Source organism: Delphinapterus leucas, chromosome 14 (assembly GCF_059928025.1).
Source record: "Delphinapterus leucas isolate spDelLeu-1000000601 "Yukka" chromosome 14, BTC_Dleu_Yukka2, whole genome shotgun sequence".
NCBI lineage: Eukaryota > Metazoa > Chordata > Mammalia > Artiodactyla > Monodontidae > Delphinapterus > Delphinapterus leucas.
In genome coordinates, this window is record NC_143142.1 from 89,078,634 (window position 1) to 89,200,529 (window position 121,896).

Here is a 121,896-nt window from a genome sequence, read left to right on the forward strand (position 1 = left end):
CCTTGCTTCTCAGCCTCTGATGTTTGATTGTGGTGCTGTGCTGTTGTGAGGCCCCTTTCTGGAGAATTTAGCTAGTTCACAGTTACTTCAAGAAAATGACCGCTTCTGACTGTGAACAAATTTCCTTGATTTTTTTTTTCCACCAAAAGAAAAAAAAAGACATATTTTAGATGAAGAAAGATAGGAAATATGTATCGTTGGCTTCTTGAATACTCACCAAATTGGAAGTAGAAAAATTCTAGAGTCTCAAGAAAACGCAGAGGTGTGCGGGGCAACAAGCACGACGAACAAGGTGGCTTTTCATCTCCTGGAATCCTGACGTGTTGTTTTAACAAGAAACCTACAACTGGGGGGCGGAGGCTTGGCAAGTAAGAGGCTTCCGAGGGGCTGTCACTCCCGGCAAACACCTGCCGGCCGGCTGGGGGCCGCGACGCATCTGAGCCCACACCTGGTCCCCGGGGAGGGGGGTGCCCGGTGCGTCCACCGGAGCAGAGCTGCAGGCAGACAGGCCGTTGGGAGGGAGAGGGGCCCGCTCTGCTCAGCGGCGTCATGGGTGGGTCACATCTGGGCTGACGTCCTTTTATGTGAAGAGATTATTTCACACCGAAGGGAACGCGACCAAAAAGAAGCCCGCTCCAAGCCCGAGGAGCAAGTGGAAAGGTGGCACCTCACGTTTCCAGATACAACAAATGCAACTAAAAATACCTGCTATTTCACCATGAAAGAAGTACATTTTTATCATAGAGGAACTGGAAACATAGATTAAAGAGAAGCATAAGTTTAAGAAAAAGCTTGTGTAATTCCACTCCTAGAGGAACGGCTACTGATTTGTTAGGATATGTCCTTCTTTCAGGGTTTATATACAGAATTACCACCCACAGTCCCATGTACGCACACTCTCACACAAGCATTTGGGATCATTTTATGTCTTCATGTTTTCACTTGTTAAATTGAATATTTTTGGGTGGATTTGTCAAAATGTGTTTGTGTTTCCTTCTATTGTTGGCCATGTGGGTTGTTTCTCGTTTCTCAATATTCTATAATAGACATCTTTATCGTCAGAAGGCGTTTCATTTGGTCACAGTGCATGAGCTCTCAGGCTTTTCATACATGACGCCAGATGGTTTCTCGGGAAAGTTGTACTGGAGTTCCCTGCACATCACCTTGACTCTCATCACATTTCGAATCTTAATCTCTGCGTTTCCAATGCCAAGGTCTTTCTGTCGGAAGGTACCACGGGGTCGTTACAAAACACTCGCGCAGGAGAAAGTGTGAATCGGGACGTGTGTTGCCACCGAGCTGGCCGGCTCCTGGGCTGTTTGTCACGCATGTCCCTGCATGTCCCGCACCGGGAGACGCCTGGTTTCCTGCGTGTGTTTTCAGGGGTCATTGCTGCCTTGGTTGTCCCATCTGTCTCCCAGGAAGGCTGTGCTTCTTCCCCCGCTGCCTTTTCCTCCTGTCCTCTGTTTCTCTGTGGCGGCCTCGCTTCTCCCGTTTTTGGCATGTGCTTCTTCCCGGACCACCGTTTGCCCACGCTGTTTGCATTTCCCTCCAGCCCTGCAGTGGGCCACCAGCCGTGCGAGCACCAGCACTTGGGCGCCCACCCTCTGGCCTTGGCCACATGGCTGTGTCTGTGCTGCAGGGCCCAGCAGACGTCTCTGAGTGTTCACGGTGAGCTGGGTTCTGTGCTGAGCATCAGAAAGTAATATCCTGGGCCTCTAAAATCTGGAGTCCAGTTGTGGAGGAGGAGATGTATACAGATACAGGAGGATGGACGCAGCTACACACACACGCACATCCATACACACGTGTACACACCCACATATACACCTACACGCATGCACATCGACACACACGTATACGTGTATACACACATACATACCCACCCACATGTGTACACACCCACATATACACACATTCACACACACACGCATGCACAAGCCTGGCGGGCAGGGGAGACCCTTAGAGAAATCTCCAGGCAACGCCCCGTGAGCCACGCGGCCTGGAGACCTGGAGTGGCGCCCGGGGGTTGGGGGCTCTGAGCTGGGTGGCCCGTGTGCGCTTGTGTGGCTCACAGACCTCTTCTTGGTGTCGGTACGTGGGGGGAATGTAGGCGACTTTGAGACGTGTCCCCACTGAGCGGCATGCGGCCGTCTTCAGACCACACACCTGTCCTGGGGCTGCCCCCCGTCCCCCTCCACTCCGCACCCCCAGTGCAGGGAGGCTGCCCAGCGAGGCCCTTTGTCCGCGCTCGGTACTCAGTCAGCCTCTCACTGCACCTGCCCTGCAGCCCGTGCGGCCCTGGGCCAGGTGCGGCCTGCCCTCCCACTGCCGCGGCCCTGGGGAACAGGAATCATTCTGTCCCCACACACACAACGCGCCACCTAACTCGGCCTGGAGAAGAAGGACCCCAGAATCGGACGTCAGTTGGCGCCATTCACGGCTGCGGGGAGGAGGACTTGGCACGCGGTTCCCCCACTGCCCCGGCCTGTGAAGGGACGTCCCGCTGTCCCTTTGGTGGTGAGACCAGAATAAGGGCTTACAAGCCTAGTTTCAGGCAGGTGAAGGCAATGTTAATGGAGAACAAACAGGACAGTGTGGGCATCTGTTTGCAAAACTGTCATTGGCTCGGGGCCAGAATTAGAAGTTACTGACTTGAGCTTTGCAGCATTTTCTTTCTTCACCCTCCCCATGGGTCTAGGCTCCGTGTAGAGTCTCAAGGCTGAACTCCCTCACCTTTTTTCATGTTTAAATATTAGAATTAGCCCCAAACCTGGGCCACTTGAGACTCCCAGGTGTTGAGCTGGAAAGAACTCGGGGAGACTCACCCCAAGGACAAGGAAACTGACCTGCCCGCGATCAGTCGCAGCCCTGGGCTCAGACCTTGAGCTTGGGTCGGCACCTGGGGTCTGCAGGCAGGCGGGCGGCCGTTCTCTGCTCCCCCAACAGCGGGGCCTCTGGGGGTGTGTTTTGAGAGGTCTGTGCCCCCTGGGGCTTGTCTGTCCTCACTGTCCATGTGACTCCTGCGTCTCGGGGCTCCGTCTGCCTGGGGATCTCATCACCCAGATGTCCTCTCGCTGGGGGGACAAGCCCTGCCGCCAGAGGTCCTTGGGCGGGTCGTTTGCTCCATTGGATGATGAGAAACATCTGAGTGATGAGCTCAAGGCCACACAGCTCCCGACTGAGGGGCCAAGGCTCACATTTTCTGACTCACAATCCTTTCTAGCCTCCGTGGTTGCGAGGCCCCAGACCCGGGCTGGAGTCTGCACTTGAGAGCCTGGTGTGCGGCCCCAGCCCCACGCAGACACCCCGGCACACGGGCACCTGACGGGGCATCCCTGCCACCCCTCCCTCACAGCAGGGTGGGCACTCGGACCCACTGATGACACCTCCAGATGGCACCTCTAGGCGTCCCAGCCTAGAGCAGAAGCCTTCACTTCTCCCAGGCACTGTTAACAGGAGTCTCGCCGAATGCCCGCCGACTTGGGGCCCAGGCTCCCTGCCTCTGTGACTCACTGCTGTGGTTTCCAACCCCTCCTCCTGCATCATGGGTGCCCAGCCTCCAGGGGTCGTGAGGTCGCTGAGCTGGTGGCCAGTGTCCATGTCACTCAGGCACCTGTGGCTGGGTTCAGTCTGGTCCCACACTGCTCACACGACTGCTGTCCCTGTCTGTGGCGTGGAAACAACCCCCATGGCCTTGCAGGGAGGAGAGCAGGCAGGAAGCGCTGTCGGCACCCAGTGTGGAGCTTCTTAGGTAAAAGGCCTTTCTGTCTTAGGGCAGAAGCTGGTATTTCAAAAAGAGGAGGAACTTGGAAATAGTCTAAAAGAAAAAAATCAAAGTAAAGAGGGACAAAAAGAGAAACTTAGAAAAAGGAAGCGTTGGGAAAGAGACAGGAGAGGCTGGAGAAAGACGCCCATGTCGGGAATGTGGCACTCGTGATGGGGCACAGGCTCTCCTGGGACATGGGGTGGGGCTCCATGGCACTGAGGGAGGCTCATCCTAGCACTCCAGGGAGCAGGGCAGGCTGACCAGGATGCTGGGGGTGTGGCTCAACCAGTAAGAGGAGACCGACTTCGATGTCACCCAATACCAGATACTGAGTAGAGGCAGTACATACAGAAAGCAAACATTTTAAAACAAACTAGAAAAATCTAGAAGTTACTATTTAAAGTCTCTGGAGGGACAGGACTTTCCAACCTCAGAAGCGGTGGGTGATATCCATCAGCAATGACTGTTATAAAAACAAACCAGAACTTAAACAACACTCAAAAGCTGGTTGTGTTTCTATACACTAGCAGTGAACAATCTGAAAAGGAAATTAAGAAAACAACTCCATTTATAACAGCATCAAAAAGAATAAAATACTTAGGAATACATTTAACCAAGGAAGTACTTGTACACTGAAAAATACAAAGAAATTAAAGACCTAAATAAATGGAGAGACATCTTGTGTACATGGATTGGAAGGCTTAATATCGTCAAAGTGTCAGTACTCCCCAAACTGCCCTACAGATTCAGTATGCTCCCTGTCAAAATCACTGCTTCCTGTTTGCAGAAATTGCTGGTCCTAAAATTCATATGGAATTGCAAAGGACCCAGGTAAGTCAAAAAAATCTTGAAAAAGAAGAACAAGGTTGGAGGACTCACACTTACTACTTATTGAAACTTACTTCAAAGCAACAGTAATCAAAATGGTGTGGTCTTGGCATAAGAAGAGATGTATAGATTAATGGAATAGAGTGGGGAGTCCGGAAATGAACCCCAAAATCTGTGGAGGTTGATTTTCAACAGAGGAGCCAAGACCATTTAGTGGGGAAAGCATAGTTTCTTCAACAAATGGAGCTGGAACAATAGGATTCAACATGCAAAAGAATGTCCAAAAGTATCTCTGATACAAAAAAAAAAAAAAATCACTCATCATACCAGGAACCAGAAATATCAAAACCTGACTGAAAAAAGACCATCAATAAATGCTGAGATGAATCAGATGTTGGAATTATCTGACTAGCCTTCTAAAGCAGCCTTCACAAAAATGCTTCACCAAGCAATTATGGGTTTTCCTGAAACAAACAAACAAACAAAAACCAGAAAATTTCAGCAAAGAAATGCAAGTTATAAAAAAAATACAAAGAAATTATAGAAGTGAAAAATACAATAATTGAATTTAAAAACTTGCTGCATGGGGTCAAAAGTAGAGAGGACATAACAGAGGATAAAATCAGTGCACCTGAGATTAATCAAAACTGACCAGTCTCAACAACAGAGAGAAAAAAAAGACTGAAAAAAAAAATGAACAGAGTCATAGCACCTGTGGGAAAATAACAAAAATATCAACATTTTTATCATCAGGCCTCAGAAGGAGAGAAGAAAGGGAATGGGACTGAAAAAGTGTTTGAATAAAGAATGCCTGAAAACCTCTCAAACTTGGCAAAAAATACAAACCTACAGACTCAAGGAGCAGAGCAGAAAAATGACAGAAAAATCTCTAAATTCTTGAGAATTAATAACACACACAAACAATTCATATGTCAAAGAGGAAGTCTCAAATTTTAAAATATATAGCACTGAAAGGAAATGAAGACACAACAAATCAAAATATGTGGAATGCAGCCAAAGCAGTGCTGAGGAAAATTGATAGCACTAAAATGCTTATATTAGAAAAGAGGAAAGATGTCTATATATGATACTATATCAATAATATAACTTTTAAAATTGTGTTAATTCTTTAAGAACTCCTAAAAAAAAGAAATCTCCAGGTCCTGGGGGTTTCACTGGAAAATTCTACCAAACATTCAAAAAAGAATTAATCCTACCAAACATTTAACAAAAAGGAGGGAACACTTTCTAAATCTCTTTGAGGTTAGCATTACCTGGAGACCACATTAGACAAAGACAACACACAAAAAAGAGAACTACAGATCAATATCATTCATGAACTTGGACACAAAATCCTGAACAAAATATTGGCACTTTAAATCTAGTGATGCATAAAGTTACTGGACCAAGTGAGATTTAATCCAGGTATGCAAGTCTGGTTCAACATTCAAAAATCAGTCGGTATAATTCACCTTATCAACAGAACAGATATATAATCACATCAACTGATGCAGAAAAAGCATTTGATAAAATACAACACCCACTAATAATGAAAACTCTCAGAAAAGTAGAAATAGATACTCAATTTGATGAAGACCACCTGAAAAAAACATACAGCTAACATCATACTTAATGGTGAAAGGCTGAATGTTTTCCCCCTCAGATCAGGAACAAGGCAAGGGCGTCCCCTCTCAACCTACTACTGAAAGTTAAATAAAGCAAGAAAAGGAAATAAAAGGCACACAGTTCAGAAAGGAAGAAATATAACTACCCCTCTTTGCAGGTGCCATGATTATCTGTGTAGAAAATTCCAAGGAATGTACCAAGAATGCTCCTAGAACCAGTAAGTGAATACAGCAAGGTCACAGGGTAAGATATTAAGACACAAAAATCTCTCACATTTCTGTATACCAACAATTAACATGTGAAACCAGTTAAAAACACAAGACCATTACAGTCACTTGAAAGAAAATTAAATACTTAGGTATGAATAATGCAAAACACTTACAGGGTCCATATGCTGCAATTTATAAAATGCAGATGAAAGATATCAAAGAAGACCTGAACAATAGAACGACACACCATGTTCACGGATTAGAAGGCTCTACACAGTACAGTTGTCTATTCTCCTCAAACTGATCTATGGGTTTAATACGATTTCTATCAAAATCCCAACAAGAATTTTTGTAGACACGTACAGCTTATTCTAAAATTCATACGGAAAGGCACAGGTTCTAACATAGCTAAAACAATCTTGAAAAAGAAGGATAAAGTGGATAATTACTCTACCCAATATTAATGCTCACTATATAGCTCCAGTAATAAGACAATGTGATGCTGGCAGAGGGACAGACAGATGTGTAGAACACGGAACCCAGTAGTGGACCCACACAGGTACACCTAACTGATCTTCAACGAAGTTACAAAACCAGTTCAGTGGAGGAAGCGTAGCCTTTTCAACAAATGGCAGTTCAGTTGGTCATCCACAGGAGAAAAAAAGAACTCATCCTTAACTTCACACCTTCTATAAAAATCAACTCAAACAGGGGCTTCCCTGGTGGCGCAGTGGTTGAGAGTCCGCCTGCCGATGTAGGGGATGCGGGTTGGTGCCCCGGTCCGGGAAGATCCCACATACCGCGGAGCGGCTGGGCCCGTGAGCCACTGGGCCTGCGCGTCCGGAGCCTGTGCTCCACAACGGGAGAGGCCAAAACAGTGAGAGGCCCACGTACCGCAAAAAGAAAAAAAAAATCAACTCAAACACAACACTGTAAATCAGTTATATTCCAATAAAATATATGTTTTAAAAATTAACTCAAAAATGGATCACAGACTTTAATGTAAAATGTAAAACTGTAAGACTTTTAGAAAAAAATAGGAGAGAATCATCTGGATTTAGGGTTAGGCAAAAAGTTATTAGACTTGACACCAAAAGCATGTTCTGTAGAAGGTAGACTTGATAACTTGGACCTCGTCAGAATTAAAAACTGCTTTTCCAAAGACCCTTTGAAGAGCATGAAAGGAAAAGCTACAGAGTGGGAGACAATGTTTGCAAACCACACATCCAATAGAGGACCCAAATCTGTAGTATATAAAGGATTCTCAGAACTCAATAGCCAACAACAACAACAAAACCAAAAATATCCAATTGAAAATGAGCAAAATACATGAACAGTTATTTCACTGAAGAGGATATAAAGATGGTAAATAAGCACATGAAAGGTGTTCACCATCGTTAGCCATTAGAGAAAAGCAAATTAAAGCCACAAAAGGGTTTCACTACACACTTATCAAAATAAATGTAAAATATACACCAAATGCCGACAAGGACGTAGAGGAATGGTCTCTCATACATCGCTGGTGGGAATGTAAAATGGTACAATCACCGTGGAAATATACACCAAATGCCGACAAGGACGTAGAGGAATGGTCTCTCATACATCGCTGGTGGGAATGTAAAATGGTACAATCACCATGGAAATTTGTTTGGCGGTTTTTTATGAAATCGATTATGCAACTACAGTATGACCCAGCGGTTGCACTCCTGGGCATTTATCCCAGAGAAATGACAACTTCTGTTCACATAAAAGCCTGTACACGACAGTTTATTGCAGTTCTGTTTGTGATCATCAAAAACTGGATACAACCCAGATTGTTTCTGGGGGTGAATGGTTAACTGTGGTCCATCCTCACCATGAAATACTACTTGCAATAAAATAGGAGTGACCTATTGATACATGCGGTAGCTTGGATGAATCTCCAGGGAATTTGCTGAGTAAAAACACTTTTTACAATGAAAAATCTATTTATGTGTTAGTTAGTAATATACTTTAATATATATTTCTATTGGGGGTAGGGAAGTCTTCTCAGAGAAAATGACTTTAATATGCAAAGGGGAGTTCTCTGCAGCCTTCATACAAGTGTCTGGCTGTAAAGCACCAGTGAAATAGTGTCCAGTGATAGGGCAGTGCTGAGGGAGAGTAACGGCCCATTACCCCTCCCCAGTGTCCACCCACACGCTTACAGGCAGTCAGGAGAGCTTAGGTAGGACTTGGAGTGGCATCAAAGGAGAACCAACGTCCTATTTCCATGGGGTTCCCGGTGCCAAGGAGAGAACCACGATTTAGCGAAAATGTGGGCATTTCCCTACAGCCCTCGCTGCCCACCGACCCCGTCCCACCAGCCAGACCCCTGCGTGGAAGCCTTGCTCAGCCTTCCTGTCTGACTGGGAGGGAGCAAAGAGGAGAACTGTGGAGTCTGAGGACGTGTGAGCTCCAGTGTTCCCCCGGGGGCTCTCTGGCCTCTCCTGCTGTGGATGCAGGGCCTGCAGGCACCCACCCGTCCATCTCCCTCCCCGCCGGGCACCATGCCCACTGCAGCTGCCAGCAGCCGGAGGTCAACTCAGCCACCTGTGTCAGAATACGGAAAGAACGTGGGGGCGGACCCCCAGCTCTACGACGGCTGTCAGTTGTGATGGGATTAAAGGTAGCTCTTCCTTCTATGTTATCGCACTGTCCAATTTTCCACTTTTCCCATGGCTTAGTTTTATACTTGGAACATTATTCTTTATGAAGATGAACTTCTAAGACTCATTTATGCAAATTAATGTAGAGATGAATAAGAAACATCAAAACATATCCTTCTTGTGGCTGAAAAGAAAAGTGTTGCGTCCGTGGTGGGAAGTCTCGTCCCACGCCTTTCTGACAAACCTCCTCCTCTGCATCCAGCAGCTGACCAGTGACACCTGGGGCTTTTGCAGGGTGGACGAGGCACAGCTGCCTCCCTCATTGCTGGGAGCTGGATCGCAGTGGGATCGTAGTGCTCTGTTTGGGCGAAATTAACCTTCTAGTCCCGTCGAAGCAGCTGGAACGCATGGGGTGGGTTGGGCGGGGGCTCAGGGGCGGGGCGTGTCGTCTCGGGGACCGGGATGCTGGGAACCACGTACATTCACATCCTCCCGTGAAAAGTTCGGAACCTCCTTAGGACCCTGCGACGCTCAGGATACCACATAACCGAGACAGGGTCCGGCAGCCCTGCGTGTCCCCTGGAAGGCGGCCACTGGAAAGGCCCAGTGCCGGGAGGGCTGCCAGGAAGCTGCTAGGATCAGGCTGTGGGCTCTTCCCTGAAGGAAGGTTCTGGCAGGAGCGGCCCCCAGCCCCCTGCCCCCTCCTGACTGCGGCTGCTCCGAGAGACCTGCTCGCTGCCTCTGCCACGGACCCCCAGGAAGACTTGGCCACTCCTTGGCTGTCATCCCAGTCGTGAGTGCGAGGGGCAGTGGACCCCCATTTGTTCTCCCACCCCAGGTCCATCCGGGCCACCCTACGGAGGTGCCGACGGAACCCGCTGGGTGGGACCCACAGGTGAGGCGCCCGGGTCGTGGAGTCCCCTCCCTCGGGGCTGCCCTGGGCCTGTTGAGCCGCGCCCTGCTTCCTCTTCATCCCCGCCCCCCCACCAGCTCTCCCGACCTCTTAGAACAAATGTGCGTTGGTAAGGTAAGAAACTATTTGGGGGCTTCCCTTCCCTGGTGGCGCAGTGGTTACGAATCCGCCTGTCAATGCAGGGGACACGGGTTCGAGCCCTGGTCCGGGAAGATCCCACATGCCGCGGAGCAACTAAGCCCGTGCGCCACAACTTGCCCGTGCGCCACAACTACTGAGCCCGTGGGCCACAAGTACTGAAGCCCGCACGCCTAGAGCCCGTGCTCCGCAACAAGAGAAGCCACCGCAATGAGAAGCCTGCGCACCACAACGAAGAGTAGCCCCCGCTCGCCACAACTAGAGAAAGCCCGTGTGCGGCAACCAAGACCCAATGCAGCCAAAAATAAATAAATTTTAAATATATATATATATATTTTTTAAAAGAAACTATTTGAACCAAAAAGAGAAAATGTTCTTGAAGCAAGTGGCACAACTGTTTATTTTGGGGCCTCTGTTAACAGCAAGCTGTATAAAAATTAAATGATACCAGTTCACCCCAAGTAGATCATCGTGTGTGGCAGCCCCTCCCCAGTCAACGGAGTTTCCTGCTGTGCTTCCACACAAGCCTCACCTGATCTGGACGCCTCATTCAGAACTGGCGCGAGGGCCTGGGTACCCCTGGGCCATCGGAGAGCAGCTGCCCGCTGGTAGGAACTGCCTGCAGTCCCACAGGCAAACACGTGGGCTTTGTTGTCATCGTAGAAATGGTCACATCTGGGCTGCAGGAAGGCGATGGCACTGCCTGAAAGGAACAGCGATGGCCTCGCTGGTTCCCTACCCGGTGATACGGGCACCACCACTGCCACTCGCCGTCGCGGGTGGAGAAACGGACACAGGGTAGGCAGTTGACTTGCGAATGTCACATAGCTCTCGAGGAACAGGCCTCGACCCTCGGACCCCGGGCTGGAGGCAAGAGCCCTTAATTCTTTCTTGGCTGGGTTTCCGGAACCGAGCGGCAGGTGTTGACCTTGGTGGGAGGAACCGCAGGTGTGACACCTGCGGAGCCGTGGCGGCCCAGCTTTGGGAGCAGACGGAGGGTGGAGACTCGGGGCCTCTGGTTTCTGTGGCTTTATCGGCTGCACTCCTTTATTATTTACCCTGAATAATTTCAGAAGAACAGGGTGCTTGTGGTCTTGTCACTGATTAGTTATTCAGACTGTAGGGATCGTGGTGAAGGGGCTGACACGTTCATCTGTGGATAATCCCACAGGTTAAAGCTCAAGTATCTGGGCAGGTGCCCGACCCTGGCAATTCCCCAAGGGCCCCTGAGCACAGCCTCAATGGGAGCAGGAGTGTGACCTGGGGAGGGGGACACAGCTGGGAGGGGAAAGAGGGGGTCTCGGGGTGCAGGCCAAGGAGGACCGGAGCTGAACCTGTCGGCAGGCTGACCCACGCGGGAGACCCTGAGGCCTCCCAGAATAGCCTCCTCTGTGCTGAGTCCAGGTCAGCCTCCAGCCCCGGTTCCCACTGCCTCCTGGGAGAAGTGGCCCAGCTGCCAGCTGTGGTCCCACGGGGACACCCTCGTGCCCCTCTGACGCCGCAAGCTTGTGAGGCCCCCAGGAGAGCAGTGGGGCGGCCCCCTAGGAAGGGGGTAGTTGTCAGTTTCTGGGAAGGCTGAGAGTCCCTGCTTGTGACCTCACAACACAAGACAGCGGGTTTTTCCAGGAATCTAGTGCGCATCACTGCGAACGTGAACTGTGCACAGTCTGCTCCGGGTGTTCCGAAGCAGTCTTCTGAGAGGGACATTTTAGCTGAGGAAAAAGAATGGAAATAGGAAAGCGTGAGGAACCACCGGGTGTACCAAAAGGAAAGTACAGATGCCACGGCCAGGGTTCCTTAAACATGACCGAAGTTTCATGTTTTGAGCGTCTAAGCAGTGCTTTCTTCATGATCCCTGTGATCTGAAAACTAATGAGTGATAAGATCTAGGCAACTCCATGGCTAATTGCAGTAAACTATACGTAACGTAAAATTTACCATTTTAACAGTTTTTAAGTGTACAGTTCAGTGGCATTAGATGCATTTGAATTCTTGTGTAACCATCCCCATCTCCGTCTCCAGAACTTCCTCATTTTCCAGGTGACGCTGTCCCCGTGAAGCACTCACTCCTCCTCCCCTCCCCCAGCCCCCCCCCCCTCCTGCTTTCGGTCCCTGAATTTAACTCCTCAAGGGACCTCCTACAATGTTTGCCCTTTTGTGACTGGCTTCTCTCACTTAGCACGGTGTTCTCAACGTTGGTCCACGTTGTAGTGGAATTTCTTTCCTTTTTATAACGTAACCTTATAACGTTCCCTGTGTCTATCACCACCTGCTGCTGATCCACCCGTCGGGCTGATGGACACCTGGGTTGCTTCCACCTTTGGCTGTTGTGAACCGCGCTGCTGTGAACGCGGGTGCACAAGTATCTGTTCGAGTCCCTGCTTTCAATTCTTCTGGGTAGATACACAGAACTGGCATTATTGGATCATACAGTGACTCTATTTTTAATTTTTTTTTTTCTTTTTTGCGGTACGCGGGCCTCTCACTGTCGTGGCCTCTCCCGTTGCGGAGCACAGGCTCCGGACGCGCAGTGGCCATGGCTCACGGGCCCAGCTGCTCCGTGGCATGTGGGATCTTCCCGGACCGGGGCACGAACCCGTATCCCCTGCATCGGCAGGCGGACTCCCAACCACTGTGCCACCAGGGAAGCCCCTATTTTTAATTTTTTGAGGGATCCCTGTACTGTTTTCCACAGTGATTGTACCATTTTATATTCCCACCTCCAGTGCCCAAGGGTTCAAATTTCTCTACATCCTCGCCAATACTCTTTCTGTTTGTTTTTTTTCTTTATAATAGCCACCCTAATGGATGTGAAGTGGTATCTCGTTGTGGTTTCGATTTTCATTTCTGTAATGATTAGTGTTGTTAGAGCATCTTTTCATGTGCTTATTGGCCATTTATATTTTTTTCTTTGGAGAAATATCTATTCAAGTCCTTTGTCCATTTTTAAAATAGGTTTTTTAAGTTGTCATTGAGCTGTAGGAGTTCTCCATATAATCTAGATACCAGTCCTTTATCAGATATATGGCTTGAAAATATTTTCTCCTTATCACCTGATCTGTGGGCTGTCTTCCCACTCTGTTGATAGTGTTCTTTGGTGAACAAAATTATTTAATGTTGACGAAATCCAGTTAATCTACTTTTCCTTTCTTTACTTGTGCTTTTGATGTCATATCCAAGAAATCATTACCAAATCCAATGTCACGAAGCTTAGAAGAAAAGCTCCGTTTTCTTCTAAGAGTTTTATGGTTTTAGCTCTTATGTTTAGGTCTTTGATCCATTTTGAGCTAATTTTTTTATATGGTGTAAGGTAAGGATCCAACTTCCTTTTTTTTTTTTTGCATACAGATATCCAGTTTTCCCAACACCATTTGTTGCAAAGATGGTCTTCCGCATTGAATGGTCTTGGCACCATTTAAGCATGTATTCGAGGGTTGATTTCAGGGTTCTCGATTTGTTCTGTTGGTCATAAACCGTCTTTGTGCCAGTGATGTACTGTTTTGTTGGCTACAGCTTTGTAGTAAGTTTTGAAATCAGGAAGGGTGAGGCCTCCACCTTTGTTCCTTTTCAAGATTGTTTTGTCTATTTCGGGGCCCTTGAGGTTCCACATGAACTTCAGGATGGCTCTCCTATTTCTGCAAAAAACCTCATTGGGATTTGACAGGGATTGCACTGCAGCTGCAGATCGCTTTGGGTAGTGTAGATACCATAATCATGTTATGTCTTTCAGTCCATGAACACGGGATATATTTCCAATTATTTGTGTCTTCTTTCATTCCCTTTAACAACCTTTTGTAGTTCTCAGGGAACGGGCTTTTACCTCCTTGGTCGGGTGTATCCCTAAGTATCTTGTACATGGAAGTTTCTTTCATTTACAACGGCCGGGCCTGGATACAGCCCAGCTTGTAAAGCAGGGGCCACACCAGCAGCCCTTTCAGGCACTGTGCCCCCGCCCGTGCCCCCATCCCCGGCCCTCCCCACACATGCCCCACCTCCTGGGGCCCTGCTGCCGAGCCTCCGCCTGCTGCTTCTGCCTGGAGGTCCTCTGGGCTTCCACCGAGGATGGAGCCCCGCTCCGCCTCTGGTCCAGCCATGTCCCCGGTGAACCCTGTCCAATGAGGTGGGACCACGACTGGGACACATCCTTACTGCTAGTGCCCTTTGCCTCCGAGGAACTGACTTCCCAGAGGAGAAAATGTAACCAACAGAGATGTTTCCCAGGAAGGGGTCTCCCATCACCGACTGATGCCTGGTCCCTTCAGGAGCCTCATGGCTGGCGCCCCATTGAAGGGGGCACACAGGGCCTCCACGTGGCAGGGGGCCTCCACGTGGCAGGGGGCCTCCACGCGGCAGGGGCCTCCACGCGGCAGGGGCCTCCACATGGCACAGGGCCTCCACGTGGCAGGGGCCTCCACGTGGCAGGGGGCCTCCACATGGCAGGGGCCTCCACGTGGCAGGGGCCTCCACGTGGCAGGGGGCCCTCGTGACTGCAGGAGCAGGATGTCAGTTTTTACTTATTTTGACCCATTTTTATCTATAGCAGCTGTGGATAAAGGAGAAGGGGGAAAAAGTCTTCCCATTGCTGACAGGAAGCAGCATTTCTTCTAAAAATGTTGTTTTCTGAAGCCTGAAGTCACAGCAGGGGCTCCCCCTCAAAATCGCTTAAGGGCTGCGAAGGCGTCTCCTAAGGGGTCCTAATTACAGAGAAATTGGGCTGTTGCCAGAGCAGCTAAGTCATCACCTCTGGGGACATGCGATGCTGAGCCAGCCCGAACCTGCCGAGCCTCTGTGTCCCCAGACAGAACCTTGTCCTGGAGACTCTGGAGGGCTGGCGCGGTGCTCTGCGTGCCGCTTGCAGGGTGAGCCGCTCCCAGGGAGCAGAGGTGGGCGTCCAGCAGCCCGAGGTCTGGCCAGGCTGCTGGGATCACCTGTGACTCTCGGTCCAGCCCCTCGGAGCCCAGGGCCCAGCCCGGTGCCTGGCGATATAGCACCTCAGTGACCGTGTGTCAAACAAGAAACTGAGGCATCTGCAAATACTCAAGAGGTGAAAGAAGCAAAGTAAGAAGAGCAGAGAGGTTACAGCCATGGCGGAGAGGGGGGTAGGTGAGACCCCCTTGACCCGAGCCCAGCGAGGGGCAGCGGCCACGTGGGGAGGCCAGCGGACGAGGCATGCCCACAGGGCACTGGCTATGGGAGGAGCCGGCAGAGGGACGCTGGGCAGGACAACGCAGGCAGGACCCCGCGGGCCATGGCCGCCTGGGACGGCTCCGCCGCCGGCACCGCCTGGCTGTCCCGGGCACCTGCCCTTGGGCAGGACACTCGGCCTCACTGTCCTGGGAACTTCCCTGGTGGCCGATCGGGTACAGCTGGGGCTCAGGCCACAGCGGTGCGAGCAGATGGGGAGGGCTCCTCCATACACACCCCAGGCCCCTTCTCTCACGGATGTGGGTCCGCACCGGGTGCCACGCTGAGCACGCGGTCCACACAGCAATGTGCAGCTGGTGCCTGCTGTCTGCTCTGGCTGGGCCGCGTCGGGGCCGTGTCACCGGTCAGGGTCACGAGTCAGCTCAGGCCGCAGCTGGAGGCCCCCCACCGTGTAAAACGTAGAGTTGGCTGTTTCAACCATGTTAGATTGTACTGTTGTGGCATTAACTACACTCACCGTGTTGTGTGACCATCACTACTATTTTCAGGATTTTTTCATCACCCCAAACAGACCCCGTGCCCATTAAGCAATAATTCCCTATTTCCCTTCTTCAGCCCCTGGTAACTTCTTTTTTTTTTAATTTATTTTTATTTTATTTATTTTTGGTTGCGTTGGGTCTTCGTTGCTGCGTGCAGGCTTTCTCTAGTTGGGTGCGCGGGCTTCTCATGGCGGTGGCTTCTCTTGCTGCAGAGCACGGGCTCTAGGCCCGCAGGCTTCAGTAGTTGTGGCTCGTGGGCTCTAGAGCGCAGGCTCAGTAGTTGTGGCGCACAGGCTTAGTTGCTCCGCAGAACGTGGGATCTTCCCGGACCAGGGCTTGAACCCGTGTCCCCTGCGTTGGCAGGCAGATTCTTAACCACTGTGCCACCAGGGAAACCCCATCCCCTGGTAACTTCTAGTCTACTTTCTGTCTATACAAATTTGCCTCTTCTAGCTGTTTCATACAATATTGGTCCTTTTGTGTCTGCCTTATTTCGCTTAGCACAACGATTTCAAGACTTATCCATGCTGTAGCAGGTGTAGGTACTACATGTCTTTCTGTGGCTGAGAAATATCCCCTTGCGTGGATGGACCGCATTGTTTATTTGTTCATCTGTTGAGGGTTGCTCCCAATTTGGCTATTGGGAATAATGCTGCTGCAGACATTGGCTGACATATAACTGTTGGAGTCCCTTCTTTCGATTATTTTCGTATATATTTAGGAGTGGAATTGCCGGGTCATATGGTAATTCTGTGTTTACTTTTTTGAGAAACCATCAAACTGTTTTCCACCGAGGCTGCACCATTTTACATTCCCACCAGTGCTGTGTGGGCGTCCAGTTTCTCCACATTCCAGTCAGTGCTTGCCACTGTCTGTCTGTCTGACTAAAGTCATCCCCATAGAATCTCACTGTGGGTTTGGTTTGCATTTCCCCAGGGACTAAGGATGTGTGGCATCTTTTCATGTGCTTTTTGGCTGTTTGCCTTCTTTGGAGAAATGTCTATTCAAGTGCTTTGCCCATTTTAAAACTGGGTTGTTTCTCTTTTTGTTGTTGAGTTGTAAGAACTCTTTATATATTCTCGATATTAAACCCTGATGAGGTATGTGATTTGCAAATATTTTCTCCTGTTCTGTGAGTTGTCTTTTCACTCTGCTGATAGAGTCTTTCAATGCACCAAATTCTAATTTTAATCAAGTCCAATTGATATATTTTTAGATTTTGTTGTGTATGCTTTTTGTGTTATATTTAAGCATTGCCAGATTTAAGATCGTGAAGATTTGACCCCATTCTTATTTAATTTTTATAGTTTTAGCTCTTAAACTTAGATCACGGACCCATTTTGAGTGAAGTGTTACATGTGGTGTAAGGTAGGGGTTCAAGTTCATCCTTTTGCACGTGACTGTCCAGTGTTCCCAGCACCATTTGTTAACAAGACTGTCCTTTCCACATTGAGTGGACCTGGCACCCGTGTCTAAATCAACTGACTGTGATCGTGAGGCTTTGTCTTGGGTTCTCAATGATGCCCATGTGCCAGGACCACCCTCTTAGTTACTGCAGTTTTGTGGTATGTTCTGAAATTGGAGCGTGAGTCCTCCAACTTTGTTCTTCTTTCGTAAGATCGGCTGTTCGAGTCTCTGGTGTTTCATGGGAATTTTAGATGGTTTTTGGTTTCTGCAGAAAGCGTCGGAGGCCACACTAAAGTGGGCTGAGTGTCTGGGGGTTTTGCCTTTGAGGAAATCCCAGCGCTGATACCTGGGGAGGGGGAGTGAAGGCTGAAGTGAAACTCATCAAATTCAGACTCAAGGTGCTTTTCATTCCAGTGCCTCAGGGTTTAAACAGAAAAAATTAGATTAAAAAAAACCTTCTTATTTGAACTATTTTAAACTTCCAGAACAGCTGAAAAATTAGCACAGAGTTCTCCTGTATCCCCACTGAGCTTCCCCTCATGTTAAGATCTTCTGCAAAAACACAGTGAAACCAGGGAATCAACGCTGGTCCTGCACGGTGACCGCGCTGAAGCCCGTTCCGGGGTCGCCCGTTCTCACCTGTGCTCCAGGACGCTCGGATCCCTCCCCACGTCTGGGTTGTGTTTCTCCTTCATCTCCTGAGTCTGCAAGTTCCGGTTTTTCTTTGCATATCGAGTTGCTGACACTGCAGAAGGATGTCCTCAGCCTGAGAGTTTACCTACTCGGCACAGCCTTGCACGCCCAGCTCTTTTGTCTGTGGCCTCACAGCCATCAGTGCTGTTTCCCACGGCTTCTCGGGCGGGTTCTCTCTTCCTCCCACCCCTACGGTGAGGCTCGTACTGTTTTCTCTCCCACCTGGCTGTTGGTCGTTGGTGGCAAAGGGAACGTGGAGCGTGTGGCTCTGGGAGCTCAGGGGAGGCCCCCGCCCTGTCCTCCCCACCCGCCCAGCTGGGGACCAGTCCCTGTGGTTTCTGCTTCTCCTTCCTAAATGCCTCCTGCACAGGCAGGCCCTGTGCGTGTTATGTGCCCCTGCCTCACTAGACTGTGCGTCCCCAGATGTGCCTCTGAGCACACGTCCCGGAAGCCGTCACGCCCGGCTGCCTACATCTTCCTCGTTCTCTTTGCAGCGGCTGGTCGCTCACCGTGTGGACTGTGGTAGTTGCTCGGTCGCTCTCTACGTGGGCAGTTAGTTGGGGTGTTTCTGATAATTTGCAGAGACACCGCGCCGAACTGGAGAGAGAATTTCTGGTGCGTGAGGTCTTCACAGTGAGGCAGTCGCTTCAGACTTGGGTTGAAGACTTATTCCTGCAGAGAGTAGGCAGCACCCCCTCTCCTGAGGCGCGCGGCTCCTTCCGTGAGGGGTTCGGGGTGCACAGGAGTCCCCTGCTGTCGGGACTCCCTGGAGAAGGTGACGGCACAGCGGTGCCCCGCAGCCTCGCAGGGGCTCCCACGGAGGTCCAGTTACGTGCATCAAATCCTGTTGCAGAAGGTGTGGGAATGATTACTTGTTTAATAAAATTGATTTGAAAAAGGAATTACCAATTAAGAATTGTCCTGACTAAAAAGTAAAAATTCAATTATCTAGAAACTTTGCTTTGTTCACTTCCTGCTCAGGGAGCTGAGATCTGATGTTTGGAGCCTGTGAGGAGGCCGCCTGCTCTTGCTGGGATCACTGGGGGCCTCTGGTCTTTTATGGGATTGCGGTGGAGGCCTTGGGCCTCCTTCTGGGGACCAGCCTGGGGACCCTCACTTAAGGCCCCAGAGAGTCCAGGGGCCCCGGAGCTGGAGTTGGAGGGTCTGGGGGCTGGTCTGGGCCAGCCCTGTGCCCTCAAGCTGCAGCCGCTCCTCTCAGGTGCCGGGGATACTGGTCCACACAGGGACGCCCCCCACCCCTGACACCCTGTGTGATGGGCAGAGGGCGGTAGCGGGTAGCGGCCGTGACCCACGAGAATTTCAAACCACCATCTTTCCATTCACTGCAGTTTCAGTAGCTCCGTCCTGTACAAACACCTGCTCTGGGGTCGGTGTTTAGGGCCAGGCTGGACCGCAGACTCAGCCTCTTAGCTCAGGAAGCCCCCCGGGGCCCAGCGAGAGCTCAGGCCCCCACCAGCGGGGCAGGGCCAGGGGGCTCGCTAGCTCAGGACAGCCGGTCTCAAACTCCATGGTCTATTTTAGACCATTCAAGAGCTTTTATTATGTGGGTTTAGAAATTGATAGGGGTGGGGACAAACCCACTGGGGGCCCCTTGACACACTGAGGGTGCATCCACCATCCCCGAGAGATGCTCAGGATGGATTTGGGAAATGCTGCAGAGAGACAGAATGCCAGTGTGAACCCCTCCCTCGGGGCGATGTTTCCTCCAAATCACAGGCTGGAAACCAGGAATCCACGCGTAAGGGATGGGGCGACTCCCTTCCCCCCGCTGGTGCCGCAGCTCCGAGGCTGGGTGGAAGCCCCTCTCCTCTGGGCTCCAGAAGCAAAAGCACCTATGCAAATAGCTATTTCAGAGAAAACAATGGATGTAACAGACATCTGCATACAGATGTGCTAATTATAATCCTCTCAGCTATACCCTGAAGCAGACTTAGCAGTTACGATTGTCCTGGAATGCAAGATGCTTCTTCCAGCCCGTAGGCTCACAGGCACAGGGAGACGCACTGAAGCCCATAAGGAGGTTCGTGCTGAGGATCCAGAGGCCCTAATCCTGCTGAGGGTGAGGCCCAGGCGCCTCTGAAGTGATCGTTCGTCCTATGAATCACGCAACAGAGCCCGGGGCCTGGGCGCGCCCAGAGGCCTGGGCCACAGGCAGGTGCTGCAGTGCACACACGGGTCAGCTGGGCTCTGGGCGGGCGGGAGTGGTGGCCGGGTGGCCTGAGCCCTGGTGACCCCTGGGCTTCTGCCCCAGCGGCTCCTCCACTCGGGGACAGCTCACTTACGACGTGCAAGGGCATAGCTCACTGTCGTCCAGGAGGGTGTCGGGCCTGTGGGGGCAGCGGGGCGAGCCGGGGAGCCCCGGGTGGGCCCAGAGAGGGGAGGCTTCCAGAGGGACGCGCTGTTCATCCCCCGAGCGCTCTGTGGGGCCGGGGCAGGTGTGCGCAGTGGAGACTCTCGCCCAGCAGGGAGGGCCGGAAGCGGCTAGCACTGGGGGCAGGGGTGTCCCTCTGTGAATTGCTCTTCTGCTGATTAGAAAGAGCCCACGGGGGCCTTGGAAGAGGGAATAATTGGGGAGGCGAGGCGGGATGAGGGCACAGGACACACACTGGCCTCCAGAAAGGATCCTCTCCCTGAAACAGGGAAGACGTGGTCAGGGGCCTTGCATTTGAGCCTGGAGGTGACAGTTCTTACATTTTTAGAGTGATACGCCGAGTGTCTGTCTAGGTCGCTGATGGGAGACCGAGAGGAGATAAGAAAAGAACAAGTTCTGAGAAGCTATTATGTTTCCACCTGTCTTGTCAAAGCCCTGCACTCAGAGCATGTGCGCGCGCCTTGGAGACGCGAGTGAGGACGTTGATTGGGGCAAAGTACAATGACCATCACGATGTCATTAAGCGGGTAATTGGAATAAACATGAACATTCCCCCGGGACCGTGGGGCCCCGTGACCACGGCAGACTTCAGAGGGTCCTCAGACCCCCAGACCGACCGTGTGCTTTATGAGGCAGTGAACCGTGTTTCCCAGATTCTGTAAGAAGTCCGTGACCAACCAACGTCCAGACACGGCGCCCTGAAGGAGGGCCGACCTGTCGTTTCAGGGGTTGCAGAAGCACCGCCAGACGGCCTGGGAGACAGCAGCTCTGGAAGAGGGCTCCCTGGGATGAGCCCTGATGCGGGGAAACCAGCCAACGGTAAGAGGGTCCTGCGTGTGGCCCAGAGGCCCCCGGGGAGAATGGGCTCATCGAATTAAAACCATCGCCTAAAGAGTCTCAACATGTGGACACCTGAAAACAGCGATTTCCTCAGAGGTTAATGCACAAGAGGGAGGAGGATAGAGCATTGGGGAAAGAACCAGCGGCATGGACTGGCCACTCGGACGCCTGTCCCCACCGGACAGCTCCCCGGAGCCTGAGGCTGTGCTGGGGAGGAAGAAGGGAGACAGAGACAGAGAGAGAAAGACAGAGACAGAGAAAGACAGAGACAGAGACAAAGACAAAGAGAGATGGCCACGAGGAGCTCTGAGTAGAGAAGAGTGGGGTGGTGGCAAAATGAAGAACTCGGGGCCCCCAGAGAGCCTGTGTCCACTGTCCCCTCCCATCCTTGTCCCCTGGGTGCCCCAGGCTCCAGCCGACCTCATTCTCCTCGGGGCTGCCTCACCCCAGGACACGGAGGCCACAGAGGAAACATCATTTCGTCCCAGGACCCGGACTGAAAGTTGGGCTGGTGGTCGAGGGTGCTAACCCCCCGGTGGAACTGTGTCTACCTGCCGCCAGGTGTCCCCCACCTGCCCAGGTCTCTCTCTTCTTCAGGCTTTGCTGCTACTGCCCCCCTCCATCTTCCCGCTCTCTTTGGCTTTTTTCCAAGAGGCCAGGCTTTCCATCTTTTCCACTCTTATCTGGTATTTATGGACCTTGAGTCTGGAAGAGGCCTAGGGATCATCTCATCCAATCCCTTGATTCACCGACCAGACCCTGAGACCCTGAGAGATTTTAAGTAACTTTTAAGTAACTGGCCCAGGCACCTGGCTTCTGGCTCTGTCCCGGGTTTTCCCGCCTACATGCGGGAATCTCGCTGTGTGCAGCACCTGGCAGGCTTACGAGGTGTTCACACATTTACGTGTGTTGTTTCCAAAGAAACACAGTCTTGGCTTTGTCCCCTCATTGCAGCACATGCCGGCCCTGCGAGAGCTGGGACGGTTCCGCCTCACCTGCTCTCCTGCCAGCTGGCACCTCCCCGTCGGTGTGGCAGGCAGAGGCCCGATTTCCCTTAAAAACTGGCCGGGAAGGATGTTGTATAACTTTTCCCAGTGTTTCTCAAGCTTATAATGAATGGAGGCTCTCTCGCCACGTAACCTAAATCTCTCCTGCTGCCGTTGGATGTGACTGTTATGGTCCTTGGGAATTTCTGTTGTGATTCTAATTGCTTTTCTTTCGACACCTACGGTGTGAGTGATGTTTGCAAAGTGAGAAATTAGTAAGGACGAGTTTATAGAACAAAACCCAAATCTGTGGCCACAGTATCTTAAAAGAAACAAACTTTTGCAGAACTCCCCACGGATGGACAGGAGCCATTGGGAGTAGGTCAAAGTGTGCTGTAAAAGTGAATGAATGATGGACAAGTCAATATGTGTAAAAGAGTCATTTGGCCCATGTGGTCAAGACCAGTGTGGTCGGTTCTGAGTGGTGGTTCTGACTGAAACAGCACAAAGGCAGGTCCACACAAGCAAAGCTGAGTCCTTGACCAGGGCCTCTGTGCCGGAGGGTGTGCGGGCTCTGTCCTAGCGCAGTTGACAGACGCCAGGAAGGGAAAGGAAGGTGGGGTGGCCCACAGCCGACGTAAGCTGCCAGCCCAGAAACGCCACCAGCAGCAGGAGCAGGGACCCGGCGTCGGGCGTCGGTGGAGGGGGGAGAGGGGACCTTGCAGGGCCGAGAGGCAGCGGGCTTGGCTACATAGCAGGGTTTGTATCTTTAAAAACCTTCATGCTAAGACATAAGATGTAAGACACCCACGTCAAGGAGGGCAGTCTGCTTTACTCTACAGATTAGATGTTAATCTCATTCAAAAACGCCTCGGCGGAAACACCCAGAAAAGTGTTTGACCAAATATCTGGGCAGCCCGTGGCCCAGCCTAGCTGACACAGCATAACCATTATTAATGTTTCCTTCAATAAAAATGGAGGCGTATGTTGCTCTGCAGCCTGCTTTGTGAGGAGAAAAGTAATGTCATTAGAATCACGTTTAGTTGGTTTTGGCAGGGGGCTGCTTTTTCCTAGCTCCTTTTTAAATTTTATTTATTTTATTTTATTTTTGGCTGCGTTGGGTCTTCGTTGCTGCACGCGGGCTTTCTCTGTTTACCGTGAGCGGGGGCTACTGTTCGTTGCGGCGCGCGGGCTTCTCACTGCAGTGGCTTCTCTTGTTGCAGAGCACGGGCTCTAGGCGCACAGGCTTCAGTAGTTGTGGCTAGCGGGCTCAGTAGTTGTGGCGCACGGGCTTAGTTGCTCCGCGGCATGTGGGATCTTCCCCGACCAGGTCTCGAACCCGTGTCCGCTGCATTGGCAGGCAGATTCTCAACCACTGCGCCACCAGGGAGGCCCCTTTCCTAGCTCTTTCTAAGTGAAAAATTTCAAGCATACGAAGAAGTTGAAAGAGTAGCACAGTGAGAAGCTAGCCATCTGTGTGGAAGTATATATGTATATATGAGATGTGTGCGTCCATATATATACGAAATGTATGAACCATTTGGAAGTAGTTTACAGAAACCAAGACAATTATCCCTGAATAGTTAAGCATGCATCTACTAAAAATAAGGTCATTCTCTTCTGTAACCAAATTCCACTGTAACACCTAAGAAAGTTAACAATAATGAATATATCAGGTCCAAATTCAGATTTCCCCAGTTGTCCCAAAACTGTGTTTTGTAGGTTTTTTGGATAAAATCGAATCAAGGTTTATGTACTTCATTTGGTTATGTCTCTTGATCTCCTTTACCCCACATTCTAGAACATCCCTCCCACCTTTTATTTTCCCTGGTCCTTGACTCTGAAGACCCCAGTTGTCTCTCCCTCTTCCCGTATCCTCCGGACGCAGGGACTTGGGTCTGGACACCTGTTGGAGCTCGTCCTTGCCCAGGGCAGAGCCGGACGGCTGCTGGAGACTCTGACCGCTGCACCTTCACCACAGCCCAGACCCTTGGCACCAAGTTCGGCTACGGGATTAGGGGTGGACATGGTTCGCACCCGTCGTGAAGCCCGCCCCCCTCTCGATGACCTGGTAGCCAGCACCGTGCGGATGTCTTGTTTTCCGACGGTGAGTTGATTTTTCTCTTTCTTCCTCTCTTTGTCACTGTGTATACTGTATGTACCATAGACTTGAGGGCTTTACTTACTCGTGTGTTAAGTCCAGTCACTATGTATTTAGACTTTCAAAGTCTGCCTGAAGGATCCCTTCTGCACCACCCTCAACCTTTGACACATGCCCTTTGACACTGGAGCTCTGCTTTGCCTTCTGGCACACGGTGCCTGATCTCACGTTGGACCTGGCCTGCTCCCATCAGAAATGAGCCGCTTCTGGTGAGAAACGGCTCTTCAGTGGGAAGATGTGGTCCCAGGTGGTGAAGTGCGATTGCAGTAGAAAGAGAAAGCGTTTAGCTGTACGAACCTACAAGCTATGCTGGGCGTGTTCATGTCCACGCTCTGAGCAGATCGGATATTTCTTTCCTATTTATTCAGCAGAACTATCTGAGCTTAATAAACACTTAGAGGTAAATTAACCCAGTTGAGGCTTATTGATTTCAAATCCCCAAAAGGCAAAGGTTGAACAGAGGGGTTTGAGAGAACTGGCACATTTCTGCCACCAGGCACCGGTACAAGGCGGGTGGCAGGTGTCACCAGCTGCTGGAACCAAGGCCAGGTGCCCCTCAGAATGGGGTGGAATGTAGGTGAAGATTGCTATTAAAATTCTGAGTCATCCTGGGGAGACTAGAGCCACTTTCAGTGAGTGCTATTCTAAGAATAACTTTAGAAAAACTATTTGTTTAGAAATCAGAGTCAATGGACACCTAAAACATCTGTTTACATATTTATATTTAGACACAGCTTCCAAAAAATTTGTAAGATACTGAGCAGCTAGAACATGAAGACGCACTAGATGCTCCAAGCATATCATTTAAGTAAATTGTAAAACTTTTAGAGGAAAAATTACTTTGGTTTTACTTTATTGTAACTTGTTTCCAGAGCCGGCAGAATTCCTTGTAAATGACTCTATTATAAGTCACAAGATTAGCGAACATTTTATAGCTTGCTTTCAAAATCTTTGGGGACTTCCACTTCCGGGAAGATGGTGTAGACGTATTTTCCTGCTGAGCACCTAAGTCCCACACCTTATACAACAATTAAGTCAGACTTAAATGTAAGTCAAATTAAGTCCGACTTCAATGTAAAATGCAAAACTATTAACTTTAGAAAAATAACAGTAGAAAATCTTTGGGATGTTGGATCATACACATCATTCTTGATACCAAAAGCACAGTGAGGAAAAAAAGAAATGTAAATTAGACTTTATCAAAAGTAAAAACTTTTGGGGCTTCCCTGGTGGCGCAGTGGTTGAGAGTCCGCCTGCCGATGCAGGGGACACGGGTTCGTGCCCCGGTCCGGGAAGATCCCACATGCCGCGGAGCGGCTGGGCCCGTGAGCCATGGCCGCTGAGCCTGCGCGTCCGGAGCCTGTGCTCCGCAGCGGGAGAGGCCACAGCAGTGAGAGGCCCGCGTACCGCAAAAATAAATAAATAAATAAAATAAAAAAGTAAAAACTTTTGCTCCACTGGCTATTTAACCCAGAGAGGGGAAAAAACCTTTATGGAAATGTTTATAGCAGCTTTGCTCATAACAGCCAAATCGTAGAAGGAACCCAGCTGTCCTTCACCTCGTGGGCGGTTAAAGAGCTGTGAGTATCCACACCACGAGAGCTCGTGGAGTGAACTGTTGATACAGCAACAACCCGGTGAATCTTCAGAGAATTATGCTGAGTGAAAAGAGCCAATCCTCAAAGGTTACATAACAGCGCAGGTCCTTTTATACACCATTCTCGGGCTGACAGGAGTACGGGGACAGAGAACAGACCAGTGGTGGCCGTGTTAGGTTTGGGGGTGGGGCTGGGAGGGCTGGAGGTGGGTTGCGGGGGCTGTGGTGGTGATGGATGCTCTGTGTCTGGACTGTGTCAGTGTCTGCACCCTGCGGTTTTGCGAGATGTTACCACTGGACAGATTGGGTAAAAGGATCTCTTCAAGCTCAAAATTGAAAGTTTAATTTAAGAAAAATCTTCAGGGCCATTATATGCGGCTCTGCTGTATATATACATCATGCTTTGTGAATAAGAGTTACCAGTTACCAAATGGCACTGTGTCTTCCAGGTTTGGAGATTAGATGTGGTTCTCGTGAGTCATAACTGAAAAGTAAGCATCAGTCTTTCTGTCAACAACACGGCTAAAAACCAGATCTATGAGTTCTGTTCATACGTACACTTTGGAAGCCTTTTGTAAGTTGTGTAACGTTGACATATAGCATATAAATGCATTTCGAAACAAAATAGCTGAACACACTGGAGTTTAACAACTGGAAAGAAATTATAGGAATGACCCTAATAGTACTTATCTTTAAGGCTGAAACTTCCTAAGAATCATGTTTTATTTAAAATTAGTTCTTTGCCTTTGGATCTTTGTTTTTAACCCATAGATGATTTTTATCTTAATTCATATGATGTTTGTCTTGGTAGGACAATAAGAATTGAAAAACAAAAAATGCAGTGGCTCACGAAATATTAACCTCTGCTCTCTTTATTGTCAGGAGGTTAGATGCATTTTTATTTTAAACTAGCTCAGCCGCGGTCATCTGCTAGTTGGCTGGTTGGAGAAAAGCATTTCTTATTTAGATCACTTTTTCCATACTGTCACATGGCCTGTTTTATGTGTTCGTTCTCGTGAACCTGTGTCAGCTCAGAGGTTAAGCATTTCAGCTGTAAAGCAAAGCAGGTACCTGGAAGGAGAGACCTGCCGAGAGGCTGGAATGGTCTTTGTGGAAGGGCCGGGTCACGGCCCCCTTTTCCCGCAAACCACCGGGCAGCTGAGGGTGAGAAGAGGTGAGGGAGGAGGTGGCGTGGCAACTGAACTTGTAAAGATTCCGAACCAGAACTGAGGCAGGGAAGAGTTTATCAGAGCCTTTAATCACTGGATTAATTATCTGGCAACATTTACGGTGTGAAGTGATGTTTTAGATCCTAAAGCCACTGGCTTTTAAGCTGAGATCAAACGCCCACCTTTTGGACGCATCTGGGGGCCTCCTGTGCCCTCGGGGTGCCTGGTCCCCCCACCCGCCCCCCGTGCCTCACCCTACCCCAGTCCCCACCCCCCAGCCCCCAGCCCACCCCATGCCCCACCCCCACCCCCCACCCCCTACCCCACCCCACCCCTACCCCCACCCACATGCCCCACCCATACCCCACCCCACACCCCACCCCCTAACCCCGAGTCTGCACTGAGGCCCGTCCGGGGACCGGGGGCTCAGGGGCTTCCTGTCACCATGGCAAGAGCTGCCCCGGGGAGCACGAAGGCTCAAGCATCTGTGGCCTGTCCGGCAAAGAAACAGGTGCTGACAGCTGGGAGTCCACCAGCGTGTGCACAGGCCGGGGACGTGGGGGCCACAGGGGGGTGCGGGGTGCCCAACAGCATGGATCCCTCATCCCAGGTACGGCCAGGGGTCTCATTTTAAAGGTCACCTTCTCCAAGTAAGAAGCTGTCTCTTTTGTACAAGGAAAGAAATCTCTCCTAGAGAATACTTTGCTTGGTGACACCAAAAACTCTATCTCTGCTAAAGAGGTTTTAGTCTGTTCCAGTTCATGTTTTTAAGCCTAAGTTGGTAAATTCAGCTACAGAATGAATATTTCCTCCACTGTGGGCTGGCCCGGTATTTGAGAACCTCTTCCTAATCATGTATGTTTTCCCCCTTTTCATTTTCATTCACACACGCCCCTCTGCCGCGCTGCCTTGCAGGCCCCCCAGGAGATGCACCCCTAACCGGCCCCTCCTGCCCGCAGGGCCCAGGGACGGAATGCGGGGGTGCCAGCCGGGGCAGGACCCGACGGGCGCACAGCATGACGGGCAGACGCTCCCTCTCCTCTGGCCACGGCTGCCTTGGAGGCAGTGGACCAGGCCCCGGGCCCTTTCTGCGGTGACCGCTGAGTGTGTCCAGCCCCAGTTACAGTGTCACGGGGCTTTGAGCTGAGGGAGAGGGAGGGAGGCTGTGCCGGACACGGGGGCGTCTTTCCCCAGAGTAGCTACGAAGCCAAGTCCCACAGCACACATTCCTTTTGAGGACTAAAGCCCCCAGGTCTCCCTGTAAAGCGCCAGGCGTGGAATCTCCTCGTCCTATTGTGCACTGAGCCTTTGCAGCTGGATGTCTTCCATCTTCACCACATTTTCGTCACTTGGTTTATTTTCACCTCTTCTCCTGGGATTCCTGTAAACAGAATTGATCATTTTCCTTTCTCCTTTGCTTGCTTTATGTGTCCTGGTCTGTGATGTCTGTCTTCCATTGACCCCTTTTGGAGGGTTCCTGGGAGAGAATGCCTCCACCTGACCCAGCCTGACCTCAAGCTGACCCAACCTGACCTCAAGCTGACCTAACCTGACCCAACCTGACCTCAACCTGACCTCAAGCTGACCTAACCTGACCCGACCTGACCTAACCTGATCTCAGCCTGACCCAACTTGACCTCAGCCTAACCTCACCCTAACCCCAACCTGATCTCACCCTGACCCTAACCTGACAGACTCTACTTTCAGTCTCATCTGTTCACCTCTGGAAACTGTCTTTCTTATTCAGATCCTCCTGGACTTTGTGATAATGTCTTTCTTCCTCTGGGGTTTTAATTCCTTCTTTGATGTCTGTAAAGATTTTTGATAATCCTATCATCTCAAGTTCCCAGGAGCCTGATCCTCTTATTCCTGTGTCTGCGGGTGTTTGCTCTGGTGGGGCTTTGCCCTGTGTATTTTATAATTTCGGTTTGTAAATTCATCTCGGTTGAGGCTTCATCAGTGAGAAGCTATGAGGCTTGAGTGGCGAGTCGTCCCTCTAGACCAGGGGTGCTGATGGCATTGGGCTGGGTCTGCCCTTGTTCTGGGGTGTCCAGCACGTGCGCTGTAGGGTTTCATGGCACCCCTGGCTCCTTCCCACCAATGCCAGTCACACCCAATCACGACAACCAAAAATGTCCCGGGCCTTGCCAGGTGTCCCGGGGGCAGAGTCACCCCACTTGATTATGTGTGTCTCCAGGATATTGCCAAGCTGGGACCACCTTTCACGGGGGATAATTTCCTAGCTTTGAGTTTCAGAGACAAAAGTTTCAACCTCAAATCCATTGTGCAGGTAGGCTTTTCGACACATATTCTTGTAGAGCCGGGCAGAGAAATCTTGTAATCCTCCTATCCCATAGGCAGATTTTTTTCTAGTTTACCCTTTCACTAGGGTGTAAGGACAAACATCAGTGCTTCCTGTAGGATTAGTTCAAACCCTCCACCTCCTGTCATGATGGTTTACCAGTTTACTATCTATCAGAAATGAACACGTCCGAGAGACCCCACATCCTTGGCAATAAAGTGTGTCATCAAACCTTCCCACCTTACAACGTAGTAATTTGAGATGTTTATTTTTGCTATTAGAAATGAACTGGAGGGACTTCCCTGGTGGTCCAGGGGTCAAGAATCCACCTTCCAATGCAGGGGACGCGGGTTCGATCCCTGGTCGGAGAACTAAGATCCCACATGCCGTGGAGCAACTAAGCCCACACAGAGCAACTACTGAGCCTGCGCTCCTCAACTAGAGAGAGAGAAAACCCATGCGCCACAACTAGAGAGCCCGTGCACCACAACAAAGCCCTCTTGCCACAACGAAAGATCCCGCGTGCCGCAACTAACCCCCGAGGCAGCCAAATAAATTAATAAATTAAAAAAAAGAGAAATGAACTGGAGCATCTTTTCATATATTTAAAGTCTGTGTTTTCCCTTTACTGTAAACTCTGTGACAATTTGCCCATTTCTTCTATTGAGCTGTCCGTTTTCTTCTTAAAATCCACGGCACTTGAATGCCTCTTATGCCCCACACAGCGAATAGGGATGCACTTCAGGGCTCTCAGCAGTGACTGCCAGTCTCTTAAGAGAGAACGTGACTTAAAAACACTTAGTAACATGTAAGTTATGTTTATGTTTGTAAATGTATATTCCGGGGAAGAAAACCCTTTACAGGAAAGTTGTAGGGTCTGGCTGATTACCCAGTTATTTTAATGATCAGTCACCCCTACCTACAAAGAATTCGGAGCACACATTTGATGTGGCTACAAAAGGACTTGATTAACCTGTGCTACGGATTTGTCACTGGCTCCACGGGGACAGGAAGACGTGGAGGACCCCAGCCTAGCGTAGGCAAGGTGGGCTTTCCCACTCCATACTTGTCTCTGCCCCTCACGGTATTCCAGGCAGAAGCTGCCGTCAGCTCTGGTTCTGACAGTTACGGGAAAAGGACGTGAGGTCACGTGGCACTTTCTCTCGGGCACACCTCGGCCTCAGCCCAGAAACTTGTGAGCCTGCCCTGGAGGCTCCATCCTTCCCGGTGGCCTCGCACGGCTCCAGAGAGTGGGGCGCCCCCCGTGAGGACCCCCGCCTGCCTCCTGGGCACATGCTGAGTCCTCCTCCCAGCTGCCTGGGAAGGAGGTCGGCCGTGAGCCGCTGGCATCCTTGATGTGGAACTCCGAGCCGCTGTCCCTGCGTCCTCGATGAGAAGCGGCAGCTTGGGGGATCTCTGCAACAAGTGTCCGCGACCTAAACAACTGACTGCGTCTGAGGAAAGTAGGATCTTCCTCCTCAGCATAACCTCCTCAGATTTCCCCAACCTCCTGCCGGGTCGGCGAGCCTGCAAAGCCCTCAGGGCAGCCTCTCCTCTGCGCAGAGCCAGCCTCGCAGCGTTGGAAGTGCCGGTCGTCCTCGCGCCCCCGGCTCCGCCCCCCACCCCCACCGCCATGAGCTCCAGCATCACGTGTCTAGCACCAGCCGATGTTACTGACGTTTGCTGCATGAAACGCCGACCCCGAGGCATCAGCAACACAGCTGAGCCCGGAGCGCCTTCGCCCTCAAATCCTGCAGTGACTGGGCAGGCATGCTGGCTCTTTCCCCACGGCCCCTTCTATTTGGTTTTCTCCCCCTCCCAAATCTCAGGACCAGTGAGGCATCCGGGCTGCATGCCGAACACCCCTTGGGCGCCCCCCGCTTTACGGTTCGTGAGTCGCCCTGGTGGTAGGTTTGCCTGGCAGCGGTTAGAGCAGCAAATCCTTAACGACAATGAAAGGTCTTGATTTTGGCAGTTGAAGCAGTGGTTCTCGGGCTTTAGTGCACTACACCTGCTCATTGACAGGCACAGAACCAGATGTCAATTTTTTTTAAATTGAAATGATAATGTCCATTTTAATGTGTACAATTCAGTGTTTTTAGTATTTTAACCCTCACCACTACCTAATGCCAGAGCATCCTCATGACGACAAAAGAAACCCTGTCACCATTAATCGGTCACTCCTCCTCCCCCAGCCCCCAGCCCCTGGCAACCACTAACCTACCTTCTGTCTCTGCAGATTTGCCTGCTCTGGACAGTTCCCTTCTGTCCGGCCTCTTCCACTTACACCATGTTTTCAACATCCATCCGTGCTGTGTCCTGTGTCAGCACTTCATTCCTTTTTGTGGTTGATTGTGTCCCAGTATGTAGATGGAGCACATTTACTTATCCATTGGTCAGCTGATGGACAGTTGTGTTGTTCCCACATTTTGGCTGTTGTAAATAATGCTGCTGTGAATATTCACGTACACGTTTTTGCGTGGACCTAGGCTTTCAGTTCTCTTGGAGTGACACTGCCGGATGCCACGGCAAGCCTGCGTGTACCTTTCTGAGGAGCTGCCCAGCTGCTCACAGCAGCCGCACCATGTCTCACCCCCACCAGCAGAGTGCGGGCTCCTGAGTCCCCCACGCCCTTGCCGACACTCCTCTCTCCATTTGTTTGGTCGCCGCCAAGCTGGTGGACGTAAAGTCGTACCAAGTCGTTTTGATTAGCGTTTTCCTGATGACCGATCACACTGAGCATCTTTTCAAGTGTCTATTAGCCATTTTTGTATCTTCTTTGGAGAAGTCCTTCAAATCCTCTGCCCACGTTTTAATTGGGTTGTTTGTCTTTTTTGTTTTTGAGTTGTAGGAGCCCTTTATGTATTCTGGACACTAGACCCTTATCAGATATATGATTTGTAAACTTTTTCTCATCCCATGAGCTATCATTTCATTCTCTTGATAATGTCCTTTAATGCACAAAAGAGTCTAAGTATGACAAAGCCCAGTTTATTTATTTTCCTTTTGTTGCTTATGCTTCTGTTGTATTTCAGAACCCATTGCCTACTCCAAGGCCATGAAGATTTACTCCTGTGTTCTTCTAATCAGATTCTTCCGCTCCCCAGGGTTTGCTGTAATTGCTGTTGTTTGTTTGACTTTTCTGGACGAATTAGGCAAAGTCTGTATGTTTTTGTCTTGTGTGGCCACTGATATCTCTGTCCCATTAGCTTAATGGTCAGCAAGTGACTGGACAGAGATTCTCACATGCCTGGAACAAAAACAAAAACAGACCAGTCTTTGCAGACGGGCCCTGTGTGTCAGGGCACCCTCAACACCCAGCAGGCCTGTCCCTTGCCTCCCCCTTTCGCCTCCTGCTTGTGCAGTCTGCTGGGGGCGGGGCGGGGGGAGAGCGTAGGGCCTTCTCAGGTCTCTCCTGAGCGCGCACATGGCCCCAGGCGCGTGAGCAGCATTCCAGATTTCGAGCAGTGTGTTGGAGCATTTCCAAAGAGTCTCACTCCCCAGCCTCTTCTCCCAAGCTTTCTGGTTAGTCTATTTTTTGCCCCAACAATAATGTTCATCCATTGCCTCAGCAAACACTCTCGTGTAAGTGATTCCACAAGCTGCCCGGGTGGCCGCTTTAGCCCTGGGAGAGCCCCGAGCTAGGGGAGGTACAGGCAAGCCTTCTGACGGGTCTTTCGGGGGAGCCACCAGAAGGGTCCAAATAATTACGGTTCCTCCTGAATCGGGTCCACTCTCCTCTTCCAGTACCAGTCCTGGTACCAGGAACGCAGGCTGTCATCTTCAAGGCGAACGCTGAGCTGAGAAGCAGGTTAAATAAACTGCTAAGAGCTCACTTTTTTTCTTTGCGGTACGCGGGCCTCTCGCTGTTGTGGCCTCTCCCGCTGCGGAGCACAGGCTCCGGACGCGCAGGCTTAGCGGCCATGGCTCACGGGCCCAGCCGCTCCACGGCATGTGGGATCCTCCCGGACCGGGGCACGAACCCGCGTCCCCTGCATCAGCAGGCGGACTCTCAACCACAGCGCCACCAGGGAAGCCCTCAGCTGTTTTTACTCAAGTGTTCCCCCCTGGCTGCTGCTACCCTTTGGTTACTGTCCAGAGTTCCAAAAAAAGTTGATTCTGATGGTTTTTGCCGGTTTTCTCATTGCTTTAGTGGGGGGATATTTCGGGGTCCTTACTGTGCAGTTTTCCAGTCCCTCAGAATTTTAAGTGTAGAGCCAGGAATATACTTTTTTTTGCAGGTTCTTTTGATAATTTTGGTGCTGTTGGCCCTCACTCTACACTTTGAGAACCAAACTGGAACTGTCCCTCCCCTGCAGATTACTGCCTAGCCAATGTCTAAGATATACTCCCTGGTAAATGGGACCTTTGGAGTTTATGTCCCCGGATTGGTATTTGCCTGTTTTCTCTGCTCTGTCACTGTTGCCACGGTGCAGAGAAGTGCATGATGCCAAAGCGCTGACCCCGTTGTGTTAACAAGTCAAGGGGGGCCATCCTGAGCACGATTTGGAGGAACAGAACCGCCCTCCAGCGGCGTGGAAAAGAACCCACGGGAGTCTCTGCAAAGGACACAGTCATCAGTGTTACTTATGGACCCTTTTTGATGTGGTTCCTGAGTCAGGGACCCCGTTTCCAAACAGATACATAGACGTTAAGGGGTGACCCAGCTCTGGGCAGAGGAAGGAATGTCAGGTGCAATTGTGGGTAAATACGCCACAAAACTTTAAATGTCCACATTCGGGACAAAAATGATTTTGTCTCAGTAACATATTTTGAGACACGTCCTTTTAACAAGTGCCGAGTAAACCAACACATTTAGGAATTCTGGTTGCTGGTCTATGCACGAGCTATGATGAGATACTCACTGAGAAGAATATGATTTCTTTTGTGAGTTTCTTGAACCCTGGTCAAAGAATAACACAAGTAGTCATTCATATAAGAAACTCACCTGGAATCTTACCTCTGCCCAAGCATTCTTAAGAAGGCATCCGACAACGAATGCCAAAGTGTACGTGCCCACAAACTAGTGTGGGTGACTCACGTTCAAAATATTTTAAAGGGGACCCAGGCTAGCAATCCCCACACTACAGAGATATTTCCCTCCCTTATATGTTTGGAGCTGTGAGCTTCATTAAGTTTTGAGGCCACAGATCCCTTTGAGAATCTGAGGATCCTCTATTAGAAAAATGTGTACACAGACAAGTTTGCATCTAATTTTAGAAGGCTCATAGATCCCTGAAGAATTCCCATGGACAATAAATGAAGAACCTCTGGTTTAGAGAATCAAGGCAACCGAAGCATCGTGAGTTTCTCTACATCAGTGCCTCCCAAACCCAGCTGTGCAGCAGAATTATCTGGAAGCTTTTAAAAAGCAAAACAAACCTGTTTTTATTAGGGACGTTTGTAAATGTATGTAAAAGCAGAGAGAAAGTATAATGGCCCCAGTGTTCCCATCACCGGGCTCCAGCAGCAGGTGAAGTGTTTTGTCTGCACACCACCTTGAGAAAGGTGTGCTTAATGAAGACCCAGACCTCATTTCACGTGAATACCTCACTGTGGGCCTCTAAGGGGCCGAAACACCCTGTTTTTCACGAGTGCAGTACTAGTCTCATGCCTTTAAGAAGGCTTTAAAATCGTAGGTAGTGCTGGGATTTTCTTAGTTACTCTTACATGTCTTTTTATAGTGGGTTCCCTCTAATCCGAATCCAAACAACGTCCACAGGCTGCTCTGGCAGCTTGGCTGACGCTTCTTAAGGATCAATACATCCGTAGCAGCCCCTCCCCCGGCCCCCACTTGTTAACCAGCCGGAAACCCCCCAGGTCTGGCCTTGCCATCATCTCGGGAGGCAGCATCTCCAGGGCGGCCCCCGCCCTCCTCCCTCGTGCTGCCCCGCGTTGGCCGCGTCCCTAGTCTCCAGGCAAGAAATTAAGGCGGGTCCCTTGTAAGCGGGGCCTGCTGGAAAGCTGAGGGGCGGGCTCCTCGGACCACCTGCAGGCGTCAGGGATGCAGGAGAGGAGAACCGAGCGGCTGGGCCGATGGAGCCCTTGGTTTGGTTCGCTCCCCAAGCCCCAAGGTCATGCGTGGGCGGGGGTGTCCCAGAGCTCCCGGCCGGTCTACGGCCTAACGCGCGCTCCCTTCCTTCGCAGGCCCAGCCTCCGGACCCTGGTGTGGCGCATGGGGCCATGGCCCTGCTCCCCGGGCCCGCGGAGCCCCCGGGCCCCGAGCCCCCGGTTGGCGGCGGCGGCGGCGGCAGCGGCGGCGTTGGCGGGGCCCGCGCCCGGCACGTCATCATCAACGTGGGCGGCTGCAGGGTGCGCCTGGCCTGGGCCGCGCTGGCCCGCTGTCCCCTGGCGCGCCTCGAGCGCCTCCGCGCCTGCCGCGGCCACGACGAGCTGCTGCGCGTGTGCGACGACTACGACGTGAGCCGCGACGAGTTCTTCTTCGACCGCAGCCCGTGCGCCTTCCGCGCCATCGTGGCGCTGCTGCGTGCCGGGAAGCTGCGGCTGCTGCGCGGCGCGTGCGCCCTGGCCTTCCGCGACGAGCTGGCCTACTGGGGCATCGACGAGGCGCGCCTGGAGCGCTGCTGCCTGCGCCGCCTGCGCCGCCGCGAGGAGGAGGCCGCCGAGGCGCGCGCGGGGCCGGCGGAGCGCGGGGGCCCCGGCAGCCCGGCCTGCGCCCCTGGGTCCGGCGGCGGGCGGCTGGCGCGCGGCCGGCGGCGCCTGCGCGACGTGCTGGACGACCCGCGCTCGGGCCCGGCCGGCAAGCTCTTCGCCTGCGTGTCCGTGGCCTTCGTGGCTGTCACGGCGGTCGGCCTCTGCCTCAGCACCATGCCCGACATCCGCGCCGAGGAGGAGAGGGTGAGCGCGGGGCCGGGGCGACTGGGCCGGGCAGGGCTGGGGGCGGCTGGGACGGAACTGGGGAGGGGCGGCGGCAGCTGGGCCGTGGGGCGCCCGCTGGGTGGCGGTCTTAGGCCCCGCGACCCCGTTGGTCGCTGAAACTGCAGGCCCTGGGCCCCCCTGCACCCGCCCAGGGCAGGTTCGCTGGGAGTGAGCCCCCGGCGCGGCTGCCCCATCAGGCCGCCACTGCGCTGCCAGCAGAGGCTCCGAATTCCAGCCGATTTCAAGAACTCGGCGAGGCTGCCGGCCCAGCGGGCCTTCTCGCTGAACCGCCCTGACGGCCAGGCCTTGAGGCTTGGACAGCTTGGGGTTAAAACACCCAGTCTAGAGAGCGCTGTGCTCTCAACTCGAGTCCCGTCGTCCTGGACCGCACGGACAGGACCTCTGAATTCTTCCAGGCGCCCAGCTCTGGCACACCCAGGGCCGGCTTTGTGGAGGTGCTGGGGCTCGTTTCTGAGCAGACAGTAGACTTCCTGCCCCCTCTGTTGTCCCGTGAGGCAGTGGGCAGAAGTGTCATCCTGGGGTCAGGATGTCACCCAGAGCTCAGCAGCGTTTGTGCGATGCGCACACTACGGAATGTCTCGGAAACACTCGGGGAAGGCCTGAGTGGGTGTCGTCCGGGCCGGGCTTAGACGAGAGAAGGTGCTGCAGTATTTGAAGGATGTGGCTTCGTGTTGCCTTCAAAGCATTGCCTGTGTTTTCTCACGGGGTGGCAGGGGCGTCCTGACTTAACCTCCCCAGCTGCAGCTTCCAGGGGTGGCAGAGGCTCGGACTTGAACCCCACGGCCCCAGGCAGAGCAGGGCAGAGCTCATGTCAGCCTCTCAGTGAGAGCCCCTCCGCAGTCCGGGGTAGAGCCCGAGCTCGCCTGCTGCCGTCAGCTCATTATTCAGAGACACGGAGCTCTGTTCTCCTGGAACATTAGCTGTGAGCGGCCTTGACCACGAGCCTCGTGATCCTGACTGAAGATTAGATTTAAATGTAAATTTTAGGAAATTGGTTTGGCTTCTCCTTCATCGTTTGGGTGTCTGACTCCTGAGCTGTCATTTCCAGTTGTCTTAATCAGGCCCCAGCTGGGGATTCTGCTTGTAAAGACACTCGATATGTTTGGACTTCCTCAGTAGCAGTAACTCCATACAATCCGAGGAGGGAAATCACTTACACAGGGATCAGGGAACAGAAGTTCCCTATGTCAACCAATGACAGCGTCACCGGAGGTCGAGCTGACCCTGAGAATCCTCTAGGCGTCATCTGGTCCCCACGTCACCCACCATTCACATCTGTCACCCACCTCTTCCCCATTTCCAGAAACACTGCTTCACACCACCCAGGTGCTGTCTCACCAAATCAGCCGTCAGATTAGGAAGTAAGGACCCCAGTGTTGGTGAGCACGTGGTGAGTGTGGCCATGTGCTCGTGAGGGGTGCTTACGAAGCCCCGGCGCACTGCACACAGTAGGTGCTGTCACTGCCACAGGAAGGAAGAAGTTTTATGTTTCATCAACTGTGTGTGTGTGGTAAAAAAAAACCCATAAAATCCACCATCTTAGCCATTTTTATGTGCAGTTCAGTGGCGTTAAGCACATTCACAGTGTTGGGCAATCATCACCACCCTCTGTCCCTAGAAATCTTTCATCTTCCCAAACTGAAACTTTGTCCCCATTAAACACTAACTCCCCAGCCCCTGGAACCCAGCCTGTACCTTCTGCCTCTGTGAATTCAGCAACTTCAGGGGCTCGTTTAAGTGGAATCACACAGGCAGCATCTTTCTGTGACTGTCTTGTTTCACTGAGCACAGTGTCCTCTGGGTTCATCCGTGATGCAGCAGGTGTCAGACCCCTTCCTGTTTAGGGGCTGAGTAACACTCCTGCGTATGTATCGCCTCACTTTGTTCATCCGTCATCCGCCCGTGGACACTTGGGTCGCTTCCTCCTTTTGCTGTTGGGAATAACGCTGCTGTGGACACGGCACAAACATCTGGTGAGTCCCTGCCCTCGGTTCTTTGGGGTTTATCCCAGGAGTGCACTAGCTGGATTCTGTGGTGATTCTGTGTTTACTTTTGCGGGGAGCCTCCCTGCTGTCCCCTGCAGCTGCACCCTTGACGGTCCGACCACGGGAGTTTCCAGGCACGAGGCATCAGGGATGGAGGGCATGGAATCCTTCATTATTTTCTTGTTTGTTGGGGTTTTTCCAGTAGAAATTTTTATTTTATTTTATTTACTTATTTATTGGGTCTTTGTTGCTACACATGGGCTTTCTGTAGTTGCCATGAGCAGGGGCTACTCTTCATTGCAGTGCACAGGCTTCTCATTGCAGTGGCTTCTCTTGTAGCGCAGCACGGGCTCTAGAGCGCAGGCTCAGTAGTTGTGGCTCGCGGGCTCTAGAGCGCAGGCTCAGTAGTTGTGGCGCACGGGCTTAGTTGCTCCGCGGCATTTGGGATCTTCCCGGACCAGGGATTGAACCTGTGTCTCCTGCATTGGCAGGCGGATTCTTAACTAGTGCGCCACCAGGGAAGCCCTCCAGTAGAATTTAGCTTGAAAGTCACAAGGCTGAAGTATTATCTCTGTGTGATCTCTGATTTTAATTAAGTGGCTAAAGAACTTCTTTGTGAGATTTCAGGTCTTCTCTTGAAGGCTCCAGAAAGCGTCCTCTGAGAGGCACAGCACCGACAGCTCCGTGGGCCTGAGGTCCTCATCCTCCATCAGTGACAAGCAGGGACGCTTCGCCAACGCACCCACATTCTAGTTAGCACTCCATTTAAATGCACCCAATTCCCTCCTGAAAAACGATCTTGGGGGAGCAGGGAGTGTCATGAAGAATCAGGAGTGAGCTGGTGCGGCTCCCTTTTCATCAGTCTGTCTGGTGACATCTCTTGTCATCTCTGGCAGCATTGGCATTGGTGGTTATTTTTGTGTGTAGGTGCAGAAAAGCATCAAGGGAGAAAAAAGATTATTATCCTCCATTATTCAGGGACTCAGAGGAAAGTTGATTCCTGCTGCCGATCCATGAAATACCCCTTGAGTGGCCAGGCCCCCGCCTGGGCTGGAAGGAGGCCCCCACTGCACAGAAATCCCAGCCCCCGGCTCCAGTGTGGCCGGGACGCGGCCTTTGGGCACAGGGACCAGCTCCCTTTGCCTTCTTGTCTTGGCCCCAGGACAGACTCTGCAGCCAGACGTCCAGGTCCCCTCTGGCTGGTGACATGGCCTGAGCCCCAGGGTGGCGGGCAGAGCTGTGCAAAGTCCCTGTGCCCCTGAGGCCGCGCAGGCACCGTGTGCTTGGGGGTGGGCGTCCCTGCGGTCCGCCCTCCCCTAGAATCCAGGCTCTTGCTGTCCAGCGCTGCCCGTGTCTCCTCGGTGCCCTGGTAGTCCCTGTGCCCGGTGGTGGCTCCGTCCAGAATTTGCTCTCACGCATTGTAACTGAATGAGAGCTAGGTCTCCGCTTTTCACGGTTTATAGGAAGAAGGATGGTAAAAGCATACCTGCGGGACGAATCTTGAGGACGTTTTGCCGAATGAAACAAGCCAACTGACAGTTCAGTAGGACAAATCCTGTCTGATTCCACTCATATGAGGCACTTAGAGCCATCAGATCCGTGGAGTCGGAGTGTGGACGGGCCGGGTGGGGGCCGCAGTGATCCGCAGGGCGCAGGCCGTCCCAAGTCAAAGCAGCTGGGGCTCCGGTGCGTCCGACCGACTCAGGAGGCCCTGAGGACCCTCGGCCAGGCGGGTCCCAGGACCCCCCCCCGCACGCTTAGCGAGAGCAGGGCAGCCCCGGGCCGAGCAGACCCGGCATGGCTGCAGCAGGAAAGGCCACAGGGCCCACAGCCACACCGGGACTCCTTGCTGCCTCTTGCGCCCCCGTCGAGGTGCGGGGGGCGCCCCGGGCAGAGCCGCCCCTCCGACTCCATGGCCGTTCGGTGTCCAGGTCAGCGCGCGGGTGGGGGCCGGGTCCCCAGGAGCGTCTGTGGGGCAGCCCAGGGCTGGGCTCGGCCTCGGGGTGGGACCCGCGGGACCCTCACGGCCCGTCCTCTGGCTCCTGCTGTTCTGAAGGTGACACGGTGAGCAGTTAGGCCTGCTCCTTGTTCGCGGTGGGGCCTTGATGGCTCCGGCTCCGCCGTGGACTGCGTGTGTCCCCTGCTGCCGTGAAATAAACCACCACGAACTGCCTCATGAAACGGCACGACTCGCCCTTGAGGTCCCGGTGGGACCCGGGCCTCACGTCCAGGGCTGGTTCCTGTGGAGGCTCCGGGGGACCTGTCCCCTTCCCTCATCCCTCGGCCCCTCCTCTGTCCTCCCAGCACGTCACCTGGTTCTCCTCTCCCACCACCGTCCCCTCCTTGTGATGGACTGGAAGGACCCTGTGACGACACTGGCCCCGTAAGCAGGATGCTCCCGGCTCCAGCCTCGCCGTCATCCCACCCTCCATAGTCCCTTCTGCCATCAGAGGCGACACAGCCGTGGGCCCGAGGACCAGGATGTGGACGTCTTCCAGGCATTATGTGGCCGACCACCGTCATGAAAACACTCGAGGGCGAGACTCCTGCTGCGTGTCCCCAGGTCCCTGCCCCAGTCGGGGCCACGCCGGCGCTGCCCAGGGAACTGTCTCCCTCCTGCACTGAGGTCTCAGCCAGGAGCCCCTTCCAGCGCTCAGCTCTGCCCTCGTGGACGCCTGTCCTCACCCTTCCGTGTCGTGTTCATAACCTCAGGCCCAGCAGACGTAAGGATCCCGCCCCTGTCTGAGGGCTTCTGAGGGTTCGAAACCCCAGGTGACATCGGAGTTGTCCATGCAAAATCTCCAGGCCCGGACGCTGGTTTTGCTTTGGAGATGAAGACAGGTGTTTGCAGGGTGAGAAGCTGGCCAGCGAGAGAAAAGGAGACCGCCACCCGGAAGCCCCATGGAACGCACGCCAACCCTGAGTTATCTTAGCACAGCGTTCGCTGTGTGTTGGCAACAGCTCTTAGGAGCGTTGCTGTGGCGTCTCGGGTGTTTACCGGGTCAGGAGCACAAAGAAGGACCGGGGGCCCCCCCACTGCTGCACCAGTGTCCCCCCCAGACTTCTGGGGCTATGGCTGCTCTTGCCTCCGCCTGCAGGACCCAGGGGCAGGGGTTGGGGGCGTGCACGCAGGACCCGCTCTGTCCTGCCCCGGGAGGTCCCCGCGGAGCGGGCTCAGTCCCCAGTGTCTGGTCCACGGCGGGACCATCCATGCAGGAAGGAAAGGCTCCCTGGCATCCAGCGGGTCTCGTGGCCAGGCCTCAGGGCTGTCTGCTCAGCAACCCTCCTTGTCTGCAGAGATGAAGGTGAGTAATACCAAACCCCTAAACACCGTGGCCAGAAAGTTAGCGTGACTCCTCTGACCCCAAAAGTGCATTCTGAGCTAACGCACTGCCTGGTTCCTGGGAGAAACGATCGCAGCGGTCACCACCCCAAGATGCCCCCCGTCTCCCCTTGGCACGCGAGCAGAAGTTTTAATGCCAGGCTCAGAGGGAGAGGGAGGGGTCTGTGCCCCCCGACCCGGTGAGGTGAGGCGGGGGGCCAGTGCTGGAGGGATGCCCCCCAGCTCCTGCGGATGGCGAGGCAGCCCCAGCTCCAGGGCTGACCCCAGACCCCACCTACAAGTCGCTGTGGGAGCCCCAAGCCAGACGGGAGGCGAGGTCCCCGACCCGCTGCCTCGGGGCTCCAGTGCGCCTCTGGCCTCACTCCTAGGGTACTGGGGGCTCTGTGAAGGAGACAGAGCGTTTCTCCAGCCCTCCCCACCCCACCCCCCATCGGGCACCACGCAGGCCCAGGGCCTGGGCACCAGGCCATCCCAGAGCCCACGATTGCTGCAGGATAATCCATCTTCCTGAGGCTGTGTCGGGCGTGGTTAGGTGACCACGGGGACAGGTCGTGCCATCGGGGCCCTCCCCGTGCTGGAAGTCACCCCATGGCGCCTGCCCAGCCATCAGATGCTGAGGACAGGCCTTTGGAACTGCTGGGAGGATGGGACAGGAGCCTTTGTTTCAGCAAACAGCTCGCAGATTCCTTCATGCGGTGGCGGCCGTCGTTGCCTGGAGACAGTGCAGAGCTTGGCGGCGTCGGGACGGGCTGCGAACCGGCCTGGGGGGAACAGCGCGTCCTCACGCAGGCTGCGCTCAGAGCCGGCACTTCCTTTCCACGGAGGCTGGTGTTTGGCTTGCGAGTCGATTTTTTCCTTTAAGCTCATATGATTAAATCAAGACCCACATAATTAGTTATGGATTTCATGACTGGGACTTCAAGTATTGAATTCACTAAGACATTTGGCAACAGCGTCGGAAGCTGGTGACAGAGCTTCTGCTGCGTGTGGGCACAGACACACACGTCGAGTTTGCCAGCCTGGAGCTGGGGTGAGAGCTTTGCTGCTTCCGAGCTGTGTCAGTCAGGGTTCCCGGGAGAAACAAACGGAACCAGCACAGCGGGCTGTCTCTCCTTGGTTCTCGCCTATGGGACCCCTGGCCCACCGTGGTGTGTGGAAGCACGGCACCGTCTGGTCACAGGCTCACAGCTGGAGGGATTTTGCCTCCGATGATGCGGCCTGGAGTCCCCCACCACCCGCCCCCGGCCTGCCTCGGATGATGTCAGGCCTTAGACTCTGGAGTTGATGCTGAAGTGATTTAGACTTCGGGGGCTGTTGGATGGAATGCAGGGGAGAAGGACATGAACTGGCGGCGGTGGGGTGCAGAGTGCTACCGGCTGAATGTCATGTCCCCCAGATTCACATGCTGAATCCTAACGCCAAGTGTGTCAGGGCCGGGAGGCCTCTGGGGGCGACGAGGTCATGAGGGTGGAGCCCTCGCGATGGGATTAGTGTCCCCGTAACAGAGACCGCAGAGCTCCCCTGCCCCTTCACCACGTGAGGACACAGTGAGAAGGTGCGTCCACGTACCAGGAGCAGGTCCTCAGCAGACACCGATTCTGCCTGGACCCCACACGTCTGGCCCCAGAGCTGCGAAGGACGAACATCTGTTGTTTCAGCCCCGGCAGCAGCACTAACGGACTGCGCCAGCGGCAGAGGAGCCCCTGAGCCTGGGCTTCTTCCCAGCTCCTGGCAGAGCGCCTCCCGTCCACGACGCGTAAGAATGCTGCATTCGGGCCGCTGCCACAGGGCCGGACCATGGGGCTCTCCCACCAGCATCCGCTGGGCACTGGGGCTGCACGTGACCTCCACCTCGTCCCAGGAGGCTCCGGTCCCCACCCAGCAGGGGAAGGTGGCTTCCCTGTGGAAACGCGGCCCGTGACCCTCTGTGTCCCATCGTCACACGCATGCGAACGGACTGGTGGTGCTGTCCTGACCTGGTGGCCACAGGGCCCAGTGGAGCTGAAAGGAAAAAGGAAGGATGGAAACCGGCCAGCAGCCTCTGCTGGCACAGCTGCCCTGGGGCTGCAGGGAGGGCCCCTGTGACCCCAGGGCCCCCAGGGACTGAGCTGGGAACAGAGGCTCCCAGGACCACTGAAAACGGATAATAGGTTTGGCTGGTTTATTTTCTTGTTTGCAAAGATCTGATCCAGGAACCACCAAAATGTGGTGGCAGGTATTCTGCTGTGGGCAGAACCTCATCTGAGAGCCAGATGTTCCTGGGTCAGGTGCTAACCCTGATCGTCGTTCTCTTCTGTAAAATGAGGATGATGGCTCCAGGGCTGCTGAGAAAGGCGAGGCTTCGGCCCCTCCCCCTGACGCGTCCCTTCTCCCCCCACCATGCCCCCACCACGCCACCCAGAATTGTAGTCCAAGGCCCCTAGCAGTCATTAGCCGCCACGTTGGAGGGACCACTGCCTGTTTTCAAGGGAGACCCTCTTACGAGGCTCTTAGAGGCGCTGGAAACCGAGCCAGATGTGCCAAGGGATAAACATGAAGCTCAGGACACTTTCCTCTACTTTCCATGTAAATTTGGCAGGAAAAACAGGGGATTTTTGTTTTGAATTTGTGCTTTAGTCTGAGGGGAAAAAAAGACTTGTGCTCAAATGCCTAGAATAGAAGCTACAAGACTCTTTTTTTTTTTTAAAGACAATTTTTTAGAGCAGTTTAAAGTTCACAGCAAAATTGAGAGGAAGGTACAGAGATTTCCCATATGCCCCCTGCACCACCACCCCCCAGATGCACAGCCTCTCCCAGCATCAGCATCCCCAGAGCGTGGACGTTTGTTACAAATGATGAACCTACGCTGACATGTCATAATCACTTAAAGCCCAGAGTTTACATGAGCGTCATTCTGGGTAGTGTACGTTCTGTGGGTTTGGACAAATGTAAAATGACATGAATCCACCATAATAGCATCACACAGAATCGTTCCACTGCCCTAAAAATCCTCTGTGCACCACCCCCCCCCGCCGTATTCATCCCTCCCTCCCCTTCCCCAGGCCCTGGCACCACTGATCTTTTTACTTTCTCCATAGTCTTGCCTTTTCCAGAACGTCCTATAGTTGAAATCCTCTTCAGATTGGCTTCTCTGACTTAGTAATATGCATTTAAGGTTTCTGCATGTTTTTTTCATGGCTTGGTAGCTCATTTCTTTTTGGCCTTGAATAATGTTCCATTGTCTGAATGCACCATAGTTTATTCATCACTGAAGGACATCCTTTGGTTGCTTCCATTTGGCAGTTATGAATAAAGCTGCTATACGCATCTCTGTGCAGGTTTTTGTGTGAACATGAGTTTTCGTTTCCTCTGGATAAATACCAAGGAGTGCGATTGCCGGATCGTCTGGTAAAACTATGTTTAGTTTTTTAAGGAAGCCCCAAAATGTCTTCCGAAGTGGCTGCACCATTTTTGCGTTCCCGCCAGCAGTGATGAGCGTTCCTGTAGCTCCACATCCTCGCCAGCCTTTCATGCTGTCAGTGCTCTGGGTTTTGGCCATGCTAATAGGTGTGGAGTGGTGTCTCCCATGCTAATAGGTGTGGAGTGGTGTCTCCCATGCTAATAGGTGTGGAGCGGTGTCTCCCATGCTAATAGGTGTGGAGCGGTGTCTCATTGTTGTTTTACCTTGCTTTCCCTGATGACATATGATGTGGAGCATCTTTTCACGTGCTTATTTGCCATTTGTATGTTTTCTTTATTTTTTTGAATTTTATTTTATTTATTTTTTACACAGCAGGTTCTTATTATTTATCTATTTTATACACATCAGTGTATACATGTCAATCCCAATCTCCCAATTCATCCCACCCCCCACCCCCGCCCCCACCACTTTCCCCCCTTGGTGTCCATACGTTTGTTCTTTACATCTGTGTCTCTATTTCTGCCCTGCAAACCGGTTCATCTGTACCATTTTTCTAGGTTCCATATATATGCGTTAATATACGATATTTGATTTTCTCTTTCTGACCTACTTCACTCTGTATGACAGTCTCTAGATCCATCCACATCTCTACAAATGACCCAGCTTCATTCCTTTTTATGGCTGAGTGATATTCCATTGTATATATGTACCCCAACTTCTTTATCCATTCATCTGTCGATGGGCATTTAGGTTGCTTCCATGACCTGGCTATTGTAAATAGTGCTGCAATGAACATTGGGGTGCATGTGTCTTTTTGAATTATGGTTTTCTCTGGGTATGTGCCCAGTAGTGGGATTGCTGGGTCATATGGTACTTCTATATTTAGTTTTTTAAGGAACCTCCATACTGTTCTCCATAGTGGCTGTATCAATTTACATTCCCACCAACAGTGCGAGAGGGTTCCCTTTTCTCCACACCCTCTCCAGCATTTGTTGTTTGTAGATTTTCTGATGATGCCCATTCTAACTGCTGTGAGGCGATACCTCATTGTAGTTTTGATTTGCATTTCTCTAATGATTAGTGATGTTGAGCAGCTTTTCATGTGCTTCTTGGCCATCTGTATGTCTTCTTTGGAGAAATGTCTATTTAGGTCTTCTGCCCATTTTCTGATTGGGTTGTTTGTTTTTTTAAGATTGAGCTGCATGAGCTGTTTGTATATTTTGGAGATTAATCCGTTGTCTGTTGATTCGTTTGCAAATATTTTCTCCCATTCTGAGAGTTGTCTTTTCGTCTTGTTTGTAGTTTCCTTTCCTTTTCAAAAGCTTTTAAGTTTCATTAGGTCCCATTTGTTTATTTTTGTTTTTATTTCCATTACTCTAGGAGGTGGATCAAAAAAGATCTTGCTGTGATTTATGTCAAAGAGTGTTCTTCCTATGTTTTCTTCTAAGAGTTTTATAGTGTCCAGTGTTACATTTAGGTCTCTAATCCATTCTGAGTTTATTTTTGTGTATGGTGTTAGGGAGTGTTCTAATTTCATTCTCTTACATGTAGCTGTCCAGTTTTCCCAGCACCACTTATTGAAGAGACTGTCTTTTCTCCATTGTATATCCTTGCCTCCTTTGTCATAGATTAGTTGACCGTAGGCATGTGGGTTTATCTCTGGGCTTTCTATCCTGTTCCATTGATCTATATTTCTGTTTTTGTGCCAGTACCATATTGTCTTGCTTACTGTAGCTTTGTAGTGTAGTCTGAAGTCAGGGAGTCTGATTCCTCCAGCTCCGTTTTTTTCCCTCAAAATTGCTTTGGCTGTTTGGGGTCTTTTGTGTCTCCATACAAATTTTAAGATTTTTTGTTCTAGTTCTGTAAAGAATGCCACTGGTAATGTGATAGGGATTTCACTGAATCTGTAGATTGCTTTGGGTAGTATAGTCATTTTCACAATATTCATTCTTCCAGTCCAAGAACATGGTATATCTCTCCATCTATTTGTGTCATCTTTGATTTCTGTCATCAGTGTCTTATTGTTTTCTGCATACAGGTCTTTTACCTCCTTAGGTAGGTTTACTCCTAGGTATTTTATTCTTTTTGTTGCAGTGGTGAATGGGATTGTTTCCTTAATTTTTCTTTCTGATCTTTCGTTGTTAGTATATAGGAATGCAAGAGATTTCTGTGCATTAACTTTGTATCCTGCAACTTTACCAGATTCATTGATTAGCTCTAGTAGTTTTCTGGTGGCATCTTTAGGATTCTCTATGTATAGTATCATGTCATCTGCAAACAGTGACAGCTTTACTTCTTCTTTTCCAACTTGTATTCCTTTTATTTCTTTTTCTTCTCTGATTGCTGTGTCTAGGACTTCCAAAACTATATTGAATAATGGTGGTAAGAGTGGACATCCTTGTCTTGTTCCTGACCTTAGAGGGAACGCTTTCAGTTTTTCACCTTTGAGAATGATGTTTGCTGTGAGTTTGTTGTATATGGTCTTTATTAGGTTGAGGTAGGTTCCCTCTGTAACCACTTTCTGGAGAGTTTTTATCATAAATGGGTGTTGAATTTTGTCAAAAGCTTTCTCTGCATCTGTTGAGATGATCATATGGTTTTTCTTCTTCTGTTTGTTAATATGATGTATCACATTGATTGATTTGCATATATTGAAGAGTCCTTGCATCTCTGGGATAAATCCCACTTGATCATAGTGTATGATACCTTTAATGTGTTGGATTCTGTTTGCTAGTTTTTTTTTTTTGCAGTATGCGGGCCTCTCACTGTTGTGGCCTCTCCCGTTGCGGAGCACAGGCTCCAGACACGCAGGCTCAGCAGCCATGGCTCACGGGCCCAGCCGCTCCGCGGCATGTGGGATCTTCCCGGACCGGGGCATGAACCTGTGTCCCCTGCATCGGCAGGCGGACTCTCAACCACTGCGCCACCAGGGAAGCCCTGTTTGGTAGTACTTTGTTGAGGATTTTTGCATCTGTATTCATCAGTGATATTGGTGTGTAATTTTCTTTTTTTGTAGTATCTTTGTCTGGTTTTGGTATCAGGGTGATGGTGGCCTCATAGAATGAGTTTGGGAGTGTTCCTTCCTCTGCAGTGTTTTGGAAGAGTTTGAGAAGGATGGGTGTTAGCTCTTCTCTAAATGTTTGATAGAATTCACCTGTGAAGCCATCTGGTCCTGGACTTATGTTTGTTGGAAGATTTTTAATCACAGTTTCAATTTCATTACTTGTGATTGGTCTGTTCATATTTTCTATTTCTTCCTGGTTCAGTCTTGGAAGGTTATACCTTTCTAAGAATTTGTCCATTTCTTCCAGGTTGTCCATTTTATTGACACAGAGTTGCTTGCAGTAGTCTCTTATGATGCTTTGTATTTCAGCGGTGTCTGTTGTAACTTCTCCTTTTTCATTTCTAATTTTATTGACTTGAGTCCTCTCCCTCTTTTACTTGATGGGTCTGGTTAAAGGTTTATCAATTTTGTTTATCTTCTCAAAGAACCAGCTTTTAGTTTTATTCATCTTTGCTATTGTTTTCTTTGTTTCTGTTTCATTTATTTCTGCTCTGATCTTTATGATTCCTTTCCTTCTACTGACTTTGGGTTTTGTTTGTTCTTCTTTCTCTAGTCCCTTTAGGTGTAAGGTTAGATTGTTTATTTGAGATTTTTCTTGTTTCTTGAGGTAGGATTGGATTTCCCTCTTTCCTCTTCCCTCTTAGAACTGCTTTTGCTGCATCCCGTAGGTTTCGGATCATCATGTTTTCATTGTCATTTGTCTCTAGGTATTTTTTGATTTTCTCTTTGATTTCTTCAGTGATCTCTTGGTTATTTAGTAACGTGTTGTTTAGCCTCCATGTGTTTGTGTTTTTTACGTTTTTTCCCCTGTAATTGATTTCTAACCTCATAGCGTTGTGGTCAGAAAAGATGCTTGATATGATTTCAGTTTTCTTAAATTTACTGAGGCTTGATTTGTGACCCAAGATGTGATCTATCCTGGAGAACGTTCTGTGCACACTTGAGAAGAAAGTGTAATCTGCTGTTTGGGGATGGAATGCCCTATAAATATCAATTAAATCTATCTGGTCTGTTGTGTCATTTCAAGCTTGTGTTTCCTTATTAATTTTCTGTCTGGATGGTCTGTCCATTGGTGTAAGTGAGGTGTTAAAGTCCCCCACTATTACTGTGTTACTGTCGATTTCCTCTTTTATAGCTGTTAGCAGTTGCCTTATGTATTGAGGTGCTCCTGTGTCGGGTGCACATATATCTATAATTGTTGTATCTTCTTGGATTGATCCCTTGATCGTTATGAAGTGTCCTTCCCTGTCTCTTGTAACATTCTTTATTTTAAAGTCTATTTTATCGGATATGAGTATTGCTACTCCAGATTTCTTTTGATTTCCATTTGCATGGAATATCTTTTTCCATCCCCTCACTTTCAGTCTCTGTGTGTCCCTAGGTCTAAAGTGGGTCTCTTGCAGACAGCATATAGATGGGTCTTGTTTTTGTATCCATTCAGCGAGCCTGTGTCTTTTGGTTGGAGCATTTAATCCATTCACGTTTAAGGTAATTATTGATATGTATGTTCCTATTACCATTTTCTTAATTGTTATGGGTTTGTTTTTGTAGGTCCTTTTCTTCTCTTGTGTTTCTCACTTAGAGAAGTTCCTTTAGCATTTGTTGTAGAGCTGGTTTGGTGGTGCTGAATTCTCTTAGCTTTTGCTTGTCTGTAAAGCTTTTGATTTCTCCATTGAATCTGAATGAGATCCTTGCCAGGTAGAGTAATCTTGGTCGTAGTTTCTTCCCTTTCATCACTTTAAATATATCACGCCAGTTCCTTCTGGCTTGTAGAGTTTCTGCTGAGAAATCAGCTGTTAACCTTATGGGAGTTCCCTTGTATGTTATTTGTCGTTTTTCCCTTGTTGTTTTCAATAATTTTTCTTTGTCTTTAAGTTTTGTCAATTTGATTACTATGTGTCTTGGCGTGTTTCTCCTTAGGTTTATCCTGCCTGGGACTCTGCACTTCCTGGACTTGGGTGGCTATTTCATTTCCCATGTTAGGGAAGTTTTCGACTATAATCTCTTCAAATATTTTCTTGGGTCCTTTCTTTCTCTCTTCTCCTTCTGGGACCCCTGTAATGCGAATGTTGTTGCGTTTAATCTTGTCCCAGGGGTCTGTTAGGCTGTCTTCATTTGTTTTCATTCTTTTTTCTCTATTCTGTTCTGTGGCAGTGAATTCTACCATTCTGTCTTCCAGGTCACTTATCCGTTCTTTTGCCTCAGTTGTTCTGCTATTGATTCCTTCTAGTGTAGTTTTCATTTCAATTGCTGTGTTGTTCTTCTCTGTTTGTTTGTTCTTTAATTCTTCTAGGTCTTTGTTAAACATTTCTTGCATTTTCTCAATCTTCACCTCCGTTCTTTTTCCGAGGTCCTGGATCACCTTCACTATCGTTATTCTGAATTCTTTTTCTGGAAGGTTGCCTATCTCCACTTCATTCAGTTGTTTTTCTGGGGCTTTATCTTGTTCCTTCATCTGGTACGTAGCCTTCTGCCTTTTCATCTTGTCTATCTTTCTGTGAATGTGGTTTTCGTTCCACAGGCTGCAGGACTGTAGTTCTTGCTTCTGCTGTCTGCCCTCTGGTGGATGAGGCTGTCTAAGAGGCTTGTGTAAGTTTCCTGATGGGAGGGATTGGTGGTGGGTAGAGCTGGCTGTTGCTCTGGTGGGCAGAGCTCAGTGAAACTTTAATCCGCTTGTCTGCTGATGGGTGGGGCTGTGTCCCCTCCCTGTTGGTGTTTGGCCTGAGGCAACCCAGCACTGGAGCCTACCCAGCTCTTTGGTGGGGCTAATAACAGACTCTGGGAGGGCTCACGCCAAGGAGTACTTCCCAGAACTTCTGCTGCCAGTGTCCTTGTCCCTTGGTGAGCCACAGGCACTCCCCGCCTCTGCAGGAGACCCTCCAACACTGGCAGGTAGGTCTGGTTCAGTGTCCCCTGGGGTCACTGTTCCTCCCCCTGGGTCCCGATGCGCACACTGCTTTGTGTGTGCCCTCCAAGAGTGGAGTCTCTTTCCCCCAGTCCTGCTGAAGTCCTGCAGTCAATTCCCACTAGGCTTCGAAGTCTGATTCTCTAGGAGTTCCTCCTGCCGTTGCCGGACCCCCAGGTTGGGAAGCCTGACGTGGGGCTCAGAACCTTCAATCCAGTGGGTGGACTTCTGTGGTATAAGTGTTCTCCAGTTTGTGAGTCACCCACCCAGCAGTTATGGGATTTGATTTTATTGTGATTGCGCCCCTCTACCGTCTCATTGCGGCTTCTCCTTTGTCTTGGACGTGGGCATCTTTTCTGGTGAGTTCCAGCGTGTTCCTGTCGATCACTGTTCAGCAGGTAGTTGTGATCCCGGTGCTGTCGCAAGAGGGACTGAGCGCACGTCCTTCTACTCCGCCATCTTGAACCAATGCCCTGTACGTTTTCTCTTCTCCCATATTTACTGTGAGAACCTCATCGAGCTCCTGGTGGTTAATCTCACAGTATTGAGGGCCTCCCCTGACAGGGTCCCCTGGAGCTTCTAACTCTCAGACTTGTTCACACTGAGCCTCCAGCAATTGAAAAATCACAGTCGGGTTCTCCTGCCTGGCACCAGTTCCCATGGCAGCTTCGAGTCTCTGCCCCAGGAAGCTGGACTCCCTGCGTTCACCTGTCTGTCTCTCCAGTCCTTGGGGGGCAGTGATTTGCCCTGTGACCTCACCTCTCTTACGGCCCAAGAAGAGGTGTTGACTCTTCAGTCTGTTCAGCTTTTCAGTTGTTGTTTGGAGGGAGCGGCGACTGCCAAGCTCTTGACATGCAGAACTGGAAGCCGGTCCCAAGGTTCTCTGTGTCATAATCTAGCCAAGGCCTTTGGTTCACCTTCTCTGTCACCGGAAGAGGCAAGACTGGATGTTGGTTAAGTTCTCAGACTTAAATGCAGACCAGGGCTCCCGCCCCAGCTCTTGTAACCCACTGCTGAAGACCTGACAACACTTCCATGTCCTTTCAGAGCCAAAGTTTCCTCATCTGTGAAATGCAGATACGTCAGAGCTGCTGAGGTTAAACTGAATAATGCTTGGAAACTGCTGTGGACGGTGCTTTGCACACAGAATTCAGTGACAGCTTTTTACCCTTTTGCAAACAAGATGCTAAAGCACGTGCGGGATACGGGGTGGGCGGCGGCGGCGACGAGGCCGCGTCCGGGCACTGACTCTTCTTCTCCAGACACTGGTTTCTGTAAACGACACAGCGGGAGTTGTCGGTCCGCAGTGGGAGCAGAGGGAAAGCCAGGCCGAAGGGGCAGCTGGAGAATCAGACGACCGGCCCCTGCATGGCTGTCAGCAGGTACCTCATCGCACTCAGGATGTGACCCGGGCCCAGGGCGGGGGCCTCCGTCTCCCCAGCTGGTGTGGAGACCATGGGGCAGGGCGACTGGGAAGCCGCTGTGCCAGGAAACAGCCCTCTGGTCGCTTCCCCACCCTCCCTCCTGGTGCCACCGGGGGTCCCCATGCCATCCCCGCACCCCAAGTCTGCACTGACCCCCTCCGGCCTCCAGAGGAGAGACTGGCCACTGCCCTCGGCTTCAAGTGAGGAGGCCTGAGTCCTGGTCTCCCGACACAGCCACCTCGATCGGGCCCTCGGACAGTCTCTCGCTCCAGGACAGAGTGGGGAGAGAAGCGGACAGAGAAGAAAGCGGTGGAGCCCAGCGGGCCTCCCTGAGCCCGTCCCCACCCAGCCCGTCCCCACTGAGGCCCCTCCCTGGGCCCAGGCGGGGAGGACGGGCGTCACCTTGTGTTGCAGTCAGTGCCAGGGGACCCCGTGCCCCGCTCCTCTCCGGCAGCTGGTGTCGGGGCAGCTGTGAGAACATTGAACGTGCCTGGAAATGAGTGGGGATCAAGGGTGTCTCCCAGTGTGCGTGAGGCCTTTTTAAAAGCTGTTTAAGGCAGCAGAATTCATCCAGCACCAGCCAGTTAGCGGGAACAGACCTCAGCACATAACATGAAGGAATATTTTAATGAGAAGACGTTAACTGTTGTAATTCAGCAAACTGGCTGTTCCCAGAACCCCAAATTCTAATTTATCAACGCCCATAAGATCTTTGGTGAGTGAGGGTCAGGGTTACTCCAGTGGGTCGGCTTTGTTTGTGAAATCCCCACATTGGCAGCTCCTAGGGAAGCGGGCTGTGCCACAAGGAGCAAGGTCTCAGTGGAGACTGGGGGGATTGGGAGAGCTGCTGTTTTCTGATGTGACCTGGCAATGAGCATCTTGAGAAATAAACCCTGAGGTCCTGTGAGAACGGCCACGTGGGCTCAGCTGGGTGCAGAGCTGGGAGAAAACAGCCACCACACCGCAGATCCTGCCCTGGACGCAGTCAGCCAGGCCCCTCGCCCGCCCAGCGCGCCTGCCCAGACGGCCTGTCCCTCTGCTCCCACCAGCCTGACGCGTACCCACGCTTCAGAGTGTTTTCCTGGTTGTAAACGTGATGCTCCTTCTTTACGGAAGCGTGGCAGGTACAGAGCCGTGTACAGAACAAAGTGAAAATCAAATGCGAGATGGTTGCTGAAGCCTGAATGCATTTCACTGCCTCTGTTCCCGAAGCCTCTTCATGAAATTGTAAAAGTGGTGCAGTAGTGCATTGTAGCCACTTGGCTCCCGTAACAGTAACGTCAAAGCGGTCCTGTTATTTGGTAATTTTAAGCGCTCCCTCCCTGCAGCTCTCGTTTCCAGCCCTTCCTATCACATCTGCTAACGGATCTTCCACCGCTCGACCACTCTGCTCATTAGGTCCTCAGCTGTACCCGTCGGGGGCGGGGCTGTGAGCCCACGCCCCGAACGTTGCCCCAAGGGGCCCTTGCGATGCCTTTGTGGGCTCCAGCCCCTGGACCCTGGGCCCGGCCAGTTCTGGGCGACCTGATAACAGTTTGCCTGGCTTTTTACGTTTGCATTCGCTCACTACAGGCTGTCCTCTCTTCACATCTCCACCTGCATCTGCGCTTCCGACGATTTCCTTCTTCATCCACCTGCCTTGGGTTGTTTGTTCTTGATTCGGTGTGTGCGTTGCGGACGTTCCCCCAGTGTGATGACACACATCTAATGCCCCCCTCCTGAGCGAGAGGGGCTGCCAGCCTCCGGCCGGGGTCCCCCGCCATGCACGCCCCCGCTCAGCCTTCCCTGCCCGCCTGACCCTCCGTCCTCTGCCCCAAGGATGTCCGCGCAGTGTTGGCACAGCCCTGGGTCCTGCAGAAAACCTTGGCTGGTCCTGCGGGTCCACAGCGCTGCCGCTGCTGCGGTGGCCTTGATGGGCAGGGCCCCTGCCCCTGGCCCCGTGCATTTGTGCCTTTAGCTGCCAGATGGACGTGCTGAGGTCGGCAGGGAGGGGCTGCTTTCCCAGGAGGAATCGCCTCCTGCCGAAGCCAGTCAGAAAGCGCACGGAAGCCCGGGCACGAGGCCCTTCTGGACGGCAACAGGAGCCGCCTCCTGCCCGGGCCACAGGAGCCGGAAAGCGGCGCGGGGCGAGCGCCCTGTGCGTAGCATCGCGGAGGGGCCGCGACTGAACCCAGCAGCCGGGAGGGTGCGATCAAGTCGCTGCTGCCAAGGGCTCTAAGGGGGATTCGCACAACTGTGCATCAGGGGCGCCGCACGGACAGGTGGGACCAAGCCCGGCACAGGACAGAGAGGAGGAAGCACGCCTGTTTCCCTGGAAAGAGCACGCCCACCCCTGCGGGAGGGCTTCCCTAGGAACAAGGACTAAGCTTGGTGAGCAAACGAAGAGCAGCGCCTGCCCACTTCGTGCTGTTGCCTGTGACTCAGATGGAATTCAGGTTCCTGGCTGGGAACTGTTTTCCCCTGAGACGGACACCCTCTTCTCTAATTCATGGGCGCGGCGCTGTCTGTGATCATGTCGTTCGTCTGTGTCTGTGGCTCACGTGGGTCGCTCCCGCGAGGGTGGCGGGGCCCTGGGGGCAGGGTGCCCAGCACTCACACTCAACGACCTGGTGGAAAGGATGAGTGAACACCCTGTAGCTCAGACATGCTCGCAGCTGTGAGCACTGAGCGACCTCACTCCTCAGGGCACCGAGTGTCAAGATGCTGGTGGCTGCGGTTCTGTCTGGTTCTTGAACCCCTCCAGCATTTGGGCCGGCACGTCGTTCCCAGGAGGGACCAGAAGATGCGGGTGGGTCCAACGGGAAGACAGGCTCATTCCAGCCAGGCAGAGGGTGGAGTACTTCGTAACCAAGGTGTCTTCATTTCTTTCCGTGTGACCCCACAAAACTGGTTCGTGGGCTGTTGCCAGGAAAGTGAACTGACAGCGCTGCTTCAGTGCAGACAATTCGAAATGAGTACATTCATTATTTCTATGTAAATGACTGTTTGATCTTTTTAACCATTGGTTCTCTTAAGTGGATTTAATATTCCTTCCCCTAATTATCCATTTGTACTACAAGAGCCTGTTACCATAGGTAACCTGAAAAAATAAACCTCAGTTCAGCTCAAACTATTATAAATTTGGAGTTGGTGAAATGAGTTCATAAGTATTTTCCTTAAGGTACTTACGGGCGGCACGAAGGAGATCCGCGCGCGAAGCTGTTAATGAGCGACCAGCTCAATGAGTAAGGACGAGCCCTTTACCCTTCCAAGTGTCCCGTCTGTGACGGGGTGGCTTCGTGACCCTGCTGGTGCCCCAGCTGCAGGCCACAGCTTGGCTTCGCTGTTTTGCCAGACACAAGGTCCGCGGTGGATGGATGGAGGGACGAGAATCTGTCCAGAGCACACACAGGCAGCAAAGGGACGTGAGCATTTTAAGGGTCTAATCACACCCTAGATAAACACAGGGAGAGCCCGCAAGCCTCGGGGTCTTCGGTGGAATGCTCCCTGGGGTCGGATCCCTCAGGCTGGCGACAGCCGTTCAGGCTGAGCTCAGCGCTGCCCTCGCAGTTACGAGTCCCGCCCCCCGCGGCCCAGCCCCTGTTCCTCTCCCGCCCTCACACCTGGGCTTATCTACAAAGAGTGGTTGCATACAGTCTAATAGGGGCAGCAGGCGCCTTAGCAGGACGAATGCCGCTGAATCTTTGATGCTCTGAAATGAGAACGAAGCAGGGGCTGGAGGTGCAGCCAGACCAGGCCTCTGCTGCCCCCCCGCCGGCCCACCGAGCCACGGGCCACCCCTCAGCCTCTGTTACTGAAGAAACCCGGCCGGCTGTTTATTTTCACTAGGAAATCAAAGCAGGGCCGGTGTTGAGTGAGGGCCGGGCCGTGGAGGCCGCACCTTCTGAGACCAGTTCCAAAGCCACTTGGTGTCCAGAAGCCCCTGGTGTGGAGCCAGCCTGACCTGTCCCCTGTGCTCCCACTGTCCCGATGGTGCTGCTTCCGGCCGCCTGCCCCCCCAGAGCCCTGAGCCCGGGAGCAGGTTTGGGGTGCAGCCGCGTAGGGTGTGGGAGAGCCTGCCATGACCGACCTCAGCCACCCCGCACCCCGCCGCGGACACCTGGACGACCCTCCTCTGGAGGCACTTTCTCTCGATGGGGTGGAGTCCCACCGGCCGGCATCGGGACCCCGACGCAGCCGCCACCCCAGCTTTTCACCTGCAAAGCCTGGCGGCCGATGGGCCCATGGTGCGGGCAGCTTCCACATGGTGCCTCGGCCTTCGGAGGAGGAGAGACCTGTTGGGAAAGGAAGCCCACGGCAAAGACGGGCAAAGGTGGAGCTTGAAGGAAACAGGAGACCCCAAGGGGCCTCACTGGTCCCTGTGGAGGCCCGAGGGGAAGGGCCACGTCCACAGAGCCAACAGGGGTGAGAGCAGCCCTGAGATGTAATCGCAGCGCCTGGTTGGAAGGGTTGGCGCTCGTCTAGGGGGTGCTGAGAGACGACGTGGAGAGGTCGGGGGAGGGAAGGAGTCAGGGGTCGAGCCAGGAGGGCAGCCGTCACTGGGAGGAGATCATAATGAGCAGACAGAGAGGAGGACATGGGGACCCCCCGAGTCTCTGGGACGCGAGGGCCCGGGTCCTAGGTTGACCAGCCCCGAGAAGATAGCCGAGAACTTCCGCGAGACAGGGAATCGTAATGGGTGAACAGTCCCCACGGCGCCGGACCTCAGGGGAGGGAGCTTGGGGCAGACCTCGGGGTGGAGTGGGCCTGGGGGTGGCTCTCAGATGGACCTCGAGGAGGAACTCTGGGTGGCCTCGGGGTGGCAGGCTCGGGAGGCCCAGCTGGCCATGTTCGGGTTCCGACCTCTGCCAGCTACACGGTCCCTTCGGTTGGAAATGCATTGACTGAGGTTTAAGCCCTTCTCCCTGTCAGTGCTAAGCTTCACCAGCAACACTGAAAGCTTGGACGTGATGGGGCAGCCCCGTCAAACTTCCGAGTGGAAATGGACTTTCTGCCCATCGCCTACATCAGGCCAGAGCAGTCAAGCATGGAGGTAGAGTCAGGACTCTCCAGACATGCAAAGGCTCAAAGACGTACCCGCCACGTACCTCCTCTCAGGGGGGTACCAGAGGATGCGCTTTGGCAGGAAAATGGAGTAAACTGAGGAGGAGACACCGCGTATCAAGGTGGACAGAGAGCCCCAGAGAGGAGCTGAGAGCCGCTGCGGACCACAGGGCACAGCAGGAGGGCAGAGGCCCCTGCAAGGGGAGGCAGGCCTTGGAAAGGAAACAGGACCGTCCGGTGTGTTTTCAATCTGGAGAAAATGCACCGTGATTTACAGCAAGCTAAGCAACTTTAGAACGGGGCCATAAAACTTGAGGGAGAAAAGAAAACATTTTATGAGGGAAAAAGATGTAATGCAGTGTAGCCCACAACCTGGCTCGGCAGTGAAGCATCTCCACCTTATCTTAGTAGCTCCAGATTTTACCTCAAAGCGTGACAGCCCTGTTTCTAGAGGAAAGGGATCATGGATGTGGTGGGGATGGTGTCAGAGAACCGAATCCTCAGCTACACAAAGTCATAGAAATGTGTACAGTTACTCCATCAATAAGCCAGCTAAGCACGTTACTTAAAAGTATGGAAGTAACTGTAGCAGAAGGAACAGTTGAGAACTCCTGCCCCTGGGAGATGGGTCGTGGTAGGAATACTGTTTCTTCCTTTATAAGTCTATCTTTTTTGTTTCGTAAAACAAAAATAATTAAAAACATGTTCAGTCACCAAAACTCATTCAAGAAGGAGTAGATAACCTTATGCTGATAACAGAAATTTAATTCATAGTTTAAAACCTTCCAAAAAGAAAACTCCAGTCCCAGATGGTTTCACTGGTGAATTCTACCAAAAGTTTAAGGAAGAAATGATACCAGTCCTGCACGATCTCTTGCAGAAAGTAGACACTTCCAGGATTATCCTGGCACCAAACCAGACAAAGACGCCAAGGAAAGAAAAAACCGCAGACCAGTGTCTCACATGAACATAGATGCAGAACTCCAACAAAATGTTACTAAATCAAGTACGGCAATGTATAAAAAGGGGAGCACATCATGACTAAGCGGAAGTTTTCAGGAAAGCCAGCCTGATTCAGCTTTTGAAAATCAATCAATGTAATTCACAGTATTAACACAGCAAAGAGGAAGAGCCATCTGGGGCTTCCCTGGTGGCGCAGCGGTTGAGAGTCTGCCTGCCGATGCAGGGGACGCGGGTTCGTGCCCCGGTCTGGGAAGATCCCACATGCCGCGGAGCGGCTGGGCCCGTGAGCCATGGCCGCTGAGCCTGCGCGTCCGGAGCCTGTGCTCCGCAGCGGGAGAGGCCACAACAGTGAGAGGCCCGCGTACCGCAAAAAAAATAAAAAAAAAAAATAAGAAGAGCCATCTGGTCATCTCAATAGATGTCGAGAAAGTGTTTGACAAAATTCAATACCCATTCACGATTAAAACAAAAACATTCAATTGTAGAAATAGAGGGAATTTCTTTAACCTGGTGGAGAACACCTATTTAAAAAAACCTACATCTGATGACATACGTAATGAGAAAGATAAATGACAATGCTTTCTCCCTGCCATTGGGAATAAAGCCTATTTATTCAGCATCGTTCTGTAAGTCCTCCTCTGTGCAATGAAGCAAGAAAAAGAAAGACAAGTATATGATGGGAAAGGAAGCAGCAAAACTATGAACACACAAAAAATCCCAGGAAATCCACCAAAAAGCTTGTAGAATGAATGAGTCAGTCAGTTACACGGGGTCAGCACCCCCCAGGTGTTATTTATCCGAGAGAAATGAAAGTGTGTCTCCACGAAAGCCCCCCAGCTGCTTGCATCAGCCCCAGACTGGAAAGCACCGCCATGCACACCCACGGGTGCAGGGGTAACTGGCACATCCATGCAACAAGCCGTCAGCAATAGAGAGCAAAGCAGCACGAGTCTCAGGATACGACGTGGGAAAAGCAGACTCGAAAGTCTACACGCGGCGTGAGACGTCTGGAAAAGGCAGAGGGATCCGTGGTTGCCAGGTTGGGGTGGGGGCGGCCTGGCTGTAAAGAGGCGGTGCGGGGGCCTCGGGGTTGGTAGCGGTGGCTCCGCGGCTCCACCCCCGGCCTCACCGGAGTGCGTATCCTTCCACGTCAGCCTGTGGGCACGTGTCTTACAGTCCCTGAGAACCCACTCCCCAAACGGGCTTTCCAGGTCGAAGGGTACGCACCCTTGAAGGCTTTTCAGATGTATCTGTGAGACGTTCGTGCCGGTATATACTCTGCCCAGTGTTCTGGGCTCCTCTCGATCCTTGGCCTGGGGCAGGGGCCCCCGTGACCCCGGCCTGGTGGGGAAGCGGGTGAATCATGGAGCTCCTGAGGGGAACAGCTCAGCAATTTCTGATAAACATGAAAACGTTCTTGTCTGCCAGCCCGAGGCTGCCACAGCCCTGGAGGAACGCTAGCGGATCCATTTGGTTGGTTTTTCGGTGACGGTGGCTAATAGCGTTCACGTAAGGTTTGCAGTCCGGCACGGAATCTGATGTGCGGCCTCGACATTTCTGGATGTGCGGGGACATGGACGGTGTGGCCACACAGCCCACTGTCCTGCGTCCACGTCTGCGGTCAGCTCAGACTCGACGCCGCGGTGACAGAGCTGCTTCCTTGGGGGCAGCCGGCCTTTGGTTCTTGAGCCACAGGTAATTGAAGGATGCCCAGTGACCCTTTCGGAAGGAGAGGGGAGGAACCCAGCGCCCAGGGCAACGCCTGCTGGAGCATCACGCACAGACTCTCAGGCTGGTGCCGAGATCCCGTCTGGGGGAGGGGGCGCGGCGTCCTGCGGCCTTTCCCTGGGAAGGGAAGTCTCCCGTGGGACCAGGCAGGACCCAGGGCCTTGGGGGAGGTGGCGGTGCCTCACGGGAGCCCTGGCGGAGCCCATGAGCGGCACCAGTGCAGGCTGTGCGGGGGGAGCTGCAGCCTGGGGAGAAGGCCCTGCCTCCAGTGCTGGGGGTCCTGCCCACCCCCATCCAGCTGCCACCTCAGCCCCACAGCTGTGCTTCTGGCCTCCTGCCCTAGAGGACGACCGGGCCACCCCAGGGCTCCGCAGCCGCCGAGGCCAGTTCTGGGCCATCCGCACCTCCCTGTCCCTTCTCCCCGCTCCTCAGGAACCCCCTTGCCTGTGCGGGACCCTCCCTCCCACCCCCAGCCCGGCTCTTGCACCCCCAGTGAGAACCCCCTGCACCTGGTCCCGGTGAGTGGCGGGCCTGTGATGGTCGCGCGTGGTCCAGCCTGCGGAGCCCAGGGGTTCCTTACAGCAGGTGCTGCGCCCTCAGCTCCCCGCGCCCACGGGTGGCCGGAGGCGGAGGGGCCGAGAGGGGGTCAGGGCTCCAGTGTGGTAGCGGCCCAGCCAGAGAAAGGGGCTCTGGGTCCTGGGATTCCCTTTGCTTCTCCTGTGTTTCCTCTGTGGAGCCGAAAGGTGCTTGTGATTCTGAAGGGGGAGCCCTTTCCCTGGGCTCTGGGGGTCGCTGGTCCATTTGAGTGGCTCTGGCACGTTCCAGGCCGTCTTCCTGGGGTCAGAGGTGGCCCTGCGGTTCTCATGGGAACACCCCCGGGGGACGCGAAGGGTGGTGTGGAGGTGAGACGGTCCCACCCACCGAGACCAGACACGGAGGTCCCCCACTGCCCGTGACCGTCCCAGGGTGTAGGGTCCACCTTCTCTCCCTCCAGAAACGACCGCTCCGGAGTCTCCGTGTCCCCCACAAGCCCCTGAGACCCGAGCCCTCCCCTCCCACCCCGACAGCTGGGGGGGGGGCGGCAGCCATTAGCAGACGCCCCGTCCGGCCCCGATGGTCAGCCCCCGGAGGGAGCGGAGGGCACGAAGAGCAGATGACTGGGGCCCCCAGCCTCGAGCCCGGCAGGCGGGGTGTGAAAGGCCCTCTCGGCTCGGGCAGGGGCGGCATCGCCCCGCGGCCGGCGCACAGCAGCCCGTGCGGGGCAGCTATGGCCTAATTACCGGCGTCAGTGAAAGTGCAGGCAGTGGGGCCTTCAGAAGTGGGTGAACCAGCGGAACATAGATTTACCGCTGACCCAGTTTTGACCAAATAGGCCAGATGTGTCAAATTATGATAAATCAGCGTCATATTCTGGACTAAAAGTTCCAGAAAGAGCTGCCTCCAGTGAACCTCCTGGCTGGTCCTTAAGGGGCTGAGGGGAGGCGCTCACAGTACGCGCCTCTTCCCGGACCCACCGGATGGGTCTGGCTGCAGGCCGGAGCGCCGGGGTCGCTCCTCCAGCACGGGGCGGGTGGACCAGGGGGCCTTTGTCCCTCCCCCCCACCAGCACACGTGGCCGCAGCCCACCTGAAGGGGGGCCAGCGGCTGCACTTGGCCCAGGGATGACGGGGGACCCAGAGCCCCAGGTCGGCCCGGACGAGGGGGCGTCGTCGGGGGTGCTCCTGGGGCGGTGGGTCACGGGACCCCCAAGCACCCCTTGGGCTGAGGTCATCAGGGTCCCGAGCAGGTGAGGCAGGTACGACCTGGGGCTCCACCTTCCTCTCCCGCTCACTGACCAGCGGGTCCCCTTCCCCCGCCCAGGTTTCCAACCCTGTCAGTCCCCGCGGCCCCAGCTGCGTCTTCCTGCCTAAATCCTGGAGCTGCTGTGTCCTAAGGCCCCAGGCCCAGCGGGACGCCCCTGCTGGCTCCTGTCCAGGGCCCGTGCCAGGTGGTCAGAGGCCCGGGTCATCAGCGCCGCCTGGGAGGTGCTGTAACCTCTCAGAGCCTGACAAGGGTGTGCCCCAGGCTCACCCTCAAAGCTTGGAGCGCCCACCACCCCCCTCGCTGCTCGGGAGTGGACTCGGCTTTTCCACCTGTGCGCCCCACGTGCAGGTCCGAGACCGAGATGGGGTGGGAGCCCTTCGTCCAGCTGGAGCCGCCATCACCTCTGTTTGAGGATGGACCTGCCCAGTGACATTCAGGGCTTTATCCTAAAGCTATGACCTTCCCCGGGGCCCACCCTTGTGTCCGGGGCCACGCGGGGAAGTAAGCACACGGCCGGGTTTTCCAGGCGCACGACCGGGAGGGTGACTGATGTAGAGGCCAAGGCGCTGGGCTCAGACAGCTCATTAATGAGAACGCCAGGCTCCGCTCGATACACGTAAAGCGCCCTGGGCACTGGGCGGCTGGCTCAGAAAGTGCAAATCGGAGAGGTTAGTGGGAGTCGGGGTGCCCCAGGTTCCCCGTTGACAAGTTGGTGTCCGGCTTGGGGAGCAGCCCTGCGGGGTCCTGCCCACCTCTGTGCCCTCAGGGCACCGAGGCAAGCGCTGCAAATGTCTTCTGAACCACGACCTGCTCCCCGTTGGGAGCACCAGGCAGGTCCTCACCTCCGGTCCGCGTGGCGATGGAAGCTCACCACTTCTTGCTGGGCGGGGACTCAGAGGGACGTGAGCCAGGTGGGGGTGGTGCAAGGCCCCGGGTCCCCTCACGCCCGGTGTGAGCCGCGCCGAGACTGACAGCAGAGAGCATCAAGGGCGTCCGCTGAGTCTGGTGTGTTCTCCTGACCTTTCCTTCTGTTCCTCAGCAGTAGAGGTAACCTGGGGAGGGGACTTGGGCTGGCTGGGGGCTCGGGGGCAAAGGTGAGACGTGGCCAGACGGGGACAGCTGGGGAGGTCTGCACGCTCTCTGGCTTCCGCTCTGGACGCCCCTGCACACGGAGCCCCAACACCGGGGTCCTCACTCACTGTCCACACCCAGCCAGCCACACTCTGGGATTAATTAATAAGTCTTTTTAAAAAATTAGCTTTGCTGGGCTTCCCTGGTGGCGCAGTGGTTGAGAGTCCGCCCGCCGATGCAGGGGACACGGGTTCGTGCCCCAGTCCGGGAAGATCCCACATGCCGCGGAGCGGCTGGGCCCGTGAGCCGTGGCCGCTGAGCCTGCGCGTCCGGAGCCTGTGCTCCGCAACGGGAGAGGCCGCAGCAGTGAGAGGCCCGCGAACCGCAAAAACAAAACTAAACAAAAGCTTTGCTGATATATGATCCACACGCTGTACAATTTGCCCAGTTTGAGGGTATGATTCAGCGGGTTTTCATATGTTCGCAGGTTGTGCCGCCATCACCACTGTCTGATTTTAGAGCATTCCCACCTCGCCAAAGAGACCCAGTGCCTTCAGCAATCACTGCCCGGCCCCATCTCTCCCCACCAGCCCCGAGCAACCACGGATCAACTTTGTCTTTATAGATTTCCTTGTTCTGGATCCGTGAGAACAGAACCACCCAGCACGTGTCTTGTGTAACTGGATCCTTTCACTCTGAACTATCTTCAGGGTTCGTCTGTGTTGTAACAGGAATGAGCGCTTCATTCCTTTCCGTGGCCCAATAATGTCCCATTGTATGGCGCTACCAGGTTTTGTTGATCCGTTAATCATCGGATGGACATTTGGGTTGTTTCCACTTTTTGTGAGTCATGCGGCCACGAACATCCGTGTGCAGTTTCTTTGTGCATGTGCATATTGACTTCTCTGGGCTCACAGCTAGGAGTGGAATTGCAGGGTCATGTGAGGAACTGTATGAGGAACAGCCAGGCTCTTGTCCAAAGTGACTGGACGGTTGCATGTTCCCATCAGCAGTGCACGAGGCCCTGATTTCTCCAACACTTGTCGTCTGCTCTTTCATTCTGGCCGTGCTGGTGGGTGTGAAGTGGGACCTTCGAGTGGGTTTGATCTGCACTTCCCTGATGATTAACAGTGTTGAGCCCCGTTTCATGCGCTTCTTGGCCACTTGTGTATCTTCTTCAGAGAAAGGTCTATTCAGATCCCTTGCCAATTTTTTTAATTGGGTTGTCTTTTTTGTGGTTGAGTGGTAGGAATTCTTTCTGTATTCTAGATACAAGTCCCTATCGTATATGATTTGTAAATATATTCTCCCATTCTACGGATTGTCTTTAAAGACCTCATCTCCTAAAAGTCACCTTCTGAGGTACTAACAGTCAGGGCTTGAACAGAAGGGTTTTGAAGGGGAGCATTTCAGGCCATAACAGTGTCCTTTGAAGCGATTACGTTTTAAATTTGATTAAGTTTAATTCATCTTTTTTATCTTGTTTGCTCCTGCTTTTGGTATCACATCTAAGAAGACTCTGGGGTCACTGGTTTTCAGCCTGAAGACCTTCCTTTCGAGTTCTTGTAAGGCAGCTCTCAGTCTTGTTTATCTGGGCAAGTCTTTATGTCACCCTCATTTTTTAATGACAGCGTTGCTGGATGTAGGATTCTCGGGTGTCTTCTGAGCACTTTGAACACACTGCCCACTGCTTTCTGCTGAGATGTAGGCGTAATCTCACCAGAGTGAGCTCTCAGGTGACCTATCGCTGTCTCTGCTGCTTCCAAGGTTTCCTCCTTGTCTTTGGCGGTCAGCATTTTTCCTGTGATGTCTTTTCCCTGCTGGAGCTCAGTGAACTTCCTGGGTGTGTAGGTCCTTGTTTTTCAATAGATTTGGAAGTTTTCAGCCACGGTTTCTCAAACACTCTTCTCCTCCTCTCCTCTCCCCTTCCTGCTGGTACCTGGATTCCTTGGTTCCAGCACGATCCTTGCGTCCCTCTGTTTTCAGCCTGCGTAATCGTCACCAATCGATCTTCAAGTTCACCAAACCTTTTCTCTGACAGTTTACATCCACTGCTGAGCTCCTATAGTGAATTTTTTGTTATTGTACTTTTCAACTTCAAAATTTCCACTTGGTTCTTTTTAAATTTTTCTTTATTGATATTCTCCATCTGATGGAATGGATTGTCATCATACCTTCCACTACTTCTTCTTTTTTTTTTTTTTTTTTTTTGGCAGTGTGCGGGCCTCTCACTGTTGTGGTCTCTCCCATTGCGGAGCACAGGCTCCGGACGCGCAGGCTCAGTGGCCATGGCTCACGGGCCCAGCCGCTCCGCGGCATGTGGGATCTTCCAAGGCCGGGGCACAAACCCGTGTCCCCTGCATCGGCAGGTGGACTCTCAACCACTGCGCCACCAGGGAAGCCCCCTCCACTACTTCTTTAATCAAGTTCTCCTTAGTTCTGTGAATGTATTTATAATGGCAATTTTGAAACTTTTTGTTAAATCTGACGTTTGGTCTCATTGGCAGTTTTTGTTGCCTGATTTCTGATGTATGGGTCATACTTCACTGTTTCTTTGCCTGCACTATGATTTTTTATTGAAAACTAGACATTTTAGACAATACAATTTAGGAACACTGGATATTGCCTTCCCCTGCCCCCCAGTTCGGGGCACATTACTGTCATTTGCTTGTTTAGTGATTGGTTGGATTATTTTAGTGAAGTCTATTCCTGCCCTGCCCCCTGCCACACACACACACACACACACACACACGCACGCACACACGCACACATGTTCAGCCCTTGGCGCTGCTCCTCTAAGAGGCCCAGTCACCCTGGGAGGACACTGCTTTTGGTAGCACTTGGGTCTCTTTCCCTGAGGGAACTTTGAAAGTCCTCTAATTGCTGGCTGACTGCTCTATTGTTTTCAGCTGCCCTTGGGCATAAATTCCTCTAGCAGCCAATCCAGCCGCATGGCGGCTCTCAGGATGGAACAGTTTCTGAGGTCAGTGCTGATACTTCCTCTGACCCCAGGAGGGCTCCTCCAGTTCTGCACCCCGGTTCTCTCCTGCAAACTGGCCACCCCACAGCCTAGGCTGTGTCTTCATTAGGTCCACAAACGTCCTCTTGTTTTCCTTCACTGCAACCTCTACCACTCTTGAGAGCACCCTTGGGTTTGAACTTCACCACTTTCTGTTGCAAATGAAGTCGGTTCCTCTGGGAAGTGATCAGGGGCATCTCACTTACAGTCTGCGTCTCCGCTACACAGCATCTCTGTGCCAGGGCTCTGGGCCTGGGGGTGGGGCAGTGGCAAGCTCCTTCCTTGGTGACCCCCATTCTCTGAGCTGAGTGCCCTGCAGAGAGACGGGGAGCCAGCGGGCTGAGGTCCTCTCTGTCGTCTCTCCTGGCATGGAACCACCCTCACAAGCTGGGGCGAGGGCTCTGGGGGTCCCGGCGTCCTCAAGGTACAGCCTCCATTCCACTGCAGGAGTAGGGGCTGTGTGGGAGCAGGTGTCCCTCTTCCCAGCCGCACTCCCCGGGGACTCAGCCCACGGGGACAGGGAGCCCCGCGTTGGTGGCTGCAGCCTCTGGACTGGAGCCGCCTCCTTGCTGAGCTGGGACGCTGGGGGAGTCTCGGTTCAAATACCAAAGACTCTCCTTTTTAAACCAATTTCCACAGATTTTCTTGAATACATTTTTCATTTTCTGTTGTCCTTAGGAGTGTTTCCAGAGACTTTAAGTGGTTGTTTTTTAACGATTTTCTCTGGTTTTGCTGGGGAGCTGGTCAGCTGAGCTCTGATTGCTCTCCTGTGGGAAGCCAACCTCCCAGTAAATTTTTGTGTTGTTTTTCTTTTTACAGGAATTGGGCTTTTTTGGTTTACAACCCTTGCCCTTACAGTGGCACATGTGCACGGGTGGGCGTCAGGAGGAAGGGCAGCCCGGGAGGGACAGGCCTCCCTGCCCCCAACACGTGTCCCCTTCTCCCCCCCCCCAGGGCGAGTGCTCCCCCAAGTGCCGCAACCTATTTGTGCTGGAGACGGTGTGCGTGGCCTGGTTCTCCTTCGAGTTCCTGCTGCGCTCGCTGCAGGCTGAGAGCAAGTGTGCCTTCCTGCGGACACCGCTCAACATCATCGACATCCTGGCCATCCTGCCCTTCTACGTGTCGCTGCTCGTGGGCCTGGCGGCGCAGCCGGGTGCAGGCGGCAACAAGCTGCTGGAGCGCGCGGGGCTGGTGCTGCGGCTGTTGCGCGCGCTGCGCGTGCTCTACGTGATGCGCCTGGCGCGCCACTCGCTGGGGCTGCGCTCGCTCGGCCTGACCGTGCGCCGCTGCGCGCGCGAGTTCGGGCTGCTTCTGCTCTTCCTCTGCGTGGCCATGGCCCTCTTTGCGCCACTCGTGCACCTGGCCGAGCGCGAGCTGGGCGCACGCCGCGACTTCTCCAGCGTGCCGGCCAGCTACTGGTGGGCCGTCATCTCCATGACCACCGTGGGCTACGGCGACATGGTGCCACGCAGCCTCCCCGGGCAGGTGGTGGCGCTCAGCAGCATTCTCAGCGGCATCCTGCTCATGGCCTTCCCGGTCACCTCCATCTTCCACACCTTCTCGCGCTCCTACTCAGAGCTCAAGCAGCAGCAGCAGCGCGCCGCCAGCCCCGAGCCCGCCCTGCGCGAGGACAGCACGCACTCCGCCTCTGCCTGCGCCTCCGCCGCGGAGGACGACGGCTCGCAGGGCCCCGACGGTGCCGGCCCGGCCGGGGACTCCGCGGCCGGGCTGTGGGCATCCGCGGGGCCGCCCTGACCCGGCGGGGACGCGGCACCGGCGAAGAGGCTGCTCTCCTGGAGCTCCAGGACCAGAACCGCATTCTCGCCTCCCGCCGCGCACGGAGGGACGGGAACGACTTTGGGGGCCCGGCTCCCTTTGCCGTGCATGTTGCTCGCCCCGCACAGCCCAGAACTTGGCCCGGGGCTGACCCCGGCCTGAATCGGGGGTCACAGCCATCCTGTGCTTTGAAAGAGTTGAACTCCAAGGAGCGTCACCAGCCTGTCCTCCGCTTTCCTTTTGTCTCTGGACTTTTGACTCCGTGATGGCCAGCTAAAAGTAAATTCAGCGATCCCAGAAGCTCCAAGCCTGTAGCTCATCCCCAGGCCTCACCTTGACCTTCCCCTGCGCGTCACTGGTGGGGCGCAGTGGGGGTGGGGCGCAGTCCCTTTCTGCGCCCGCCGTGTCACCCACAGTGGGCCATGCCCATCAGAGGGGGTCTCCTCATCACGTCTGCAGAAGCCCACATCGTTGCCAAGCTATAGGGACAAAGGTGTGACACTGATGCTCACAGCACGCCAGTTCCTTCAGGGGAGGGAGGTCCCAGCCCTGACCTCTGACCTCCCTTCCCCGGCACAAGCTCCGTGGGGATCTTCCGGGATCCCTCCTCATGGGTTCGCCCCTGAAAATGCCCGGCAAAGCTGAAGGCCTGCACATCAGCCGGCCCCACCCTCCCCTCGGGCGCCCCGCCCGGGGTGACTGAGCTGCTTCTCTGGAGGCCGGAGGAATCTATGCTCATCACATCGCTCGCTCGTCACCCAGCACGGCTGGTCGTCCGGGAAGAACCGCTTCCTCCTGCGGGGCGGGGAGGCCTTGCCGATTTTCCCTCCAAGGGTTCGGTCAGCGGTGGAGTAACCCAAGGCAGCTGTCCCCTGTCCTCCCTCCGCCCCCACCCCCCCGCTGCAGTGGCTCTGAGGGCACCCAGGCGCCCTGCAAGACCAGAGGCCACCTCGGGTCACGGGATGGGGTGCCCGTCGGCCATCCTGCTGGGAACCGCGGGTGTGTGGGGAGGGGCGGAGCACACCCACTGCCCACCACGCGGGCGGAGCGCCAGCAGCTGGCTTGTCTGTTCCGTCTCCCCACCGCCACCCCGACCCACCCCACCCCTACCGTCCCTCCGGCTGCGCTCTGGAAGGCTCCGCTGGCTATGGCCTCGGTTGCCCATCTGGGTTGGGGGCCGGGAACTGGCCAGGTCCCTGCCGGCCTGCTCCCTCATGCACGCCAAGGAAACCCAGACTGGAGGCACCCCTGTGCGTCTCCTGCAAGACGTGGTGTTGCCATCGCTGCCTCCTTGGCCACCTGCTGAAAACGCTCGAAAGCACTGCAGGAGGGAAGACAGGAGACTGAGTTTGCGAATGCAGCTGTCTCAACCCCCCAAGTGCTGTGCAGAGAGCCAAGGTCAGTTCCCGCCGACTCACGACTCGCTGACGCAGGGGCACTGGGTTTGCTCTGGCCACCAAACCAGTGGGCAGGCTGCGTGGGCCAGGCACCCCCCTCTGCACCTGAGTTTCCCCACCGGTACAACCAGAGTGATCCCGAAGAACCCTCTGGCTCCACAGCCCCAACATGCAGGATCCTGGTCCCCGCCAGAGCTGTCCGGTTGACCCCAAAACGTCTGCAGAGCGTTTAGGGGGTGACTTGTGTCTGTGCCATTCCAGGGATCAGCCAGCGCTCCCCTTCCCCTCGGGGCTGCTTTCTGCACAGGCTGTGCATCCTCCCTTGGGCCCTAACGGGCCCTCCCCCACTCCCAGCTGACCCGCGTGTGCCACTCAGACTGAACAGGGCAGCTCCAGGGCTGAACATGCTCCACTGTCAATGTTGAGAGTTGGAAACCCCCACATTTGCTTCCAAAATAGCCCCAATTCCTGCACGCCTTATCTTCGGGGAAAATGCATCCCCCGCCCCTGCCCGCGCGCGCGCACACACACACACACACACACACACACACACACACAGTTTCTTCTTGGCCAGCTGGATACCAGGGCTGGGGTGGTGAGGGCAGCTCGAGAGCTGTGGGCAGGGTGCCGGCACCGTTCGCAGCTCTTTATCTGCTCAGAGCTTTCAGAAGCTCAACTGAACGAGATGAACTTTCTCACGCACCCCAGGAGCCGGGGCAACAGCACCATTTTGTTCCCATTTCCAAAATGCTATCCTCGTTGAGAGGAAGAGCTATAAAAATAAATAGGACATTTAGGGTTTGGGGGGAAAAGTAACCTTCATATATTTTTTTCACTAGAAGCCCCACTTCTCGTGGGGCTATTAAAAACGTCTGCCCTTTCCCCGGTGGATGGCTGTGCCCAGAGCTCGGGGTTCAGAGCTCTCTTGGCCGGGGCAGCAGCTGGGCCTGTGAAACAGCTCTCTCTTCTCTGTGTCTGAAGGGCAGCTCTAGGGCTCGCTCCCCAGAGGAACACAGGAGCCTGTTCAGTGCCGTTTCCCGGCTCTACGGCATTAATTTTTTAATTAAAATAGTTATTTTCAGTTAACACATTATCAGAAGGAAAACAAAATGTACCCCCAGAGCAGGACCCCTGTCCTGCGTGATTCAGTACATGGGCTCCAGGGTCCACACCGAGGCTCCCTGCTGCCTGGGGCGGCCACATCGGATGTCACCACCTTTGATCAGCTCACTCAGACTCTCCGAGGCCAGCGCTACAGGCTGGGGTGACTCACTGAAAAAACGTAAAATATATCACTTTCACGTATTTCGACTTTGTTGATTTTTTTGGTCTTGCCCTCAGCAGAAATACTCTCCATGAAAAAAAAAAAAAACTGCTCGGTACAAAGGGATCCAACCCTACTTGCTATACAGAATTACCGGTTTTCCTTGAAACACTTTTTTTGGCCTTTAAAGGAGACACTCCCCAACCTTTTGAGGCATCCCGTTGTTAAGGGAACTGTGTGAACTGACGGAGACCAGGGCGCCACCACCTCCCCCCGCCTGGCCCTGCTGGCACAGGACGCTCACTGTCCCCGGGGGCCTGAGGGAGCAGCCCCGGTCTCACAGGGGCCACAACTGTCCCCCAAGGAGGAGACGCTGGCCCAGCCCTTCCCTGGGGTCCCCTGAGGTGAATGAGGACGAGACTGGTCCTTTACTCTGCCCTGGACCCCCCACTCCGACTCCACTCACAAGGCCACGCTGGATCCACGAGCAGTTTATTGAATTAAAGCCACCCTGACAGAATCAGCAGTGCTCCCACACGTGGCATGTAGGTCACCCCTGCAACTGGTAATGTTTTAATTTGGAGGCAATGACTGCTACAGACATCTCCTTTCATTTTTAAAAAGTAAACGTTTTCAAAGCATCTTGCAGGCCAGAGAACTAAGCAGGATCCTCAAACATTCAGGAGTTTTTGAGGAAAACTCAGGAGGAGGAAACGGCTCCGCACGCCTTCCACTGGCCATAGCAGACGCTGCAGCTTTGGCACCAGCCCCAGGGCCGTGGACGCTACAGAGCCACCCCTCTGCCTGGGGGAAGGAAAAGCGCCTGCGGGAGCCGTGTGGAAGCGTCTAAACACTTGCCCTGCGGGGCCCGGAGTTGGAGCAGGGCCGCTGGGCACGGCTGAGATGCTCGTGTAAACCGAAGGGGGACCAGTGTCAGACCAGCACCCCACCACCACCAGGCACAGCCGATGCGGAAGGCTGCACAGGAGGAGGGTGGCAGCAGGGATGCCCTGCACAGCATGGGGGACACCTGCCTCACTGTCCCCTGCCCTGACCCGCAGGCATCTCCAGACCTGGAAGACAGACACCTAAGGCCATATCCGCAAGCACACGGTTCCCAGAGGAAAGGGATGCCTGTGCGGTAGCCCGCTGTGGGGATGGCCAGTGGGTCTGCCCGGCCCCAGGCCCGGGCCCTCGGCCTTCCCAGGCAGCCCCGGGGGCTGCTGCACCTGCCATGCCCCAGCACCCACAGAGAACCCAGGCCCCGCTCCCAACACCTCGGGGCTCACACTGGCCAGAGCCCGGCTGGAGATGGTGGGTCCACAGCAGCCTGCCCAGGAGGGGCCGGCAGAGCAGCGAGGCCACTGGGGGCCCTGGAAAGGTACCTACCTAGGGTTTCGCAACCAGAGCCCTGTGATGCTTCGGTACCTCACCCCCACGTGTCCCGGGCCTGACCCTGCCGTGAGTCACCCCCAGCCAATCTGAGGCTGCGGGCTCCGTGGGCTGGGACCTGGGCTCTCCTGGTGCCATTTCTCACTCCTGCCCCCCGTCTCTCCCATCTTGGGGCTCCCCAGCCCAGCTGCAGGCCCCCTCGGCCCCATCAGCCACGTCGAGGCCACGGGGGCTGACATGTGGAGGTTTCCTGAGGTCCTTGGTCCTGCAGGGCCGAGGGTGGCCTCCTCCTGGTATGTGAACATGACCCAGGCTCCAGCCAGCAGTATTTTGAGCCAAAGTGGGAGAGGAGACCTGCTTTTCCGTCACTTTGAGAACAGCAGGCGCCCAGCCTGGGGGGAAAACCTGCTCACACGAGTCCTGGATAACAGAGCACAATGTCGGCACCCAGGCCCCCATCACCCCCCGAGAGCCACAGAAGCTGAGCAAGACCCGATGGCTGGGACCCTGTCTTGGGGCCGTAGCACCCACCTGCCCCACTCGGGGAGGACAGGTGGCCTGGCCGGAGCCCACGGCTCGTGGTCCCACATCCTCATCCTCCCGGCTGCCTCAGAGGGCCTTGGCGCTGGCGGGGTGCGCTGCGTGGGGGGCCGGCTTTAGGGGGTGGCGGGTGAACACGTAGGCCTGCCCCAGGATGGCCAGGTCCACCAGCACCTGCAGCAGCCCGCACACTGAGAACTGCAGGGGCGCGCCGTTCAGCAGGAAGTAGGCCGTCTTGAAGGTGTCGCCACTCGTCCACATGAGGACCATCTTGATGCTGTGGAGACATGAACGGTGGTCAGGGGTCACAGACCATGGATCAGGGGTCACGACCCCAGGGTCGGGGGACATAATCCAGGGGTCAGGGGCCAAAATCTAGGGGTCAGGGGACATAACCCAGTGGTCAGGGGTCCTAATCCAGGGGCCAGGGGACATAGTCCAGGGGCCAGGGGCCATGCCAGGCCTCGGCCCACCCTCCCATCCCTCCTGTCCTGGCCATGAAGCCACCGCGTGCATGGCCGCAAGGACAGGAAGGCCCTTCGGCAGGAGCAGCTTCAGCTCTCCAGAGCAGGGGAGGGGCTGGCACAGGGGCCGAGCCCACACGGCCTCACAAACGTCCCATCCTTCCTGGCTGCAGGCACATCAGGTGTGTGTCCCTCGGGAGACGTGCTGTGGCCTCAGACGGGAGAGGGAAGACCGCCACCTCCTCATGCCGCATCCCACAGGCTGACCCTGCAGCATGAGAACTGGCCTGGGAGGGGCGGCCCTCTGCCCCCCACACCTGCACCCAGGGGTGCTGAGCAGGAAACCAGAGGCTGCCGGGCAAAGCAGGGTGACGCGGGCTTCTCCTGGGAATCCCCTCCAGGCCAGGCCCCTCACTCAAAAGACAGCCTGAAGGCGATTCCATTCCTGGTCATCGGTGCCACTCCCAAAGTCAGATCGGTCCGTGTGGCACAGAGCGGCCCCGTGTCATCTATCGCTCACGTCTGCACACACCTCTCCACACACAGCATCTAACGCCTGGCTTGCCAGGTAACGGGCAAGAGCACCATCGTGTTTTCCTGCATAAAGTGTTCAAATGAGACCCACTTCCACAGCAGGCACACACTACGTGGCTCACTAAACCAGACCACGGCTTGAGGGGGGGCTGCCTGTCACAGGGAGGAGGTGAGGACCCTCAGGGACAGGATGACACCAGGCTGGAAGCCATCTGTGCCACAGGCAGGGCGGGCACTTTGCGCCCCTGAGGTGGCCCCGGTTCACCCCAGAGCTGGGCGGCCTCCGACCCCAGGTCAGCTCTTATGAGTAAAACCAGGCGAGGAGCCCATGGCCCAGTGCAGGGATGTCCATGTCCCCTGCCCTGCCCACAGGAGTGTCAGCCCGACCGTGCAGAACCGGGACAGGAAGTGGACAGCTCCCCTGACCTGCACCCACAGCGTCTGGAGGCTTCCATGATCCTTAATCAGGAGAACGACTCAGGGCACGGGGAGGCGCAGAAGGTTGGTTCCCGTCGACCCTGCAGCCGGCCCACCCATCTGAACAGCGCAGTGCGTCTCACTTGGCTTGTCGTGTTGACTCACATGGCGTTTAAAGACTTTTGCTTTTAATTAGCTGATAACTAACTCTGCATTTAAAAATCCAGGTTATTATATATCATCAGTCCTTTTTCTCTGGCTTTCAACATTTATTTGACTTTGGTTTTTAGCAGTTTGTGATGTAATGCATGTTTGGGACTTGCTGAATATCTTAAATCTGTACGTTGATCTTGCATCAAATTTGGGAGGTCTTCAGCCGTTATTTCTCCAGCATTCTTTTCTGCACCAGTCTTTCCCCTCTCCTGTGGTCTCACCTGACATGAATGTTAGATTTCATGGTGCTGTCCCTGAGTCTATTCTCTTTTTTTCCCCCGATTTTTTTTCTGTTGTTCAGACTTTCACTTTTTCTGTTGTTCAGACTTTCATTGATCTTCAAGTTCATTAATTCGTCCTCTATCATCACCATTCTACTACTGAACTACTGAAGTGTAGTTTTTATTTAGCTACTGTATTTTTCAAGTTAAAAATTTCGAGCTGGCTTTTCTTACAGCTTTTATTTCTCTCCTGAGATGGTCCGTCTTTGCATTGATTTAAAGAGCGTCTGCTGTTGCCCTTTAGAGCACAGTTACACTAGTGCCTTGAAAATCTGGTAATTCCAGTATCTGTGTCACCTTAGTTGACTGTTTCTCGATTCTTTGTTGTCTGTTGATTGTCTTTTGAGAGTTGCTGAGATTTTCCTATTCTTCGTGGTGAGTAACTTGGGTTTATATCCTAGACGTTCTTAACGTTCCGTAAGGAGACTGTCTTGCTTCAGTCCTGTGGAGAACGTCGTGTTTTGTGTGCTACCAGGGAACCGATGCGGTTAAATTGAGTTCAAGCTGCAAGTTCTGGGTGGTTTTCAGGGGCTACGGCTCAATTTCAGCTCAGTTTTCAAAACCACTGCGGTGCTATTCGTATCTGCACTGTGTGGGCAGCCCTCGGTGGCCAGGCGGGGACTTGGGTGGTGGTCTGCCCCGCAGGTCCTGGAGGAGAGCCCTTCCTGCCCCTCAGACCAGGCAGAGCGGCTTCTCTCGGAGCTTTCTACCCAGCACACCGTTCTGGACTTGGGGCTGTGCTGGAGTCCAGGCTGGCAGATGTGAAAAAACAAAACGTCAATCCGTCTGCTCCAGCACCCAGAGCTGCTCCATCCGTCCTGTCCAGATTTGTAGCTGCACCCAAGGGGAAAGACGGGCCCTTCATGGAAAAGATCTGAGATTAGTAGCATTCCATCACTGGCCACCCTGTGCCCCGTCCCAAGTTTTGCTGGCCTTCGCTGACTGGTCCCTGTGGACACCTGACCTAGTAGACCCTGGACGATGGCTGAGGAGCAGCAGGGAGAATGCCTCACTGCTGTCATCTCTTCTACGTGGCATCTGTCGCCGCAAAGTTGTGCCTCTCTCTCCGTCTGAATTCTGTCCTGCTCTGGTGCACCAACTCGGAATTTTAGAGTGAACTAGTGGTGTGAAAAATGGCCTGTAGGTGACTCTGCATCACGGTTCGGGGACACAGGGGACTGGACAGGGGCCGCCCACAGCGGTATCTGGAAAGAGCAGCAGGTGGGAGCACAGGGGCTGCCCAGCAGCGGCTCGGGTCAACCTGCACACGTAGAACCCCGGGGGGATTGCAGAGGCTGGGCGGGAGGGAGATGCACATGACACGGTGGAGAAACGCACCAGAGTGACAGCTGTGGTGGGAGCGGTGTGCGCCGGGGGACTGGGCACCAGTGTGGCCGGGTGGCACCAGGAGGCTGCAGGCACCTGGGCAGACCAGAGCCACCCATCTGAGCTATAGAGATGCCTGGCCTGCCAGCGAGGCTGCTCACAGCTTTCCACAGCTCGGAGCACCTCCATTTCAAAGGAAAACCCACACCCACAGAGCAAGCATTTCAAGGAGAAGCTCCGACAAGCAACCGCCATTTCTGCAAAAGGCCATGAAGACAGGAAGAGAACCAACGAGTCATAAATGAGTCTAGTTCCATTTTACAGAATTAAGAGCTGAGGCACAGTCTCCCCCAGAGGTACCCGAACTTAATAGGAGACCCAAAGACCCCCCCCCTCCAAAAACAAACAACACGGAGTGGCCTGTGCGCCCCCTTTTATGGAGGAGAGGCTGAGGCATAGAGGAGTCGGGTGGCTTGCCCAAGGGCACACAGCGAGTGCCTTACACTGTGGGAAGGGCTGGGGAGGGGGCGGCAGAAGGCACAGCTGGAGCCTGTCCCGGGCTGGTGTCCCTCTGGGCCCTGGAGGCACAGGTGCACCTTCACCCCACAAGTGGAGACGTGAGGTAACTGCAGAGAGCTGGGCCCTGCCTGACGCACACGAACATTTTTAGCTGCCCGGGCGCCTCCCCGGGCCCCGGCCCACAATCAGCTCTCGCCCCGGGGACAGGAATCCGACAGGCCCCACCACCAGCCCCACGTGTCAAGGGCTCGGGGCAAATATTAATCAAGCTGCTCCCGGCCCGTCTAAGCAGAAGACCAGTGCCAGCCTGAGCGATGTGAGACCTCGTGCAGGGCGCTCTGGAAATACAAGCTCGTGCCTCGCACCCTCTGGTCACCCCAGACCCTGCGGTGCCCTGTGGACGTGTGCCGAGCCCAGGCCCATTCTCCCCACACGGGTGTTAGGTCATCCTTTACCCTCAACAGCTATTGGGCGGGGCGAGCCCCGAGGCTTGGCTACCACTGGCCAGCAGGCCAGGGACGTCCTCGTGGACACCACGTCCGGAGCTCGCCTGCTGCGCACGGCTGGGTCTCCAGGAAGACCCCTCCTCGACAGAGGGCTCAGCTGGCTGGCCCAGGGCTCCAGTGATGCGGGGGGCGCAGGGCTCGGAACCTTGCGGAAGCCGGTCTGGGTGGGAGGGGAGACTGTCCCCAGGCTGCATTCCTCCAGCTCAGGGGGCGCCGGGAAGCTGGATCCCTTTTTCTAGATCCCCCCTCACACCGGGCCCCACCCCAGCTGCTGCCTCAAATACCTGGCCCTCCCCACCCTCCTGCTATTTTAATACGGGCCCCCGGTACCTCATTCTTGGCTCCAGCATGTTTCCTTCCCAAGTGAGCAGGCAGATGACCATTCCTAAAATACCTCTCACCTCATCCTCGCCCCATCCGGCCGTCCAGAAAGCCTCCGCCCGGCCAGTGCCCGCGAGGTGAGAGCCTCACCCCTGCGCCTACCCCGGCCCCGCCAGCAGCCCACACACCTCCCCGGCCGCGCCTCATTCCCACCTCCCGGCCCGGGCCACACCTACCCTCCTGTCCACCTATCCAAAGCTCCCCGAAATTCAAACCCTACCCAGAACACATCCCACAGGAGTAGGTCTTTGTGACCGTGGGTCACAAGAAACAGTGGTCTCTTGGGTGTGACATCCAAAGCATAGCAGTTTTTAAAAAGATACATTGGACTCCAAGTCAAATCTGTTGCGCTGCAACGTGAAAAGACAGCACACACTGGGAGAAGATATTTGCAAATCATATACCTGGCAAGAGCAGTTAAAGATCTCTACAACTCAATAATGAAAGGCAGCTAACCAAATTTTTAAATGGGCAAAGAATCTGGATAGACCTTTCTCTAAAGAAGACGCATAAATGGCCAATAATCACAGGAAAAGGTGTTTGATGTCATTAGTCACCAGAGAAACGCAAATCAAAGCCACAGGAGATCCCACTTCACACCCACGAGGATGGCTACAATCAAGGGGTCAGAGGGTAACAAGCGTTGGTGAGGGTGTGGAAAAGCCAGAACCCCCGAACACCCCTGGTGGGAACGGAAAATGGTGCAGCCACCAACTCAGCAATTCCACTGCTAGGTGTATTCCAAGACAAAGGAAAGCATACCTCCACACAGAAACTGGTACACAAATGTTCACAGAAGCACTGTTCATAACAGCCAAAAAGATGTCGAACCCAAACGTCTACCGGCTGAAGAAGACATAAGCAAAACTTGATCTGTCCGTACACTGAAATATTATTCAACCTTAGAAAAGATGGACACTGACAGATCGTACGTGGACGGACCTTGGGAACATCATGCAGAGTGAACGCAGCGAAGGACCTCGCATCGTCTGATTCCATTTACGTGACCTGCCCCGAGCACAGAGCCGCAGAGACAGAAAGCAGACCAGTGGTTGCCCAGGCCTGGCAGCGAGGGTGGGGGAAATGGGGAGTGCTGATGGGTATGAGGCTGCTTCCTGGGTGACGAAAATGTCCTAAAATTAGATTGGGTGACGGCTGCACAGCTCTGTGGTAGTCCTAAAATCCACTGAATTGCGTACTTTAAATGGCGATGGTGTGATAGGTTACATCTCAATGAAGTTTTTTTTTTTTTCTTTAAGTTCCAGGGCTTTTGCTGAATTCTAATTCCAGCCCTCCTCGTCCACCGACTGGACCCTGGGTGTGGCGTGTGCGCACATGTGCAGGGGTGTGTGGCGTGTGCGTGTGTGTACTGTGGCGGAGAAGCGTGTGTGGGAGCCCAGGCGTGCGCTGTTACCACGTGCATGGCATTCTCCGCTCACACCACTGTGGGCTGATTACGTGTCAAGGACGACAGAGGAAGATGAATGGGGGGCTGAGAAGTGACGTACGTGCGGCCCCCGGGGGAGACGCCGCCCTGATTCCCGAGCAGCCAAGGCAAGGCTCCAGGCGCCCAGCTCCAGGTTCAAGGGCAACGCCGGAGCCGGACCAGATGGACACTTCCCGGACGCTTCCTGTCAAGGCAGGAAGTGTCCCCGCTGGGACAAGGCAGCGGGCTGGGGCGGCCCCAGCTGCTGCTGCGCCTCGGCATCCCCACCACACCACGGGGGCCGCGCACGCACACACGCACGCGCGTACACACGACCTCCTCTCGTGGCCCCTGCTCGCCCCCGGGCTTCCCGCCTGCCCCTCCCCCTCCTCAATCGTAGTAACCGGTTCCCCGGATGGTTTTCCCCACAGCTGGCCTCCTCTTCCAGTCCCACCCGCCCCCAGGCTCTCCAGTAATTACTTGTTGGGGAACATCTTCCGATCCGGCAAAACGCGGAGGAAGGAGGAGGGAACTTCTGCACTAATTAGTAACATGATTTCAAAAGCGACGGCACTTTCTATTACTGGTTCAGAAGAACAGTCACTTAACATCTTGTAAAGGGAAATCATCAAGTATCTCTTGCATTTCCTCCAAGAAATGTACGTGTGTGAAAATGAGTGTGTGCATGTGTGTGCGTGAGCATATGTGCATGTATGTTTGAGAATCTGCGTTTGCGCGAGTGTGTGCACACACCTGTGCGCGTGGGCTCACACCCTCTGAAGGCGTCCATGGGTAGGCCCTTCCAAGCAGGTCCGCAGGAGACGAAGTTGGCCCTCAGATAGGACCTCACAGCCCCTTCCCTTCTTACACCTCCTGACGGTCTTCCATCTGAAGCAAGTTGAGGCTGAGTGTCCTGCGGCAGATCTGTGGTGGCCCTGACCACAGGGCTCTGAGAATCCCAAATCCCAGCGGACCCAGGGCTTCTCCATCATAGAGAAGGTCGGTGGGTGAAGCAGCCCTCCCGGCGGGCTCCCTGGATGGATGCCTGAGGATGCTGGGTCAGGCCACGCAGAGCGGCTGCTGGGAAGTGGGGACGAGGGGCAGAGGCAGCCCTGAGACCAAGTCCTGAGTCCGGGCCTGGGTGCAGGAGAGGGAGGAAGGCCTCTGGTCCTCTGCTTGGGACGGGAGCAACCAACCTCAGGAGGCTCCTGTGTCCATGCCGAGGGGGGCTGACCACGCAGCCGGCCGGAGGGTCCCGTGTCGGGGCAAGTTCTGGTCTGAACCTGGGCTGAACCGACCCCGCTAAGTGCACACAGGGAGCCCCAGCCTCTCTCTTCCAGGCCGGGATGTGGAAAACGCGAGGGGCGCTTTCCTCACAGCCCCACCCTCCTCGCCCCACCCAGGAGCCCGCGATCCACCCCATAGGAACCAGGCTACAACGTGACAGGCTGGACACTTGGGGGCAACCACGCTCGCCACAGCTCAGGCTGCAGCGGGCATCCAGGCTCCCTGAACACACGGGTGGCATCGTGCTGGCCCTGGGGACGAGGGAAGGGTCAGACGCAGGTCAGACCAGCCCGGCCTGCACAGGGATACCTAAGAGTCTCATTTTCAGGATCGTGGAGTCGGATTTATTGACGTGTGACAGCCAAGCTGTTCTGAAGACACGTCACTGAGCAAGGAAAGAAGGCCCCACCCTGGGGACAAAGTGACAAAACGGAGCTTGGCAGGGATGGAGCAGAGACCGCGGTGGGGCTGAGGGAAGACCCAGCAGAGGGACGCGCGGAGGCCCGGGTGCCCGTGAGCTGCGCTGGGAGAAGCCTGTGCCTGCGTTGCACTGTTGACGCACCTGCTTCAGGTTTAATCCATCACTGCGTGAAAATTCCTTTACCTTAGAGTTTCTCTTACACAGACTTCTTCGAAGAAGCACAAATTTTACAGGAAACAAAACTGTAACCAGGCTCCAGCCCTGCATTCACTCTCTCAGCACTCAGTCTGTGCTCACCGCTAAGAAAAAGGGTGTTGGCCCTTTAAATACACACAGAGCAAGGTCACCTCTCTGTTAACTCCAGCTGAGCAGAGAACCTGTGACCCTCCCATCACCTCCGGTCACCTGCAGGACATGCCACCCCACACCACATGCAGACAGCAGAGCCTCAGCTCAGGGCCCAGCTGGCCCCCAGCGGCCTGGCCCTGCAGACCCACCCATGGAGCCCTGCCACGACAGCAACACTGAACAGGTCCCTAACCTAATTACACCTCCACCCAGAGCCCGGCTCTGAGCGGCAGGGCCCACGATTAGGTTAGTCTTCTTAACGAGGATGAGTGGGGCTCTTGAGAGGACCTTGCACTCCAAGCTGATTGAATTAGCGGCCCGTGCCCATGTCTGTGACAGAGACTGCCCCCCTCCGCTGGCTCCGGGCCCTGCTCGGGCCCCGCTGGCTGGCATGGAGCGGGTCTTCGTCCCTGTGCAGCCGGGCCTTCTCGCAACCTGCTCGCGGCACTGACCGCAGTCTCCTTCCCTTCCCTTCCGCCTTTGCCTTCTGTCTCCTTTACCCAGTGCCACCAGGCAGGCGGGTGGTCTGTGGGGGGGAGGGCACTGGGGGAGAGGGGCTGCGGTCACCAAAGGCTGACGACCACATGCATCCTTTCCGCCCTGAAGTCAGAACCTCAGGAGCACGTGCACGACCCGGGCTTCCTCCTTTCAGGTCCAACGGCCCAGGTACCAGGGCCTTCTGCGCATCCTGTCACTCCCGAGGTCGCCCTGAGACAGGAAGGGGGACGGCCACGCCCACGGCCGTGCTTCTGCAGAGCGGCACAGACCTCCATGGTCCGGCCTGGCGTCTTTCCAACACTGCCTTTGCTGACTGAGTCACCGCAGCCCCACCAGGGACAATTCCCACTGGGGCCTTCTGCAACTTTTGCTGTTGTGCACAAATTCTCCAAGAATTAGCCCGATCAGCCAGGTACCCACACTGGTAAATCTTCCACATTCATACCTGCTTCCCCAAGTGTTGTCACTTTCCCGAAAGTGATTTCGAGAATCAACTATTTTAGTCCTTCATGAGTTCATTCAATAAATATTTACTGAACTGAACTGCTGTAATTTTCCAAGCACATTGTCAGATGTTGGGGAAAGAAAGAAACGGGATACAGTTCTTGCCTTCAAGGCTGTCAGTCAAGTAGATGAGCTGGGCAAATTAAAACATCTGCGCATCACTGTCAGATGGCAAGGATGTTTCTGGAGAAACATGGAGACGGTGGTCAAATAAAAGGAGGTTTAGAAGGTCAGCCTAAAAGACAGCTGCAGTCATGTGTCCTGTACCCAAGATAAGAGGATCGCACACAAAAACAAAGGGTTAGTTAAAATCAGGTGTGACACAAACTTCAGCTTCTTGGAAGACAGAATCGTCTCCCTGTTCCTCCCCTATACACCCTGGACATTACATAGAAACACAAGACTCTCAAAGGTGGGGAAAAGGCCACAGGAACGCCAGACTTGGAGCTGAAGAAGCAGGAAATGCCAGGAGGCCCCAGGAACAGGCTGTTCTCTGTGCAAAAGACCAGGAAGGGTGCAGCCTGGCAGAATAGGCAACTTTAGCCAATAACTGCTCTACTCCAAACAAAACAGAAAAAAAGGCAGCCCCCCCACCACCCGTGATAGCAGAGGAGGGTGGAAATCCCAGACGTTTACTCCTGCCAGGCGTCCCAATCCCACCGCCAGGGTAGTGTGAAGAAAGCCAGCTAAAACCAAAGGTCTAAGTAAGACCCAGAGTCTTATAAATAACGTGGAAATGTCCAGGTTTAAACTGGAAATCATCTGTCATATCAAGAACCAAGAAGATCTCAAACAAAATTTTAAAAAGACAGTGTTTAGATGCCAAAACGGTGAGAAAAAGCAAAGATTTTCAAACAGCCACTTTAAAACTGCTTCTATGAGCAATTATGAATATGCTTGAAACAAACGAAAAAAGAGAGTCTCAGCAAAGAAACAAAAAGCTTCACAAAAGAAACAAATATGTAAAGAAGGACCAAATGTAAGTTTTACTGTATTGAAAAATACAACAACCAAAGGAAACAGTCAGTAAATGGGCTCTCAGAGCACAGTGGCTGGAACACCAGAAAGAACCAGTGAACCATAACAAAAAAAGAAATGATCTTAACAAAAGAATCATAGCAAATGACCTAACATTCCACATCATCAGAGTCCTAGAGAAGAGGGGTAAAGGGCAAGACTGAAAAAGTACTCAAAGACATAACAGCTGAAAACTTCCCCAAATTAGCAGGAAGTATAAGCCTAGGGATTCAAGAAGCTGAGTGAATCCCAAACAGGACAGATCCACACCAAGACACACGTCACAGTCAAACTTCTGAAAACTAAAGACCAAAAAAATAAATCTCAAAAGCAGCTAGAGCAAAATAACAACTTACTTACAGAGGAAACAAACATCACAGTGGGTTTCTCCTCAGAAGCCACAGGGGCCAGAAGGAAGGGCTAAAAGAAATGAACTATCAACCTAGTTCAACCTATATCAGCAAAAACATCCTTCAGAGATGAAAGGGATATCAAGACATTCTCAGGTGAAGGAAAAGTAAAAAAATCTGCCACCACCTGAAATACCCTTAAAGGCTAGTTACAGGAGTTTCTCAAAACAGGAAAAAAAACAAAACAAAAACGAAAACAAGGAAAGAAGGCATCTTGCAACAGCAGGGAGGAAGGAAGAACATCATAAGCAAAAATAAGGGTAAACACAATAGACATTCCTATCCTCTTTAGTTTTGTGCATTATGTTGATTGAAGCAAAAATTATAATATTATCTGATGTGGTTCTAAATATGAATAGAGGAAATATTTAAGAAAATTATAAGTGGAGGGAAACATCACATATATAAAATATACTACATTAAAAATATCATAAAGGGAGGTAGAGTTTCTACACTTCACTAAAAAAATCTATACAGAGAGATACCCACTCAGAAACACCATAGATAAATACTCATTAAACAATAACTCCCCATTCTCCCCTCTTCCTAGCCCCTGGCAACCACCATTCGACTTTCTGTCTATGAATCTGATGACCCTCAGTCCCTCATATAAGTGGAACCATACAGTATCTGTCCTTTTGTGACTGAGCATCATGTCCTCACGATTCCATGAAGTAACCTGTGTCAGAACTTCCTTCCTGTTAAGACTGAATAATATTCCATTGTATGGACAGACCACATTTTGTTTATCTATTCATCCACTGATGGACACTTGGGTTGCTTCCATGTTTTATCTGTTATGAATAATGCTATTATGTTATGAACATGGGTGTACAATATCTCTTCAAGACCCTGCTTTCAATTCTCTTGGTTATATGCCCAGAAGTAGAATTGCTGGGTCACATTGTAATTCTATTTTTAATATTTTGAGGAAATGCCATATTGCTTTCCACAGCAGCTGGGCCACTTTGCATTCCCACCAACAGAACACAAGAATTCCAATCTTTGCACATCCTTTACCAACACTTGCTGTTCTGTTTTTCTGACAGTCACCATCCAAACGGGTAAGAGGTGGCATCTCACCGTAGTTTTCATTGTACAGGTCTTCCACCTCCTTGGTTAAGTTAATTCCTAAGCATTTTTTGCGTTTTGATGTTCTCATAAATGGAACTGTGCCTGAGGGAGGCAGGGAGCGCCTGAGACCTGCTCCTGGTGGTGCTAAGGGGGAGGAGGCTGCCGTGTCGTTTCCTACATTAAAGGGCTTGAACCTTCTGCCTTTGGGAGACATCTGTGGACCCCGCCTCCCGTCCGTGGCCCGCAGTGAGCTGCTTCACGGGAGGGTCTCGGCTTCCCCTCACCTGTCGCACAGGAACACACCTGCTTGTACATCAAGAGGTCAGAAGACCAGTGTCCTAGCCCGAAGCTGCTCTTGAACTGGTAGCTTCCCAGCAGAACTGAAAGTGAAGCAGAGATCTGCACACAGGTCCCTGCCGCGCCCCTACCTCATGCCCTCCGTGGACTGGTGGCGGTGGTTGCGGCAGAGCTGCGGCATGCCCAGCATGGCCTCGGTCAGCACGGCCAGGAAGCCCAGGCTCTCCACGAAAAGGGCCGAGTCGATGGACAGGTAGGTGACACAGCCCGCCACACAGGTGAAGGCCAGGACACACTGCACGTAGTCCCCAAAGCTGTTCCAGTGCCAAAAGTGCTGGGGGTCGAAGTCTAGGGCAAAAGGGAGAGAAACGTGAACGAGGTGTGCAGGTCAAGGTCAGTGTGGGGGAGGACAGGACCCAGTGAGGAGGCCAAGGTCAGTGTGGGGAGGGCGGGACCGAGTGAGGAGGCCAAGGTCAGTGTGGGGAGGACGGGACCAAGTGAGGAGGTCAAGGTCAGTGTGGGGGAGGACGGGACCGAGTGAGGAGGCCAAGGTCAGGGTGGGGAGGACGGGACCGAGCGGGGAGGCCAAGGTCAGTGGGGGGAGGACGGGACCGAGTGAGGAGGTCAAGGTCAGTGGGGGGAGGACGGGACCGAGTGAGGAGGTCAAGGTCAGTGGGGGGAGGACGGGACCGAGTGGGGAGGTCAAGGTCAGTGAGAGGAGGACGGGACCGAGTGAGGAGGCCAAGGTCAGTGTGGGGAGGACGGGACCGAGTGAGGAGGTCAAGGTCAGTGGGGGGAGGATAGGACCAAGTGGGGAGGTCAAGGTCAGTGAGAGGAGGACGTAAACTGTGGGCTCCATCTGCCTCCATGATGGCATTTCTGAAGGAGCCTTGATACAGATATTAGCTCCACATAAAAGACACTAAAATCCTTAAATTCTTCCTAACTAGTCTGATAGTGTATTGCGGGCTGGTCCAGAGCCTCTGGAACCTCTCTCCTGGTTAGAATCCCCATTCCTTCCCTCTACAACTTTGGATTAATTTTGTTTCTCCATTTCCTCAGATGTAATAGAGGAACAATAGTTCCTACCTCCTAGGGTTGTTTTATTGGTTAAATAAGTTATTCTTATGAATCTCAAAAGTACCCAGCCCATAATAAGGGTTAATAAGGGCCCAGTAAAAATGTACGATATCACCACACACTCAGCTGGTACGATGTTATCGTTTGCCGCACAGACGTGTCCTGCTGACACCAAGTTCACAAGCACTCACACAAATGAGCAGTTCACACGAGCTTCCTGGGCTCGGGCAGAGACACGCGGGGGTCCTGGGCACAGACGTGGTGGCCGGGAAGGTCAGGGAATGGGGATAAACACGGAGGGAGTCGGGGAGGGCGTGATGTGCCGAGCCTGACCCCGTCCTTAGACTGGTAAGGTCCAGAGCCCGGCACCCCTTCGGGAAAAGGCCCAGCAAAGGCTGCCAGCACGGGCGAGGCCACCAGGAGTCGGCCGTCCAGGGGGCCGGGAGGTGCCGTGGGGGAGGGTCCAGGCTGCACCACACGCCCTGTCCCCCACATCCAGGTCTCCCACTACCTAACCCCATGTGAGGACACTGTGGGCATCAGAGCTGGGAAGGGGGAGGGCAGGCAGGGGCACCAGAGGCGGAATGAACACGGCCTGTGGCTCTGAGGTCCCCTCCCCGAGGACCTCAGGGTCCTGAGCCTGGCTGCTCCCTGAAGAGGCCCCTGCTACAGTGTGTGGCCCTGTGTGTGTGGGCGCAGGACACGGAACAGCAGGCCCACGCGCAGGCGTCCCAGACAGAGGGCCCGAGAGGGTGTGGCAGGGCAGGACGCGCAGGCCTGCCGAATTAGGTCCTGTCTTTGTGCCCGAGGAGCAGGGAGAACACGGCCAGGGCTGAGAGCTCGGGCAGGACAGGGACGGCCAAGGACACCAGGTGAGTGTGTGGGGACTTCAGAAAGCTGGGTCTGTGGTCAATCGATCGGAAGCCTTTCTATCTTAGGTTCTCGGGGAGCAAGTCAGTTGGCAAATGACTACCAGAAAACCCATGTCAGTAAGTTTCTGAGAAGAGACCGAGGTTGGGCCCCTACCTTCATGCGCAAAAATTAACCCAAAATGGACCAAAGACTAAACATACTAGATAAAACTAGAAAACCCTTAGAAGAAAATACAGGGAGAAAGCATCATGACACTGAGTTTGTTAGTGATTTCTTAGATATACCAAAAGCACAGGCAACAAATGCAAAAACAGATAAATTGGACTACATCAAAATGTTAAACTTCTGTGCTTCTAGGCAAAAAGCTCCTTGATATGGGTCTTGGCAACGAGTTTTTGGATATGATTCCAAAAGCACAAGCAACAAAAGCAAAAATAAACAAGTGGAATTACATCAAACTAAAAAGCCTCTGCAACTCATAAAGAACAAACTAGTAGTTACGGTGGGGGGTGCGTCCAATACAGGGGTGGGAGGTGCAAGGTACAAACTGCTGGGTGTAAGATCAGCTACAGGGGTGTACTGTACAACACAGGGAATATAGCCAATACTTTGTAAATGGAGTGCAACCTTTAAAAATTTAATGGAAAAAGAAACAAAGAAAAAGCTTCTGCGGAGCAAAAGAAACAATCGGCAACACAAAAAGGCAAACTATGGAATGGGAGGAAATATTTCCTATCTTATGAGGGGTTAATATCCAAAATATATACAGAACCAGACCACTCAACATCCAAAAACAAACAACCCCATTAACAATGGGCAGAATGGGACTTCCCTGGTGGCGCAGTCGTTGGGAATCCGCCTGCCAGTGCAGGGGATACGGGTTCGAGCCCTGGTCCGGGAAGATCCCACATGCCATGGAGCAACTAAGCCCGTGTGCCACAACTACCGAGCCTGTGCTCTAGAGCCCGCGAGCCACAACTACTGAAGCCCGTGTGCTAGAGCCCGTGCTCCGCAACAAAAGAAGCCACCGCAATGAGAATACCGTGCACTGCAACAAAGAGTAGCCCCGCTCACCGCAACTAGAGAAAGCCCGCACAGCAACGGAGACCCAACACAGCCAAAAATAAATAAATGAATGAATAAATTTATTAAAAAATAAAAAAAGAAGTGGGCAGAGGAATTGAATAAATGTTTTTCCAAAGAAGACATACAAGTGGGCGACAGGTACATGAAAAGATGTCCAATATCACCAATCATCAGGGAAATGCAAATCAGAACCACAATGAGATGTCACCTCACACCTGTCAGAATGGCCATCATCAAGAAGACAAGGAATAACAAGTGTTGGCGAGGAGGTGGGAAGAGGGAGCCCGTGCACTGCTGGTGGGGATGTAAATTGGCGCAGCCGCTGCGGAAAACAGGACGGCAGTTTCTCAACAAATTAAACACAGAATTACTGTATGATCCAGCAATTCCACTTCCGGGCATACACCCAAAAGAACTGAAAACACGTACTCGAAAAGATATTTGTACACCCAGTCCTGAGGCTACAGGACGTCAGCGCGAGCTTGGACAGAAGAATGGTGCCCAGAGAGGGGCCGTGCCAGAGCCACGGCATCTTTGCCCGCCCCCCACCCGCAGGGAGGGTCAGGCCTGGGGCTTCACCTTGGCTTCAGGGAGGCCGCAGGGGGCCCGCGTGGCCACCTCCGACTTCTCGCTAGCTCTCTTCAGGCCATCCCAGGCCCCTGCGCTGCCGGTCCACATCCCGCTGTGTCACAGGCAGGTTCTGCAAAGCCGTTGTAGCCAAAAAACCATCCACACAAATGCCAGAAACGGCAGAGCGAAGGTCGAGGTCACCCCACGGGCGCTCGGGGGAGTCCGCATCCTGTCAGCCCCCTGCTCCGCTGACGCTGAGGACAGCACCCCTCCCTACGTTCACCACGACGGACTCCCAGGAGGGACACGAGGACCAGAAGCGGGTCAAGACGAGGGGGGACGGCGTCCGTGGGAGCGCGGAGGGGGCCGGGAGCCCCGCTGCCACCTCCAGAGAGCTCGCTCATATGGCTGCTGTTCGCCAGAGCACGTGGCTGTATTAAGTCTGTCGAGCAATCTGCGTTTACGCTCGAAAACACAAAGTTGCATTTTATGGAATTAAGCTCATCTGTGGCAGAAAACACAGCCTCTTGGATACATTTGTAAAGAATTCCTTTTGAAAGCAAGGACTATGTACAGGCACATGAGCCCCCAGTATGACAGGCGGATCGGACTCCTCCCATCAGCCTGGCACCAGCCAGGGGGCCCTGGGCAGGCAAGCCGGCAGGACGCACAGCGCGCGCCATCTCCCGGGACTCGATGCTCAGGAAACTGCCCCCTCCGAAGGATTAGGTGCCAACAATTCACTTCGAGAACCTAGGAGACACGGCCCTTTTCACCGTGACTCACTGTGGTGACCTGTGGAAATGAGCGTAATTCCTGCCGTTCAGGTTTATAAAACTTCAACCACGTGGGTCAGAGTCCAACAGCAGCGCTCAGGCATCGCAGCTGTCAAATTCTCATCCGACAGCCCCTCGCCTGAGCATCCACTGCTGTGGTGGTGATGAGGCTCCGGGCTGCCCACCACAGCCACTGCAGTCGCTGGGACGTGCCCCTTCAGTAAACCTGACCTGAGACCCGCACCCACCTGCTGCAGCTGAAGTGCTGTCCCCGCGCAAGGACCCCACTCGGAACCAGCCGGCAGCCCGGGCGAGTGAAGCGGGCGGGCGCAGAGGCGTGGGGGGGAGGGGGGGACGTGAGGGCGGCCCAGCAGCGCCACCGGGCCCCGCGTCTGAGTGCGGGGGGCTTGGAAACAAAAAGTCATGCAGCTTGCTCACAGGTCTATGCTCAGGAAGAGGTGGGACCAAATAAGCATGTTCTGAATGAGTAACTCAAGGTGTCTCCTCGAAAGGCCCGAATGACTGTAACAGGCATCATCATCTATAAGCACGAACTCCGAACGAGGTGGAAAGCTGTCCAGTTCAACGCGCATTTGGCAAGCAGCACTCGGCCGCCTCAGAGAACGAGATCCAAGAGGTCGGTGCCTCCAAAGCCACTGCCGCACAGGGACCGCCGCACGCCCTCCGGGGCGTGAGGACAAAGGTCCCTGAGAACAGGAAAGGGCAGGAGGAAGTGTGGCTCAGAGGAGGTGGGATAGGAGCTAGTCATCGGGGACAGAGGACCTGTCATGATCGATGCCCGCTTTCCAGAAGTCTGTCTCTGCCTGTATCACAGGCAGGGGAATCGTCTCTTCCAGGAGCTGCGTTGACCACTGTTTCTGAAGTTCCAGGGAAACGTGCCAGCACCCGGGAGCACCTGGCCCTTTACGAGATACAGCAGTGAACTTCCAGAGGAAGGAAAAAGGACGCTCACGTGCATTTCCACAAGTTACCACGTATCTGAGACGAAAGAGGAAGGCAAAGTGTGCTGAGATCAAGAAGATGAGAGCTGGGCTGCCCTGGCGGCGCAGTGGTTGAGAATCCGCCTGCCAATGCAGGGGACACGGGTTCGAGCCCTGGTCCGGGAAGATCCCACACGGCGCGGAGCAACTAAGCCCGTGCGCCACAGCTACTGAGCCTGCGCTCTAGAGCCTGTGAGCCACAACTACTGAGCCCGCGTGCCACAACTACTGAAACCCGCGCGCCTAGAGCCAGTGCTCTGCAAAAGAGAAGCCACTGCAGTGAGAAGCCTGTGCACTGCAACGAAGAGTAGCCCCCCGGTTGCCGCAACTAGAGAAAACCCACGCGCAGCAACAAAGACCCAACGCAGCCAAAAATAAATAAAATTAATTAATTAAAAAAAAAAAAGACGAGAGCCCCACAGATGCCCAGTTGTGTTTCCGTGGCAACAGCGTGACTTGATGCGCGTGGGCTTCAGATGCGGTCACTGTCCCTCTCTGTGGCCCATCCAACCCCATCCAAGCCTGTCAACTCACTCAGCCTACGATGTTCACTGAAAATCAAGGCACAGGGCCTTCCTAAAAAATAGGCACCGGTAAGCAGAGCACACCCTAAGCCACCTCAATTCATGCGTTTACCACAAACGGAGCCATCTAAGGAGGGCCCCCCAGAGCAGCAGGGGGACAGCGGGTGCCCCTAGCGGAGGGCGTGGGGATTCCCTGGGATACCCACAGTGGCAGCTCGCACAGAGCAAAGGAGCGGAGGGAACAGCCCGTCACAGTCACCACCGCCCTGAGAAGAAAGGTTAATCATCCTTCCACTCTGGCAAATTCCAGGCTGTAGGACAGGAACAAAAACCCATACTAGCTGGGCATTTACACCTAAGCGGCTAGCGGTGCTTAGAAGAATACAAAGGCCGGAAAAGTGAGAACTGAGCTGCCACTTCTCTTTCCAGCCAAGATGGGGCAAAGGGGCCACATTTACTCTCCCAAACAACCAAAACACGGTCAAAATACGTGGAGTTTTGGACCCAAAATGGGCAAAATATATCCTTGTAAGACCCTGGACATTGGGCATGGAGGACAGTGATCTCTGAGATGGGACAGGTGTGGTGCGCTCCAAACTGTCCCAGTTGTACCCTGCGAGTTCCCAGTAAGACCCTGGACATTGGGCATGAAGGACAGTGACCTCTGAGATGGGAAGCAGGCGTGGTGCGCCCCAAACTGTCCCAGTTGTACCCTGCGAGTTCCCAGGACACGGGACAGGAAGTGGGCCCCTCACAGGCGAGCCGGCAGACAGCCTGGGTGAACGAGCTGGTCTGGGAATGAACAGGTGGGGTGTGCAGGTCTCGGAGCTGGAGGGAGGGCCGTGTGGGGGCCAAGGGCCTGCAGAATGGCCCTCAAGGACTCGGCGGGGCCCCCACCAGCGAGGGAACCAAGAGGGTTCACATTAGCATCCCTCACCCCAGCCAGCCTGGGAAACCTCAAAACACACAGGCGTTAGGCAGAGCACAGGGGCAACTTGCCCCAGCAGTAGGGAACAGACTGGGCACTGCTTTGGTTCCGCTGAACTAATCTTAAAAGCAAGATCTAAGAAGATCAAACTGGGACGTCCCTGGGGGTCCAGAGGTAAAGAATCTGCCTTACGGTGCAGGGGACGCACGTTCGATCCCTGGTCAGGGAACTAAGACCCCACATGCCACGGGGCAACTAAGCCCGCGTGCCACAACTACTGAGCTTCACCCGCCTCAACTTAGAGCCCGTGAGCTGCACGCACTACAGAGCCCACGCACTCTGGAACCCATGCACCACGACTACAGAGCCCACAGGCCCCGGAGCCTGCGTGCCACAACTAGAGAAGAGAAAACCCACATGCCACAACTAGAGAGAAGCCCATGCACCACAACGAAACATCCCGCCTGCCTCAACGAAGATCCTGCGTGCTGCAACTAAGACCTGATGCAGCCAAAAATAAACAAGATAAATAAATAAATAAATCTTTTCTAAAAATAAAAAGAGCAAACTGTTTCCAAGTTACTTAACTGCACCCTAGAACAAAGCTCAAGAAAATTTATAGGCCCACAAAAATATCCATCACCCAGCAAAGTAAAATTCACAATGTCTGGCATCCAATCAAAAATGACCATTGGGGGCTTCCCTGGTGGCACAGTGGTTAAGAATCCGCCTGCCAATGCAGGGGACAAGGCTTCCAGCCCTGGTCCGGGAAGATCCCACATGCCGCAGAGCAACTAAGCCCGTGCACCACAACTACTGAGCCTGTGCTCTAGAGCCCACGAGCCACAACTACTGAGCCCACGTGCCACAACTACTGAAGCCTGCATGCCTAGAGCCCGTGCTCTGCTACAAGAGAAGCCACCGCAGTGAGAAGCCCGCGCATCACAACAAAGAGTAGCCCCCGCTCGCTGCAACTAGAGAAAGCCCGTGTGCAGCAACGAAGACCCAATGCAGCCAAAAATAAAATAAATTAAATAAATCAATTTAAAAAAATGACCATTGGAAATGGTAAATAAGTGGGTGAATATATATGATTTTTTTCTTATCATTTAAATCTTATTAATAGATAAGTGACTATTTAAACAAAATAAGAGCAATGTAGCATGGGGCTTTAGCACATGTAAAGTTAACTGTATGACAATTACACTAAGGTAGGCAGGGGATAAACAAAAGTATGCTTTTCCCTAAGATCAAGAACAAAGCAAGTATGCACACTCTTACCACTTCTAATCAACACTGTGCTGGAGTTTCTATCCAGAGCAACCAGGCAAAAAAAAAAAAAAAAAAAGAACTAGAAGGCATCCAGGTTGGAAAGGAAGAAGTAAAACTATCCCTTTTTGCAGATGACATGATCTTATTTATTATGTATCTAAGGAACCCACTAAAATCCATTAGAATGAATAAATGAGTTCAGCAAGGTTGCAGGCTATCAGATCAATATACAAAAGTAAATTGCATTTCTACATACCAGCAATGAACAATCAGAAACTGAGATTTAATAAATAATACCATACATGATACGGTAATAAAAAAATATGAAATACTTAGGGATAAATCTGACAATGTGCAAGATGGGCACACTGAAAACTACAAAACATTGCTGAGGGAAATGAAAGCAGACATAAGTGGAGAGCTACACGGTGTTTCTGCGCTGGCGTCTCAACACTGCTGTGTCACGAGTCTCCAAGACCATCCCCAGGTCCGATGATCTTTCAGGAGGAGTCACCCAGCACGCCTCCAGAGCCACAGCCGTGATTATTATACCACAAGATATAAAGCAAAATCCACAAAGGGAAGGGCAGATGGGGCGGCGTCTGGAGGACTCCAGGTGTGAGCTCCCTCTCCCAGGACCCTCCCTCGGATGAGCTTGATTCCTCCAGCAACGGACGATGACCAGGGAAGCTCATTAAGGACTCGGTGCCCAGAGCTTTTACTGGGGGCTGGTCACGTAGACACCCTCTGCCTAGCACACACCAAAATCCCAGACTTCCAGAAGGAAAGCAGGTGTCCAGACAGCTGAAGCACAGAAAGCCCCTCTCATCAGTTGAGAATGACGGGAAGTATGCCAAACTCCAAGTTCCCAGACATCAGCCAGGGGCCAACTTGGCAAGCGGGCTTTCCTAAGGACAGCAGTCCCAGGCCTCCTGTGTTAACACTTCGGCACAATCATAAGATGTCAATTCTCCCCAAATTAATCTATAGATTCAAGATAACCCCAATCAAAATCCTACCATGCTTTTCGTAGAAAATGACAAATGGATTCTAAAATTCATATAGAAATGCAAAGCACGTAGAACAGAGAACCAAGTTGGAGCACTGACACTACCTGATTCCAAGACTCAGCACCAAAAAGCCACAGCGATCAGGACAGTGCGGTGCTGGCACGGGAATCGAGAAATAAATCAATACGACAGAGCAGAGTCCAGAAAAGGACCCCACACACAGACAGCTGATTTCTGACAAAGATGCAAAGGTGATTTAGTGGGGAAAAAAGACGGTCTTTGGACATCCATATGCAAAAACAATAACGTTGGAGCCATACCTCACACTGTGAACAAAAATTAACTACCAGATAATTAGATCACAGATCTAAATGTAAAACCTAAAACTGCAAAACCACCAGGAAAAAAAAAATAGGGAGAAACCTTTGTGCCCTTGAGTTTGACAAAGATGCCTTAAACCTGACACTAAAAGCACAACCGATAAAAGAACAAACTGATAAACTGGGCTTCATAAAAATTTAAAACTTCTGCTTGTCAAAAGAAACCACTAAAAGAATGAAAAGACAAACCACAGACTGGGAGAAAATACTGCAAACCATGTATCTGATAAAAACACCTGTATCCAAAACATTAAAAACTCAAAATTCAATAAGAACAATTTTTAAATTGACAGATTTGGATACTTCACCAATGAAGATATAAGGGTGACAAACAAGCACATGAAAAGATGCTCGACATCATTAGTGAAATGCAAGTTGAGACAACGATGAAATGCCACCACATACCTATCTGAATGGCTAAAAATTTTTTTTAAAAAGGTCCATACAAAGTATTGATGAGGATGCAAAGCAATTGGAATTCACACACTGCTGGTGGGAATGCAAAATGGTACAGAACTTTGGAAGACAGTGCAACAGTTTCTTAAAAAATTAAACATACACTTACCATATGATCCAGCCAGTCCACTCCTAGGTATACACCCAAGAGAAAAGAAAGCATATGTTCATATAGAGACCTGTACGCAAGGGTTCATTCACAGCAGTTTCATTTGTAACAGTCAAAAACTGGAAACGACCCAAATTTCCATCAACCAGTTAATAAACACACAAATTGTAATGCAACCATATAACTCAACAATAAAAAGGAATGAACTATTGATATACTCTACAACCTGGACAAATTTTAAAACAATTATGCTGAGTGAAAGGAACCAGACAAAATAGTACATACTGTATAGTTCCAGTTCTGTCAAATCCTAGTAAACGCAAACAAATGTCTAGTGAGAGAAAGCAGATTAGGGCCTGGGGGTGAAGAGGAAAATCTGGGGGGTGACGGTCATGTTCACTGTCCTAATTTGGGTGAAGGCTGTATAATGCCCAACCTGACCAAAACTGCACACCAAGTGCGCCCATCATGTGCTGATCAGACCTCAGTAAAGCTGCTAAAAGAAAACGGAGCTGCTTAAACGGGGCGGGAGTTCAGAGGGGCGCAAGGAGCGAGCCACGCGGCAGGGGGACAGGCCCTCCGTCCCAGGAAGCCCACCCCCACGGCTAAGTGTCCGGAGCTGCACGTGGGGTCGATGAGAACTGGCGCAGTTTCACCTGCCGTTCTGCTTGCATGAGGGAGGGGGTCTGCTTCCCAGTTCAGAGGTTAAGACCGAGGCCCCTCCCAGGTCCCAGACCGACTGTCACTGTCACTCGTGCTCCCTCGGATGCGAGGAGGGGTCCGCGCATCCTCACGCGAGGGAACTGCCAGTGTCCGGACCCCACCCGGGCTGCAGCCCCGGCGCACAGGGCCTCACCGACCCTCTGAGGGGCTCCTCCCACCACAAGCCAGCCCTCGGCCACTTCCCACACAGGCTTCGTCCAGGTCACGCAGCCACGAGAGAACAGCTGGAGCCCGTCCACTCCTCTGCCTTCTGATCTTGCCGCAAGTTAAGGAAACCCTCAGGGGCTGTGCTCTCAGCACATCCTCGGTGCGACGGTCGAGGACCAGGCAACCCCGGAGGGCAGTGCCCAGGAGGCTCCTGAGGGCCTGACTCTTCTAACCGCTGGCCGTTATGCAGGGGCCAGGAGAGGAAGCACGGGGGCAGCTGCAGGGAGGACACACGCGTCCCGGGTCACCTCCCGCGACGGCAGGGCCAAGAGAAGCTCTGAGAGACACTAAACCAGAGAAATCTCCAAAACAAGCATCACTCACAGCTCCCGGGAGAGGCCAACACGCACATGAACAGATGCTCAGCGCCACCAACCGTAAGGGGAACGCAAGTCACAGCCACAACGAGATGGCAGGTCACAATTACTATGGTGGCAAAAATAAACAAGACAAACGTTCTGGTGAGAACATGGAGAAATTGGAAACTTCATACACAGCTGATGGGGATGTAAAATGGCGCAGCCACTTTGAGAAGCAGTCTGGCAGCTCCTCAAATGGTTCCACATGGAGTTACCACACACCCAGCAACTCTACTCCTACACAAATGCCCCAAAGAACTGAAAACATATGTGGCTACATGGAGCCTTCCTATGAATGTTCACAGCAGGACCACCCACGACAGCCGGAAGGTACAAACAACCCGAATGTCCATCAACGGACGAACGGATGAACGGCATGTGGTCCAGCCATACAGTGGAATATTACTCAGCCTTAAAAGGGAAATTAAGTGCTGACGCTTGCTCCAAACTGGATGAATCTTGAAAACATTATGCTCAGTGAAAGAATCCAGACACAAAGGCACCTATCGTATTATTCCCTGATGTGAAGTGTCCAAAACGGGCAGAACAGTCGAGTGGTTGGCAGGGCTTGGCGTGAGGAAATTGGGAGGTGTGGGGTCTCTTTCTGGGGTGATAGAAACGTCCTGTAATTAGACAGTGGCGATGATTGCACAACACTGTGAATGCACTAAAAACCCTGAATTGTATACTTTCAAACGGCTAAAATGGATTACTTTGTGCCACTTTTATCTCAACTTTAAAAATTTTCAGGGTAAGTTTTATGGTATGTAAATTATATCTTAAAAATAAATTTTAATGTGTAATAAAGTTTTTCATATATATGATTTGCTTTTCATAGAGAGATACAGATGTAAATACCCACTTTAGTAAATATATTTTGTAATGCTGAAATTAAGAATAGTTCTTTTAAACTTCAAGTTTTAGGTGCTGTCGTTGGAATCCTGGACAACTTAAAATCCATTTAGCGACCCATCTACCCATCAACTGTAACTGTTGTGGTGAATTAAATCAAGCAGTAGGGAGAAAAAAGTAGGAATTATATAAGGAAAAACGTCAGCTGAAGATACCACTGGGTAGATATAGAAAGCACGAAATGAAATTTGCAGAGTTTAGTCAGAAAAAGTTAGAGGAACACAGAAGCGGCTTAATAAAACGTAGATTCCTGATCTGGAATCAGATGTGACCCAACAGTTTTTCTACTTCTTTAGGGATTCCTATGTCAGAAGATTTTCTCATTAATAATTTAAAAAAATAAGCTAAGAAAGAAGAGAGGTCTGGATTCCCTTTCAGAAAAACTGGTGCTAGCCCAGGCACAGGGGAGGGCGGGCACCCCGACTCCTCAAAAGGAGCCACACCTTCCTCCCCTGGGGCCCCCGCCCCCTGCTGTGCCGGGGACTGTCAAGTGCAGGTGCAGGCGTGAGCAGACGGTGCTCAGAGAACAGGAACACGGGCAGAACACCGCCAGGAGGAGGCCCGAGGAACTGGAGGTGTTAACATAAACTGCACCCCGTCACCATTTCCGCAGCGAGCCCCAAACTCAGGCAGGATATGCTTCCTCCCGGGATGTGGGGATGTCCCGGGATGTGGTTTCCAGACAAAAAGGTAAGACTTGAAGGCAAGGCGTTGAGAGCTGAAGGGAGGTGCCCAGGACTGGGGGCCGAGCCGCGTGTGGCCTCAGATGCATCCAGCTCACCTGCTCCCTACCTGCCTCTAGAGACACCTGATGGTGAAGAGCACATCCCTGAAGCTTCCCAATTATTGAAATGTTACTCAGAAGGTCTGAGGCTTCCCTGGATCCACAAATCCATCCCTTCCTTGTTCAGTCCCATCACTTCTGGGTTAAGACGTGATTTACCATTTGGAGAATCTGCACCAGGAGACTGTGTCCTAGTGGCAAGAAAGACTCGGTTTCTTAACGGATTGTGTTTTTATGCTCCAAACGAATATGGAAGACATCTGGCCTAAGAGGGTGTAGACCGGCCACCGGTGAGAAGAGCAGAGACCCAGGGGAGGTTTCTGAATGCGGCTCCAGACACAGAAGCCGCTGTGCCACCAGACACAGAAGCCGCTGCACCACGGAGCCGACCTGGGTCGCCGCACTCAGCCTGGTGCTTTCCTTAGCGAGAGAAAAGCAGGAACAGCGCGCAGACACCCCAGGTACCGCCGCACGCAACCTGCAGCCGTGTCCGGGCAGCCCTTCCTGGGCCTCTGCTCCGGCCGGCACACGGGGCCCTCCCCAGGCAGGATCGCGGGTCCTCACCGGGTACCTGCGAGGGACACGCACCAGCCGGCCGGCCCAGGAGCCCCCTGCGCCCCCAGCGACTTTTCTAGAGCGCACTCCCTCCAAGTGGGGCTCCGCTGTATGTAAACTGCACCTCCACGTAGTTGATTTTTTAAAATACACAAACCGCTCACCTATCTCAATGCAACAACTTGGTCCTCTCAAATGGTGAGGTCACATTTCAAAGAGGGAGGAGGCTTCTGGGGACGCTGTGGGCACTGCCCTCTGACCCCGGATGCCTGGGCCTGGCCGGCAGCACGGCTGATGCCGAGGCCGGTTTGCTGCCACCGGACTGGGCTGTCGGGTCCGCTCCTCGCGTCGCCGTCCAAGGCCATGGAAAACCGGCACAACCGGCGCCACCGCCTCCCGGGCTCGCCATGGGGGCCCGGACCCGTCCCGCCCACAGCCCGGGGCCCGCCCCTCCCATTAAAGCCGAGACCCTATTAACCACGGGCAGTTACGGCTCCGCAGCAACTGACGCTCAATCCTGGCCTGGCGGCCCGCGCGCGCCCCCGTGCGACCCGCTCCCGGGAAGACACGAGTGACCGCCGGAGGGTCCCGTGCGCTCCGGCCCCGGCCCCGTGGGGAGAACGCGCGAGCCCCAGGGCGGGGACACCACCAAGGGGGCTCCCCACGCGCCCCACTCCCGGGGGCAAGGCCACCCTCGGGATGGCCCCGTTCTCAGAAGACCCTCACGTGCCAACCTTCCATCCCTTCAAAGCCCTGGTTCAAACTGAAACCCGGCTCTTAACCCCACCGCTGTCTCATTCACCTGTTTTTATGACTCTGAAGTGCCCGCTGGGTCCTGGGATGCAGCCCTGACCTCCGAGCCCATGTCCAGGGCTCACCCTCCAGCAAAGAAAGAGGGTGTGCCAGCCCCCATGGGAGCACAGGGCCATCTGAGAAGGCCCAGGGCACAGCCCGGCTGGGCTCCAGATAGGGGCTGACCTGGAGGGAAGCCCACCCAGGTGCGGACCCTTCCTGGCCCCCAGCTTCACTTTATCCAAATGACCAGGGACGACACAGGACTCAGCAAGGGTAGCCAGCGATCTGGTGCACAGTATAAATATGCCCTCTTAGCCTACAGAGCCTGGCTCACGTTTCGAACCCACCTTTCATTCCGTATGCCCTTGTCCAAAGCAGGCAGGCCACGGCCCAGAGACTCAGAGACCCAGCCAAAGGCCCCACCGACCCCCTAGCTGGGCAGGACTGACCACTGAGAGGGGACACACCCCTCATTCAAAAGTGCTACCTGGGAGGTGAGCTCATCACGTCCCAAGGCGGCCCCGGGCAGGGTGAGTCTCCCCGTGGGTGCTGGTTGGTTGGCCTTCCTGGCTCCTGGCTGCAAGAGGCTTTTCGTCGTGTCCCGTCACACCTCCAGGCCCCACTGCTAGCTTCTGCTCGGACAACGAGAGAGGCCAGAGGCTGACGGCCTGTGCTCCCTGCTCTGCCAGTCTGCCCAGCGAGCTGGTCACTGGTTGACCGAACCAGCTCTGTGCTGAACCACGGCACCCACATGGCTGTACCCAGCTGGACGAGCGCCAGAAAGGCCCTGACCCAGGCAGACTGGGATAAATCGTTTTCCCCAAATCAAGATAGCAGCTTCGCTTTAAAAGTGAAGCTTTAAGGCTACTGCTCAAAACGGAAGGGAGGACATGGCCTTCCGGTAAGGCGGACCTTCCAGAGCGCCCACGTGACGGTAAGCCCACAGAGATGCTCAAGTGCCCTGAGTTCACCCGTAAGTAAAGAAACACGGAAAAGCTAGTGCCCTCCTGGCCCGAAACACCCTCTGTAATTCGGCAGCAGGGCTTCCGTCGGGTGAAACGCAGCCGAGGGGACGGGCCGTCCAGGACAGGGGCGTGAGGTTCTCCACCCCCTGGTGTGAGTCTCTGGAACCGAGAGGCAACTATTTGGGAAAAGAGCCTGGACGTGGCCTGCTTCCTGCCCTGCCCCCGAGTGATGACAGCATCACCCCAGGTGGGGGCAGCCCAGAGGGGCCCCTCCCCGCAGCCCCCAGGAGCAGCAGGTACAGAATACCCCTCCTGCCTCAGTGCGCTCATGGGGTGGAGGTCCCACAACTGGAGGGGAAGCCGGGAATACCAGGGGCTACAACCCCCAGTGCCTGCACTTAGAGCACTGCAGTCACCGCAACAAGGGCCACCGCTGCCCGGCCTCCAGCTCCAGAGCAAGGGTTCAGAGGGTCTGCCCTGGAAGTGGAGGGGTGAGAACTGAGCGCTCCACCGCTCCCCCCAGAGGGGTACCTTGCTTGGAACAGGCTCAAGCCTAAGGGCACAGACAAACACAATAGGTAACCTGTCGGAGGGCAACTGAGGGGAAGCTGGAGGTTTATCAGAGAGACAGCAAGAGCGGCCCTCCTGGACACAGCAACTGTCAAAGGCGGGCCTCAGGCCACCCCTGCCTGACTTTAACTGGATCAGACCTTGGAGCGCTGCGTGGCCTAGGCCGTTATCAAAACCAACAGAGCAATCAGCTGTTAATCAGTGGTGGCAGACCCCGCAGCAGCTTAACAGGGGGGACAAGGAGAGTCAAAGACAGCAGGTCCACAGCCAGCCTGGCGGGCGAGGCGGGGGAGGGACTCTAAGAGGGCAGCCATCCAGCCAAGTCACTAAACGCACAGACGCCAAACAGGCCCCCAAGCAGGGTGGGGTCAGCGTCCAGAGTTGCTGCAGTGTTTCACCTCAAACAGCCAGTTTTCAACAAAGTATGTATGGAAAGTGGCCCATACACAGAAGAAGAAAGAAAAGAAAAAGAAGGAAACATTGCTTTTGAAGGGACAGAACCCTTGGACTCAGCAGAAAAGACTTCAAAGCAGCCATTACAAACAGGTCCAAAGAGCTAAAGGACACCACACATGAAGAATGAAAGGAAGAAGTATACTGACAAGGTCTCATCAAACAGAGAATAGCAATAAAGAGGTAGAAATTACTAAAAAGAGCCAAATGAAAATTCTGGAGTTGCAAAGTCCAGTAACTGAGGTAAAAAAAAAAAAAGCACAATAAGGGGCTCAACAATAGAGCTGAGCTAGCGGAAGATTCAGCAAACTTGAACACAGGTCAATAAAGATCATGCATCTGAAGAAGAATGAGAAAATGGAATTCAGAAAATTGAACAGAGCCTCAGAGACACACAGAACAATAGTCAGCGCACCAACATGTGTGTGACAGGTGCACTGAAGAGAGGAGAAAGGAGAGGAAAACAGCCTAAGAAATAATGACCGAAAACTTCCCAGATTTGATGAAAATATCAGTCTACACACCCAAGAAGCTTAACAAGTTCCAAAAAGGGTAAGTACAAGGAGAACTACACCCTCACGGAATACCACAGTCTAAATGTTGAATGCCAGAGGAAAAGAGAGCAAGAGGGGGAATTCCCTGGCGGTCCAGTGGGTAGGACTCCATGCTTTCACTGCCAAGGGCCTGGGTTCAATCCCTGGTCAGGGAACTAAGATCCCGCAAGCCGAGTGGCACAGCCAAAAAATAAAAAAAGAAGAAAGAAATCAGGGACTTCCCTGGTGGTACAGTGGTTAAGCATCGCCTGCCAATGTAGGGGACAAGGGTTCCAGCCCTGGTCTGGGAAGGTCCCGCATGCTGCAGAGCAGCTAAGCCTGTGCACCACAACTACTGAGCCCACGCTCTGGAACACTCGAGCCACAACTACTGAGCCCGTGTGCCACAGCTACTGAAGCCCGCGTGCCTAGAGCCCGTGCTCTGCATCAAGAGAAGACACCACAATGAGAAGCCCACGTACCGCAACTGAGAATAGCCCCTGCTCACCGCAACTAGAGAAAGCCCATGTGCACCAACAGAGACCCAATGCAGCCCAAAATTAAAAAAATAAATTAACTTAAAAAAAAAAGAAAGAAATCAGCAAGAGATAATGAGTAACATATTTGAAATGCAGCAAAGAAACTGTCAACCAAGATTCTTACATCCAGCAAACTTTATTTTTTTATCCTGGCTGCACAGCTTGTGGGATCTTAGTTCCCCAACCAGGGACCGAACCCGGGCCCTCAACAACGAGATCGTGGAGTCCTAACCACTGGAGCACCAGGGAATTCCTGCAAAAAATTTTTTTTAAAACAAGGGCAAAATAGAGACATTTCCAGATAAAAAAGAACTGGGAGAATTTCTTGTTAGCAGACCCATCTTACAGGGAATACAAAAAATAAGTTCTTCATGATGAAAGAAAGAGACATCAGACAATAATTATAATCCACTTGAGAAAAACAAAAAGTATAGGTAAAGGTAATTATGTAGGTAATTATAAAAGGCAGTATATGTGCATAGTTCTTCTCCTTTCCTCTCTTAACTGATTAAATAATTAAGTTAGTATAAGTCTGAAGTAGATTCTGGTAAGATGCATATCATAAGCCTTAGAGCAACCACCAAGAAAATAACATAATATAATATAATATAATGTGATATAATGTAGTATACACACACATACACACACACACATACATATGTATGTGTGTCTATATATATATATTTAAGGCTCATTAAAGGAATTAAAATATTACACTAGAAAATGTTCACTTAATACAAAAGAAAGCAGTAAAGAAGGAACAGTTGGGGGTTAGGGTAGACATGAGGATAGAAAACAGAAACTGAAATGGCAGGTGTGAATCTAAACATATCACAATAACATTCAATGTGAATGAATTAAACAATCCAATCAAAGGGCAGAATTGCCAGAATGAGTTTTTTTCAACGATCCACTATATGCCGTCCACAGGAGACGTACTTTAGATTCAAAGATACAAAGAAGTCAAAAGCAAAGTAGAAAAAGATATGCCATACAAACAGCAATCATAGGAGATCTTCAGTAGCTACTACTATCAGAAAAAAATTGACTTTAAAACAAAAAAGTCACTAGAAATGAAGGAAAATTTTATAATGATAAAAGGGCCAATCTATCAGTATAAAATGATAAACATATGCACCTAACAACAGTGCCCCAAAATATAAAAAGCAAAAACTGACAGAAGTGAAAAGAGAAACAAATAATCTAAAGGTAGCTGAAGATTTCAATACACACTTTTAGTAACGGACATAACAACTAGACAGAGGAAAAAGGGAAGAGGAGGCCTGACCACACTACAAACCTAACAGACACCCCTCCACCTCCACCTGACAACAGCAGAATATACATCGTCCTGAAGTGCACACGGAACGTTCTCTAAGAGAGACCATCAGCCAGGCCATCAAACAAGCCTCAATTTTAAATGACTGGAATAGGGACTTCCCTGGTGGTGCAGTGGTTAAGAATCCACCTGCCAATGCAGGGGACACAGGTTCGATCCCTGGTCCAGGAAGATCCCACATGCTGAGGAGCAACTAAGCCCGTGCGCCACAACTACTGAGCCCACGCTCTAGAGCCCACAAGCCACAACTACTGAGCCCGCGTGCCACAACTACTGAAGCCCACATGTCTAGAGCCTGTGCTTCACAACAAGAGAAGCCACTGCAATGAGAAGCCCGCGTGCCACAACAAAGAGTAGCCCACGCTCGCTCCAACTAGAGAAAGCCCGCAAGCAGCAACAAAGACCCAATGCGGCCAAAAATAAATAAATAAATACATTTTTTTAAAAAATATAAAATAAAATAAAATGACTGGAATAATACAAAATATGTTCTCCAACTACAATGGAATTAAATTAAAAATCAATAACAGAAGGAAATTTGGGGGATTCACAAATATGTGGAAATTAAACAACAAACTCAAAAATAACAAATGAGTCAAAGAAGAAATCCTGAAGGAAATTTAAAAATATTTTAAGACCAAAATGCAAACAAAAACACAACATACCAAAACTTACAGGATGCAGCTAATGCATTCCTTACAAGGAAATTATGGCTGTAAATGCTATATTTAAAAAGAAGATCAACTATACATCAATTTAAAAAAAGAAGAAATACCTCATCAATAAATTAACTCTATCTTAAACTAAAAAAAAAAAGCAAACTAAACCCAAAATAAGCAGAAGGAAAGAAATAATAAATACTAAAGTGGAAATAAATAGGGACTAGAAAAACAATAGAGAAAAATCAACAAAACCAAAAGTTGGCTCTTTGGGAAAAAAAAACCAATTAAATGGACAAACCTTGAGCTGGAAGAACCAAAACAAGAAGGAGAGAGAAAGGGAGGAGAGTCAAATTACTAAAGTCAAGAATTAAAGAAAGATCATTGCCACCAACTTTACAGAAGTCGAAAAGATTATAAGGGAATACCAAGAACAATTATATGCCAACAAATTAAATAACAGATTAAATGGACAAATTCCAAGAAAGAACTTCTATTGAAACTAACTCAGGAAGCAATAGAAAATCAGAATAGATCTATAACAAGTAAAAGACTGAATTAGTACTTTTAAAACTTCCCACAAAACGCCCAGGCCCAGAGAGTTTCACTGGATAACTGTACCAAACATTTAAAAGAATCGGTGAACTTGCAACAAGCAGTAAATAAGCCCCATAGATCTAATGCACAGTAGACTGAATACAGATAACAACACTGAATTATAATCATCAAACTTGCTAAGAGACTAAAAGTAATTATTCCAACTACTAAAAAAAAAAAGATAATTATGTAACACGATAGAGGTGTTCATTATCACTCCATGGCTATCACATCACAGTATATACATGTATCAAATTAACATATACACATTTAACTTACATAATGTTATATGTCAAATATATTTCAATTAAAACATTTTAATTAATAAGGAATTGATAGCAAAGTCTTAAAATTAAAAAAAATAGAAGAGGAAGGAACACTTCCCATTCCTAACTTACTTTATAAAGCCAGTTCTATCCTGATACTAAAACCAGTCATCACAAGAAGAAGGAAAAAAAGAGACCAATATTTCTTACGAATATGGACACAAAAATCCTCCACCTAATACTAGCAAACAGAATCTAGCAACTTATAAAAAGGCTTATACATCATGATCAGATGAGATTTATCCCGAAATGCAGGTTGGTTCAGCATCAAAAATCCATCAGTGTAATACACTGTAAAAGCAGAATAAAGGACAAAACCACACGATCATCTCAACAGACACAAAAAGCATTTGACAAACTTAAATATCCTTTCATGATGGAAAAACTCAACAAACTCAGAACAGAAGGGCACTTGCTTAACCTGATAAAGGGCATCTCTGTAAAATCCACAGCTAGCATCATACTTAATGGTCATGGACTAAATGCCCTCTCATTACAGTCAGGAACAAGGCAAGCACACCTGCTCTCCCACTTCTGGCCACAGGGCTATTAGGCAAGAAAGAGAAATGAAACGCATCCAGATCGGAGAAGAAGGAGTAACACTACCTCTATCTGCGGGTAACAGAATCTTGCATATAGAAAAGCCTCAAATACCCACTAAAAAACGATTAGAATAAATGAGTTCTGCAAAGTTGCAGGACACAAGATCAATATGTGAAAATCAATTTTATTTCTACAAAGAAACAATGAGCAAACCAAAGTGAAATCAAGAAAACAATTCCATTTACCATAGAATCAAAAAGAATAAAATACTTTGGAATAAATTTAACGAAAGAATTCCAAAACTTGTGTTCTGATCATTTCTCTTTCTTTCTACCTCTCCATGCCCCTCCCTCCCTCTCCCCCCTCCCACACACGCAGGAAATGGGCAGGTTTCTAGGAGCTACTTCATGCTCGAAAACAGCAGGTGTGGCTGGTTAGCTGGGTGGATGATGTGCATGCAAGGTGAGGATGTGGCACAGATGGGAGCAGAGACAGAGAGGGACGAGCTGCAGAGGAGGAAGCTCATGCAGCGTGGTACCTACCCAGATGTGACCACCTGGGGGGGGCTCATGCAGCGTGGTACCTACCCAGATGTGACCACCTGGGGGGGGTTCATGCAGCGTGGTACCTACCCAGATGTGACCGCCTGGGGGGGGGTTCATGCAGCGTGGTACCTACCCAGATGTGACCACCGGGGGGGGTTCATGCAGCGTGGTACCTACCCAGATGTGACCACCTGGGGGGGGGGCTCATGCAGCGTGGTACCTACCCAGATGTGACCAGCTGGTGGGGGGGGCTCATGCAGCGTGGTACCTACCCAGATATGACCGCCTGGGGGGGGGGCTCATGCAGCATGGTACCTACCCAGATGTGACCGCCTGGTGGGGGGGGCTCATGCAGCGTGGTACCTACCCAGATATGACCACCTGGTGGGGGGGGCTCATGCAGCGTGGTACCTACCCAGATGTGACCGCCTGGGGGGGCTCATGCAGCGTGGTACCTACCCAGATATGACCGCCTGGGGGGGGCTCTGGCTTCATCTTTATTATCTGCAGCTACATTTAAAGACAGGGAGAGAGAAAACAGGAAGGAAGAAGAGACAAAAACAGACTGGTTTTAACACTGGTAAGTCCTTGTTGTATTTCTTTAAAAACAATGGAACAGGAAGACAGCAAGCTTTTGGTTTCTGTGCATTAGGAAATACACTTTCTGAACCATTTTTCTCCAAACCTACCCTCCTCCAAATAAGTGCTTGGGACAGAGGGAAAAAAAATGAAAAGCCACCTCATTTTCATTTAATTTCTAAGGTCAGAGGTGCTGACAGAGATACAGCAGACCCTACTTCTACTTTCCCCTGGGAACTCATCTGTACGCAAGCCCTGGTTGCAAGATAGTTGTCTCAGGGTCCAAACTCTCCGGAAGGTTGCTCAATAGAGCTGTTTTCAGAGGACACTCAACAGGACTCCCGCCATAAACGGAGAGCTAGCTCAGCACGTGAACTTGACCGCCCTCGGACATCACACCCAGTCAGGGAGCAGGTCTGGCAGCTGTCTCCACTGTGGCCCAGGAAGGAGTACCTGACCCACTGTGCGACAATTCAACTGCCAGGTACCTTGCCCCTCCGAGCACCCCACCCCACCTGAGACCTCCCTAGTCTGGGCCACCCCAGGACAATGACCGACTGACCTACCGACCAGAGGCCCTGAAGACAGAGCACCTCCAGCTGGGTTCCACCTGCAGGTGGGGCCTGGGATGGTCGGTAGTTAAAGAGAAGAGTCACTGAGGTCAGAAAGCAGAGGCAAGACCAAAGGTCGTGTGTCACCTGCCCCAGGCCATGTTCACTCTACCCCAAAATGGAGATTTTACATGTAATCAACTAAAAGCAAACACCAGACTTGTGCCTAGACCAGGAGGAGCTGGAGGGTCGGGGCAGGGGGAGTGGTTTATAAACCAACACAAATTGCATCTCCTCTCCTCACCCCACCCCTCTCCCCAACACCCCCTCCTGGACCTTCTGGGTTCTGACCCCTCAGAGTTGGTCAGATTCTCTCAGCTTTTTGCTTCTATTTCTTTGATTCAGACCAATTTCACCGTTCATGGGCACCTCCTCTACAGATCAAAATCCCAAAAGAGGGAAGGAGGGGAGAGGAGGGAGGCTGTAGGAGAGAGCGCTCAACTCAGTTACTCGTGCGTTTCAGACACCGTTTCCCTTCTCCTCTCCAGGCTTGATCACACTGAGCTGACAAGCAGAGCTTCGCACATGCAGAAGCACCAGGCATGGCTGGGAGACACACAGAGTGCGCGGGTGCAGAGCTGGGGGTCAGCAAGCAGAGGGCTGGGTAAGTTGGGTGGGAAGGTCACACCCCTGTGTACTGCGCCAAGCTACCTAAGGTTCCTTGGCTGGAAAGCAACATGATCAGATCTACGTTTTACAAAAGACACCTTTGCATAGGACAGATGGAAGAAAGTGGGCTCTGAAGCTGAGAGACGCTAGAAATGTTTTCAACAATCGTGTGCTTCCGCAGACCTGTACTGAGGACACGCTGCAGGCCAGGCACGAAGGTTCCAAAACAACTGCACTGGGACTCCCTGGTGGTCCAGCGGTAAAGAATCCGCCTTACAGCGCAGGGGACACGGGTTCAATCCCTGGTCAGGGAACTAAGATCCCACATGCCACAGGGCAGCTAAGCCCACGTGCCACAACTGGAGAGCCTGCGTGCTGCAAACCACAGAGCCCATAAGCCCTGGAGCCTGCGTGTCACAACTAGAGAAGAGAAAACCCACACGCCACAACTAGAGAGAAGCCCGCACACTGCAACGAAAGATCCCGCGTGCCTCAACGAAGATCCTGCGTGCCGCAACTAAGACCCGACGCAGCCAAAAATAAATAAATAATAACTGAATCTTTAAAAAAACACACAACCACACTGTCCTCAGAACCTCCCCTCCCCCACCAGGAGGCAGGTCTTTGCCCCCTTGACTATGGGTGGGCCTGAGACTGCAGGTCTTCAGAAGTGATGCTGTGTGAGTTCCAAGACTAGATCTTTAAAAAGATACAGCGTCCACCCGGTTCTCCCCTTGAAACTCAGCGCCGCCTTGTGAGGAAGCCCAGGCCACATGAGGAGGCCACGCAGGGATGTTCCAGCAGAGCCCGGCTGAGGTCCGGCCAACAGCCAGCACCAACCCAGACACATGAGAGAGGAGTGAAAGAGAGAGAGACACAGAGAGAGACAGAGACAGAGGGAGAGACAGAGCAAGAGGGGGTAAGGGGGAGAGACAGTGAGAGACAGAGACAGAGACAGAGGGAGAGACAGAGCAAGAGAGAGGAGTGAAAGAGAGAGAGACACAGAGAGAGACAGAGACAGAGGGAGAGACAGAGCAAGAGAGAGGAGTGAGAGAGAGAGAGACACAGAGAGAGACAGAGACAGAGGGAGAGACAGAGCAAGAGAGAGGAGTGAGAGAGAGAGAGAGAGAGACACAGAGAGAGACAGAGACACAGGGAGAGACTGAGCAAGAGACAGAGCTAGACAGAGAAAGAGGGGGTAAGGGGGAGAGACAGTGAGGGAGAGACAGAGAGAGAGAGAAAGGGGGGGATGGGAGAGAGAGAGACACAGAGAGAGACAGAGACAGAGGGAGAGACAGAGCAAGAGAGAGGAGTGAGAGAGAGAGAGAGACACAGAGAGAGACAGAGACACAGGGAGAGACTGAGCAAGAGACAGAGCTAGACAGAGAAAGAGGGGGTAAGGGGGAGAGACAGTGAGGGAGAGACAGAGACAGAGAGAAAGGGGGGGACGGGAGAGAGTGAATGAGACAGTGAGAAAGGAGCTCGAGCAAACAGCCCAACTGTGGAGTCCGAAGCAAGAATGTCCTTTCACGTCATCAAGTTTTGGGGTCACTCGTCGAGCAGCCCCAGAGACAGGAACCAGAGATGACAAGGCAGAAGTTCCAGCAGAGCTGAGACGGGAGAGTCAGCCTCTGGTGGCCAGCAGGAGGCTGCGGGGTGGACCAGAGGCAGGCCCTCAACTGCCCCAGGGGCTTTAGTCCTGTCACACTTTGAGACTCACTGCTGGGGGCACCTTGGAGAGACTACGCGGGGGCAACGGTGCCTGTGTGTGGTGGAAGGGATGACGGCTACAGGGGGACCGGGGGACCAGGAGACCAGGAGGAGTATTATCATGGTGGTCCAGGCAACACGGGAACAGGAGACCCTGTGTCAGCTTCAGGGCAGTGGGCTGAACTGAAGCAGGATCGTAGCCTGATGTCCGAGGACACAACGGAGCCCTTGAAAATGCAGGATGGTCTGTGGATAAACATCTTCCTGGGGAAGGGTGTGTCCTCAGCTTTCAATCTCAGGATGGTACGTGACCCTCCCCACCCAACGTGTTTTTACAGCTTTACTGAGCTATAACTACACACCATAAAAAAGTCACTCTCCCAGCGGTGTGTAGGATACCCACAGGTGTGTAGTGCAGCCACCACCGCTACAGTATTTTAGAACTTGCATCACCTCTCAAGGAAACCTGTCCCCTTCAGCAGTCACCCCTCCCGTCCACCTCCCCAGCCAATGCCACCCCAGTGCTGAGATGTGGGGCAAACCTCAGGTGAATTCATGCCTGCAGCCGGTTGGTGACACACCCATTGGGAGGCACTATTCTTAGTGACAGTACAACACGGGAATCTGGCGGGAGGAACGTGTGGCCCTGAGGATCCCCGAGGAAACAACTTCTCAGCAGCCTCACTGTCGGCCGGCCTCATGACGGAACCTGGCCAGGAGCCATGAGGGAGGTGCCTGGTGGAGACGCCACGCTCTGTTATTCTTGGGTCCCTGGGCTGCAGTGGGAAGATCAGAGCCGACCAGGGCCCCGTGAAGGGCCAGCCTGGGAGGGGGCACTCTGTCTCCTGGGAAACCTCCAGACCAGGCTCCTCGGACACCTGGCTGACTGCAGGTCTGGGGCAGGAAACTGGACAGCAAGCTCAGAGCATCTTGTCGCACCAGTGTCTGGGGTCCACAGGACCAAAGGTCAAAGATTAAGAGCCGGCGGCAGGGCTTCCCTGGTGGCGCTGTGGTTGAGAATCCGCCTGCCAATGCAGGGGACACGGGTTCAAGCCCTGGTCTGGGAAGATCCCACATGCCGCGGAGCAACTAAGCCCGTGCGCCACAGCTACTGAGCCTGCGCGACTGGAGCCTGTGCTCCGCAGCAAGAGAGGCCGCAATAGTGAGAGGCCCGCGCACCGTGATGAAGAGTGGCCCCCGCTCGCCGCAACTAGAGAAAGCCCTCGCACAGAAATGAAGACCCAACACAGCCAAAAATAAATTAATTAATTAATTTATAAAAAAAAAAAAAGAGCCAGCGGCAGAGGCTCCCCCTGGCAAGAGGTGGGTAAAGGGGCTTCCACCTCATGAAACACAGGATAATGTACAAACAAACGTGCTCATCGCTGCAAGGTGCTGGGAACCAATTTTGAAAAGAGGCGAATATAGGCCTTCACCTGCCTTCCTTTACAAATCAAACCGTCGGAAGACCAAGTAGCGTTTGTGGGGAAGTTTCTCTACAGAAGCTGAGACGGCGGAGCCTTGGGGCTGGTGGCCTGGGGCTGACTGTCAAGACTGGGCCCTGGGCCCCCGTGGCTGCCACCACCCAGAGGGGCCAGCTGACAGCCACACCTCCCAGAGGAAGGACGCAACAGTCCTGCAAAGACAAAGGGCCAGACCTGGGTCCAGTTATCTTTTAAAATGTTCTCTGCAGGGCGTCCCAGACAGACCTGGTTCAGCAGCCTGATTCCGTCCAGATCCCGTGGGCCTGACTCGCTCTGAACACTGCTGCTGGTCTGCTGACCCTGAGCTGGGCGTGCAGCGCTCAGCTCACAGCAAACGACCCGTTTCAACAACAGATAAGTTCCAAGGAGAAGGGGGAGTTAGGGAGAACCTATAGATTAAAAAGACAAAACAACAGAAAGACACCAGCCAATCACAGTGTGTGCTGGATCCTGATTTAAGGAAACAAACTGGCCAAAAAGTCAGGAAACGGACAAGACAGCTGGAAACTCACACACAGATGGTGGTTTCATGATAAGGAACCATTGATTTCTTATGGGTGACGATTTCTTTAGAGATACGTTACAGACTATCTATAAAGAGGCTACAACTAGGATTTGCTTCAGAAACTGCAGGAAAAAGATGTGAACGGGGTCTGGAGGTGGTTATGGTGCCACACGGAGCTCCGTTATGCTACTCTCCCTACTTCTACGTGCTTGAAATTCTCTACAATAAAAAGCGAAAAAGGAAAAACACAGCACCTTCGAGACGGACACCACACTTCACTCCTAGTTCACAGTTAAACAGCAGGTGCATATTAGTGTCTCCAGCCAATTCCTCCCTGAAACACGTGGTCTCGGTGGATGCCATTTCACCTGGGACAACCCGAGGAGGGGGACCACACCCCTGGCCCTGCCCCCACTACACACAAGGGCATGGAAAAGCTGCCAGTGGAATGAGAGGTTTGAAAACGTTTGATCCTAATTTTGAAAATGATCCCAATTTTGTGATAGGAGACTAACAAAGAAAAAAGAAAAAAATGGAAAACTATACCAAAATGTTCAAAGTAGTCACCTCTGGGTGGTGGGACGGAAGGCTTTTTACTCTTACTGTATATCCTGTCTTCCCTAAAATGTCTACAATGAGCACATGCTGCTCTTCAGATAACAAATTAGATATTTAATTTTCTAAGTAACCTGATTTTTCTCCTCACCACCATCTATGTTTCTTTAACCTTAACTTTCAAGTTGAATTAGTGACCTTCAAAACTGCAAACCTCTATAAAAGATAGCTGGAAAATATTTAAGCTTTTTTTTAGGCTGCCTGACCATCCTATGAGAATCGTGAAACAAAGCTCCCCAGACTCTCCTGGAGAGTTACTGTAATGTGCATGGTCAGTTCCCCAAGAAGTCTGTGTCCCGAGGCCTCGGCTGACACGTCGGGAAGCGGAGGCCAGCCACCTGCCACGGAGGGTGGGGGGAGAGACGGGGGCCGCGGCAGAGCGGCCCACGGGCTCTCAGAGCTTCCAGGCCCGAACCGCTTGGCTTTTTCACAGCCCACCCGCCTACTTCTGGCAAATGAAAGGAAATAAACCCACACATTCATTAAAAGCTTCCCATAGTGGGGTGGTGAGACCTGTGTGTCTCATAAACAGTAGACATGGAAACATGTAAACCGATCTGGATTCAAGTGTTGAACGCTCAGACTCTCAGCCAGTGTGGGCGGAGCTTAGGAGACAACTCTCCCTGAGGCCACAGGGGACCCAGTGGGGGAGGGCCGGGGTCAGGAGGGGGCCCAGAGGTCAGGAGGCACAGTCCTCCCTCCACCAGGGCTGGCGTGCACCGGCAGACCGGCCATCACCGTGAGCTGCTATCAAATGTCCAACGTTAAACTCTAAGTTTGCCGCGTGACCCAGAGGCCTCAACACCTGCTGTATCTGGCACCCTCCGCCTTCACGACCCACGCACAGTTTCAAACAAGGTCACAAGACTGGTCTCCTGCTGCAGAGCCTGAGGGGCAGGACCACTACGCCACCAGGGCACCGGGTGTCCTCTCCAGGCCTTCCGCCCGCCCTGGGTGAAGATGCACACCACTGACCACCCCACGCGGCCCACTCTGCACTCGGCTGTGAGATCCTGCACCCATTAAAGGGGAGGCTCGAAAGGGCACAGACCACAGAGGGCAGGGGCAGAAGCTGCTTGGGCAGAAAGCCCTCGACTCAGAGAAAGTTAAGAGCCAGCTCCTCAACTCATGAGGGGTCCAGGATCCAGAAGCCCTGCTTTCTAGGCAAGAGCAGCGGTACAAGCGGCACCACGTCTGGTGGATCTCCTGAGTCACAGCTGGGAGGATGGCGTTAACGGGAGAGAAAAAGCAAAAGCACACCGGAAACAGAGTGGCGGGTGATCCTCTTTATCATCTCAGTGACCCTAACTGACGCAGGCCCCTCATCGGAGCTGAGGCCGACCCATTTCTACGAAGACTGAGCTAGCACACACTCACTCTCCCTCCAGAAACAGAAGCTACACAAGAGGAGGGGAGTCGCTCACAGGGAGAGAAAATAACCGCCAAGGAGAAAATAGCTGGGCAAGACCTCAAGTCTGCAGGAGTCCCAGAGCTAAACAAACTCCAGAGAAAACGCTTCTCTAAGCAGTAGCTGAGATCGCACACACCCACATTCTCAGACGAAGTCGAAGGGGAGAGCGGTCTTAGACTTAGTCATTAGAAAAACCAGAAGTACGGCATCAACCCTCCTGCACAGAGAAGCCCACCAGCCCGCGCGGTCGAACACAGAACATTGGCTCGAAAGAAACATTTTCAAAGGAGAAGGCAAAACCAGGAGGAGCACCTTCTATCTTCTGAGCCAGCAAAAAGCTGTAGGGGCTGAGCGTGGGGCTCGCCTGCCCGAGCTCGTGGACCCCGCGTGCCCACCCGAGGCCCACAGAGCATGACGTCGGGTGAATGTTTAACAAGGTATGTGAGAAAGATGCCGGTTGACTCAGCCACAGGGAACGGGAAAAACAGAGGCTGTGTTTGGTGCACAAGCCACACACAAGGTCAGAGATAAAACCGCCTCTGCAGGAAACATCTGGCTCCGGCCTGATCAGAAACAGACCAGCAGTGCCGCCCTCCTGCCCCAGCTGAGGGGCCCGCGTGACGACGGCCACAGCGAGGGACACGGTAAGAACAGGTCGTAACTCGCCCGAGTTCCAGTTTCACACGATACGGTGTCACTTGGCTGACTGCGAACACCGGTGTCGCGACAGACACCGTGCCACCTGGCGAAGCCAGCGCTGCTGGGGTGGCGCTGGGTGGAGGCCCCCCACCCCGAGAGCTCCAGCCGAGCCTTGCTCGTCGAGTTGCTGGGCTTCATCCCCAAAGCTGCGGGTCACCAACCTGCAAAGACCCGGCGTTTCAGGTTCAGCTCGTTGGCCACGCGGACCTCGGTGCAGAGCTTCAGCATCAGCAGCATGGTCAGGATCATGACGACGCTCTGCCAGAGCAGCGGCGCCTCAAAGCGCCTCCCGAACCTGCGGGGGAGGGGCCGCAGCGTCAGGGGGGCGCTGGCCGGGCCTCCACCGCCCCCCAGAGCCGAGTCACGGGCAGGCTGCTCCACGTGCTGCAGGCCCCCCCCGGGAGCCGCTGCGACCCTCCCAGGGCCGAGGGCCGGTGGGAGTGGGTCTCCTGCCCTCGCCCCCCCACCCCCAGTCCGGCCAGCTGACCGTCGCCCTCCTGCAGAGGCCCAGCCGCCGCCAGGTGAGAAGCCCAGGTGCTGGAACACCTGCCTCCCCAGGGCTCGTTCCAGAGTCTGGAGGCCGACGGCAGCCCTGGCCCCTGGCCGTGAGGAGTGGGGTCTGCAGGCCAGCACGGCCCCCAGTGTGAGCAGAGCAGTGGGGGGCCGGGCCACCCAGCCCTCACCAGAGAAGAGGAGACGGCAGGCAGGGCACGGTCCGCACTGCCAGCCTCAGGCCCTGATGCCCGACCAGGCCTGGCTGGCCCGCATGGACGCCTCCACATCCACTCTCTTCTCCGAGCCCCAGCCCGCCCAGCCCTCCCAGCCACAGGCCCCAGGGCCTTCCTGCTGACTTTCCTCCAGTGTGTTGAGCATTTCAGCAGCTCGGCCAAGAGTTCCTGGAGGCCACAGCCACAGCCCAGTGAGTGGCACCACTGGGCCCATCAGAAGACCCCGGCCCAGGGGCTGTCACAGCACTGCCCTCCGCACACCAGCTGGGGTCTCAAACGTGGCCACCAGCGTCACAGGACTGGCCTGCAGAAGTGTCACCTCTACGGCGAGGCCCGGGCAGAGATCCTGCTGGTACCAGCTGCAGCGCGGCCTGACGGGGCCTCCCCAGCCTGAGTCAGTGGCCGACAGGTCACAGTCGGGAGGTCCTGGATGGCAGTCTGATCTCCAGCTTCTCCTGGAAACCAGGAGACACGGCCCGGCCCACCTCCCCTGGCCTCGCTCTCACACCCGCCCCTACAAGGAGAGGGTCCCCGACAGCTGGCTGATGGGGCCACACACACGCTCCGCCACAGGCTGGCTCTGGGGAACACGCTGCCCCCCGGCCTTCTCGCTGTGCCCCACCACCTCCGGGCTTCATCTCTTCCGTAAAGTGCGGACACAACCCTACAGCTGCTTGAGGACGTTTCTAGCAGTTCTAGGAACTAGTCCCCATTGGTTACCTGACTGACCCCGGGGGGCTGACTAATGAACAGATAGTCCAGAGGAGAAGACAGAGCAGGTTCTGCGCCAGGCTGGGGAGACGAGCGGGCGGGCATCACAAAAAGTCAGTCAGTCTAGGGACCAAGCTCATTTCCAGTTAGTGACAAGGCTGAAGACGGGGGATGTGGGCCTTTATGTAATAAAGGCCACTTCCATTATTTTCAACAGAAACAATGAGTGACTAGAAAAACGGGGGGGCGGGGGATGAAGGTTTGTGCTTCCCCTTATACCACACACCGAAAACCGAATCTAGGTAAATTCAGTATTTACAGTGAAGTAAGGGGGGCAGAGTGAACATTAAACTGCTTTTAGGGTGAGGACAGGCTGAACAAGACAGAAAATTTCAAAAAGCACAACTTTCCACAGAAGATACACAAGGGACAAAACAAATATGACACAAAGCTCAACATTATTAGTGATTTTTAAAAGCCAATTAAAATAGAAAGACACTATTTTTCACTTACCAAGTTACTTAAACTACTGCCTTTAACGCTAATAGTCTGTGCTGGCAGAGGGGCCACGGGGCGCCTCTCCCTCCCCCGCCCTGAGAACGCAGTTGGCAAAGCCTGGTCTGCAGCAGAGGACAGGACAGCCCAGCAGACGAGCGCGCGGCCTGCTGCTTGGAGCAGCCAGTGGAGGCGCCGTCCCCCGGTGCAGTGCACATGTCTCGCTCCCAGGGAGACGCGCCGCAGAGAGCGTGCACTGCCTCACCGAGCCTGAGCGAAAGCTCCCACAAGCAACACCTTCTACGCGTCTTCAAAGTAGCAGAGAAAAGCGCGATTGGAAGAAAAGCTGTGTATCTACTTCCCTGACTGGCTTCTCGAGTAGCAGATTGTCACTAGCCCTCTGGTGCAGTGTCACCACATCTCCGATACAATTTTACTACACCTGCAATACAATGTCACCACGTCTCTCCGTCTCCGGTACAGTGTCACCATATCTCTGATCAGATAGGGATGGGGCTGGAGAACTAGCTCTGTGAATGCCTTAGGCCCTGGGTCAGATGGCCCTGCAGCACCGTCCTTGCACCCTGGCCCCCTCCCTCCCCTTCTCATTTACAGAATCACTCCACCCTCTGGCTTCGGACACCACAAAGGCCAAATCCTGCACGTCAGCATTTTGTATGATCTGCTCAATGCTGGTTCTGCAAAAGGATGGGAAGAATCGCAAGAAATAAAGGCATTAGAGTTCCGTGAGTTACAGAAACGCCGGGTTTCTACAGCTTGGTCAGCCTTCCCCCACCCTACCCCCGACCCCCAGGACTGCAGAGCTTCTCACATGCCTCACACCACACATTTCCCTGGGCGGCTTCCCAGGCAGACTGGAGTTCCGGAGACTGCATTCCCAGCCAGCTTTGGGAAACGTACTCTTCACTTCCTCCAAGTCCATCACTGCTCTCGTCCCACCCGGAGCCCACCACAGCTCCCAGACGGTGCTCTCCCCCTCCCCACCACCCATCACCCATATACACGTGTCTGGCACGTTCCATACAGCACTTCTGCTGAAGCGTTAACCCTGCAGCATCTGCCCAGTGTCTGGCTCATGGGAAACCCTCAAAAACCTATTAAATCAAATGGGCTGCTAGGGGACCCAGGAGTAGGGGCTTTGGAGGCTCCAGAGAAAGGAAGGAAAGGAAGCACAGGCATCACCCTCAGAGCAGTGGGGCCTTGGGACCACGTGGGAGGAGACACGTGTATTTGTTACAAGTCGTAGACGGAGCCCGGCCTGTCTGCTGGGCTTCACCACGTGAACTACAAAGTACTGCCAGGTGTGAAACACAGGGAAAGCACAACCCCAGGTCAGAGGGATCCTGGAGGAGAGACCTCTGCCAGCCCTCCCTTCTTCCCATAGGGTCCCACAGTCTTCTGGAATCCAGGCTGAGGGCAGCCCTGTGTGTTCACACAGCAGCCACTGAACTCACGGAGGACCCAGGCCAGCTCACGTAGCTGATGCTGTGCGAAAGGGGCAATCAGATGTGCAGAAATAGACGTGCCAGTGCACAAAGTTCAGAATTCCACCAAAGACTCTTTCCTTCTCAAAGGCTCAGGCCCTACAATGGAGAGCGAACTCCCAGTCCCAACGCATCAAATGCTTGCTTGTTAAACCCAGAAACACTGACGAGATGGCATTCAAGCAACCGGTTTACTTTCTGATTTCTCCGAAACAGACAGTTAGAGGTGGATTAGATGTCCTGTTTTCTTTTTGCAATTCTGAATGATAAGCATGGCTGGGGGGAAGACCTCTCAAAGGAACTATTTCCCGTAAGAAATGCAACCTCAGCCAATCCTCCGCCACTCCTCCGAGAAAACTTGCCACTGCCTAAAGGAAATGCTGCTTCCCGACCTACCGCCCGGGGCCTGGGCTGGGAGCTCCGGGGGCCACACCCAGGGTGCTCAGGGTTGACAGCAGTGTCACACACGATTACGGTTTGGGACCTGCTTCTGTGCAACCTTACCTAGTGAGGGGCAGCTGAGAGAGGGAAGGGGAGAGTCTTGCTGCAGCGGGCGAGTGCTATCCTCAGCCACAGGGAAAGGAGGAGTCTTCAAATGCAGTTTTTCAACTTGTGCTAAACAAGTTAAAAGACAAGCGCCCTCTGACCCCTCCTTCAGAAGCGGACTGGCCCAGAGACAGGGCTCATGGTGTGACAAATTCTTCCAGGAGAAGGGGTCGACTCACCAGCTCACCTTTTAAAACCTCAGACTGAGCAAAAACACAATGAGAGTGACCAAGGGCTGCCTTAGGCCAGGTGGACAGAAGGTGAAGGACCAGAGAACTTCTGGACTCAGGGGACTCACACCCTGATGACCGCAGAGGGAACATCTGCCAAAACTCATCAAACTGCGCATGTGCAACGGGTGATTTTCTTCCCTGTAAATCACGCCTCAGTAAGGCTGACTTAAACTCAATTAGCAAGAAAGCACGATTACTCCAAAAAGTCAAAAGAAGGAGCCAGCTGCCCGGCCCCAGGCTGTCCTGTCTGTGCTCACAGAGGGGCCTGGGACCGTCTAGAAGGAAGGAAAGTTGCAGGCTTTTTTGGCCTTACAGTGAGGGCGCGAGACCTCTTTTCACTTCCTCTGAAAGTGTACCCTCCCAATTATGTCTGGCTTCAACAACTGTTAAAATTAACTTCAAGTTCCTGACCAGAATGCAAATGATAATAAGAGGAAGCTGGTCTGAGAGGAGCAAAAAAAAATAGTCTCTTAAGTATTATCCAGAAAGTTGACTTACTGTTAAAAAAAACAAACAGAAACAAACCCGCACACACAAGGCGGAAGGCAGGAAGGGACCACCCTTCAAGGCAGACCACCCCCACAGCACTCCTTCCTGTCTGGTTCCCTCCTGAGAGCCTTTACTGGCCAGTGGTTTGTCCTTCCTATGCTGACCACCTTCTGTTACTGGTATTCATTAATTCCCTTCGTTTTCTCTCCACTACCCCCAAACCTCACCCAAATTCCTAAGGGCATGGACCCAGTCCTAGGACACAGCACCACAGAAAAGGCCCTGGGCAAGCATCCAGTACATGTACGAGCCACCGAAAATGAAGACGCAGATCCCAGATTATGTGAGCTTCTCCACTTCAATCCCACCATTTTCCCTGGGAAAAAGTCTCATCCATTTCACCAGCGCCTTCCCAGGAAGTGCAGACACTTCCGCCCCCCCGGCCTCACCCAGAAAAGGAGAAAGCCATCTCCCTGGGAGCACCCCACAGTAAGAAAGCCCTCAACCTACCAGAAGAGGATTCGTAAGATATTGGCCACCAGGAGCACCAGACATACGTAGGTCGAGAAGCCCTCGGCGTTCTGAGTCCTCCGAATGTCCCTGTACTGCGGGATGTACGGCACCACCCCTCCGAAGACCATGGCCCCAGCTGCCCCCCAGGAAACCAGCTGCTGCAGCGGGACCAAAAGCCAACCCAAGCCTTCTGCGTCCATCCCGAGCGCCCGGCGGCCCCGCCGGCAGGCTGACGTCCACCTGGCCCACGCGCGCTCCGCGCTCTCGGGCTCCTGGCGCGCGCGCTGTCACCCTCACATGCCGCCGCTGCCCTGAGCCGTCCTCCGTCGCGGGGCCTGGCGAGAGAGGAAAAGCGGTAAAGCACTCGGGCCGGGCCTCCACGCCCAATGGGGGGCGCACCGCCGGGCTCGCGGCTGGGGCACGACCCCCTCCTCCGGGGCGCCGGCCCGCGGTGGACTTTCAGTTCGGGGTGGGGGCTCAGTTCCGGGGGAGGGGGTCGCACAGCCTGGGGGTCGGAGGGATGGGAGGAGGGGGGAAGAGGGTAGACACTGCCCAGGGGGCCCGGCCCGGGGTGGACGCTCAGCCCAGCGCGGCGCTCGCGTCCACGCACACTGCTGACCCCGCCGGGCTCACCCGCGCTGGCGGCTCCCAGCGGTCAGTCCACCCTCCTTCTGTCTGTCCAAGCGCCGGGCCCCGCCTCGGCGTGACGTCACAATACGTGGCCCCGCCCGCGCCGGGCGGAGGGGCGGGCGCCGCTGGGTCCTAGAGCGCGCCGGTGGGCGGGGAGGTGGGGGCGGGACCCGGGACGAAGCCGGGTGTCGTGGGTCGTGGCCAGGGCGCTCCGTGGGCCCACCCGGCCCTGGTTAGGAAATCGCTGCCTGGCGGGGCCTCTCCTTCTGGGCCAGAGGCCCACGTGGACCCGGCGCCATCTGTCCCGCGGCGAGTTGCCTTGTAGACGCGGCGCGCCGCCAACGAGAGCAGAGGAGCGGGTCCTGTCGCCGCCCCGAGGGTCAGCGCGAGGCCTGGGGACGCCCCCCTCGTGGGGACTCGGGCAGGGTCTGAGCGCCCCGTGATTCCAGGGGTCCTTCCACCGTTCGTGGTCTGCCCGGGTCTGTGGGGCTCCCCATCCTGAGCCGGGGCGTGTCCCTGAGGAGCGGCGTTCGGAAGTTTGCAGAGGGCCAGGGCAGTTTCGGCCAGGCCGGGGGGCCGGGGGCGCGACTCCTCGGGCAAGCGAAAGCCCACCCGCAGCCTGAAGCCTCTGAAGGTCCACTTCGGGGCCCAGGGAGGCAGCAGCCAGGACTGCCGTCCACAAGTGCGTTAGGTACCTTGTCACTGAAGACAGTGCTGGCCGGTGGAGCTCGGATCTGCGAAGGGTACGTGCTTCATCTCGAGCGCACAACTCTAGCACTCACTGAGAGAGAAAACAGGAATTCCTGAGTGTGTCACCTGACCAAGGGGAGCCCTCGGGAGCTCGAGGGAGGTAGGTGCTCAGAACCCAGATGCTGGTGGGCGAGGGAGGGGTGGGGGTCAGGGAGGGCCCTGTGAGAAGCCAGCCAGCCCGCCCAGGACCCTGTGCAGGCGGGCTCAGAGCAGAAAAGACCGCCTGCAGGCCCCCAGGATTCTGTCTACAGAGGAGCTCCCCCAGGGCTCCCACCTCCACCACAGCAAGCCCAAATCACCCCAAAAGGGAAGGCCTGGTGGGTGAGAGAGGGGGGTCCCCCAGGGGCACACAACCGGCCAGCCAGCTTCCTACCTGGTACGCTTCGTGGGAAATCCTAAGAACAGGTACAACCTCACTTAGAGCAACTCCCAAACGAGCCTGGCGATAAGGAGAGCTCTCCGTGAAACACAGGTTGCTCTCATCCTCTCCAGCCTCTGAGGCCAGTGTACTTCTGAGTATCCACCAGAGAAGGCCAAGAACACAGCACCAGAAATGTACAAGGAAATAAAACACAGGCGGAGAAGGAAGTCCTGGAGAGGCTGGAGAAGAAAAGTAGGTGTTCCTCCTTAGCCAGATCCTACCCCGAGCTCTGGAGCTCCAGAATATTCTGTCCTCTTTATGGTGGAGGTTGGAGTAGGGATATAGTCTTCCCTCCCCACGCACTGGAGCATCTGAGGCCACTGCATCTGGCCCTGTTTGTCCTGGAGCACGTGGGCAAAGTGGTGCCAGCCCACAGCCAGCTGCTGCCCTGGACCCATCAGCTGTGCCAGGTGGAGCGTGGACAGCAAGCGCCTCCAGAGTCCTGCGAAGTGCATACAATCTTGCATTCTTGATCCAAGATTTTGTCCCACAGAAGGGGCCTGTAATGCTTTTGAACCCCACCTGTCTGGAGTAGAGGGGCACCCACTGGTCCAGAACCATCGCTCAAGCAGAAGGAGGGAGCTCATGCCGGCTGCTGCACGTTACCTGGCTTCCTGTGTTACAGACAAAAGAAGCCGGCCAAACTGTGCAGTCTGAAACATGAGACCCAGAACTAGCACATCCTAGTTCCCGGAACCTGTGAACATTACCTTCTGTGAAAAGAAAGAAATTGCAGATGTGATTACGTTAAGGACCTTGCGATGCAGAGATTATCCTGCATTACCCAGGTGGGCCCTAAATGCCATCACGTGTATCTTTATGAGAGAGGCAGAAGGAGACTTGAGACACACAGAGGCCATGAGATGACGGAGCAGAGAGGTTTGAAGATGCGGCCTTGAAGG

General features: G+C 53.2%; 2 protein-coding genes across 10 annotated transcripts; one reads left to right on the forward strand and one right to left on the reverse strand.

The window, feature by feature from the left end:
• Positions 1 to 27,484: 27,484 nt before the first annotated feature.
• KCNG2 (potassium voltage-gated channel modifier subfamily G member 2) lies at positions 27,485 to 67,744 on the forward strand. Its single transcript, XM_089894265.1, has 5 exons — positions 27,485 to 27,649; positions 27,999 to 28,132; positions 30,905 to 31,097; positions 35,489 to 36,199; positions 66,944 to 67,744. Exons 1-5 carry the CDS (start codon positions 27,485 to 27,487, stop codon positions 67,742 to 67,744), a joined length of 2,004 nt encoding a protein of 667 aa, XP_089750391.1.
• Positions 58,150 to 121,533, reverse strand: SLC66A2 (solute carrier family 66 member 2). Of its 9 annotated transcripts, none has more exons than XR_002642771.3 (8): positions 120,947 to 121,533; positions 120,519 to 120,604; positions 119,191 to 119,528; positions 114,135 to 114,268; positions 106,210 to 106,260; positions 84,413 to 84,629; positions 73,783 to 75,126; positions 72,522 to 73,419 (listed from the first exon to the last, which is right to left on the reverse strand). XR_002642771.3 is itself a non-coding variant. In XM_022559959.3 (7 exons), the coding sequence occupies exons 3-7, from the start codon at positions 119,391 to 119,393 to the stop codon at positions 75,045 to 75,047; spliced, it is 687 nt and encodes a 228-aa protein (XP_022415667.1). In that variant the 5' UTR covers positions 119,394 to 119,528; positions 120,519 to 120,604; positions 120,947 to 121,533; the 3' UTR covers positions 72,522 to 75,044. The 9 variants fall into 9 exon arrangements, 4 of the variants coding, with proteins under 4 accessions (XP_022415665.1, XP_022415666.1, XP_022415669.1 ...); XR_002642770.3 differs by having other exon boundaries at positions 72,523 to 72,635; positions 73,238 to 75,126; XR_016387672.1 differs by having other exon boundaries at positions 72,529 to 72,635; positions 73,793 to 75,126.
• Positions 121,534 to 121,896: the final 363 nt, after the last annotated feature.

Excerpts from the sequence above, each read along its gene's own strand:
- KCNG2 (XM_089894265.1), top strand. The coding sequence starts at position 27,485 with ATGGCAAGAGCTGCCCCGGGGAGCACGAAGGCTCAAGCATCTGTGGCC. Across the intron at positions 31,098-35,488 it reads CTTCGCCCTCAAATCCTGCA|GCCCAGCCTCCGGACCCTGG; the intron begins GTGACTGGGCAG and ends CTTCCTTCGCAG. Across the intron at positions 36,200-66,943 it reads TCCGCGCCGAGGAGGAGAGG|GGCGAGTGCTCCCCCAAGTG; the intron begins GTGAGCGCGGGG and ends CCCCCCCCCCAG.
- SLC66A2 (XM_022559957.3), bottom strand. The coding sequence starts at position 119,393 with ATGGACGCAGAAGGCTTGGGTTGGCTTTTGGTCCCGCTGCAGCAGCTG. Across the intron at positions 106,261-114,134 it reads GAAACGCCGGGTCTTTGCAG|CTGCAGATAATAAAGATGAA; the intron begins GTTGGTGACCCG and ends CTTTAAATGTAG. Across the intron at positions 84,630-106,209 it reads CCCCAGGCGGTCATATCTGG|ACTTCGACCCCCAGCACTTT; the intron begins GTAGGTACCACG and ends CTTTTGCCCTAG.